This window comes from Strigops habroptila, chromosome 3, assembly GCF_004027225.2.
Source record: "Strigops habroptila isolate Jane chromosome 3, bStrHab1.2.pri, whole genome shotgun sequence".
Lineage (NCBI taxonomy): Eukaryota > Metazoa > Chordata > Aves > Psittaciformes > Psittacidae > Strigops > Strigops habroptila.
The window spans coordinates 68,699,700-68,843,878 of NC_044279.2; the positions used below are offsets into that span (position 1 = coordinate 68,699,700).

Below are 144,179 nucleotides of genomic sequence, written 5' to 3' on the forward strand. Positions count from 1 at the left end.
ATTGCTCTTCTACCCTTTGGACTGCTGGAGGCCATCATGTGCCCCAGAAATATGTTTAATCCAAGTCTTGAGTATGCACCTTCTGTTCTCTGAACAGTGATGACTTCACGTAGTTAAGCATGTGCGATTGATTGGTAGGGTCTGAGAGCAATCCTGGGCAGGCCATCTTAAAGAAAAGATGAAACTTTGAAACAAAGGTCATCAAAAGAAAATGGAAAGATTTGTTAACTTGCAGATATACCAGACCACAGAGCTAATGTGAACGAGATAGCAGATTGGGCTGCACAAATAAGCACTAAGGAAGGATAAGGATTACAAGTCGCTTCTTCCTTCCTGAAAGTCATCTTTGGAGGCATGTTGGAGATGCTGGTGTCTCCAGAACGCTATAGTCACCTGGCAGATTATGTCCAGAGTATTGGCCGAAAACCTCAGTTGCACTGTTGCCCACAACAGTGCCAGGCCTTTAATAAGTTGGCAAAGGGTCTTACAGAAAGGGACAGGGTGCCAGGTGGGAATGAAACTTGGGAATGAATCGTGTCCTTCTGGTCAACTGAACAACCCAGCTGGATAATCATGAAGCAACAGCAAAAGCAGTCAGGCAGAATAATTTAAAAATACATCTTAAATTTATTGTTTTAATTTCCCTTTCAATTATTTCTTCACAAATTGCATAAATATGAATATAAGTCATCAATTAGGGTAGAAGATCTTCAAAGTCTTTAATCAAATTCTCATTTTAAGTCTATATTTTCATTGTGCCTTTCTGTTTCTCTCTTGTGACTCTATTTTTCTTTTTTTTCTCATTTTGCTTGCAATTACTTGCATGAAACTTATTTATATGTTTAATTTACTTTATGATTACAGGTACATTCTCATACTCTGCGGTAATTATTGCTGGAGCAGGATGTGATTGACATAGGTAACAATGGCTAGTCTCAACAAAAAAGAGCCTGCAGTTCTCTCCCTTCCCTGAGAAATGATGTACATCTTTCCTCAAAGCTTCACAATGAAAAAGTAGTAAGGTCACTTCAGTCTAGAGGCCAGTTACTGTTGTAGGTTGTAAGTCGGGTCCTCAGCTGGGGCAAGTAATTGTAATTTTGGGTTAGTATGAATGAGTTACAGTGACTGAAGCTCTTCTCCCTTATTTTTATGTACTGCCTTTTCTTCACTGTTAATATTGCAGAATATTTTATGAACACTTTTATGTTCTGCAGATAAATGAGATGTTCTGAGATGCTCAGGGAAACCAAAATAAATAAATAAATAAAAAGTCTCATCAAGGTAACCTCTATAGAGAGGACAGTGCAGGAGTAAAGGGTAAAAAGGCCAAATTGCAGCCAAAGAGCATATCTGAGCAAAACATGCTCTGAGATTTATTGTCTTAATGTAAAGAAGGTTAAGAGTTACTCCACTATGAAAATTGTGTCTGCAGCCAAGGGGTGGAGAAAACAGCACCACTAGCTCTACCAGGTGGCTGCTGGAGAGCAGCATGACAGGAGGCAGCCGGTAAGGAAGCAGAAGGGAATGGAAGTAGCAGAGGGAAAAAGAAGTCTGACATTAAGGAGCTTAGGATTTGTAGGTCGAATACAAACTAGGCTCAAGATAAGTGAGAGACATCCCAGTATCTTCACTAGTACTGGGTCCAGATCTGGCTGAGCTGCCTCATTTGCAGCAGGCGCAAGACTCCTCACTCCAGCCAGTGCTGGACTGCTGCTACAGCAGCGGCCCAACTGAATTTCAGTTTAGAGCTGCTTTCAATAAAATCAGGTGGGTTTTCTTTCCCAGCTGGGTAATACATTTAATGAATGAATGAAAGAGCAGTAAGGGCAAATGATCTGGTATTTGCATTCTGTGTTGAATAAATCAAAAGAAGGTCCTTGTTTATATCTCCAGACAAAGCACAGCCTAATCAGCACTACATCTTCTGAATTTGCATTCGAGGACGAAGATGAAGGATTTTTTAACAATCATGTAACAGAAGTTGTGATGCAACAGATAAGAAATAGGGCTACACAATGCCTTGTTACAGATGAACTGCTGTGAGGACGAATTATTAGATGACATCTAACCTATGCTGACATTTTTGTTTGCCCTTAGAACATCACATAATTAAATGTGAATTTATTTTGACAAGCCAGATGGTTCTGTGGTTACTGCACAGGAGTCATGACATACCAGATCTATTCCTGGCTCTGCCACTTATCTGTTCTATGACCTTTGCAAATCACTTAACCTCTTCACACCTCCAAGTTCCATTTCTGATACCAGAAGAATAACGTGGTTTTAACTATGCAAAGGCTTAGTACAGTTCAGTGCATTAAGATCACTAGCTGTTTCACCATTAATGAGAGGACAATGGACTTCAGTTTGTGGAACTACATAATCAGCTGGCATTAGCTGGTCCACCTCTCCTGACTTAAGTGGACTCTGGCTAATTCATGCCATTTGAGGATTTGCCTTATTTTGTGCTCTCATTTAATTTGTAGTTTGAATATTTTACTGGTTGCATTTTTCCATTAGGGTCCCATTCTGTTACAGTGTTGTTAATAAACTTTTAACAAATTTATTAAAGGGTAATAAATCATTATGAAGTCATACAAGTTAATGACTTGCTTATTATCATTGCTAATGCATACCTCATATTTCAGCAGTGTGGTTCTAAGGTATTTTATCAAAAATCGTTATTGCAATGTCAGTCTTTATCAGTAGCCTTTAAAATGTTTTAGAAAGCAAGACACATTTTTATACAAGTATCAAGGCCTGAACTTTAATATGATTCTTTGATTTAAAAGATTTTTCACACTTATCTCTTTTTAGTAAATACTTTCAGATACTTTCAGTAAATACTTTCTTTTAGTAAATAAATTGCAGATAGAGTATATTGGTAGGTACAATGGAGATTTGGTTTTGATCACAAAGGAAATAAACATTCCATTTCTTCAAAGATTTTATTTCGAATTGTTTTTTATGTTGAGTGGTAATCTGAAAATGAGCAAGAGTTAAAAAAAAAAAAGAAAAAAATTGTTAACTCTAGAAAGATATACTTTTCACATACATATGTAGAAAAAAGTGCCTTTGTTCTAAACAGTAATGAACTTAAAATTTTTGAAATTGGAAGGAATTTTAATCTCTACTTAGGATTCAGTTTTTTATGAGATACTCCTACACCTTTGAAACTTATGGGATTTTTTTTCCCTTCAAATTGGGACATCTATCAGAACCAAGAAACCATCAAAACCTACTCTTCCACATTTCTCGTGTTTTCCAAGAAATATCAAACTTACTTACTCAGAAAATGGCTAAATTTTACGTCTAGTAACAAGCTACTGTTACTATAGTTAGTATTTGCTGAAGAGCTGGTGTGCAAAGTGACTGTTTTTTAAGGAAGGAAATCTGGACAAAAAGCTATAGCTATTACACAATGCAAGTACAGTATTTGATTAAAAATTATCTCCATTTCCTTCACACTTTTCTTTCCATGGAAACATGGGCTGAGGCATATTCCTTAGACTTACAGAAGTGTAATGCTTTCAATCAGACTAAATATTCAAACAGCTCAGAACTGGTAGACTTGTGTGCTGCTTCATTCCTTCTCTCTTCTTCATCTCCTGCATTTCTATAATTCGTATGTACTTTAACATTCTGTTGATCATTTACATATGATTCACTTGATTTACAAACTTCATCAAATGACCTAGCATCACTCCAGCAATAAATAGATCCTTCAAAGTACTCTGTGTTATTTGCAGCCTTTCCAGTAAAGATGTGTAGACTTCAAAGCAGATGCAACTACTGCTTTTCCTATGTTTTGCTAATGTTGCAACTTTCATTTTTCAATTTTAACAATAATAATTTCAATATTTAACTATTTGCTTCTATAAACTCAACTTCCAATGCCATTGTACCTACATCTGGAAGCTGAGGTCTCTGAGGCATGAAATTAATTGTTAACACTTTTTCTGTTGAGTTATTTACTTGTTAGAAGATGATGGTGATACGAATGTGTCTTTTGAATACCAAATAGCAACAACAAAGTTGCTGCTCTTTCTGCAAATGTTTCCTGCTTTCCTGATGCTATGGATGCTGGCTTCATCCTCTTTAATAACAGAGATAGGTTTTAATGTGCCTTTTTAAATAAAGGAATGCAAAGTATGAGCAAAGGCATTACAGCATCACCGACGTGTATAAGATACCTTCAAGAATATAGCTCAGTTTATACCATATTGGATTGTAACTGGCTACTGGAACTTAAAATAGATAAAAATTGGCAGGGTCGCTATCAGATTAGATATCTCTATTAGAAATCTCTGTGCTTCATCAAGTAGACAGATGGCTACATTTCTGCAGGGGCCCAAGATGTATAATGGAGTTTTAATAATATCCCCAGGAATCCAGTTTTAACTGCCTAATTTAAAATTCTTGGGAGACAGTCTTTCCAAGGGTACTATGGGTCTTTCAATCAATATGCTCACACCTCTAAAGATACTCCATTTACCCTGGACATACTACTAACGAGTCTCTACACTAGATCACTGGCAATGAGCCCAGGCAGCAACGTTTGGCTCTAGAACCAAATTTACCTTAGGCTGACAGATGTGTAGATCTAGGGATTTGACTCAGGTCCCTATATGAAATATTATTCTTTCTTATATCTTAACTGAGATTTAAAATTATGAGAGGATGGCAGTAGCATTGTCTCAGTGCCCTAGACACTTTCTCACATGTGACTTCTCCAACCCAGCACCCACATCACTTCAGCAGTGAGGGCATTGTTCAATGTTATGCTTTTCCACAACATTCTTCTGGCCTTTCTCAAAGGATTGCCTTTTAAGCTCTACTTCATTAAAATAACCATGTGTTCCCCATCAGCAGCAGCAATGGTCATGTGTTCCCAGGGAAAGCTTTGACACTTGTGAAAAAGATGTGCTTTGGTACCTGAGACGTGTTTCAGCAGGTACAAGATAAGAGGGTCTTTCTAAGGCTCTTACCTCTATTCTATTAGTCTACATGACTCTCTATTAGAACTGGTTGCAGGCTGTATAAACAGCATCCAAATTACTCAATCTATTTCTTAAAGGCTTCTCAGATCAGTCATGTTTGCTTCGCTTGTCTTTCATGCATTTCACATGGATGCTTGAGGCATAGCTGTGCATCCTTAAATACTCACTCGAACATGAAAACTAGGACCTTTCTGTTTGAATAGGTGTTCAGTCTCTCATTTCCTATTTATTGTAAATTGTTCACTAATTCAACCAGGGAGAAGAAACCTTGTCATGTGACTTAACTGTTCACCCCCTGTGAGCAACAAGCAATATGTAAGTAAAGCCAGCTACATGTGGAGCTGTCATATGCTGGAATTTACTGCTAGAAACTACTTGATGAGGGCTGTGACTAACAGGCACTTACAGTTTGCTTCTCAGGCAGACCCAGGGGTAACATCTGTAGAATGAATACTTTGACCAGGTTTTCTCAGAGTATACTTGAGCTTACAATAGTATTTTATATAGAAAGTTTCTTTAGAAATCTGAAGTAGCATTTAAAGTAAGAAAAAAAAAATAGCATGTTGCTTTTTTTTTTTTTTTTTTTAAATAATGTATTCAACTAGTTTCCTCAGTGGCTTTATTGCTCTGAAAATGTGAGTCAAATTCCATGAAAAATTTAGCAACACTATTCTGAACAAAGAAGACTGAACATGGTGATACTTGCTGAAAAGGTTGTATAAATTTTAAGTACTCCTGGTATGAACAACACTCTGTGGGATTATATAAATAAAGAGGTTGGTTTTGTTATGTTCCAAACTATATCTATGTGTCCTCAACAATATGTGTCAACAAATGGATAAGAATGGGAGTGAACTCATCATGGTTTGAAAAAGACAACTGTTACCTGTGTTTGGAAACAGAACTGAAAGTAATCCTTTGCTGCAAAACTAAAGAAAAAAATCCAAAACAAGTGTGTTTTCCATGATTATGGATGAGAACCTGACCCTGTATAAATCAATGACACTTTTGCAATTCATATTAACAGAGCCAGGACTTGACCCTCTGACCACAAAAAAAGGTTGTTAAAAGTTTCCATATTATTGCTGTATAGTAAATCTTCTGCTTACCAGCAAAAAACAAACAAATAAACAAACAGAAAAGATGAGAGGAATCATATTATTTTGAATTATTTTTTAGCAAATCAATTCTTTTTTTTCCTCTCTCTTTCTCTGAACAGAATACTCCCTCCCTTCAGTTTCATTTTGGGGTATATTTTGAATGTGGGCAGGAATCGCCTCTCTTGCAAATGACTTTCTGCACAGTGGATCCTGTTTCTCTCTCCATATAGAAAGGAATGATATGGTAAAAATTACAAGAAAGTTTGTCTTCTGTTCCCTGGTACCAAAACACAGAATAATCCCTACTTGATATCATTTGAAGATGTTATGAGAATGCACTAATCTTTCAGCAGTGAATCAATTTTGATTTTTTTGTTACATCTTTGAACATCTGTTTTTCTTTACTTATGGTTTGTGGTCACTTCAAAAGTACAGTGGTATTTGTTCCACATGTGTGAAGGAATTGAACTTTTATGAAGATGCAAAGTGAAAGACGTTTCTAAAGCGTAGATGTAAAATCTCATTGTACAAGCCTGCATGTTAGTTATTATTTTCATAGCCTTCATAAGCTGTTTGAGTTTAGCTAAAATGTTCTTGCAAATTGAAGTAACAGTGGGTATATTAAGAAGAATCTAAAACAGAACCAAATGTATCTTAGGAATTTGTTTGAACTTATATAAAATATTTTGTATAGCAAGTATCCAGTGCTTGTTACAATCATCTCTTCTTAGACCAAAGACCATAATTCTTCTTTCATTTATATCAGCAGTAACTGAGAATAATTACCTTAAAATCCATGGAGCTGCCCTAGTGCAAAACCAGTGTAGTTGGCAGAGAAATCAAGCTCCACAGATTTATGTTCATTCCTTGATGATAAAATGCTTGATCTTCTTTTAATTTCTGATTCTGTTTTCAAAGCGAGAAGAAAATGACCCAATGTGTTTTCTCAGACACACAGCTACAAGCTTCTTAAATTGATCTCCACTTTGGTACAAGCTTTAGAAACTTAACACTCGTTCAGCAGAGAATTTTCAATGAAGGCTTGGGAACATTCAGTGTCTGCCCAAACAAATTAATCCCTTGGGAGATAAGTATCCAACATCTTAGAAGGAATTAAAACTTTTTTTGAGTGAAGGGTTTTATTGTCTATTACAGTCGTTGTATAAGTTTACTCAACAGAGAGTTGCCTAGATGCTACTGACACTTTGTATTTTGTACAGGTTTGATATATTTTCTGGAATTCACGAGAAACTGCTGTAAATGTATAGAGCAGTTTGTTCTGGTGCAGCTTAGCCACAGCCGTGTGTGTTTATATCATGAGTAATTAGGCAGGCACAGGAGGTGTGTTACAGCATCTTTACTCTTTTTAACCAACAGAACCTTTTCAAATTCCCTCCCATTGTTTCCTCAGGAGGTGACATAGAAGTTTCTGTTAGCATATCTAATTACGTAGAGTGGAGATTACTTAAGACCCCTCCAGCTCCCTGAAGTTAAAGCACATTCCTCCTAGGGAAGAGACAAAATTTTTTCTAGACCTGGTCATGACTGCAATTTCTGAGTCCTAGAAATCTCCTGAATGTCTCTGGTCTGTGTATGCAAAGGCAAAGTTTACAGGTCTGGTGAGGGTCAATCACACAAATGATGGCTGTTGATACTATTTTCTCAAGTACTGCCAAAGAAGGGCTTTGCAGCACAGATTTTAGGTATACCCTAGCTGGAGAATCAGTTTCCCAACTGAAGCTATTGTACCTGCTCCACAACCTGGACGTGCTCTGGGGGTTTGGGCAGTTGCATCTTCTCTGAGAGGGTTTGTACCCACTCACCCCTGCCAGTGGCAGCTCATTGCCGAGGGTATGCTGCTGGGAGCTGCACTTCTCCAGCAGAACTTGAGGCTGGTTGAAGTATTTTCTTTTATGACTGCTGACTTCCAGACCTAATAAATAACTGTTTATACTTCAGGATTTTAAAACACCTGCAGGGAGAAGGCAGTAGGTTGCAAAGCTCTGTTTAATGGTGTACTTTCAGCTTTACCATGGGGAGAGAAATGAAAGCAAAGATGATACCTCAGATATGGAAACCACTTTCCTCTTCAGTAACCCAATGCTCAGATTTTTGACTCACTGTGGGAGGCTATACCCTTTCTATTTTAGCCAGAAGCAAGAAAAGGACTAGTGCTTATTACATACAATTAAGCACTATTTTAGTCTGGACATTCTAGAATGACTGCTCTGTAGATTTTTTCTTAATTTTTTTTTATTGTTACTATGTCCATGAGAGATGAACAATAGTTAATCAACACAATGTAAATTCATAGCTGTTCTGATGAGTGGGATCGTTCTACTAGATAAGCATGAGCTTCCTTGGGGCTTCCTGAGCTGACTAATAAGGTCAGTAGGGAGGACCTTGTTGCAGATGAAGAACCACTGCTGTTAAGAATAGATTTTCATTTTTCTCCTTCACTTACCCAAGCTATTACAATATCCGAAGTGAAAAGGAGTAGGTTATTAGGAGGAGTGAATATAGCACAAAGAAAATTAATCTAGAAAAATCTAGCACACCTAAGTAGCATTTACAGACAGAGAGAGAAATCGGTTCACTGGTTCATGAGAGTCAGAATACGAGTTTCCCGCTACCGCTGCAACAACAGTTCAGTCACTGCATCTTCACTTTCTCCTTTCACCTTCAGGAGAAAGTTCACATTGTCTACACTGCTTTCCCATGGACATTTTTCATTTCTTATGAAATTCATAAGGAACTTCAGACAAAGTCCAACCCCAGAAACGTCTATTGAAGCTTCTGGAGCAATTCAGAACTCAGAAAAATATAGCAGACCTTAGGCCATAAAATATGTTTATTATCAAGAGAAAAAAGAACCTGTCCTTCCTCGTGCAGACAAGGAAAGTTGTACATGCATATGTACATAGGGATCGATATCTCACAATGATTTTATCTAATGAACCCTCTATGCATACATTTGCCCTTCTGAAGCCATTGTTCAATAAACCTGGAATTATTTATCTAATTTTTATTTCAAATATAAACACTAATTGAGTCTGTAAATCTCATTTTTAATTTCTATTGAGTTGTCATATTTAATTTTGAAGTGTGAAGTCTTTCTGAAAAACAAATGCAAGTGGGGTTTTTTATATTCAGACATATGCTGAAATAGGAACAATAAGCACTATCTTTTTCATAAATCTATTTCACCCCGGCAAAGAGCCATCTTCTGAGGGTGACATGATCACTGAATTATTTCTCAGCTACTATTGTGGCTGATGTCCTATTGAGAAATATAAATCTGGAACAAGTAAATTAAAAAAAATAAATATTATGTGTTACATTAATCAACAAGTGCTGGTCCCACAACCAGTTAAAACACCATGCATACCCATGTACAACTTCCACTGCATTTTTCTGAAGGACGAGTCATAGTTGACAGTGCACTTTTGCTGAAAGACCAAGTCCCAAAAGGCATCCCTCACTCTTTCAGTAAAGAACAACTTTCAATGTTATTGTACATTGTCTACCTTGAGACATTGAGATATGCTCCTGCCAGCTTAAAAAAAGCCCTGTTGTGCTCCTTAGTATAAAAAAACTGTTTCTCTCTCTCTTCGTTACATGACAGACTCCATCGACTCTCTTCCACAAGATATGTCTTGCTACCACATCCTTATATACATACTGTCAGAGGAACCTTCTCAAACCCAAAAGGTTTACTGCTCAGATAATATCCAAAATTTTGCTTGACTTAGCCTCAAGGTACAGAAAACTTATCTTTTAAGCCTCTGCTTTCCAGTTGCTCATCCACAACCCTCTGGAGATACTTTGGCTATTTCTAGGGGAGGCAGGAAGTATACCTAAGAAAAACAAATCTCTTCTCACTCGTCTTATATTTACAGCTCCATTAGGATTTTTTTTAGCATATATAAAACACAAGAGTTTGAAAACTTCTGCTCTAGGATCTTATGGTCTAGACATTAGGCACTTGGCAGTATGTGAAAGAAGGACAAGTAACAAGCGAACTGGGGGGAAAAGGATGCCACTGGAGGGAGCAAGATCCATTTATTTATCACAGTAGAAATGGACATTTCAGCAATCGTGTGAAAGCGGTTGTGTTTTATCTCATGAAGAAATATACACAGCTTATTCTGTGCCTTTTTTAAAGCAATGACTTTCTTATAAGGTTAGATTGTGCTGTGATGAAGCAGACCATTGATTCTAGGTGGAGTTTTGCTCTTTTTAAAAAACAGGTGTGTGCTTGAATCAGTCCTATTTACCCATTTAATTAATAGATGTGCCTGTTCCCTAAGACATAAGAACAAGCACATAAATTCCTAGGAGCTTCAGGGTGGGGGGTGTTCTTTTCCTCATCTGTAAGAGTGGGTTTTTTACTGAAATTGCAGATGTTGACATGGATGGCATTATTATTATTGTTGCTCTTATTGCTGTTATTATTGTTATTACTAACCTAAAAAGCAAACCATAATACTTTAGCAGAAAAATATCGATGCAGGGAAAATGTTCCATATGCCAGTGTATAAATAGATCTCAGAACATAACAATAGCTCTGCTGCTGCTCTCTCAGAGCTGAGCTGATCCTGAAAAAAACAACAGGTGATTGTTTCTTGCTGTCTTTCACTGTAGATGAGAGGGAGCATTGTAATGGTACTGCCTGTTAAAGAGGATGTAACTCAGGGAGGTAAACAGTAATTATACAACAGGAAGAACACACTGGGTAGGTTTGAACATATTCACAAATAGATTGTCTCTGTTGGAAAGCAGTGGTGAGTTCTGCCTCTGCCCCACAAATACTTACATGAAAGCACAGAGTACTTTATGACTGCAAGTGGTGCTACCCTGTGCTGTGCTCTTAATCCAGAATTACAATTTTCTGTGAACAATGTCTGAGGAACCATATCCTTGCTCAGTACACCAATAGTTGGATATCTCGATATTGAATTGCCTTACAGATGTTGCCTAAAAGTTGCATGACCCCCTAGCAGTGGTGAACTTAAATAAAAAGCAGCACATCTGCATTAGGAAGGGCAGGGAAAAAATACAGTTAACAGCACTGGCAACAGTTTACTTGCTAGCCATAGTCCCCAGAGCAAATGTAATTCTGTGCTTTGCTATTTTACTTTGTTATTTTGAGAGGTTGTGTGGCCTAAAGGCTTAAAATAATGACCAACTATCACCTTGTTTCCCTGCCTTGTACAGTGCAGATACCAATACTAGTTGCCTGTTACTGAATTCAGGCAGAATAAATTAGTTCATATTAGCACAGTTCTTTGAAACCATGCTTGAACCTGCTTACTGTTGAGAATCTTTATCCCAAAAGCAAAAGAAACCCGGTCCTTCATGGATCCAGAGAAGCATGAGGAGCTCTAGAATAATGGTGCCATTAGTGACTTCCCTCAGCTAACCTGGTTATTCAGAGAGAGCCTTGGATCTTGGATGGCAGCTTAAATAAAGAATGCACAGATAAAAATACTACTTGTCAAAGAGGTCTTCCAAATTCCCTGCATTGAGGGAAGAGGTGGAATAAATCTTGTAGCAGACAAAAAGGGAATAATTGTTCAGGCCACAAGAAATAGGTCAGATATAAAACATCCCATATCCATGTTCATCATAAGAGGAGCTGAATCTGCTCTGTGACCTGCAAACCAAGGTAGTTCAGAAGATGTCAGTTAGCTGATCATTGTAAAAACAAAGAGGACAAACACACTTCACATTTAGCTTAAGCTAATGGGTATTTTCTTTCTCCTGGAAACAAATTATATCAAAATAGCAACTGTTCTTAATACTTTTTTATTCTTCCTTTTTTTGTTTGTTTTTTGGGGGGGGGTTTTGTTGGGGTTTTTTTTTTTTGGTTTTGGTGCATATATGTGTGTTGGATATTAATTACCTATATCTTAGAAGTCATGAACAAAGATAAGATATTTTCATATTGTGGTAATGATGCTGATTACACCACGCAGGGGACCATGCAACAGGCAGGTATTTGTATGATTTAGTGAAGACAAACATTTATCTTCCACAGAGGTGTTGTGGCTAAGCAGGTCATACGCTTATTAGACAAATCACATCTGGGATCTGTTTTCCAATCTATCATTTTACATGTCGCAGAACCAGAGTGCCAGCTCTTATCTGTACTTTCTTACCTGTCAAAGTCTGGAGTACTAATAAATCTAATTTATTTATTTTTTTTTTAATCTGTTTGAGGATAGGTAATTATAAGAATTATTACAACTCTTCAGTTCTTTATCCCTTCTTTTTACTCTACTTATTTTTAGTGGCCAGAGTCTACCATTTAGATCCAGTAGAAGTATTATGTGCTGAGTATATTTTTTCTGTTTTATCGAAGTACATATTTATTTGTTTTCAAGGTGTTTTCAAGGCAGATTGTTTTGGGACATAAATCTTTCTGGTTACTGTTAGTTAGGGATAAAGACTCTTCCTCCATTCTCCTCCTGAAAGGCTGGCTTCTTAGATTCACAAAATGATGTTTTGACACAGTTCTCTCTGAGAATAGAGAACTTTTTTTCAGCGTTCTCATCTTTACAGTGCAGAACAAAAAGAAATTGTGAAACACTGATAGGTGTCACCAAATGAAATTGGCCTTCTCCAGCCAGGTCTAATTTCTGCAGTCTTACTCACAGCTTACTTAGTCCTTTGTGAATTCATCTAACTGTGGCTCCCTATGTAGCCATTATTCCATGAGCTGCCACATACTGTTAGTGTGCTCTCAAATGGTTTCAGTGCTATTTACTATTTTGTAAATTTGTCCAAGAAAAAGATAACCTGTAGTCCAGATTTTTTTTCCTGTCAGAAATCCTGAACAAGCAGCACAGCCTCATAACCTTAGTTTTTCCAGATTTTAAAATGTTAGCAACCAATTTCTATTAAAACCAACAGTAAACAAACAGGAATTAGTGAATCTGGACACTTTCCTGCCCATGGTCGCTTCTATTGAAAAAAAAAAAAGTCTGGACAACCTGAGCCCAGAAGTTTAAAGCACATCAGCAGACATTTAGAACTCAGAAATTCTTCATCACACAGTGTGGGAACTACGGCTGGCTTGTGTTGTCGTGTAACCTTTGCAGGTAACAAAGCATCACACAGCCATTCACTCACTCCCCTCAGCAGTGGGATGGCAGAGAGAATCAGAAGGATCTAAGTGAGAAAACTCATGGGTTGAGATAAAAACAGATTAATAAGTAAAAACAAACAAACAGACAAATGAACAACAACAAAATCAACAATAAAAACAAGGAACGCAAAAAACCCCCAATTGTTCTCCACCAGATAAGAGATTCCCAGCCCACCCCCAAGCAATGGCAGCCCTGACAAACTTCCCCTGCCGCTGTATCTCTTACTGAGCATATCTATGGTATGAAATATCCCTTTGATCAGTTGGGATCAGCTGTCCCAGCTGCGTTCTCTCCCAACTTCTTGATGAAAAGAAAAGTAGGAAAGATCTTGATGCCGTGTAAGCACTGCTCAGTAACAGCTGAAGTATCAGTGTGTTATCAACACTGTTGTCATCATAAATCCAAAACACACCACTGTACAAGCTACTATGAAGAAAATTAACTCTATCCCAGCCAAAACCAATACACATAGCTACTGACACTGTGGACAGAAACTGATCAGCCAAAAGCCCCAAGTCTCCTTGCCCACAGACACACACAGAGGCTGCAACTTAATCTAGTTGTACATAAATAGAAAGATTGAGCATAAAGGGTCATTCTTCATCTGAATTCTTATTAGTCAATTCATGCTGTTGCCTGCTGACTGAGGAATCTTTTGTGAATCTTGAGTCTTAAACCTCTACAGGAAGACCCAAGTACCTGGTTCTAGACTGTGAGGTTTACAAGTTAATGTGCTACAAACTAGTTCATATTGCAGGACTAGACCTAGCTGCTTATCCTTTAAAGGCCCAGAGGATGGCTTGGGATGATGAAAAGAGAGTTTCTGTTCTGTATATGTTTCCCTGTTCATTATTATTGCCTGGAAGTGGAGATTTTCATCTTTGTTCTTCATGTTTGCTTAGACTCAGTTCAGATAACAGCTTGTACAAAAAACTGGAATTTTTATAAGGAGGGCTTTTCCATGTATTGCCATTTTCTTTTCACAAAACCATGCTCAATCTAGACCAGAAGTGGAAATCTTTGTCAGGAAGGACTGTTAGAGAATAGCATAAAGTCTGTAAAATGTGCTGATGTTCACAAATACATTAATATAGAGAAAAATCGGGGTGGGACGTGGAACCAAAAAAAACCCCCCAAAAAACCCCACCATAGTTCACAGATAGATAAAATAAAGTATGAACATTTTCTGATGCATGTTTCTTTGATTTTAAAGAACAACCCAAACCACATTATCAATGTTTCTGGTTACTGGTACAGTGGGTAGGCCCTAATTCAATGAAACACCAGTACAGAGACATAATATTAATCATGTACTTAATTCTAACCCTATTTCATGAGTATTTCGACACATAAATTTTAACTTTGTTGAAGCAGAGACATGAGTAGGAGGAACAAATAACCCATCTATTAAATTAAATAGATACGTGCCTGGTTACCTCTCTCTTAATAATTTGTGCTACAGCACCTTTTCCACATGTACCTTTCCACGTTACTTGAAAGACTCTAATTAGTAATGTCTTATAACACTCCTTTGAGGGAGATAATCACTGTAGTGATTTTGCAGATTAGAAAAGGAAGACAAGGCAGATTGCACCCTATGTTTTTCTTAAGTGCTTCAATTTTTAACAACTAACCTGCAATGCCAAATTCTTGATTCCCGCCAATAGTTCCTCTGCACAACAGCCACACACACATTAAACACTCAGCAGTTCAGCCGGAGCAGCCCTGTGTTTGGAACACAGGTGCAGTATACACATGCTTGAAGGAAATGTTTTGAAATCTGGCACTTAAGTGAGTCATTAAAGCAATAATCCTGACTGCTGAACTTGTTCTTTATCCCTGAGGTTGAGAGCATAACACCTTTATTCGGAAGAGCAACCAAAGATCTGTTAACCTTTAAACCAACACTTTTGTGCTGAACATTGAACACTCACATGGGTGTTCACAGTTTCTCTTTTCATGAACTTATTATGTTCTTATTACACCATTGGGAATCACCACAGAACATCCCTCAGGTGTTACAAAAGTTATCAATAAACACAGACCTTAGGTTTGTCTTTCATATCGAAATAGGAATGAAAAAACATCTCTCATGTGGTTTGTGAAAGTATCCTTTTTACTTGGGTCAGTTTCTGTGAACAAATTCAGCTTTAATGGTATCTATAATATTTCAAAAGATAATACACTGGGCTCAGCAGTTCAGGTAGTCAGGTATGGTTGTTCTCTGAAGAGACAAATCAAGAGCCGAATTTTAAGTCTCAGTATTTTAAGTGACTTTTTTTTAAAGGTTCTGAAAAACTTTGACGTGAATATTCCAAGCGGCTCATAATTAAATGCAACTAGATTTACTTCAACATGTTTATCATTAATGTAAAAAAGGGTCTATTTATCCACTCTGGAGGAAAAAACATACTTTCTTCTTTCTAGAGGGTTTATACAAAGTTCAATTGCATCATTTGTTGGCTCTACAGGTGACGCAAGAAGGAATTGCTCTTAGCAAAGGCTATTCAGTTGTTGATATGTGTATGGTACAGTGACGAAGAACAGAAATTATAGTAATTTGTTATTGGTGGTAGAAAAGATGGTTTGATGAAAAAACTATGTTTTGACCTAGCAGAAGTCCACACTGATAACTTTAAAGGTGAAAGAACATATGAAAAGAAGTAGATTTTGGCTACTTCTCATTCTAAAGCTTCATACAGGAATCAGACGCCAATGGATCTAGATCTCTGTTTCTGTGTAAGATTACCACATGTTGCAATCTATAGCCTTGCTGGATCACCAAAAAAAATTAAAAGTGTACCTGCAAGACACACTGCTGAAGAGCTCTGGAGCTCATTTGGTTTGCTAGCTGAGCTTGACCACACGTGATTCATTGCTCTTAGTAATCATTGCAGCAATGTAGAACTTAATCTGAAACCTTTCTCTTTCTTTCTAATATAAAGGCTTATTAGAAAGGCTGCTTATACTTGATTTAGTACCAGCTTGAGCTACGAAACTATTGTCATGACTCCTCAAGAGAGCCTGTTCCTTTCCATGCAAAGCAATTCAGCCAATGAGCTACTGCACAGGAATGTGAAAACAGGTGATTTTAAGATGTACAATATGCAAATACTGCCAGAGAACCCATACATTCTACATTCTATGTCTGGTGAGTTAAGCTGTACCAGAAAATATTGTCATTTTTATTAATATTATCTTTATTAAATATATCCTATTGACAGGAAATAACCTAAAATAATAGAAGAAAGTAAAGAATGGCTTCTTACTGTCATGTTTCATAAGTGTATTTTACCCTTTCTAGGAGGGAATAATGAACAGTTTTCAACAAAGGACACAAGTAAATTCTCCAGGATGCTTTGGAATATACTTAAATTCTTTTTGTGACGACAATGAAAATGAGGAAGGAAAAAAATTGGCGGGATTTTTAGCTTTTATGGAAAGATATAATTGATTGCAATTAAAAACTGCACAGGAAAAAAGTATTTAAGACTAAAAAAATTAGTTATGGAATATGTGACATTAACTGTTACTAATCTTATCTTGATTCACAAACTGAAGATTGAGAAGCTGTAGGTAGACATCTAGTATAAGTCAGTACGACGTCATTGCAACCTGAGGAATAGGAAAGAGGAGAAGTCTAAATAACTCTATTTCACGGACTTTTCCCTTTTTTTTTTTTCTTTTAAAGAAAAAGAAAGGGTTTTAAAGGTTTTAAAGAAAGGTTTTAAAGAAAGGGTTTTTTTTAAATGTTTTAAAGAAAAGTTTTAAAGAAAAAGAAAAAAAAAGAAAAAAGAAAAAAGAAAAAGATAAAAGAAAAAATAAAAGAAAAAATCAAGAAAATATATATCATTCTTTAAAATAATTCTTAATTAATTTTAAAAATTCTTTATTATTTTAAAGAATAAGCAGACAAGAGTGGATTGATATAATAAAGGAATTGAGTTAAAATTTAGCACTCAACCACTAGTAATAAAAAGGTTTACAAATTAGTTCTGACAAAGTGAAGCTAGCAGCAGTTCAGAAGAGTGCAGTGAATTGAGAAAGAGGTTTGTGCTGGACTGGAAGCAGTGGGAAAAGTGAAGAAAGTTGAATACATTTAACAAGTTTGGTGGCTGAACAACAGCACAGCGAATGAAGATCAGTGTTGATAAATACAAATCCGAAGATGCTGAAGAAGAAAAAATATATGCTGACGTGTTTTGCTGAAGTTTTTCAGTTAAACATCCTAGTGACATGGGTATAAATGCGGACAGATTAGCAATATCCTGTTACAGTAGCTAATGCTAAGACAAACAGCAGAAGAGACAACAACAACAAAAAAAAAAAGACAGGAGAATTTGTGCAGCTGTGATTCTTGGTGAATAGGAGGACACTTCTTTGAGGAAACAAATTATCTCATGTCTAGGACAGAAACTGCGTTGCTCTTTCTACAGAAATACTGGATTCTGACCATTGCTGGAGAAGGGCTGCTAAATTTGCCAGTCTACACACTAGAAATTCTTTGCTTTCCTCATGCTGTGAGTCTGAAACATACAGAAAAATTCAAAGAAATTCCAGCTGTGAAGGAAATGACATAAAAAATGTATCGACAATGAACATTGAACTCAGTTAAAAGAGTAAGGTAAACAAACAGAAGACGTATTTCTAAGGCCATATCTACAGAGGACAGTCTAGTGTAATGCAGAAACTGCCAAGCTGGCCATTAGAGACCTGGCACACCACACAGTATGCTGTAATGACTTGAGAGATACCAGTTCAGGTACTGAAAACAGAGCTAATTAGAAAATATTGTGCCTAATTGCAGGAGCACCTCTGTCTCTCATGGCTCAGGACTCTTGGCACTGTGCAGTGCAATGCCTTGGTGAGTGTGTCACTTGTGGCACTACCAGTAGGTGAAAGGAAAAGGATAAAACAGTGTGATATTGCTCCTGACTATGATGAGCCATGTCTGCCCCAGCACAAAGGACAAATAGAACTACTTCCAGTCTGATTCAAATCAGCAACTCACAGGGCATTAAGGAGCAGGTATTATCCTGCATAGTTAATGGACGGTTATTGTTAATGCTTGGTTTTCAGCAAACTTGTTCTTGTTGTTGATTACTTGTTACTATTATTGTTTGAAGTCTCATCCTAGGTGAGTGTATGTGTGAACACCATGAAATTAAGCCATTTGAACAGGCAATGTTCTTCTCCTGCAAGTGTCACTGCTCCAGCAAGTGACAATAGGTGCAAAACACAACACTTTCAGGAGAAAGCAAGTGAAAACAAGTATCCCGTTGGAAAATGCTCACTGGGAACCTAGAAGGTGTAGGTTCCAATCCCCTTTCCCCCAAAGGAACTGCATTAATTTTCCTATTTGTATTTTCTCAGGATGGATCTGAACTGCCCACAGAAGTAGCTTGCTAAAAAAGTGTCCAGGAACTCCTGCTTTAACAATTCTATTTCTGGATTTATGGGCTTTGGATGGGCTTCAATCAACCATTCACTCTATGTGTGTTTCGGTGAGTAGTATCAGTACCAGGGAGATTCTGTACAAGTCCTGTGGCAGAATCACAAGTACAAAGGAGAAGTGCCTACAGAGTTACACTGCTACAGAGTTCCTGGGCTTGAACTGCAGCCAGAGCCATTGACTTCATTCCTGGTGAAGATTAATTTTTGAGTCTGCTTGTAAAGAAATACTTTGGGGAAATTATTTCCCACAGAATGGTGACCCTCTTTAAATCTCTTCAACAAATCAGTAGTCTAAACCAGTGACCAAGGCTCTCTGCAGAAAAGTTCCATTGACACTTCTGCAATAACACAACTATTTACTTAGAGACTGTTACTGGAAGGAGTTATTCATAGTCCTGAGCTTCAGGTTACTTTGTTTTTCAATGTACATTAGAGCTTCTCTGACACTTTTAAAAGACACAGTGAAATCTTCCTCATTTCTAGCCATCGACTCCAGCTAATGGGTACATTCAATGCACAGAAGCAAGCTTCTCCAGCTTGCTGCAGGGTGTCATCTTCCAAGGAACACATTTAAAAAACGTTTAAAACTACAGATGTGACCTCAGAGCACATCACACCGGATGTGCAACTCACCATTGGCTTGCATTTGCTTAAACACACGCCAACACACATATGAGCAACAGCCGTATATGCAGAGGGGTGTGTGTGTGCGTGCACACCCGGACACCCGGACAGACAGCCAGCCGAAGGCACGGACACCCGCACACACGGACAGACACCCTCCCCGCGGCGGGCCGACCGCTCTCCGTGGTGCTGGAGGCTGCAGCCCCGCGCTTCTCCGGCTGCTCCCGCGGCTATGAGTGTTGCAGGGTTTTCCGGGTTTCTCCAGATCAGAGACACTTCAGGCTATAAACCCTTGAGTTTCAGGCCAAGGAGGCTCTGTGCTTCTATGATCAACGTCAAGTAGAACTTTCATGTGGCACATAACCCACTCCACTGGCACACACACACTGGCATACAGTTTAGAGAGGATTTTATTTAACTCTTGGCCTTTTAAGAGCTTTGTGCCACAGCTATAAAAAAATCCTATTATAATCACAATTGTAAGACTGCTTGCCCCCTTGATAATGTGGGGTTTTTTTGAACTCACATATCACATAAATTGAAGGCATATACTTCCTTTTTGTTTTCTTTTTCCTGAAAGTCACTTTTTTGTCTGTATTCAGAAGTGTCTGACAGCCTTGAACATATGCTATACCATCCTTTTCAGCAGCTGCCTTTCCAAGTCTGGACAAAGATGACACTGGTTCTCAGCAAATATTTTTGCAGATTGTTCTGCAACTGTTTTCACGCCTGCCCACTTACATACTCAATTACTCACCTGGGGCACTGCAACATTTGCAAAGAGCAATTATTCCCATCAATCACACAAAAATGTCACATCATACACAAAACCTTGCAATTTATAGGGCTTTATTGATAGGTAAACTACTTGCATGTATAAAGTTAAAAGTGCCCCCTCAGCTTACTGTGCCTAGCAGGATGCTCTTCTAGATACTGTGTTTATCCTTGATGAATTGGTAGATTTTATTTTCCAGTTCGCCACCTAGCTGCTCTACAAGAAAGGATCGGTTTGGCTCTGAATATTAGACTCCGAGCCCCTTCTAAACCTGCTGGGAATTTCCATTTCATTGGTATCGTCTGCTTTGCATAATTCCTAGTATGTCAGGCTTTGAGACTCAAAAGGGCCACAAAAATGCTGTTGTGGTACAAGGGGAAAGTGAAAGAAAAGCTTGGCAACCAGTGCTGGTGGGTGAAAACAACACACCTCCTTGCTAGCTGAGCTGTAGGGCTTAAAGGTTTCAACTGGGGAGAAGAAACTGATATGCTCTCAGATCTCTAGCACTAGCGAGATCCAAGCTGCGATGTGTCAATGTTTCAATGCCTTCCCCTGGCAGATCTAACTGCGCTTTATAATGGTCCTGTGGGTGCACTGCTCTGGACACAGCTAAGTGATTACATGTCCTTTTCTGCTGAAGGTTTGACCATCAGTTGATTTAACTCATTTAATTTCCACTGGTGTCTATTAGCAATTTGTTTGCACAGAGTCTGGCTTGCCATTGTCTTGGTTTGGGTTTGTGCCTTCCTTTCTTCTTGCTCTCTGCAGTCCACACCATCAGGATGATTTGCTGTTCTATTGTCCCATTCTCACCAGCATTTTCCCATTGTCTGTCAAACACCTAGGGCCTGCACTGGTCCCTGCTGGGAGTGAGGTGTCCAGCTCGGTGGGGTGAGCCCAGTAGCCTCTTCCTTTCAATTTACACCTTAACAGCCTTGTGCTGCTTGGGTCAATTGGCTCTCTGCACATGTCTCTTCCTGACAGAGAGATTAGGGCTTCTGCCTGCTCTTCCCAGTCCTAATAGCCTAAAACTGGTGGCAAAAACTCCAAAGGAAGAGATGCTCCGTGGCTTTCAGAGCTACTTCTCTCTGTTGGGAGGTGACGTGTCCACCATGTGTCTCTGATGAGAAATCTAGTGTTTCAGTCTGCAGAGCTCTCTATCTCCTGGCCTTGCTCTCTCAGTCCCTCAAGAAAGCCATCTACTGGCTGGGAAGCTGGTCACCTAAGCCATAACAAACAAGCTGGAAGGTAGCCAAACCATCAGAACCCCCTCTGCTGGGCATTCACGTGTTTAAGGGTGCATCTTCCCTCCTTCCTTCCTTTAAGGAAACTTGGCAAGTGAGAAACAACACGCGAAGGCAGTCAGGAGTCTTTTCTTGGCCATCCTTATTCACACAGGGACAGAAAGAAGTTAACAGAAGGGAAGCTCTTGTCTGCCCTGGTTCCATGTGGACATGAGTGTCTCTGGGAGTGAGAGGGAAGCCAGCACTTTTGCCTGGGCCCTGTCCTTTTCTCATACTGCTTATAATCCCAGGCCTGTTGCAAGGACGCGAAGCAGACATGACAGTGAGATTGAGCACTGAGAAGGGGAAAGTAGATGCTGTGGAAGTGTGAGGATTACCCACCCAGGACATTTTTGTCCCCAACCCCTCTGCTTCCTCCCTCACCCTTGAGGGGACCATGAGTCTCTGTAGACATCTCTGTGGCCCCCGGGTGAAGATGAAGGCTGAATCGGAGGGGGGCTGTACCCGTCTGAGTAGAACAGAAGAGATCACCTTGGAAGTGGTGTCAGGGACACCCCTCCTCCCTCTCCACCCCTCGCCCTCCCAGGCTATAAAACCCTGGGGACAGGATACAGCCCTCAGTGAAGTCTCCCTAGAGATCACTTGGCACTACTGGGTACGGACGGTACAAATGCTGTTTGTTTTGGAAATCTCCTGGCTGAAGGTTTCTATCTTTACCTCCCTGGGAGAGCCCCTCGGTCCCTCCACGGGAAGGGGAGATTCTCCTTAGCAAATATCACTTCCTCCTGCGCTTTCCTTTTTTTCTGCCAGTGAAGGGCTGAGTGCTTTGTTCTGTGGTTTTACGATGAATTTACTCTCTACAGCTGTTTAGCACACTGTAAATGACTCGGCTCCCCCACCCTCCCTTCTCTTGCATGAGCCGGAGGTGGGGGCTGCATTTTAAATGTTTTGAACTCAGGAGCAGCATTTTTTTTTTTCCCCCCTCAGGAGGCGTGTCTAGCACGTAGTGCTCAAAAGAGAGAAGCCGGTAATAACAGATGCTCTGTCAAACTTAAAAGGCGCTGCTTACCACAGAGTCACCGGGTGCCATCAAAAGGTATCTGCTGATATTGATGAAGAGCAGAGCTCCACGGGTTCAGGAAGGCACTGCTGTTCACATACCTTTCGGGGGGAGGGGGGAAGTCTTCGCTCCCCCCGGAGCGGGCTGCAGACAAGGCAAGGTAGAAGTGGGGGTCACAGGGTAGGGGTTTCAGCACTGGCCTTTTATTTCCATGGAAAATCACGGGGGAGGGGGGCGGGGCGCGGGGAAGGAAGCGGGAGTATATGGGCCAAGGAATGGAAGTGCTCCCCGGCTTGTGTGAGGTTCGCACGGCGGAGGATGCTTCTCCAGCTGTCCGAGCTGTGCAGCCTTGAGGCTGTTCGATGCGGAGTAGCGCGGCATTGGGGAGCCCCCTGCAGCTGGGTCGAGCAGCAACGAGCCCCAGGCCAGGGGTACCTTCTACCTCTCCTCCAGCTGTGGGGAGCAGCCAACTGCCCCGGCACCTCTGTCCCATTCCTGCGATGAAAGGAGGGAGGGCGAAAAGATGAGAGGGAGGGAGGGTCCCGAAGGCTGCCAGGGTCGGCCCGGGACAGGGCCGCCACCTCTCCCTGCTCCTCGTTTTAGGAAGAGCTGACTTGTGCTCGCGGTGATTGAACTCTAATTAAATCTCCAGAAATCAATGTGCACAATCAAACACTCGCGATGTTGCTGGGAGTGAAAAAAAACCCCACAACAATAATAATAATGATAATAATAATAATGATAATAATGGCAAGAGGAGGTGGGCATTGTCGATTTTGAGGCTGCTTATCATCTTGATTAATGAATGTTAAAATATGTTAAGCACCAAGGTCCCAGAGACTGCTCACAGGAGGTGCAGGGGGCAGCTGGGGCTAAGGCTGGGGCTCTGTCTCCCAAAGTCAGGCTATGCAGGTGACTGTCCCCCGCCCAACAGGGCTGTGCCTGCAGTGGTGCAGACCTACAGGGCCACAGCCTGCTCACGGCTTGCTTCCAGCCTCCTGGTGACAAATCTCATCTGAGCTGCCCAGTCTGCTATGAAGTCCAGGCAAAATTTTCTGAGGGCCAAGAAATCAAGGGACAGACATCAGGTCTCAGCTGCGTTGATGCTCTCAAAGACCTACAAGTGACCAAACCTTCAAATCCTGTGAAAGTGCTTTCAGGTAGAGAAACCTTCCTGTATCTGTGTAGTGCTGAAGCATGAGTACATCCAGAATTGAGAGCTCCCCTCCTCCAGATTATCTCTGCCACCCAAGGCAGGGGAAAAATGCCCACCCCAGGACAGAGCAGTTCCAGGCTTATGCTACCCCGAAGGCACATCACCCTCTTGGGGATAAATCCGCTGCTGAGATCCTTCCAAGAGCAGTAGCTAAATACATGTGAGTAGTGAAGGCCGCTCCTCTGCCTGGGCAAGCCCAGGCCAAGAAATACTTTCTGCAAAGAAAAGGGGTTTTTTGGAGTGGAAAGGGGGGGACTGGTTGGGTGGCTGCCCCATCAGCCCTTCAAGAAGAGAGATGGGGCAGAGGAGACAGGGTAGGCAGCAGCCAGAAGCAGGGGTCACCTTCATGAGATGCACCTCTCTTGTCTCTTCACTTATCACTTCCCCCCCTATTATTCTTTGGACAATAGATGAGATAGGTTCCTCTTTCCTGCTTCTCACTCCGACAGCTCCTCTACCAAGGGAAAAAGCATCACTCCAGATCACAAATGAATTCTGGTCTAGGAGAGAGGCAAACAAAGACAAAGCAAACCTAAAGGTGTTTATATCTAGATTATTCTCATTGAACTGGCAAGTTCCTTTAAGCAAAGTAAGTACTTCTCAGCCTAGACTATTAATTAAAGGGGAATGCTTTACACTCAAGGAGAATTAACTCTTGTTCTCAAAATGTATATATCTTCCCTAATTTGTCTGTCATTGTGCTGGGGAAGCAGCTTTCTATGAATATTTCAGTGCAATAATCAGTTTAAAAAACTAAACTGAATTAATGGAACAACATCTTTTTCAGTTTGTGGAGACTCCGATGCCTGCAATAATCTAAAAGCAAGATCTCTTTCTGCCTTTCTCCTCCTGTACATTGCTTTAGACTTACAGCTATCATGGAACTGCAAAAAGTAACCAGAAATAAAGAGGAGAGTGTTGTGGGGAAAGACGAGGAAGAGGTAATTGAAAAAAATATAATCAGTTCTGATGTGCAAATTGTAGATAAAGACTTCTGATGAGGAAGAGAGGAGCATCTAATGAGGAAGAGGGGAGAGTGTGTTGAAAGATAACAAGAACCAGTAATTTCTATTCAGCAAAGCCACCAAATCAGAAAGCAGTGCTGATCTCATTGGAGGAGAGCCTTCAACAGCAACTAATCCCATCATATTGAAAGAAAATTGTAAATATTCTCTGCAGAAATTGCTTGCCCACTGCAGCTAATCGAGCCCACTTTGCACTCACACAACCCTAAGCACCCCATACCCCCCCAGCCCCACTGGTGGGCAGCAAGGGGACCCACAGCCGCGGCACCCCAGCAAGGACATTCACCCGAGATGCCCACTTAGGCTCCCCGTTTCTCAGCCCCTTCCCCGCCCTCCCCCGCCCCCCCCCACCCCCCCCGAAAGTGGCAGCTTGCCCTCCTTGTCTCAGAATCGCTGGGTGAAGTATGAATTATTACCAGTTCTCTTACGAGTCCCAGTTTATGGTTGGGTTTGGGTTTGGGTTTTTTTCATTTCTCCAGTCCTGTGTAAACCGTTAAGCCAGGTTTGACAGCTCTATTGCTCTACATTATTTATTGATTTCATTTTTAAAAGCTCAGCTTGGTTGAGCCGAAGCAGGGACTCCCCAGGGCCAGAGCCGCGGAGGGAGTGAGTGTATGGGTGTGTGTGCCGGTGCGTGTGGGAGGGAGCGAGAGAGCAAGCGAGAGACAAAAACTCCGTCAGCCCAGACAATGTTACCTCTCCTCTAAAGCTTCCAAACTGTTGTTCTTTCCCTCCATTATCACGGTACCAAGTAATCTGTCTTTCCCCCCACCCCAACCCCCCTCCCTCCTCTCGGAAGATATGGAAGAGAAAGATAAAGCGGCCGCCCCGGGGTTCTGATGCACGCAGCCCGCCCGGCTCTGCCGCCAGAACCGGCGCGATACCGCAGCCGCCGCTCGCAGCGGGATGGGATGCAACTTCTGCTAACTGGATAGCAGGTAGGAAAGCTTTGGCTTTTACTGACGTTTTCTCTCCTGTTTTAAATTTCCTTTTTCTTTCCTTTTTTTTTTTTTCTTGTCTTACCCCCCCCTCCCGCTTTTCTTTCTCTTCCTCTACCCTCCGCCCCTTCCTCGGTTCACCTAGAATTTCATCCGCTGCTGTCATAGGAAAGCTCCCGCGAAGAAAATCATGTCCAAGAAACTAGCTTACGTTTTACTTCCTGGTAGAAGGAGCAGAACAAAACATAGGGAAACTTTTGCTGAAAGGGTCCGTAGGGTTGCGAGTCACGGGGGAAAGGCAGCGAGAAGAGAGAAGGCAAAGGGATTGTCCCCAGCCTTTCTCTGTTGAATTGTAGTTGCGATATTCATCCCAGAATCGAGTCTAGCATGGTACAGCAGAGGAGAGACGCAGTAGCTCGATTTAGAGAAATCCTCTCATATTCTAAGCGCTGTCCACATGTTTTTTACACAAATGCTGCATTCCGGCACAGGGACATCTCCCGGACTATCCTTAAATCCCGCTGTGACATGTTTTTCTCATTTTGACTCCTGCAAAATGTCATCGAGAGTGGTGAGTGGAGCCGTCCCCGGGGAGCGAACCCTGCCCGCGGAAGAGGGGGACCGTGCAGGGGTGCGGGGTACAAGGGGAAGAGGCTTCCGCTGTGTCAGTGAGGTCCCTCGCCCCCCAGCACTCCTCCTGGGAAGCGTGTACCTGCCCAGGGTCAGTGCCCACCTCCGCTGCCTCAGGTCTCATGTCCTGCGTTTGGGAGGGGCAGCGCCGCCGGAGGCGGGGAAGGGATGGGGTTTCACCGGCCCTTTTCTGACCCGCTTCCCTTGCTCGGTACGCCTGGGGTCCGGTCTCCGGTGCGTCCAGGGAGCCGGGTGCGAAGGGGGAACACGCCCCAGGGCCGGGTCCGGCTCTCCCCGAGTGAGCCTTCGGCAGGGCTGAGCCGGTCTCTGCCGTGACTCCGGGCTCCTTTTCCTTCCTCTCGTGCCGCCGCCACGGGGTGCTTGTGGCCAGACGGAGCGAGCTGATGTCTTGCGAGAGAACACAGATCAAGCTGTGGGAAGAAGGTGCTGGTGTTCCCCCAGAGTCCAGCCATTTCGGAGGCTTTGGAGGGACACGGTGCTTTCCGGGCCGCTTATTTTTACGCAGAAGTCGCGCCCGGCCATCTGTCCGGCTAGGGCCACTCTTCGTTTCACGCCTCCCCACCTGTCTGCACACCGCGCCGTGCTCGCCTCTTCCCCGCGGCTGCCCAGATGCCAGGGTGATTGGGAGAGCAGGCAGGCTGGAAGCGGCAAGGCTTTCATGGCTGCTCCCCTCCGCTCGTCCCCCTGCCCGGCAGCGGGTGCTGCCATGGGGCGGTTTTACCTGCACAGTGTGACCAGATGTCAGCTCCAGGGGGAGGCTACCAGGGGTTGTAACTCACTCCTCGGTCCTAGGGGTGAGTCCTTAGCCCTCCACTGGGGAAAGGGCAAGGGACACTTCCTCCCTCCCTGGAAGATTGTTTTTTCCTGCTATTTTCATGTGCTAAAGTTCCCTTAGGGCAAGAAGAGGTAGCTTTCTTTTCAACTAGAAGAGGACACTGGGAATGGGGTAATTCTTGATGCAAATCTAGCCAGAATAGTACCTATCCCTTCCCATTTTTATGTATCAACCAGCGTGGTTGCACACATTGGCTTGTCCCTATCCCTTAAGGAAGATCTTCCTTTGGCAGAAGGGAAAAAGGGAAAGGGGGAAAACAGATGAAGGGCCTATCTCTGCTTGACAGCCTGCCTTTGCAGTTTTGGAGAAAAAACAGCACACACATACCCATCCCCGAAAGAAAAAAAAAGGACTGACAATAAGGAAGGCTAATACAGGAGATCAGAAGTAGGGTCACTGCCTGCTTTTATGGTATTGCATTGCCTGCAATCACAGCCTCTGTCTAAATACATACCAGCCTCGATCTTACAGTTTATGACACCAGCTGCTCTCGGTGACTCATCTATAAACTGCATTAAGCTACACAGAGTACGCTCCCTCTCTCTTTTACGCTCCCTCTCTCTTTTAGGCTCTTTATGATTATAACTTTGGCCAAACTTCCCCTCCGAAGGACTCCTGGGCTGCAAAAGCAGTGCTGTTTGCTTTTGCATCAGGAGAGCGAGAAGTGCTATGGGCTCATTCACCGGATGAGCATGTGCCCCACTAAGCTGCCTTCTCTGCTCCTGTCCACAGCACTCTGTGATTTCTGCATTGCAGTCCACTCCAGAAAGGGACACAGTACTTGGAGCGAGAAGTCTAGGATGTCCCCAAGTTGCTTTGGATGGAGGGCAAAATAATAAAAAGGAGAGGTCATGCTCTTCTCCAATCCCAAATTAAGATTTTAATTAATACCCTCTACCCAAAAGGTTGTAACTCTGCACCTGGGCAGAACTTGGGGAGATCTGGACCACGTGTGATCAGGAGTGTCCTGAGGAGATGGAAGAAGCGGCAGCCATGCCAAGCTGTGCCATCACTCAGGAGGCAGACCAAGACACAGAAAGGAAAAAACAGAAGACATCAGTGAAAAATAGCATCTGCGATGCATAAAAAAGCATGGGGTTTTTTTTTGCCTGCATGTTCAGTCTCATACCTCACTATCATTTTGGTTGTAATCTCTGGGCTGACTCCCTTTGTGTGTTTCATGGCTCTCAGTTGAACTAAGTGCTTGGACGTTTCAGCCTGTTGGGTGTCTAATTCAATAGCCTTTTGAGGACATCTACTGTGAAATCTCCCACTGTTGTTGATACAGTCCCAAGGAGTTACTCTGCCCTACTTCACTCCTGTAACCCACTCACCTGTTCTCTTCTCCACTAATATCATGACCTACAGGCAAAAGACTTATTTTCTGGTTCCGTTTCCATAGCAATGGAGCATGGGGAAACATAGACAAACCAGCAATCATGAAGTAGATTCCCTTCCTGTGAAATCAAGACCTCTTTGAAAGTTGAGTTCAATTTAGGGGAAAGTAGGGATGTGCAGAGAGGTGGATTTCCAGCCCAAAGCGCAGATCTCCGCGCCCTCTAGTGCTAGAGGCAGGCGAGGGAAAGCATCCCCGGGCCCAGGAGTTGTGAGGCTTCCTAGCAAATTACAGGGAAAGGAGAGGAACAAATGGTGTGAGTTAAGGACATTCCTTCCAGTGTCTGTTTCCAGCCAGCTCTTCCTTCTTCTAAATCCCAAGCTGCCAGGAAAAAAAAAAAAAAAAATGGCGGCAGATGGGTTCAGCTGATCCTGGTTTGGTCACCCAGAGATTAACGCTGGGGTGAGTTAAACTGTGGAGGAAGCAGTAGGAAGAAATAGGAGCTGGGAAGCCCAGTCTGTATCTAGCCATTTATTCACAAATTTTGGATCTCTCTGGCTTTGAGCTTCACAGCTTGCAGCAACCTGCAGCTAATTCTCAGAGATTTGAAGGCATGGAAGAGGATTACTCACTTGTGAAACCACTGCCCCAACCTTTTATGAGCCCTTTGGGTGGGTGGATGGGTAGACAACGGCAATCAGGCTAAGAAAAGCTGACGGGGCTTAGATCCAGCCCATATGAATGACAGGGATAACTTTTTCACAAATGCTTGTAGCCTTAAATCTTAAAAAGCTTAAATTGTATGGGAGGTTTTCAAGCCCTGTTAAATTTGAGCCCGGATTCCTGTCTCAAAGAACCAGGCTGCACAAAGGACCAAGCACTGAGAATGGCTGTAACTAAATGAGACAATTAGCACATCCCACACACACGACCCTAGCCATCTTTTCCAGTTCCTATAGTTTGGCAAAGTTAGCTTTACTTTTGCTAGGATCTCCACAGCTTTTCCTGCGTCGGAGCTGTCCTGTAGATGCAGAGTTATCTACTTCATGTCCTCATCCCACCAGCTGAACACCAACCACTTGTGCCTAGCAGATTACATTCGCTAGCGCTCCGCACCAGATTGAGTGGGGATCTCTTGCTGACTTATCACACTGCCTTCCCACGCCTCCCTGATGCAAGTGGACAGAATGAAAAGATAAGGCTATACCTGTAGTTGTATTAAAAGGTTGCATCCCTTTCCCATGGGTCCTAAGCTTGTTTCTATGTAAAAATGCTTCAGGCTGTGGAGCTGCCAGGCATCTTGAGCTGTCTGTCCTACCTTTAAAGCTGTATCATTACCTATATCTAATACCATCTATTCCCTGCAGAGAGGGATACATATCAGCAGGTGTTCCAAAAAGACATCTCTCATACAAAGTAAGTTTAAATCCCAGGAGGATGGAACAGGGTGAAATAAATTTAATCTCATTTTCACTGAGCACTTCCTAAAGAATGCTTGCCAATGGGAGTAAGATATACAATGGAATTTCAGTAGTCCATGTGCTTCATGTATTCGTTTTTAAGAATATGATAAGGATAAATTGAAACAGACAATAATTTAGGGCCAGTTGCTTTGCTGAGAGCCTTCTGTGTGTTTTCTTTTGGATAAGATGATCCTCTGATTTTTGTCTTTCCAGTATCTCTTTTGACTCCATGGGCTGGATTCTGATCTTAATTACATTCTTTCAAATCAGGAGTGACTCTGTTGACTTTAATTACTTCTGGTTTATTCTCGTATTCTGGTTTATTGAGCTCAGAATTTTACATTCTCAGAAACATATTAAGTGTTGTAATTAGAATATGCCAGTGTTTTGACAACCATTCATGGAACAGCTCTGTTTCACCAGTCTCTGCTGAAAGGGAAATGCAATGTGATAATCGGTGTTGGGAATAGTATGGGGCACCTCTGACAGCGGTGAAAATAAAGATCTCTAGGAGCAGCCACAGCACAAATAGGTGCTGTAAATTCTGTAAACCAGCATCTCCCAGGGTTTTCCTCAAGCTCTGAGTAAACTGTGGCAGGTGTTTGGGGTTTTTTTAGGTATTTGTTCTTCCTTTTTTTTTTTTTTTTTTTTTTTTTTTGAGAAAAAGGTGGAACAAGACAAAAATATCCTCATAGATCTTTCTTCTGAATCATTGTGAAAATTAGTGTTGGAAACCAAGGTGACAAAATAAACCTAGTAATTTAAATGAATTCGCTTGCTTAGTAATTTCTCTGGGTCAGGATTTTCAGGTAGTCTGAATATGTAAGCTCTTTTAATTTCAGTGGAAATAGGATGATCCGCAAACTTTGAAGATCAGACCCTTCCTTTTTATAATCTATTCCTGCATGTGAGAAATAAAAAAGAACAAAATCTGTCCATGGAAAACAACAAGTTTCTAGTAGAGCCCACAGGATTTTCATAGATTCCTGAGAAACTATCTCTTGGCTTTGCAATGGATTACTGATGTCTATTTTATGCTTATTTATCTCATATTTAGTCAATTAGAAAGCAGAGTGGTTGTATATTGAAAATTATTCACACATTTGTTCATGAATAATGGAAACAAGCTCATTCCACTATGATTTCTGAGGTCATTTAGTGCATGCTGGTGACCGATGATTTATTAATGACAATAATCATACATCCCTAAAGTTTCATGAACGTTAGCATGAATAATTAACAGAAATTTTGTTATTTGTTATCAGTATTCATTATTTTACTATTCAAAAGGCTTCAGTTATCCAGTTAAAGTACATGAAAAGATAGTGATAGCAACACTGGGTCAGGCAGGTGTTTTGTCTTGTCCAATATAGTGTCTCTATCAATGTTCCTTACCACACACTTCAGAGGCAGGTGCTGGGAATGCTGCCCTAGACATATGCACTGCCCTCAAGTAAAATGTTTTAATACCCACCAGCCTGTGTTTTCTCATTGCCCAGAGACAATTTCAAACGAAAACAGATACCTGCCTTCCCCACCAAATGGAAACGTCTGGCAATTCTAGACAAACTGCAGATATACTCACTGGCCAGATAAGCAAGTAATCTGGTTTTGACTCCCAGTAAATTCACTACCTTAGTGAAAGCAGTGAGTTCAGTAGGTTAATTACATATTTTCTTGGGAAAATCACACTCCAAGCAACCTTTGATCTATTTAAATTAGTTGTCTTTCAATGTTATTGCTATGATTCTGTTATATGGCATGAAAAGGCCAACAGGAGCATCCACTTCATTGTATAGGTGCCATTGCTTTACTCAACTCATTTACTCTTCTCAGTTAGAGAGTCCCAGGGTTCCCACTCACTTTGCGTGTCTCAAAATCTGCTAATTCTTCTATTTCTTTTTTTGACGGTGTATCGGCCAATGTTTTCCAGGTGAGGACTATTGGCTTGTATTGGCTTATACAATAAAGCTGTTTTCATTTTAACACTTTGTACTCCTTCTATGCACTAATGGAAATTTTGTTCTGTCTGTTGGGTTGGGGGATATTTTGACCATTGCTGTAACTGAGCAGAATTTGTGACTGGGTTGTCCACGGCGATGCCAATATTCTTCCTTGAGTGGTCACAGCTGGCCTAGAATCCAGGAAGGCTTCTAAGTATTTCACTCCACCTGTGATGTTTCTGCATCGGCCAACACTTATTTCCATTTGCCACCTGAATGCTAGGTTCACCCAGCTTACTTATACTCTGAAATACTTCAATTCTTATTCCCATTTTCTAATAGCAATAATTTCAGTAAAGAAGTTATACATGGTATAGAATCTTAGGCAACCCAACTGTTAATCTTTTACAGTGCAAAATGATCATTCATGTGTAGTTCTTGCGTTCTCTCTCCTGAACAGTTTCCAACTTGTAATAGTAATCTACTTATTTTACGATGATTTATATTCTTCAAAGGAAATTCATCAAACAATTTAAGAAGATATATAAATACTTATATATATACACACACTTATCAGGTTGTTTTTCTTGGTCTGTTAGCTTGATGCTTCAAAGAAATTATAGAAGAGACAAATTTTTTTGAAGGAAACTATGATTACTTTTTTCCCTACTGTATGTAATTCTATTTTTTGTTAGTTTCAATCAATTTACCTGGAAGTGAAATAAGACTTTTCAGTATATAACACCTAAGGTCAGTCTAGTGCCTGTCCTAAAGATCTGTATGCTAGCTGTTTCTCTCCAGTCCTTCTGTAGCATATCTGACTTCAGCAACAGCTTGTGTATTTTTGCTATCAGTGCAGTCACTTCATTTTCAAATGCTTTCCAAACCCTTGCATATATAACCATGAGGTCCTTGTGATATGCTGCTGTTTAGTTTATCTGTTTGTTCCAGCGTTTCCCCTTCCAATGTTTCACATTCTGACAGCTCATGTCCTTTCTTGTCATGAAAAGAATAGATCTAGCGTAGACATTGGCAAAGCATCATTTGCGGGGAAGATTTACCCAAATGAATTATTTGGAACATGTGCAAATTCCTTTTGCTCATTAATTATTCCCATTACCCCCTTGGATATGCAGCAGATCCCATTGGTTCCCTCCTAAACTGGGTGAATTTAAGACCTTTCAGGAATGTTCTGCAGCTTCTTCTTCTGCACCTCCCCTTCCCTCCCTCCTCCTGCCCCCAAGCTTTTGTCATTTAATGCGTCCTTGGCCCTCTTTATTTATGGTTGACATTTTGTTTATGTTGTATTATAATTTCACTCTCTTAGCCAGGGCCTTCACCAGAAGTGTCATTTCCTGAAAGCTGGTTGCTTGGATCAAACAACCCCTTGGACCTTAACATTTCACAATACCTTTTTTTTCCCTACCTTGCTTTTCAGTTTCCTTTCTGCATGACTTCACTGAATCAGAAACTGTTGTTTTGAATCTATGGATTTTACTTCCTTTTTTTTTTCCGTTCTTCTTTTTTCTTTTTTTTCTTTTTTCTTCTTTTTTTTCCTACCTCCAGTACTTTTTAAGCAGTTCAATAACTGTTATCAGTTTTAACCTCATGCTCTTAATGTAGTAATAAGTTCATTACTATTCAGTGGCTTGACTGTATGACTTCTTCAGCTACTTAAGACTAAGTTAAGAACACATACTATTATGTCCTCCAGTTATTCTAGAAATCACCTTTTAAATCCTCTTGTATCAGTTGACCTACCAAGGTACAGATGGGTGAAGTCATCCATGATTACCATTTTATTAGACTTCAATACCTCTTTGATCTCTCTCCATATAACCCATTGAATATTCCAGACATTTCCAGGACTAAGCATGATAATGGTTTGTGCAAGCATTAGGATTTAATCAAAGAAGGTTATTTTTATACCTAGCACACTGGACCGAGACCAAGGAGATCACAGATAAGCTCCTGACCATGTCACCAACCTCCTTCTTGATCTTTGGCACATTCCTGCAGCCTGACACAGAGCCTGTTGAGGTCAGAGACAAACTCATGTTACCCTGTGGCTATGCTTAGGCTTGGCATCCTGAGATGGGGAGTGTAACTCTCCCTGGTCTCATGACAGTTTTGTGAGGATTCATTGGCTGCAGTTTGTCAAGTATTGAGATTCAGCTGTGGTGTTGCCACATGAAAACAGGACCAGACAGTCTCCACCCACAGAGACTTTCTTTATACTGGTGTGTTGGAAAATAGAGCCTTAAGGAGCTGAGTATCAGGAATGTTTCTGTTCAGAACTGAGGGTAGCTAAAATGTTCACCATCTCTCAAACAAAAACATACTGAAGCTCCTAACTGCTCCAGATCCTGGTGAGGAATAAAAGAAAATAAATGATCAACAAAGCCAGTTTTACATGGATATAAAACAGATTTCATAATCAGGTCTTATTTGAAAAAAATGAAAGGAGAGAGAAATAAACTGAAGCTAATGTTTAATGATTGGATCTAGGCCTGGTGCTTTACTCAGTTCTGTGTGTTTTCAGCTTAGCCAATATTAAGTAGCGGTAAAATTGCCAAAGTAGGGTTTACAATGACATGACCTTGCTCAGATCATACACTGCATCAGAACTGTTTGCAAAAGTTATAAGGACTTGCTCATCCTCTTGTTCCCCCCTTCCCCAACACTAATTTCTCATTTAAACAGATTTTGTAGAGTCTGAGAGCAGAGCACTTGGATGGAGCGATGTCCATGTGTGGACAGAGAGGGTACACATTTCTCCTCCACCACTACCTAGTGTTCTTGAGGACTATTATTGTTACTAGTCTTGAGGACTATTACATGTTGCTATGTATGCATTATTGTTACTATGGTAGATTAAGTGTAGTACTTCACACTTCAATCGATACCAAGGCCAGATGATGTATTAAAAAAGGTTGTCTCTCAGACTTACTTTCCTATGTGTCCAGCAGCAGTCTGCCATGGTGGGAAATTCAGTTTACTCCATTTTATATATAATATTGCATGGCAGTAAATTAATATATGTGTGGAAAATGAATGCAGATGAGGGCTGGTCATGGGAACCGCAGGGAGGGTCTTAGTATGGAACAAGTATATGAACAGTTTTCTTATCACTGAACTTTAGAACTGTTGCTCAACATGAATGTTGGGGGAAGACTGGCTTTTAGGGGAGGAGAACTAGCCAGAGGGATGTCTTCTCTGCTGTTGCTTTTCCATTGTTAGGCGAAGCTGCAAGCTGATCTCCTGATCCATTGCTGGCAACTCTCACCCACACTAATTTCACTTTTCTAGCAGTGTATTCTCAGCTGATGAAAGCTGTCAGAACATGAGTGACATGACAGGAGAGGCTACTATCACCACTATCACCGAACAAAATGCTATATTTAACCTGGCAATGTCATGCCTTTTCAGGTGTGACCTTGAGCCCTAGCAGTGAGGTTATAAGCAGGGAAATTTGGTTGTAAGGTTTCTATATCTTTAGCCAAACTTAGAAGGTTCTTAAATATAAGAAAAAACAGAGAATAAGGAAGGTAATACAAGTTGCCCTTCTGCTTTTGACATTTGTGATAGCCAGTACACTTATCTACCACTAGAAGGAAAGAATACATGAAGGGGCTCACTGTTAAATTCTCATTAAAAATATCTGTTTGATGTTTGCAAGTCATTTTCACAATCTTCTCCACTGGGAGTGAATGTAGGGATCTTTACTGAAAGGTTTTGACATCAGAAGCGGTTCCCTGCAAGGAATATCCTACTGTTATTAATCATTTTGTGATGTGATTCAGTAAAGGGAAAAAACCCCAAAAGTATACAACTGGAAATCAGTAAGGAAAGATAAAGAAAGAAGATGAAGAAAACCATTTTGTCCATTTTGTCTGAGGAAAGCTTGTAAATATCTCTCTCCCCTTCTTTCAAAAAAAGTGAGACTGTTTATCTCCTACTTTGAAACACAGGGGAATGCAAAAATACCTGGTTTAAAAAAACCCAGATAACTCAAGTATTGCCATTCTTTCAAATGACAAATCTGACAATTAATGTTCCACATTATTGTCTTTAATCCCTCTTAGAAATCAAAGTGGGGTGTGGAAATGGCACATAACTAAAAAGATGAGGAGTAATTTTCTTGTTACTTCTTTTGGAAAATAGTGACAAGGGCTGTATTCCTGCTTTCACAACAGATTGCTGAAATGGCCTTGGACAAACTCAGAAACCTCCTGTACTTCAGCTTCTAACATTGAAATTGTATAAAATAACATTTACATTCTCACATGCTTTATCTGCCCTTCCTCTTTAGATTTTAAAGTGTTTGGCAGCACTTCTGTATCAGTCTGCACAGAGGAACCTTAACTAAATTTGGACATCCATAGAAAGAAATGAATGATTTGATTGCTTTTTGTTCCATATGAAAATTAGCTTATAACATGGAGCTGATATTTCTCTTTAGAGAGTAATAGCCTTTCCATTCGCCCCTGGGTGTTGCCGATACAGGCAGCTATACATGGGATACTTCTCAGCAGCCTTTATCTGGAGCAGGTCTGTGGTAGATCTCCTTAAACCCTCAGCAGTTCTGCCCATGCTAGTGCTGCAAGGCAACAGAGGAAGCAAGAAAGGTGCACAAGAAGGTGACAAAGATGGTGAGAATTACCTGCCTTCCAGAGAGGAGATCTCAATAGACTAGGTCACATCATCCCAGAAATGATGTGACTTATGAGGAATACCTGTGGTCTAAGCAACCTTGAAGAGACGGAGAAGGTGAACAGGGTTTGTCTGGTTTTTTCCACAACAACAGACCCAGAGTTCTCAGTGGATATTGACAGGCATAAATTTAAAAAAAAAACACTGCATGGTTGAGCTGTGGCACTTAGTGTCCTATGATGTGTTTCTGATTCCAAATTATAATGAGTAAAAATGATCAAACTAGACAGAATACTGAAAAAAAAATCCCAACCCCAAACAAAGCCCCCACGACTAACAAACAAACAAAAATAAACAGGCAAAAAAACCTGCCTGAAGCTTTGTGATGTGAACAAAGTCACAGGGAGCTCCCTACACCACCAATTGCTTCAACCTAAGAAGTCCATGCTGGGGTAGAATCACTGCCCATTCCCTTTGCAAGCTCTTTGTTACTGGGTGCGTTTGAGAAAGGACAGCAGGTGAACTGGCTTATGGAGAGCTGCTCTTTCAACTCTTCTCATTCAGTCTTCTACTTCCAACAAGTAAACTGGAACTGAGAATCTATAAACTCCAAAAATGAGGAAGGTTGTGATGGGCATTGAGAATGACCTTTGCTTTCTTATAAATGCGATAAGAGAAAGCCTCCCTCAGCAGTTGCATGTATGCAGTTTCTTACCTCATTAGAGGAAACCTGCCCCTTCCAAATGCTGAGATGCTTCCTTCTTCTTGCTTTTCACTTGAAAGCTCCAAAATCACAGCCTTCTCAAAGCTCTGTATCATTTCATGTTCTGCATCAGGGCTTAGACAGTAGCCTTTTAACTAATGAGTCCCAGAAAAAAAGAACTTTACAGAACAGAAAACTAAAGCTGAACTTATGATGAAGGAGATACTTCATGAAGATGATCTCTGCTTTGCTGATGTCTTTTATTTCTGTAAGTGGTGAGACATGGGCTTAATGGAAAGCTCTCTAGGTCAGAGTTTTCATGTTATGATCACGGTCCCATGGGAATCACAACAACTCTTTCACCTCTGCGGCATTGCTTTGTACTGCAACTACATGCCAATTTCGAGGCATGAACTTAGAGGTGAGTTGAAAAGCTTTGAAATGAGGAGAAGCCAAGCTTTCTGTTTATTAAGAAACCCACACAACAGCAGTGTTAAAATTGAATTTTCAAGCTCGTAATAGCTGAGGCCCCCACGTTTTCTTCCGTATAACTGTAAAAATGATTTCTGGCTACATTGCTTGCTTAAAAATCAAGCTGTTAGTGTGTGTTCTTGACTGTGGCTTTAGAAATTGAAGTTTAGATATAATATTTTTAACTCTAAGCCAAAATCTTTAACAAGCAAAGCAAAATTAATCTCAAGAAAAACGTGGGCTCGGTTCCATTCTATCCAGAACCTAATTCCTTTCCTTGCTGCCCGCATGGTTGTAAAAAGCTGCAGCTCTGCTTGGGCTACACTTCAAAGCTATTTTATATACATACAGATGACTGCAAAATGCCAGAGACAAAGGAGAGACAGGCCCATGTCACACAAATTAGCAATGCATTTTTTTCTGGAGGCAGTGTTTGTAGGTTTTAGAAACCAGTGGGCAACTTTGCAGGTAGGTGATATCGCATAGCAGGCCATCTATGAGTTAGAGTTTTTCTCTTAACAAATATTTCAATGGCATTCTCCAGGTTACTCTGAAAAGAGTACAAGGGAAAGAAATTAAGTTTGGGGATACACATCCTTGCTTTGCCAGGGTTGGATAGGCTGTTTAACAGTTTAGCGCTGCCTTTCACCTCTAAGTTCCCACGATCTATCACCACATTTGGCATTTTTACTTTTCCCAACCCATTTCAGTCATTTGGTGATTTCCTCAACATATTTGGTGATACATATGTAAACCAAACAAACAATGTAAGTTAATACGTGATATATGTTATGTGTGTTAGTGTAATAGAAATTCCCTCCCACTACTGCTGTTTTGCACAAGTGATGTTGAGATAGGTTTACATGCATGAAGATTTATTAGTGGAGTCCACAGCTGATGGCCTACATTGACTCTAACTGTGAAAAATTGGGGAAAACATAAACCAGGGCAAAAGAAAACAAAGATGAGAGATAGAAGGGGAAAGGGAAGTTTTCCTCATGGCACTCAGCTGGGAGGAGAAGCATCCATTTTCTTACCTCTCCTGGCCATCCTCTGCTGTGGAGCAGCTGGTTCCACCCATAATACTCTTTCCACAGTAACTATACAGTTTCCACCAGCACATGCTGAAACCCTCAGCTTGTTGCTGCTTACTGTTAGTGTTGATTGGAGGGAGCATGCATTGATAGGGGCAGGGGCTGCGTGCTCAGTTGCTTATGTGCATATGAACATTCTTGTTTGTTCCCTGCATTACTCAAAAGCTATAACGAAAATGTAGCAAAAGTGGGGAAAAAGTGCTCAATCTCTCACTGGTGGCAATCACTGCCCATGAGAAAGACTGTTGGGGTGTGCAGGTGCAAGACTATAAAGATAGCAGCATAAGAACAGCATGGGAACAGTCAGGGGAAAACACTGCCCCAGGGCGTCTGAAAACATAGTCCCAGCAGCCTGAATGGGAGGGTGCAGAGCTGTGAGGGAAAGCAGGCTGCAAATTCTCAGAGAGAAAGCCTTTAACCACACAAACCAGCAAAAGCAGTATTTTCCTTGTATGGCAAGTTGACATAGCGGCACCCTGGAAGTCAAATGTGCCACTGTTCAGGGAGAGGCATTGGATATGGCTGCTTTGAATAAAAGGTGCAGTTTCTGAAGACTCCCACTGTAGGCTGTCTGAATCACCTTTTCCTTGTGTGATCTGGGGCACAGACTGGATGGCTGCTTCCTCTCTCAAAGGGGATCTTCCTGCTGGTGACTTGAATGAAAACCAGCCCCTTCCTACCCCTTCTTTTTCCCCACTGTTTAAGTAACAGTTGAAACACCAAGTTTCCCCACTGCAGTTTCCCCCACAAGACAAGCTGAGGATGTGTTGATTCAGTGCTAAGGGTGATGGCATAACAAATGCCTACAGCACAACATCAAAGGAGAAATGCATCCTCTGCATTTTCTGATACACTTTAGATGCAATGTTCAGTTTGAATCAATGAGGAAGAGCAGAGACTCCTGATTGCATGTTTTAGTAGGTGAAAAACTATCAATTTAACTTTTATTTCAGCTTGAGTAGGTGCTATAAAGAAGGAGGTCTTCAGTCCTTTCCTTCAAGGCATGAGGAGGCTGTGGTTAAGCTTGTTTCCTAACCCTCTGGAAGTGTTCTTAATGCAACACAACAATAAGAACAAGGAGAAAACCCCAGGAGAGCTCTCCTCTTTTGTTTTTTGTTTTGTTGTGTTTGGTTTGTTTTTGGTTTTGGTTTTATTTTTTTTCTACCCTCAATTTATTTACTTATTTCACAAGAAAAGCTCCAAATCAAGATTTCATTTTTTGCACCTTATTGTTTCATAAACCAAGAAAGAAAACTAAAAGCACAACAGCCAGGAAGGGGGAATTTTTTTTTTGCAGCTGAGCAGAGAGACAAGATATAATAACTGAATAAAGATGAATCATTTACTTATTTTGAAGGTCTATAAAGACCTCTTTGATAGGGATCTCAACAATTTATTTATTTTTGTTGCACTGACAAGCACCCCATCTCTACAATTTGCTGTGCTCTGCCATGAAGCCAGTTACTGCACTGCAGAATTAAGAAGTAATTATTACCCTTTACTGTGTAATGATTAGTTATTGCACAGGCCACATAGAAGACTTCTGCAGTCGTCATGCCAACTCTATCCTTATTTAACCCACTCTACTCTGCTGCAACAATCAGCCACAGGAGTGGGGGATACCCAGGCTGTGCACACCCCGTTCCGATTCCACTGTATCCTGGACACTAGAAGAGCACATGGTCTCAGCTAGTGTGTACAGGCACAGGGATTTTAAAGACCGCTAACTCTTGCTTAGCCCAAGCTTCCCTGCCATGATCTGAAAGGATTAGCATGTATCCTGAGTGCCAGACCTCTTGCTGCTCTACAGTGAACCCCTCTGGCTGCTTAAAGTGTATCTTCAGAAGGAGCCTAATCCAGTCCTTGTCAGTTGGCACATTTCCTCTGATATCAGGGCTTTGCAAGCTGGGACTTGATGGGTGTTTAGGAGAGAGACATGAGAGGAGGGGGAGAGGTGCTAAAACAAGGCATCATCTCACAGATGCTCTTATTTGCTCTCGTAGGAGCCAACGTGTTTTTCCAGTTAAATCTCAGTGCTGCCGCTGTGAGTATCTTAACCTGGCTGTTGGTCCTTTTTTGGGGGAGAATTGCTTAGCTAGAAAGGGAGAACATGATTGCCTTTATTTGAAAGTGGTGAGTAAGTGCCAGTGGGGAGAAGGACTGCATGTTGTCTGCACTCCCTCTGTTCCTTGAACTCCAATGTGAATTGCACAGTGAGGAAGACAAGAGCTGGTCTTTGCTTAGATAAACATTCTCCAAGAAAATTTACAATATAATGTCATAGATGTTTGAGTTCCTATAAGTAATTATGTACATGCCATTCCAGCTTTAGGTTCAATCCTGCAGTCCTGCATGCTGAAGGGGTAGGACCCTTTGTAGCTAGTTGAGCTCATGACTAGCTAGGATTTAATACAATTCCTGTATTTAATGCATCTTTTTGATCTTGCTGCTTGCTGAAATTACTACCTACAGCCCCTCAAAGGGAAAAGGAAAAAAAAAATCTGCAAAAATACTCTGCATTCTCCATAACAGAGAAGATCATGTCATACAGTTGATCTTATTGTTATTTATAGAGATGATTATGCTATCTGCCACACAGTGAGAAATGAAAAGCTTAATTGGAGAAATAATCTGAAAATAAAATCATTCCTTTCTTGGCATTTCTTTAAAGAATATATTTTGCCAATGTTGCTCCAATTTTTCCACTTTTTATTTTTATATAATCAATCAATTCTGCGATTAAATATCTAACTGAAGGCAGCAATATTTTTCTGAAAACAAGCAAAAAATTATCCTATGGAAAGCAACACTTTGGTAACCAGACCTGGTGGGAGACATGAGCAAAGGATGGGGAGAAGAGAGAGGAATATTTCTCTTGTAAGTTTACATCCAGTAGACTGAAAACAGAGACCTCTCCCATTCAGTTTCTTTCTTACTATTTTGTCTTCCATACACCTCTCACTTCTAACATGAACTTCTCAACGGTCTTTGAAAAGAGGCAGCCCAGTCATCAAATGACATCATCTGTTGTTTAAGTCTTTGATTCAATAGGTTACATGATCACCTAAAAAACCCCAGTCACATGCAGAGTTACTATTTTGCTTGGTATCACATATTCGCTGCAGGAAAACGTCACTATTCTGAACAGTATGTAATCTGTCTCTTCTGTGGAGCTTGTCTGGTTGTTACCTCTGACCTTCCAGTCGAAGGAAGAGAAGGCAGGAGGCAAAAAGTCGTGAAGCTATAGATAAAGAATAGATGTGAGACAAAACCATGAAATTCTCTTATATTCCAGACTGTCACTCTCTCCACTCAGCCTTGTTCATGTGGTCATTATAAGCTTGTGCCATCTTCTGGAGTAATGGTGAAGAAATTCGTTTGCAAGCAAGTCATTTGATCAGGCTGGTGCACTGGAACGTAGTGTCAACACAAATGGTTATTATAGGGACATAATTAGTAGGCTTCTGTACAGGCAAATGGCTGTATATAATTCATTGTCATTAACCTGAAAAATGGGTGAAAATTTTTGACTTTCTAGTAGCCTCAAAGACAGTTGAGTGAAGATGGGCTTTTCTGAGAACAGACATTCTCTCAGTCCTAAGGGACTGGTCACTGGTCTCATCAGACAGCTGATGCTCTCTTTTGCTTTCAGACCACTGACAATAAAATGACATATGCTGAACAGTCTGTTAATTGTCATTAATTTTTCCACTGGATGTTTTCCCCCTATATTTTGAATTGTCCATCTGCAAGTGTGCTGGCTAAGCTTAGCAGCCTGATTAATAGTTTCAGTGATCATGTCAAGGCCAAGAGATTCTTCTAAGTTTTTCATGTTCATCATTGAGGATTTAGGTTGGGGTTTTTTTGCACGTGACTGCTTGGTTAACTCATGTGACATAGCTTTCCACCTTAATTAAAGATATTTAATGACTTGATATTTATAAGCAGAAGCTGAAGGTACTCCAGATGATGGGACAGGCAGATAAGCTGGCCAACAACTGTACCCTTTTGCTGTAAGAAGTGCTCAAGAGCATCATGGCTGAGAGGACAGATGCAAAACCAGAAAGATCTTGGAGAAGAGACAAAATCAGAGTGGTGGGCTGTTCTGCAGGGGCTGTATTTATTGTCCCTTTTCCCACATTAGATAATTATTGCAAATCTCTGCTGGCTGACTCCATACCTCAGCTTGCTCTTGATGATGTTTAGCAACAGGAACTTTTGGTTCAATATCCCTGACCATAATGCTGATATGTTACAATTTAAGCCTAAAGGGGGCATTATTTTGCATTGTCCACTTGTCTTTTTAAAGGGAAAGGTAAGTGCCTTTAAAGAGGCGTTAAGACCAAGTGCAGGTCCACACTGTGGGTATCTTCAGGAAAATGGTAAGCAGTACTAGAAACTAGCTTTGGGGACATTTTCATTGCTTACACTGGGATTGCCACCACACAAGATAGGAACTGCTGCATGTCCTCCACCCTGGCAGCAGCTCAGGGTTCAGTTGACTCCAGAAATACAAACCCGGTTGCCTGTGTGTGTCCCAAGGGAAAACGTGTGATCTCTACACAGATCTGGCTTCCCTGGGAAGATAATTTCTGTTTCACAGTTTCCTTCATTTCAGCATCTGACTGCTCCATCATCCCCTTTCTTGAATGCTTGGGAACTGCAAAGCAAGCAAAGGAATTCCAGTCTTACAACATTTTTGCTGGTTTAGCACTGCCATTTTTTTATACCACCTGCTGTCTCTTCTGCTCACTGTAGGACAGATGCTACTGCTCTTTTATTCACTTGAAGTAGTACATCACTGTTGAAGAAATGCCCCGGGAATGTTTGCCATGTCAACTGCTACATACTGTGACAGTCTCCAGGTCTGGCACAAAATACTGACAAAATGAAATGGTATCCAGTCTGAGTAAAGAGTGCAAACTTTTTCATGATTTCTGTCACCCACATTTTTTGGCATCTCTTCTCCTACACATACAACCTGTTCACACATGCTGAAAATACAGGGCATAACATTTGAAAATATTTGCAGTGGGTATTTTACTGTGACAGTTATTGAGCTAGGCAATGTAACAGGTTTTTTAAAAGCATAAGTAAGTCACATGGAAATAAATATCACCTCCAGGTATACTAATTGTTATGCTTTCTATGATTAAAATTTCTAGTGGTATTAGTTCTTACGTCCCTGATTTTACATTGATTACAAAGTTAGAGCTCAAAAAGGTATCCTTCCACTTAAAAAAAGACTGCTGATTGATGAGCAAAGTGCATGATTTCCCTTAAAGCATGAACAAATAATTACTATATATCAGTATGTATAATTACTTACTCTTAGGTAGGGACATCAGTGATCTCTGCCTACATGGAGATTCATATGTTTCAAAAATTTCTCAGATTCATAAAAGAATGGCCAAAAAAGAGTATGAGACACAGACAGGACAACAGAGACCTGTGTATAGACAGAGAAGTGTCTCAGCAGGCAAGGTTGAGAAATTCTGCGTAAGATGTCACTTCTAAGGAGTCTGTTCTTCATTTGGTGCACTTTGTTAGCAAAGCAGAGCTTATGAAAATCCATTTTTCTGCATCAGAGTAAACAGACGCAGAAGGAAGAATAAATGGTTTCTGTCTAGTCTCATGTTGTTGTCAAGGGGACTAGAACCCAGATGTCTTAATGTCCCAACTCTGAGCTCACTATGCTCCTGTTATATTGGACCATCATTTTACATAAAGGTGGTTGGGTTTGTTTTTTTTGATTGGTTGTTTTGTTTGGGGTTTTTTATTGGGTGGGGGATATTTGTTCACATTAGCCAGGACTGAAGGAAAAATATTATGTATAATTATAGAGTGAGACAGGCTACAACGTCACCCATCAGAATAGTTTTATCTCTAGTATTATTCTCTGTTCTTTCTCACCCTCATGTCAGTGCTGCCTCTCCCTCTGCCTTGAATCCTTAACTCCTTCCTCTGACAGGATGTACAATAGCCAGAGCAGTATAAATCAAAGCCTAGAATCAGGAAAATTAGAATAGATTGGAAGTGCCAGTTCCTCAAGAAGGAAAAAAAAGAAACAAGACCATGGGAGATCAGAAGAGTGATTGCAACCTCATTACAAGGGCCGTTGAACCATCAGAACAGGTTATTGCCTGTCACAAGCTGTTTTCATTTTCCAGCTCCTGACTGATGCAGAGCCTGATCTGAAATAAATGCCATCTATCCACTTACTTTATCAATCTCCTCACTGTACTCACATTTAATGTTTATGGATCTTCACATTTTTCAAGTAAAATGTAATTTTATGTTTGTGGTATCTCTGTCGTAAAGCAGCAGGAGAGAGGTTGAGAGCTACATAGGAGCTTTTTCTAGCCCATGCTGAGGCTAGACTGAGAGGAAATGGACTTAGCCACATCAAAAGGCAGGAGAAACCATAATGGGACTTCCATGCAGTGCACTCGCAATGTAAACTGCTTCCTTAATCTGTGCCAGGTTCAGACATTAACGACAAATCATATGAATGGTCAAAATACTCCAGTACTGGATTTTTGAAAATACCTTTCATGAATTAATTTAGCAGTTAAAAAGACAACAAACTTCTTCAGAGCAATTCCATAATATCAAGTTTTGATAACAGAAGGGCTTCAACAGCATGTCATTAGAAGTTCCAGATTTCAAGACAGCAGTAAAAAAGTACTTGAAGCAGAAAGAGCTAGAGATGGTGGCCGCCTGACTGCCAGCTCTTTCTCTGCTTAGACCCTACATTGAAAACAAGTGTCAATACTGAATTTTGCTCTGGACAAAAGAAAGAGAAAAAATCTCTTTATTATAAAGATTTTTTTTTTTTTTTTAATTTTAGAATCTATGTGTAAACCGATAGCTGATCTTTATATTAGCAACAGTTATAATTGTTAGACCTGCTATTGTTCCAGCACAGTATACCTGGGCATGTTATTTAGGAGTTGCATTTGGTGGTAACTGTAGCAACATTTGCAATATAGCTCATGAATTAGTGGAAAGGCTTATTCTTTTTACATTCTGCAAACAGCAAAGTGTTTCGGGTTATACTTTTTGAGTAGCTGCAGTCTTTAAAGCAGCCTCAGTGTCCTCAGCCTGAGGTAGAGTGAGTGGTTTTCTCCTGTTGACAGAGTTTTGAAACTGTCACTATCACAAGCAGTCCCTCAGAAGCAGGTAGGAGATTTGCATGAGTAACAGTGGTTTGTTTATGTGAGGACTGCAAAATTGGACTCCTTAAGTGGGATTGAGGAGCTCTCTTTGCATGAACAGTGACTGTCTCCAAACAGTGAGGGAGTGGTCAGACTCCAATTTCCCACCTGAGTGTTGTAACTCTGCGGAGGAAGGCTGCTAATAACATGGCACAGGAATTGTTATTTTTAGAAAATGCAGAATGTATGTGTACATGGACAAGCATGAAAAAATATGCTAGTATTCAGTATCAGCTCACTGTAAAAGCTGGTAATGAACAAGTCAGTTAGGTTAATTATGCATTGGTGTCACTGCACCTCACTGCTGGAGTTTTGTCCCCTGCTCCCATTAATTACACTGGGTTTAGCACATAGCTAGTCTTGGAAGACAAAATGTTCACTCCATGTTTTACAATATGTTATTTGAGACCAAAATGATCTTATTTTTATGTTTTAATGAAGTGTCACAATGTTGCTTTACGTTAACCTGTCATTGACTGGGTAATTGTCCTGCATGAACCAGTCTAAGTTGAAAGCTCATGGGAACAACAGAAGTAAAAAAAAATAATTCATCAAGTTTGTTTCATGTACCTGTTTCCTGCTTCTTGCTTGAGAAATATTTGCACTATTTACATGGAATTGAAGAGTAAGATTTCAGCTATGCTTACTTTTATTGAATGTTGAGGTTTAGGACTCAGTATTACCATTTTAGTTCATTTTTTGACCCTCTCTCTTTGCACTCCTAATTAACTTTGAAGACTTTGAGCTGACACCACAGTTGCAAGGAGCTTCCCATTTCAGACTCAGTCTTTTTTAAGATGGTCTTGCCTCTTTCATTTTCAGTCATTATAGTGTTTCTTTATGCACTAAACATCCTTATTAATATATGTATTATAGAATTACTTCTGTCTCTAATGAAATAAAGCATTTTAGAACAGAGAGATTTTATTTCTTTTCAGACATAGTAATTTCCTATGTATAGGATCTAGAAAACACCTAATAGGAGAGCAAGATACAAAATAAACAGCTCAAACCACCAATAACAGTAATTTATTTGTATTAAAAAGCAATGAATACAAAAAAATAGAGAAACTCAAGAAAATAATTACTTCAATATGCTTATTAAAGACTTCTGCTCAATAAAATATTTGATTTTCTATCAGCTAGAAGTTCTAGTAGAAAATATCTGTCTGGGGAAAAAAAAAAGACAAATTGCTTTACTAGAAATTAGAAAAAAAAACCATTTTCTCAGTTCTTGGGCAGCTCATTGAAACTGTTTGCTTTTAATTTATTTAATTTTCAAACAAAATTTTAAAACCTTGCAGATATTTTTGCTTAATATTGTTTTGAAAGATGAAAGTGCCACGTCCGCAATGTGCAAGGTACAAGTGGAGAAGCCAAATAAAATGTCATACCAAAATAGTGAAGGCAAAGAAGAAGAGAAGAAGGACATATATGCTTAGGAGATAATGGTAATTTGATAAAAAATATATGTTTGTTATTACTGTGATTCTAAACGCTAATATTGCGACCCAGAATCTTGGTAATTTTCTTGAGTAAAATGGAATAACAATTTTATTTGAGTGGCTCCATTTACATTTGGAACACCTTGTAATTTCCTATACAATAGGTAATTCTACCTATTTCTTTTGGGAATAGGCTACTATGAGAATTTCTTAGAACAGAAAGCATCGATTTGCAATGAATACACTTTCTGAACCTGAAAACACTTTGGCATGCCTGACTTTGAACAGAAATACTTCTTTGTGGCTTCTGTGGGACTGTTCAAGTGTTTGAGCAAAGTGAGCATGTATGAATTTGAAAGCAACCCTTGTTCCATCTTTTGGAACAGTTGAAAGCCTTGCAAGGTGATCATCTTTTTATCAATATCACCATAAAACATAAGTACTTGTATAGGATGAAGCTGTAGAGATAGAAGAGAAATTCTTAAAGCCCAGGCTGCTCTGGAAATAGAACACTATTTTATTCTTTATGTTTTTATTGATTGTAATCTTCATGTTTTCTACAGCAAAGATTTATTTCATTTTTTACGTTTTCTTTCTCTTTTTGCCTTATTTTTACACACACACACACCCCCCCCCCCCCCCATACTGCATATGTGTATGGATTTTCTTCAAGTTTTACTAAGAAGCTCCTGGAAGGCTCATGAGAAGTAAAAAGATTAATCTTCAAGCCCTGCTTGCTGTTCACTCAGTAGTATTCTTCAAAAGATTTTTCCTTGTTAATGCTAATGTTTGAATAAAAACCTTTTTGTCATCCATTGCTGCTTGCAGCTAGCAACCTTTTCTCCAAGAACAGTGGGAACAAGTCTTCCAATTTACCCTGAAGCTATTTAGGAAGTAGGTCTTTTGACTGGAAAACAGTTCACAAGATAACTGCAGTCCATGGGAGATGTAGGCAGCTAAATAGTTTTACACAGAGTCTTCTACTAAGGAGAAGAGCTTTGTGGTATGTTGGGAAATTACCTGACAGCTAGTAAATGGCGTTTCTATGTGACACTTTATCCTACTGTTTGTTAAAGAAAAACCCATAGAAAATTACTTAAAGCCTAGGATAGTAAAAAGCCCCACAAGAGCAAGGATAATCAAAATACCTTTAAAGAGGTGTCTTGTTCCAGGATATTATCAGAAGGTTGCTTGTGTCCATTATCTGCTTTCTGAGAAGATGCAAAATATTTCATGGTACTGCTTAACTAACCCTATGTAATACAGTTCTTATAGGAATTAACATGACAGTGGCAGAATCGATGAACATCTGCTCTGGTTTTTGTGATAATGCACACTGAGCTGAGTTGCACTCTGAATTTCTCAGTCATATCCTGTACTCTACCAGGCTGTTCTAACCAGTTACCTCTGATATGCACAAAAGCTTGGTCCAAAAATACCGTATTTCTTGGGAGGTTCAGTAGTCAGAAAGGAAATTAGCTTTCCACTCATTTAACTGGGAAAAATCAGTTATTCTAAGACAATGTTTCAACTAGGAAACATTCATAGGAAGAACAATCATTTTCTGATAACAAAAAGTAATCAACTGCTCATCTTCCAGGGTTTGTTCTGTTGTTAATTTTTTTTCTTTTTGTCCTGCAATACATCACAGCCCTTTAATGTAATTTTGTTTTCTCCATTTTAATCAGTTTATCCTTTAACTATGACATTTCTCTGCCTGCCTGTTTTTCCTTTTTGCTTTTAGACAAAGTTATTACAAACTAGGAAAACCAAAAGAAAAACATACCAGACCAAAGCTGAATTTCCAATTAAGTCTCCAAACAAGACCATCTCTAAATGAGAGCATCCTGCTGGAGATATTTCTGTTCTGAAAGAGCAACTTTCGCTTTAGATAAATGTCTAATTTTCTGTTTAGTTATGTCAGTATCATTACCAAGAAAAAAGATCATCATACTCTATGTATACATTTTTAATTTAATATATTCTATAGTAAGCAGCATACGATTTTTACTGGGTAGGACTGTTGCCACTTGGGTTCTTTCTGCTTTAACAAGTTTTCTTTCTCCTTGTGATCTGTCATGAATGATGTGTAGCAGACTTGCAGAAATTAGGAGCTTTCAGACACTGGCAAAGCAGCACGCCTCCCTGAAAATTAACCTGATTTCCTGAGCTTGGCATTACAGCAGAATTGCAAGGCTGTGACACAAGAGAGTGATATGTGCTCTTACCTTCCTCTCACTTTTGCCAATTTCACTCTCACCAAACTGGGCATGATAACTGTTTGCCCAGTGAAACAAGCAAGCAAACAAACATCAAAAGTAGCATAAGAAACAGAACTCCAAAGCCATCAAACAAACTCCTAATGTTAAAGCCACTTTCTCTTTAGGCAAGATCCTCAGACCACTGTTATGTTCTTGTGAAAAATTGTCTTCTACATGTGAGGACTGATATCCTACCTAGAACATAGTTATGAAACACAGTATTTCTATAACAGCAATATGATGAAATATGACGTCTGCCAGGCCAAAGTTTTTGATAGTGTAATGGATAGAGCACAGTTTGTTAAAATACCATGTGACTATCTCAAATCTGAACTTCAGCCTTTTAGTGAACAAAATGGCTTGTACTGTGCTTGAGATTTTTCTGTACATAGATAGCTTATCCTCTGCCATTAAGCAAATGACCAGCACATAGAGAAGTGAGCTGACAAGGAGTTAAAACATTAATATGAACTAAAAGCTCTCTTGAAAATGCCAGAGACACCAGATTGTTCCTTGTCCCACTTGATCAAGATTAAACATGCCATGTTTCTCACAGCAGAAGCTAAATTCATCAAAGATTCAAGTTTTTGTAGCCAACTCCTAGCAAGCTATTTGTTTTCAATATATAATGGTACAGCTGGCAGGAGTTTTTATCAGAGTTGTGTGACTTACTTAAGTCCCTAAAGGAAATGACCACCTACAGACTGGGGTAGGATTGTCTTTTAGGTGTAAACAGGTAGTCTCTTATTTTACAAACAAATTCCTTTGGTGGCTGAAGCCTCTGGTAATATTTTAGAATACCTCCCAATGTAAAACTCTTCAGGACACAAATTCTCTTCTCTCCTTTAATGGATACATCTGATAAGCAATTTTTTCACAATGACTATGTCTTTAATCACACATCACAGTGTGGATGAGATTATTTCAGAGCTCTCTTTTCTCTCGGTTTCTGCCTGTGTAGCCAGATAGCTACTTGGTTTTATAAGACAATTAAAGCAATTGAAGTAAACCATTCATCATTTCAGAATTGGTTACAACTCTTTGATGAAGGAGGGCATGTGGCAGTATTTGGGGACAGGCAGTTTGCACGGTCAGTTGCTAAGATATTGGATAATGTCAAAATCATGTCTAAAATGATGAATTATGCTGTTACTTAAAAAGATTTTAGCTGCATGTTGGTCTTCATCTGTCTTCAGAAAAATGCTGGCCCTTAGAAGAATCATTTCATTTTTGACATACTGCAAAAACTGTATGACTCAGCAGAGTGAAATGCCCTCTAGATACAATATCCATCAGCAACTATTCATTAGTCCAATAGTACAGAGTATACAGTTCATGTCAAATAAGTTCTGCCTGATTTTGCCCATTAGGTAGAGCTCTCAAGTCACAGGCAGCTGTCACGGGAGAAATCTGGTTTACACAGAGGTCAAAGTAGATCTCCTTTCACTTTTGGTCACTACAAAACTCCATCTTATGCCTTTGAGGACAGGTAGTATTAAACAACATCTTACTCCAAATTAAAATGAATCCCTAGAGTTCCTAATAGATAAGGATTTTTTTTTATTATTAATCTCGAGAGAATGCTGTACCTTTGTAAAACAAGTATCTGATTTGATCAAATTTTCCACAGAAATCAGTGGAAACATTTTACTCAAGTTCACCCAGCCAAGATTCCACCCTGGTAAAAATTTTGACCAAATACTAATCTATGTCTCTGACATGTCTCTTTGACTAGTAAATTTACATAGGCAGGAAAAGCCTTGACTTGGCAGGACTTTCATCTTACATGCATAACTTAACTTACACTCAGGAACCTTCACTTCCATGATAATTATAAAAATAACTATCTAACCAGAGCTTTCATCTTGCTGTGCTGCATTCCCTCATGTTACTAGCAATAATTACAGGAAAGTCTTCAGTAATATAGGGAAGCCTATGAGGCTTATTTTCTGAGATTTTAGGAATCTCTTGCTTTCATAGCTTTCAGTTGGAACTGCAAGATCTCAACACTTCCATAAATCATGTTAGATCTCCACTGTGTTTAGTCAGATGTTACTGGAAATGGTCTACATTTTCATGTTATGTATCACCTTAAGGGAGTAATAAAATATGTTAACAATTGATTGGACTTCAGTAGACTAAAAACTCCCTACTGCATGATATTCAATAAACTTCAGGACTGAAACATGCTAGCTGGTTCAGAGTATTTAGCAGAATTACATGTTATTTAAGCATAAAAAATAAAATATAGTATTCCATTGCAATGCTAGGTAATATTTTACATATTGAAATTTAATTACCCAAGTCATATTAGGGTAGCAGTTCTTTATCACTTTTAATCCAGCTCATTATCATTTGAGAGAAGAGACTTCTGAGTCAAGTGCAACTGCTGGTAATTTACTGCTGGTGATACCAATGGTCTCTGGAGGCAGGTCTCTGGATAAAACATCTAGCCATTGTAATGTTAAAAAAGAAAGACTAAAAACCAGAATGGTTTAAAGGGACGAGTGAGGAGGGGGAAAAAAATCTACTTTTAGGAATGTCTTTCACATAACTTAAAATCAATCACAGAAAGGCTTTTCAGTGAGACCTGTATTTTGTGGACAATGTTTTGCAGCATAATAACCATAAATCTGAATTCCTTACTCCAAACCAAAACTCACTAACGAAATTCATGGGTTTTGGAAGGAATAGATTCACTTAAAACTCCTCCTTGTTTTCTGAGAAAATCACAGAGACTAGGTTATATTTTGAGATCTGCAAAAGATCTTTGTCCCCTTCTCCATAGCAGCAAATTCTGCTTATTATTGGCAATGGACAGTAATCAGTCAGCAAGCAGTTACTAAACACAATTAGGCATGTTACAGAAACCGTGGAGCAGATCCCCAGCCAAGATATTTAACATAAACAGCAAAAAAATCTTAATGTTTTCTGTATCTATTCTTTCCCAAGAAAGAACATTTCAAACTTTTTATTGGCACATTTATCAGCCTGCTCTGTTGTTGACAGTCAAGAAATTCTTAAGAAACTTTCTCTGGTGGTGCACTGGAATTTGCTGTTAGAGTGATAGTATCGTAAGGGAGAGTAACTGAATGCAACATCAATTATCTTTCCACAGTACTATGGTATCTTGCTGTCAGTCATCATTGCAGCATATTTGAAGTATAGGTTTACAGTCCTAGAAGAGCAGTGAAATAGGCAGGAGAGGTAAGAGAAAATGAAAAGAGCATTGGAAGGTGGGGCTACAAATTTAAACTGTCTTTCACCTTCCCTAGTAGTTGATGGCAGCTCCCTATCTCCATTCTTTAAAGATTTTCTCATGTCAATTGCTTTAGTAAAACATTATTCAGATTTATGCTTTTTGGAAATGAAATAGAGAACAATAACTCTACAGTGCCATTACACACTAAAGTGATCAAAGGCTGCTGATGCCTCTTAGGAAACATTCGGAAATGCAGTCCTGTAATTTAGTTGATCTATCAGATACTGTCTTTTGTTTATTTTTTCCTTTCAGTTAGATTCTGCCACATTTTTTTCATTCTGAGAAGAGCTACTCTTCCCATCAGAGTCACAAGTTTCTGTGGGTTTTACTCAGCAGCTTTCCATATATTCCAATTAGGCTATTTGAAGAATAATGTCTTAGTAAGCAGGAATCGCATACATTTCTGTACAGCTACTCAGGAAGTAATGTACTATTCACTATAGAAACTGAGTATATGTCATCAACATAATTTGAATTACTGTGCATATGTTTTCTTGAAATGACTATTGGCAAGTGCCTGAAAGAAAGGAATAAGAGTTCATTTATCCTTTATGCTTATATTCATTATTTGCCTCTGCCATGACATCATAAGCATCTAAAGTTAATGGCATAAAGAGCCTTGTAATTTCAACTTAAGAGTAAGCAGCAAGAATATATACACATCCCTAAAAACCCTCAGCTTTACCTCATGCATTTTGGCTCTGGACAAATATTTATTGCAATCCATTGCAGAAGAAAATAAACACCACACACTGCTGTTGTGGAAACCAGAAATTTCTTTAAATCAAATAGTTCAAAGACATCCATGTGAGGCATCTTTATATGGATGCACTGCAAGATGCAGCAATAATTTGTCTTAAGCAGTACTTTGTTGATATAGTGTAGTTTTCTAAATTGAATTGTCACTGGCATCTCTTTATATATTTTTAGAAATATGTATCATATATATCAATATTAAATGTTAGATTCTGCTTTCTTGTAACGGTAATGCAACATCTTTTTCTACAGTTCTAGAAAAAGAGGATGAGGGAGTCATTTTTACTCTGCTGTTGAGCAGGAGCCTAAGTAGGTGCAAGTTTTCCTCTCAAACTTTTCCTGAGTTATCCAGGCTTTTACAGAGTGAGCTTATTCCCTGCGCTTCTTGGCTGTGACAGATTGGTGCGGCGTGTATGAGGAGTCTTGTCTCTACACCTCTGTTTGCCAGCAAATGCTGTCATGCGTTGTCATTATCTATCAGTAGTGAAAAACTACTACCTTCTTCCCCAAAAAAAGAAAAATAAAAGGTGATTGGAGTCATAGAAAATTCATGTCCAACTCACCTGTTAACTTACAGGTATCAGGGCTTTCTAGTGTCTGCTTTTCTATGTGTATGTGATCTGTTTGTGTACAGCTGCATAATTTATCCTAAATCTACATCTCAAGGTTTGCCTTTCCACTAATGTATCCATAACGTCAGAAGATATCTGTGAGGCACCACAGATTAAAAAAATAAAAAAAAAAAGCTCTGAGTGATATTTTTTTTTTTTGCATTATCTTTCACTTTTTCTTTTTTTGCATTATCTTTCACTTTCATTAAAAAAAACCCAAAATCAAAAAACAACAACAAAACCAACCAACCAACCAAAGACAAGCACAGCTTAAACAGATAGCCTTTGCACAGGCACTGAAAAATTAAGAAACCTAGGCCACAAACCAGTAGGGGAGATGAGTTTCAAAATATATTTGTTCAAAATGTCTTGCTATCACTCCCCAGTAGAGCAAGCTAAAGACTCTTGCCAAGAATGTACAACCACACAATTTAATCAAAACATTGATCAGATGTTTGCATAAAATAGTAATGTGCCATTTAGTCTTTCTGTGGACCTCAGCATACTCATCTGTAAAATGCAGACTGTGTTGTAAAATTCATATAATACCTTGCAGGGGTTTTGTAAAGTTTAGCTAATTAATGTCAAGCAGTCTGCTGAAATTTGCTCTTCAAGTGAAATTAATTTATATAAACCTTCACAGGAAGAAGATTTCCTAATACTTTTTCATAAAGCTCCTATAGCCATCATGCTGACCATTTATTATTTATACATCAAAAACAAACCATAGGAGAGAAATGGGCAAGCCAGAAAGCTTGAAAATAATAGCCTTGGGTTGTAATAGAGGTCTCATTAGGGACACAAAAGTGAAGCATAGAGTCAGTGGAACCAAAAAACTGTTTATGGCAATGTACTTGCATGTTTGGCAATGGTAGCACATTATTTTGGATGATAATCATCACTCTGCCACAGCATCTGATCTTCCTTGGACATAAGAATCTGATTTGGTGTTGGAAAGATTTGTTCAGCAAGTAGAAAGACAATCCAGAGCCTGACCATCTTTGAGAAACACTGAGAAACCTCCTTCTTTTATAAAACTTTCTTGGCCAACCAAGAATACCTTTCATAATAATTTTTCAATTCCTTCATCATCCCTTCAAAACAGAACAGTCACCCAACAAACTTACTTAGAGATGGTTAGGACATGAAAGGAATCACAGATTTTGTAATTACTGCTAGATATTTCCACCTTGATAATCTAATTGATACAGAAGCTACTGAGTATGGAAGGTGTATTGTGACTGCCACTTATTGAATACTGAAATGAAATACATGTACCACCTCTTGTCCATGTGTATTAAACCTTACAATGGTGGAAAAAGGGGTAATAAAAGAAACAAAGGAACTTCACTGTCATAGAAGAAATAGTAAAGGATTCAGGAATCCCTGGACTGTTCAATGCACTGAGGATGAAGAGGAGCTCCCACACCCATTGGAAGCAGTGCTGTCTTCATAAGTTCATGGTTCGACACCATGGATCTCCAGGTGGGTCAAGGTTATAGAGATACACCAACCTGGAGGACTCCATGCTGTTGAGCTGTTCAAAAGCAGCGGAAGCCAAAAAACTCTTCTCAACTACCAGGTTATTTTCTTTGTCTGCCTCTGGAGCTCTGCTGACTGCATTGTTTGTTCTTATTTTGGAGGATATTACCCACAGAGAAAACCAAAAAACCTTCCACAACTGACGAGAGGAGCAAACCGTCTCTATTGGGGACTAAAGCGCAATCAATATTAATAAGGAGATAAGGTGATTTCCAGGTCGTTACCGAGTGTGTGCATGTGCATGCATGTGTGTGTACTTGCTTCTGCAGTGGATTTTCTTACACCTCTCTGCGAATGCTGTAAATTTCCATTCATTGTCAACGGGAGAAGTTGAATGTGTAAATGATGTCCTCTGTGAAACAGCTACCAATGTGAAGTGGATAGCCATCTAAAGCAAAGAAATCAGGCATGTTCTGAAAGGGTATGCCTACACTATCAAAAATATATGAGTATGATTCCATTCTCAAAGCCATACCTGTCTTCCATCCACATTGATTATGTACAGGGGTGTTAACAGTTCTGGATTTAGTTTATTCTGTGATTTTTCTGAGAGAGAGCTTGAGCCCATTCCCAGCCTCTGTGTGAACCCAAATTTTTAAGTGATATTCACAGACCAGGCTGTGGTGGGGCAGGGCATATTATGCTCCTGCAGCATCAGCAGATATGTGAAGTACAGCATTTTACATGTATAGTGTGGACATTTTTTGCTACAAATGCAAGTATGGATGGAAACCTTTGAGGTCATAGGGAATAGCATCTTTGCACCCACTTTTCAGGCTCAGAAGTGCCTCTTTTTACCTGAAAGTGTAGACATACCTATAAAGGATCATGTCTTCTTCATGATAATAAGTATTTATATGCATTGGTATAATTCAGTACTGAGCCCTCTGTTGTTCACTTGGGTAAAGGTAAGTCTTGTCATACTGGAAGAGGGGAATTACCTCAGAGCAGAAGACAGCTGCTCAGGTCAAAGACCTTGGTGCTGTTGGGTCACTCTTTGCACTTGAGAGCATTAAGGCTCTTCAAGGAGGCAGACTATGAACCGTTGCAAAACACTTTTGCTCTAAGGAATTGTCAGTGGTAAAGCTTAGGCCATTGCCTACTGGACCTATTTACATTTTGTATTTACTATTCAGGATTTCTATTTGAGGGTTGAGTAGGAGGTTGGAAGAGAATAGAAGTGAGCAAGAACTCTATAAAGCAGAATGTATTTTTATGCATGCTGCACTGAACCATAATTTAAATATATCTGGGGTGCCGCTGATGAGCAATTTAGAAGCGATGGATTTTTCACAGACTTTTGCTTTCCATAAGGCTTTTCTTTAGGGGGAAAAAAAAAAAAATGAAATAAAGAAAAGAGAGAAAGAGAGAGAAAGAATTCTACAGGGGATAAAATGACTTCCAGAGATGAACAATGCATCTGTATTATACAGTATTGATTGTGACGAGCCTGTGAGTTACATGGAATTATAAGCTCCCTTACTCTCTGTTTTGCTGGGGCCATTCCATGTGTTACGAATTGATATGGGACCCACAGCTGAGTGGCCGTTGTTTCATTCTTTTACCTCAGCCGTTAGAGCTGTTGGCAATGAATGGGAGGAGAGAGGAGCTGATAACTAGGGAGAGTAGATGCCATGTATTACTCAGTTTCAAATGCCCTATTAGCATACTGCTGGCTGACGTGGAGGTAACAGCCCTCTCCAAAGCAATCTACAGTAGTGCCACCTGCCAGCAGCATACAGAGAGCAAAAAAGCATATTGGCTGTCATTTTCTTGCTGGTGACCTAGTGCCATAAAAGAAACTTTGGATTCTAGTCAAGTCACCAGATTATTGTTCTTAAGCAAAATATTTTTAATCAGGAACAAATGAATTCTCTCCCTGTTCAGAAGAGTTTTGTGGTGTAGTGTGTTAAATTCTGGCTGTATGAGTGGGTTGTGTTCAAGGAGATCACTGTTCACTCATTAATATACCTTTCATTGTCCTCAAACAACTCTTGGAGCAGAATTGGACCTTGCTGAGGCAGAGGGGCTCAGATCTGTCTGTACCATCTGTATAGACATGCCTGGAGAGAGAATGCTATAATCATTGTCCCTGTTTTCCCTTGCCTTCTGAAGAAGAAAATAGATTCCTACTCCCTCAGGTTCCTTTAAGAAACTCTGTGCTAACTTTTATGGGTTTAAGCCTTTTTTTCCCTTATTTATGGCTTTTATTTTTAGCCTGTGATTGGTGCTGAATTACAACAAACCATGACAGCTGCTTATTCACGTGTTATAGCTGTAGCTTTAACTCCAGTCACTCTCTGTCTCATTGCAACAGTCTCTTAAAAATGAAAACATACTTAAAAAGTAGATTACATTTTGAACTAGAGGGAAAAAATGACCATTTTCATTGTTTATGAAATTTCATGGCATATGGGTATTTGTTAGCAGGCTAAGTAGTTCCAGCTGGTGTGTTTAGTTCGCCAGCTGGTTGTAAGGCATACTCCAAGCTGGTTAATCAAGTTGCCCTTCTCAACCTGCTGATTTTATAAGGATTATAAATCCATCCTTTCCATTCTGGAATGGCTGGATAAACAATGTAGTAACTGCTTGAAATTGGTCCTTATAAAACTGAGCACAATAAACTGCAACACTGATCCATCAGACTAATCCAGTTTAATGGCAAGGGGGATGCTTCTAAATCTATTCAGCATAGTGCACTGTAATACATGTTACAATTCAATTTCCGCCTTCCTCCTTTCACCAAACACACGTGGAAAGAAAAAGGAGTAGAAACAAGTGAAGGAAATCTCATCTTCTAGCATGTAAGCTAATGGAGTACAGGTTTAAGGTTATGCCACCATCACCACATGAAGAGTTGCTGTCTTTCTTCACTAGCAGCACAATCCACTTCAGATACAGGACACTAGAGAGCAACACAGAAACCTTTATACAGTATGAAGGTTTCATCTAGCATTAGATAGCTCCTTTGTGATTCTTTTCTACAAACATCAGATATGGATGCAGACTCACCTCAGCATCAGGAATCTCCCCATATCAGTCTTGTTGAAGATTGTCCCTTACCAAACATCTTTTAATATAAAACATTTTGGTTGTTCTCAATCCTTCCAGGTGCTGGAATATTTCAATAGAGCAGAATGAGCACTGGAAACTTACTTCCTTTCAAAATATTAAATGCTATCATCACCTGATCCACAGAACTGGGATTTTAAGGAAGAAAATAACAAAAAGAACAAACATATGATTTGTGTTAAAATTACAGAATCTGGCAGTACTAGTTTTTGCATCTTATTTATAGAGATTTTTTTCTCTATAACTTATTATTTTCCTTTTCAGGAAAAAAAAAAAAAACAACCAAAAACCAAAAATACCCAAACAAAAATCAAACAAAAAAACTCACAAAAAAACCCAACCAAACAAACAAAAAAACCAGCCAACCAACAAGCCAACCCCAAACCAACCAACAAACAGCAAATGACTAAAACCATAAATAAAGTAGAATTCTCAGTAATGGCTTCTTCCCCCCCGGACCTGCTGAGATTAAAATTCTGTTTGTTGTTCAATATTGCTTTATTGGATGAGGAAATTAACACTCTTTTGAAGGACTTCAGTAAGATGAAAACCAGTTTTAAATAGGAACAGAACGTATTCATAAGTTGGATTATTGCTCTTCCTTTCTTTATTTAGTTGCATGAAGGATGTAGCCTTCTCATTCCTGTATTTTCTATTCAGAGAACAGAAACCATGACCATCATGCATATTCCCTCCTCCTTTTTTACAGCATCTGTGATGCAGATTCCTTCTTTGAGAACTAGGTGACAAGAGAGATCCTGCACTAAATTCCCAGCCTGAGCTGATATCAGGTCACTCATGCTTTTACTGCTTGCTGCCTTCTTGAAGATATATGGGAGGTGCTTTCTTACTCCCCTTCATCAAAGATCTTCATTATAGGCACTACTCAGTAGGTGCTATTGATGGGTCGTGGTGGAGCAAAACCATTATCAATGCCATGAAGGAACAGTAAAGCACATGTCTACACAGTTACTGTAGTGTCAGTCTAAACTGTGAAAAAGGCACTTCTTGATCCACATTATGTATGTGTCCTTGAAGATTCCTACTTCAGTTTACTGATCAAACCAAGATTTTCTATTGTTAGCAATGCAGAGCTATTGAAATCTGAAAGAACAAGCTGTGTTCTGTTCTTATGTATGCACCATCAGCAAAATTGTCATCTATGTCTTAGTCACTGCACTTTTATTTTAGGAGGTTTTAGACATGAGGCTGGATTTGCAAGGCTTGTAGACACTCAGATTGACTTTTTACTTGTGGACTGAGCAAATATGGCATAGAAATCTATGTAAGTCAGCGAACATGGACTAGAACCCCACTTGATACTTCTACAGTATGACTTTTGTGGTTACTACTGGCCTTTGCAGTGAGGGTAAAAAATCCCATTAGTGCTCTGTTTTGTTTCCAGAACTCCCTTCCATTTCATTTTTGTCAACTGTGAGCTCTGTCTCACACACATAATAAAGAGAAGAAAATAATACCTTTAGCTTGAAAGCTTTATAATCAAAGGATAGAGGATTGACATTTTACAGAACAATAGCCAAATAAATCTATATGCTTTAAAAGCCTTTGCTAATGTCAAAGAAAATGAATAATACCTTTACTATTTAGTAAGCACCAAGACTTTCATAACACAGGTGTGATGATGTCTCCTCTTTATAGTGGGAAGCTTCACAAGTGAAATCTACTTAGTCCAGTGAGGTACTCCAGTTTAGTACTGAAGGTGGGATTCCTCCAAGTTAGGTTTCAAAGTCTACTTAAAAGTTGGGCTTCTAGTCTACAAGGTCTGGCTAAGGGTTTCTCTACAGTAAAGAAACATCTGCTGGTGCCAGTTAATTCCATCCTACAGTGGGGCTAAGGAAGAGGGGATTAATTTCTATCTAGAGGCACCTCTGTGTCGTTCTTTAGTGTAGGGGGACCCTGCCTTCAGAACACTAAAATCAAGTAAACAGTATCCAACCAAAGGAGAAATAAAATCACTTCTGAACTCTGTTTTGCATATTGTTTCTTTCCTGCTCCAAATTCCAATGAACATTTATTTCAGCTGGAAAGGGGCATGTTCCCACAGCCCTTGACATAAGGCTTATGATGAAGTATGAAGAGCAAGGAATGACAGGCAGAATATCCTAGTGACAGAGACCTGTTGATGGTTGTAGCCCAACAGACAGTGGGTAATAATGGCAGCTCAGCTGCCAGCAGACCAGAATGCCAGTCATGGCATTTTGCAGAATGGTTCGAAGGGTGAGGTGGTTCATAAGGAAGGCTTGTCCTGCCTGTTTCAATGCTGAGCAGGAACTGGCTTTTAGGCAGAAAATTAGGATGGTCAGCTGAAGATGCTTTGTCTTCAGATAAGTTTGAGTGCCTCCATAAGGATATTAAGGAGACAGAAATGTTCTGCTAGTGTACAGGAAGGGCATCTTTCTCTTGGTACTTGAAAGAAGAGATTGTGCTTGTTCTTTTCCCCTGCCACCCTATTTGCTGAGACTATAGATAGTTCTGTGGAAGTTACTGGGAACCAATTCATTGATTTCAGCAGGAGTTTTGCCAACAGGGAAAGGTGTGTCTCTGAAGACATTTGCACTGTGGCAAGCATTTTAGTAGCCTCTTTTCATAAAGAAAACGTCTATGATCTGGGATGATGAGCCTGGAACATATCCTAACCCCCAACACAATATTTGCTAATAGTCTGTCTTAGCTGTAAGACACAGAACAAGCTACTTTTGTGTATGAGGGTTTTTTTCCTAACAAATAAAGGTATGTCCAAAATTACCATACCTCATTCCTATTTAATTATTGGTGCCCCTAAAGGAGGATTCAAAGTTCTCAAGAAAATTTCCCTTGTACTAGATGCTGAACCCACAGTCAGTTCCATCTCAGCTACAGACAGCTTAATTCCCTGGACATTAAAGCTCCAAAAATAAATTATTTTCAGAAATAAGCAGATAACCAGTGTCCTATTAAGATACTGCTGTCAAAGATCTTAGTCCCCCTTTCTAACTTAATGTTCTGTGTGCCTCTGTGATGTGTAATTATGTCAATATAGATAACAAACTTGATCCTACCCACACCAAAAATTGTTTTGTTTTGTTCTCCTCACTTCTACAGCCTTTCCCTCCACCCCCCATCTGTAGGTCTTCTACCACCAGTTGCTCCAATTTATCATTCCCAAACAAATTCCAGGATTTTCTAGGAATAGAGGTGCATGCAGATGGCATTACAGACCTACCCTGAAATTGTGAAAGAGATCTCTTTGCTTCTTCCAGTATGTTTATGTGTTACATGAAAGAACCCCCTTCTTCATATGGAAGAATTACTATTTTTTATATAATTTAGCCCACTCTGATATAGAATAGCATTATTGTTCTTTGCCCTCATAGATATTCACTGTACTAAAATCATATGTGAATTTTCTAGTTATCCTTAACAATGTCAAACAAGTTCAGTAAGGTAAAGCTGAAAATCACACTGAGTAAAAATGGAAAAGAGCTATTAAACCACCCACTGGTATATGCCTCTTCTCTTTCAGGCTTTTCCTGCAAGCATTTTAATGGTGTCATGATTTAGAAATTGTACCAGTAGAGACTAAAGGGGACTCATGGTGCTTTTACTCTTCCTCTCTGTAAGCAGTACCAAGAATATTTTGATTATCCTTAGAAGATGTTTGCCTAACCTGATATTAAAGAACTTCATGGATGGCGATGCTACAAAACTCTTGTGATACACTGGTCCAGTGTTTAACTCTCCTTTTAGTTAGAACCTTTCTCTAATCCGCAACCAAAATCTCTTTTGTTGCAGGTCAAAGTAACTATTCCTTGTGTTACGGTTTGTAACCATAGAGAACAATTTCTCATCATTTGAAACAGCCTTCTGAAATTCAAGCTTCTCTAAGACAAAAAAAATCCAGTTCTCCCAACTCTCCCTCTATTGCATGATTTCTCAAACTCTGATCAGTTTAATTCTTCTGTCCCAGACATCTAAGAATATGTCTGTGCATTTGTGAAAGTGACATGCTCAATAGAATGTAGTATTTATCTTTTCATAGCAACAATGTATATTGGCTTCTACTAACATCCAGATCTTCTCCAGTGCTTTATTCTCCATGTTGTGTTTGTCCATCTCATTTTCACTTCCTTTCTGTAACGCTTTGTTCCGGCCTTTATTAAATTTTGGTTTATGATTTTTATTTTATTTTTTTCCCCTGCGCATTTGATCATTTGAAATTCTGCTAGGTCCTTATCATTCTAACACACATATTAACATTGGTAAAGTTTGCAAATGGTCAGTTTTCACTAACATACCCAGGGATGTGGGGGGAAGAGATTGTCATCTTTGTGGAGCCCTCTCTAGTTTGTCTCTGCCTGACTCACTAAAAGAAGTTAGCTACTCCATGTTGTGGTTTCATCTCAGGGCAACTGCTGCTTTTTCTTGGTAAATGATCTTTCTCAGGAAAGTGTTGAATCACACTGTTCCTTGGTATCTATACTGCAGTGCAATATACTATCTATCTCATTTATGTTCCCTCTTGCTCAAGACTTAATATATTCTTTTTCTCACTTTCAACGCGTATTTGTATTCTGACTATTTTTCTTCAAATTTGACAGCTGATGTAGCTTTTCTTCTGTTCTGGTTCCAAATGTCCTGAGAACCAAGTCACAAAAATATCCCCTTGAAAAAAGTGTTTAAAAAGATGTTTAATAGTAATCCCTAGTTTAAAGTAAAAATTACAGCATCAGATTTCACAGCCAAGGGGAAAATAACTCCTCTTCTTCTCTTTTTCCTGTGGTAAAGTGCACTCACGAGGACATATGACAAAAAGACGTGTCACTGTGCAATGACTTCTATCAATATCGTGTCCACCACCAGATCTAGAGGTATATTTCTAAGATTTTACAGGAGATTTGAAGAATTTTCCTGAAGAAGTGTTTTCCCAAATGAGAGCTCAAGCCAATTTATATTAGTTTTCTATCTATCATCTTCTCTATTTTTTCTTATATTCACATTGTTTCATTTTTAAGCTGTTGATGTTCTTGTATTAATGAATATGTTAAATAAAATTAAATCAAACAGCTCTCCCAGTAGTCACATTAGAGGATATCATTCCCAAATCAGACATACTGCAAAACTGTTATCTTTATCTGCAATCTTTTTTTTTCCCCTTAGTTCCTGGACCATAGTGTTTCTTTTTAAGTCAGATGGGGTTTCTGCGGATCTACGTTAAATACTTTAATATATTACTGTTTGATATTCTGTCTCTTAGATCATTATATGCAAAATTAATATGGAGATAGGGCATATGGTATGAATGCAAATTAAAAAATCTATCTATTACTGATTTATCTTTTAGTACCTATAGACACTGAACTGAGGGTTCTTGTACTGCTTAAACACACTGTGTTCTTTCAGTGAAACTACATGCCGTTGATGCACATAATTCAGAGCTGGGTTGTAGCTGCCCAATTAAGACCAAAACTTGCTACCTCTTGCATAGGGGCCAGAACAAGGTAGAATAAAAAGGCATAAGTAGGAGATGAAGCCAGAGGGTGAAAGCCTTGGAGAAGCAGTCAGCAGCTACTGCTTCTGTCAGGAGCCATCACTGCAGCAGTATCTGCTTTTAGGTGCCTTCTACTCTTTACCCTGGCAGCAGCAACAGGGATTACCAGAGCTGTGGCATTGACAAAGCCTGCAGCAAGCCCTGAGCTCTGCTACTGTTCTGCTTATATCTAACACTGCACACAGTAGCTCGTTCTGCCCTGCACGAGACCTGTCCCTAAGAGTACTGCAACCAAACACTTGTTAGATCTTTACTGAGCTAGCTAAAACACCACTGTCTAGTACAGACAGGATCCATCCCAGAGTCCAGCACATGAAACATTCAACTTCTCATACAGCTGGCAAAACACAGGGCCCTGGTGGCACTCCTGTGAACTGCTGTAGCAGGCTAGGAATATGCAGTCAATCTCACTTCATTGTGAGCATCAGATGCTACCCCTCAGCTCAAGCCACACAGGTGATAAGGCAGTGTACCAGGTCTATTTATAATCATAACCTTTAAAGATTTTATTTTCAGGACTAAAGTCAACAACATGATAGCACCATGGGGCTGCACCTCAGTGTGGTGGTGGTGTAACACGGTGTTACAGTGGCATGGTATAATGTGGTGTTCTCATGTCATATATTGGCTCGTATCATTTACAGATAGAAAGCACAATACCACTAAGTGGTCTGGTGGTAGGATGCAGTCTCTGCTTAGAGCTGCTATCTGATATTAATATTGTACTACACTCTATTGTACTTAAAAGCATTAGGATGAGCAGGAGCACCCTGAAGCACAATGAGAAAGCAAGTTTTTAATGTTCTTTCATTCTTCTATCAATATCCTCTATCAAGATCTACAGTATACCTTTCCTAAGGTGGAATTTGTAGTGATCTGATGAAAGTAGAGATAAGTGACAGAGTTCTCTTATTTAACGATGTGCCTGCAACAGCAATTTTTGTCTTTAGTTTTTATTAGCTTGAAAAAAATGCAAAGAAAAAAAAATCATCAGTCTTCCTCTATCAACAGGCTCAAGCCTTTCTTCCTACACATGAAAAGAAAAAGGATCTTAGAGAATCTTGGGCTGCTCCCAGCTATTGTGTAGCCAGAAAATAACTGAAACTTCTGAAGCTTTAAACATGGGATTATTCACCAACCACAAACACTGTACAAATCCTCCAGGGAAAACCTGTGGTGTGCCTGTAAAAGCTTCAGGACATCTCACTTTTCTTTCTGGTTTTCATTTTCTGTCTCCCCATTTTCATGCCTTTCATCCTCCCTTTTTTTCTCCCTTTTTCTGTAGTCTTCCTTCCTCTGTCCCTCTTTCTACTCCTTTATTGTCATATGCTTCCCATTGCCTTCATTCTCTTATGGGAAAGTTTCAGTCCTGTGGTGCAGGATGCTTTCACAGAAGGTATTCCAAAACAGCTTAGAGACATCCAGCATGCTACAAGGGAAATCTCTCAGATGCCGATATTTGGCCAGGATTGGGGAGATACTCATTGCAATTCGGTTCCTGAAACCCCAGAGACCCCCACTAACTTCAGTGTCTGTATCCCTGGTGGAACTCATCAAAGTACAACCAGTGACCTCAGGAGATTGCTGTGAGGTTTTGTTAATCAATGTACACAGAAACTTACAGAGATGAAGTTGCAGAATAAATTTCCTCTTATTGCAGGAGCGCAAACCATCAGAGGCTGCAGTAGGCTTTCAACAGGAATGATTTGATGTTGCAAGGAGTTTTGTATTCATTAGGTAGCCTCTAGGATCACTGGTCCACTCATCACTGATCCACTCTAATAAGTGTTTTGATGAAAGAGGTCATGTCCCCAAAGGATGCCTGATTGGACTGTGTCATTTCTCCTGTAAAAGGTTATTACAATAGGCAGATACTGATAGTCTCCTAACATTCTTAAGATGACAATGTTTTTTTTAAAAAACTAACAAATTACACTTCTTCAAGGTTGTTCAGTGCTGATGAAAGTCATTAGATTGATGACTCTGAGAAACAAAGTCCTCTGTCTCATTGCATAGCTACTGTCAGTGTAACAAAATTTTGCATATTTAACAGCACTGCATGACCAGCAGGGATCAACTCTCATCCAGGGACAATCCTCAAAGTCAAGGATAATATGACTTTCAGTTCTATCAGCTAATGCAAGGAACCATTGCCATGGTACTGTATATGCTTCAGTTCATGGTCTCCCCATTGGCTTTAGGCACAGCATGACCGTTAGAGCAGATAACCCAGCCTGCAATTTAGTACTAAGAGATTGCAGAAATTGGTGTGGAGGAAGGTGGGAGATAACTAAACTGCTTCTGGGAGCTTCTCCTTTGCTGCACTCTCCTCCCATATCACCTGGCTAGAAATGAGCCCTCTTGTCTCCTGCCTGGATGTTGTGCGTGCCATGCAATTAAGATATCATAGGATTGAGCATGAGCCTAGTGTGTAAGCAGGGTGCCCATGCTGTGGGTGTCAAGAGGAAAGGCCAGGACATCCATTCCTTGCATGCTTTCGTTAGAAGCAGTGGGACCTTCACATTGCCTTCACAAGATGAAATTCCAGCCATGCCCTCAGAAATTGAGACCCAATGTGTTATTAAGTGGCAGATAGTTGGAAAAAAAACATCTAGAAAGCAGACAAGGCATTTTTGATTCTTTCACAGAAGACTGAATTCAGTAGAACCAATGAAAAATATCAAGTGTAAGTAAACCAAAATTCACTCCAAATAGTTCCTTCTTATCCAACTGTTTATTCTGGGCATACCATAACTTCAAAATTAAACTCCATAAAGCCAAAAAGACAGTGAATAGTTCCCTATGCTGTTTTTTCTAGCTTTTTCATTTCCACTGTCTGCTTAAGATTTCATCACTCAATTTGTAGAAGCATGGTAGGATGGACCAATTCATCTTATGGTGAGGTTGTGAAATGTTCAGATAAAAGTGAAGCACAAACTGCACAAAACATAGACACCCATCTTCTGCGTCTTCTTTCTAATTTGCAATTTTCTCAGATTTCCAATTAATGACTTCTTCAGTGCCAGATTACTAAATTCTTATTTACACTCAGTGGTCAGTCTCTGGGTTTTAGTATCTATCTCAGTACTCTTTTCCAAATCTACATTATTTTTACTACACCATACTACTAGTGCAAATAAAAGGGACAAATCAGTCTGGTGGCCTATAGAATCATTTTACTTTCATTCTTTGCCTGTAATGTTTTTATTTCTTTTCTAATCCTGTGTCATTTTGAAACTTATAACTGGATACTAAGCTGTAAGATGAATGGTGATAAAGCTGTTTACATCAGTCAAACCTTTAAAGTAAATGGCAGTAAAAATAAAAAAGGAAAAAAACCACCTTTTTAGGCTAACACATTTTTTTTAATAAAATAGCTGCAGGAAAACAGCTATACACTAATATAAGTAACATTTCCAAATGAATCCTATTCTATATGTGAAGGAGAAATGTAGGAACCCAAATGTCTTTTGGAACTCCATGAGAATTGCAGATACCCTATTACTCTTTTAAATTTACAGCCTCCTGAACCAGCTAGGCATGCTTCAATTTTTATTCCTTTTCTACTTCTAGCATGATTTATGCAATCTTAAACTAGAGGTTAGATTCTAGATAGAAAATTACAGTCACTCTATGTGAGTATCTTAATGGCAGTCCCCAGGCTGGTGCAAGATGCCATGCCATTTAGAGACATTAGGAGGGGCTCAACAGCAGTCCTGCTGGCAGAGCTTTCAAAGTACCTTTGCATAGAACAAGTCCAAATTCCCCTACAACAAAACCTTGGTTCCACATTTGCAGATATAGCTAAAATATAATGCTTATTGCCATTATTCTCCTTTCAGAAAACATTACAGAGTAAAAGGATGGGAGAAGAATCTGGAACATATTTTGCTTTCTATTGTCTCCTCAGACTAACAGATCCCAAACACATTCTTTATTGGGTTTTAATATTGAAAAAAGTCGTAATGAGACATTTGCTTAGCGGTGGAGCAGAAAAAGTTGCAAAAATTTCAGCTTAAATTAATACAGTATTCTTTACTTCAGCATGTGTGGACCTTCTGGAAGGACTTCTTTCTCAAACATGCCACATTCCTGTTCTTAAGAGCAGTAATTTCCTGTTACGTGAACAATAGTTAATATTTCCCTCCCTCTCTTTCCAGAAAGGTTTCCTTGTCCTATGGAATTTCATTGAATTAAAAGACAGGCTGAGAAAGTTGGGGCTGTTCAGCCTGGAGAAGAGAAGGCTGCGTGGTGACCTCATAGCAGCCTTCCAGTATCTGAAGGGGGTCTACAAGGATGCTGGGGAGGGACTCTTCCTTAGGGACTGTAGTGGTAGGACAAGGGGTAATGGGTTCAAACTTAAACAGAGGAAGTTTAGATTAGATATAAGGAAGAAGTTCTTTACAGTGAGGGTGGTGAAGCACTGGAATGGGTTGCCCAGGGACGTTGTGGATGCTCCATCCCTGGCGGTGTTCAAGGCCAGGTTGGACAGAGCCTTGAGCCACATGGTTTAGGGCAAGGTGTCCCTGCCCATGGCAGGGGGGTTGGAACTAGATGATCTTAAGGTCCTTTCCAACCCTTACGATTCTATGATTCTATGATTCTATGATTCTAAAAGGATTGTCCCATTTTTTCTCCTGACTTTCAAATATTTACATATTTATCTACTCCTACTAGGTTTGAATAGACAAAAGATACTATAACTAACTCCTATCTAAAATAGCATCATTACTTCTAGTACTGCGCATTAATAGCTTCCCTCATCTTGGACACACCTCAGAAATTGCAATTACATCTGTTTATGACTGGGGATTATGAGCCAAGCTTTCTGCTCATATAACCAATGAATTTCTCCAGTTACATAGTGGAATTTTGCCAACAGAAGATTTCGCAGAAAATCAGTCTGCCACAACTAGAGAGAAATCATAATGGAATTTAATAGAATTTCCTTGTATTTATTGTTAGAGAAGAAGGGAAGAGAATAATAGCCAACTATAAGGTCTTATTTTATTTCACTCACAGTCTGTCAGATAGATAGAAATTAAACTTCTTATGAGATCCAATTTCTCAGAAAAGGGCTATTTAAATTCAAAAATCCACCCTTCCTAGTGACCTTTTACTTGAATTTCATGTAGCCTTGGAACGCTGGCATTGGTGGTGCAGAGAGTTTGGAACATGCTCATTACTGCCAAGATATTTTGACCCCTGTGCTTCTGTAGTAGGGTATCAGCCTCACCTACCTTATTCTTCACCCAGAAACAGTGATCAGGTTGTCGCTCACATCACACCTGCCTCTGGCAAGAGGAGAGAAGCAGTGTTTTCTCTGAAGAATTTCTACAACAGGGTTGCCAAATATAAATTAGCTGGGACTGACATCTTTCATTTGCTTAAACATATTAGACTTCTAGTGTCAGGTCACGTCATACAGACTAAGTATAGGGAAAATGATGTAATTAGATCTTTAAATGCACAGCTTTCCTGAGAAAGAGGTCTGTGCCCAGAAACCCCAAGCTCAGTTGTGTTTCAGTACCACACACCCTCTTAGGGCATGGCTAAGAGCTGCCTCTTCTAGATGTCACTGCTCACTGAAAAGGAAATTCTTTGCACTCTTTAGAGCTGGTGTTGATTGCAACCACATCTGCTTTAACAAATCTTGGGGATACATAAAGGGACAAAGGAACCAATTGTCTGCTTATAATGAAGACTTATCTTTATAAGACCCTTTACTTAGCTTTATATAAGGTATGAACCCTGTTGTACAAATACTGTTGTCTCACCTGAGGTCTAATGTGCAGGGCTTTGGACAGAAGTGGCCTTCAGCCTCACTTGTGCAGGTTGTTTGAAGTGTACCAGCTCTGTCACTCACAAAGATTTAAGGGACAAACTGGTAACTGAGAGGAGTGCACAAAAGTAAAGTGTGTGGGACCACTGCTAGAAGTATGTTAAACAGGGTTCAGATATGGCTCAATCTGCAGATTATATAGTCAAGGTTCTTCGACTGCTAAACGTCCCTGGATTCATCCATCCTTTATCACCCTCTGTAGCGAAAGAAGAAAGAAGAAATCATGTCCAAGTGCTTCCTTGCTTTTAGTATGTAACTTCTCCTTGGTCAACCACCACGTGTGTTTAAGACATGACAGTTGAGAATTGTTTCTATTGGAAAAACAGCCTCCCCATGAAACATTGTTTTCCATGGGGAACATGATGTTTTCTCACAGTTCGTTGTTACTTCTATATTGTCTGGAAGGGGACTTCAAATACTGAAGCCTAACATGACAAACACCATAATTTGCATTATCAAAATCCGAAATTCTGCATCTTGGTGATGATTTTAGAAGAAACAGAAACAGACAGGTTTCCAAGTTACATCAAATTCAGTGGGAATTTTCCTTCAAAGTTTTGCTTTGGTCAAAATTTTTTTCAAATATATTTAAACCAAAAATCTATTAAACAGGCAACTTTTACACTACAGTTCTATAAATTCTTATATACACCTAAACCATTAAAATAAACCCTTCAATATCTCCTAACTGAAAATGACTTCAAAATATTTTCTGAATGTTTAAGAGAATTCTGTCACAGCTATATCCAAGGTCTTTGTCCCTTCTTACATTCTTGTGTTCCTTGGTTACTCACATCCAACTAATATTTTGAAGGCAGCCCTTTATTGCAAGATGACAGTTATTTTATATAAATATTAATTATGCAGAAACATGACTAATAAAATTAATTTTTCTGAAGACAAGATAACCTGCAAAATACATCTTAACTAGTTACAGACACTTCATTAATTCATTAAGCCTTTGCAAACCAGAACTGAATTTGACAATTGCTGTAAACAGTGAAATTGACATGGATGTCTCCATGAAAAGGGCAGTTTGAAACTTTGGTTTCTCTAACAATGTCAGGAATTCAAATAATGTATTTGCTCTTTTTGACCAGATGCAGTGTCTGGCATCGTACTGAATTTTATAATTCTAGGGACTTTTGCCAGTATTGATCATATTTTCCCTGACGAATATGAAACTAGCCATAAATAGTGACATCAAATTGGACACAAGAAATCCAATAGTCTGGAAGAGTTTTTTTCATCTTTAATAATCAGTGTAATAGTACAGAAATACTTTTGACTTACGAAACATCTTTTAGTTAGGTTCTACGTAGTCTCTTACATGTAAAGATATGCCCTAGGGTTCTTTAAAATGCAAACGTCATGTAGTAGATGATGTGCTGTTCTTCTCACACTCTATTAGCTTTCATATTTTCATTAGTAACACATGGCAATTTAAAACATTATTTGTTGTCTTGAATATACGATGCAGAGAGTCCGATCTTTTATTCTTCCTCTCTGATTACGCTTTACAGTTTCTTTAAATTTAAAGAGCAAATAAATGTCTGTGCAAGGAGTGTTTGCTGTGGACAAGCCATGCAGACGATCAACCTTGGCATTGTCCCATGTCTCAGTGTAAAATTTTCGCTGAGCAGATTTCAGGTAAATCTGCTAGCCTAATAGGCTAGATGATACCTCTTTAACATGCACTGCAATTATATAATTTGGGCTGTTGAACTTGGCCATTTTCCTTCCTCTTTATTCATTTCTCCCCAAGGAATGGCAGTTTAACAGACATTTCCAGTGATGCAGGTAGTTAAAAGAGGCAGAGAGTCAGCTCACTGACCACAGGGTTTCTCCTTTATGACAGCCACTGCAGTCTGCTATCATGTTCTTTTTCAGGAAGAATTCATCTTCCAACCTGGTAGACTGGTAGAGCTGGTCCCTGCCCTGCAAATATGAAGCAGAAGTTGAACAGAGAGGTCCACAGTTTGTGCCCCATTCTGTGATTCCTCTGGTGTACCACAGAAAGCCCAGCAGCAAGACTGCTTAAGAGCTGGCAGAAGGCACCAGAGGTATGCTTTGGCTAATGCAGGCCATCAGCCATCCATGGCTGCCCCACTGGGCTTTGGTTTTGCAATTTCCAAATCCCTGCTAACAGGTTATTGAGAATGTCATAATTCCAAACCTCACTTTTTACATGAGGTGCTTGCACATTTTGATGAGCACATTCTTTCTCCTTCCTGTAATGGGAACAGTCATCATGAGGCAGAACACAAAATTATACTTACCTCACCCCATTTAAGCTCAGATACAGCTCCCGGCAACTGTGGGTCACTGGCAGGGCCATGGTAGCTTTTATCGTTGTGCTCAACTGGACTTATTTTCCTGTGGGAAAGAGGCTTTCCTTTCCATTCTCCTCTTTTCCTTCCTCTCCTTTACTCTTTTAAATGGTATAGTCATTTAAAAAGTGGGTTTCTTATATAACATAGGCATTCGTGCAGCTGTGACACTTTCAAACCATTGCCATCTGATTGTAGGTTACCCCTTAATTGCTGTCTCATTTTTGCAATAAGCATATCCAGAATCTTTTTAAATCTACTGATAGGCAAAGACTGTCTTGTTTTTATAGCAAGAAGAAAAACTATCTTCTTGGATAAGAAGTGCTGACAGAGGTATTGTTACCATCATTTCCTGTGCAAACTGTGGCGAGTGATCCTGGTAGGATGGTGAAATAGAGTTAGGGTTCTCATACCTCTCCATATTTGATAGGGAGTATCACCTTGTGGTTCACTGTGTGTTTTGTCTGTGACTCCACAGTGTCACGTAATAATCCCATAATGTCATCAGCTAGGACTTTAAAAGGAAAAGAGTTACTATACGTAGTAGTCTTCCTGAATCAAAGGCATCCTGGTCTGGCACAGTTTCAATTGTGTAGGAATGTTTGAAGAGTCTTAGTTCTGTTTCCGCAGCGAATAAAAACCAGTATTAAGACCACTGAAGCTACCTCAGACAGAATGGTTTCCTTCTGAGAACTGGGAAATAACATGACAGGCACAGACTCTGTGTACAATAAATGAATTTAAATGAACTGAAATTCAGAAAGTGTCATCTCCTTTAGGGTGGGTTTACATATGTCTGAGTACATGATACTATGGTAGGATCAAGTGCATATGGAATTTAAATTGTCAAATATAACTCAGTTTTAGTGAGATATTTCAGATAGGCTTAAAGAATACAATTGTTAGTGTATAAAGTGACCTTGTTAACAGGGTCAACAGCTGGAAGCAGAGGGAAAAGGAGAAGTCAAGAGGAAATTTAAAAGAATTTGCTTTATATAGAGAAGAGATTAAGTCTTCTTATACAGACATATATATATACACAGACATAAACAAACAAACAAAAAAACAGGAAAAGTATGCAACAGATTAAAATCTATGTTGCTGTGATCTAAACTGAAGTTACATTGAAGAATATCAAGACACAAATACAGTAGTAGCTAAGATATTTCTAAATGTGTCACAGATTTGACACATCTTCTAACATCTGATTCTTTTGTATCTGTATTTGATTGACAAAATGTCATCATGTGTTTTTTCATTTTACACAAAAATGTTTTTGAACAAGGTATTCCCATAACCAGGAACAAAGCTATAAGAAATAACATAAAAAGGAAGGGCAATTTCCTGAACAGGACAGTCGGAAACATTCACAAAAGTGGGTTCCAAATTGTACTCTGTTATTGATTTTCTAGGCTTTCCTTCCAAAAAATTTCAGTGCGAAGTTTTCTTATTTTTATTTTAATTCATACACCTGTGAAAAAGGTTGGTGTCCTTGCTGCTTATACCCAAAAGGAATTTTTGAATGCAAATTAACTATAATGGCAGTTTGCATCTGTCACCTTCCTTCTCCACTTCCAGGAGGAAGCAGAGACAACAAATTTCTTTTATATCATCCTTCCAGCCATGGAAAGTCCTTTTAGGGGACACCAGGCATAAGAGCTATTCCAAGATACTGCTTGTCTCTGACTGACCACATTAAATTAGTGTACTGCAATCATGTTCCTGATGTCTTCCCCAATTCTACTGCACAGATTTCTTGGTGAAAAAGAAAATGTAGCTCTCTATGACTTTATGCCTTAACTACTTGCCTGTAATAAGTAATTTTTATTACAGACAGTAATATTTCCTTTCTTCCAGCTTATCCATCTCACTGATACACTCATTGAGAGGGAAGAGTTTACTTCTTTGAATATTCAAGGGCAAGATGCTCAGGCATGGGTATAATTGAATTTAAGCCACAATGGAGTTATACAGATTAATCTGAGCTGGTGACTTTGCCTTGAAAGTTTTAAAGGAACACATCCTGTTCCTGCTAGAACTCTGATCCCAAAGTGAGGAAGAAATCTGTTCTGCCCCGAAACATAAGAATTACTGCCATCAGTTCAGACAAGCAACGCGTTAAAATCTCTATGCTTTCCACGCCTTAGATATGTTCAATACTGTCTTCTGCAGTCACTCTGTACCTCCTCACCTTGTTCCTTTCCATTATATTCTGAAAAGTTAATATCACTGTCAAGACAATCATGCAGTTACTAGACAGTGTCAGTTCCTCTGCTTTTCCCCTACCCTGTTTTACTTTTGGAGCAAGTGTACTGTCTATGTAGATTGGAGAGTCAAATTAATCTCTCTATTTGAATTGTTGTTTGGCCATGAACTGTGTTACTTGAAAGTAATTGAAACTTGGAGAAAGTTGTGGTTGTGAATACAGGAGAATGTTAATGAACTCCAGCTCCTTTTCAATCCATAAGCAGCCAGAAAAGTTATTCTTATTGAGGGAAAAGCTTACACTCAGTTTAGGTTTTGGCTGAAGCTAAGATTAGTGTATGATTAGTGGAGATAAACGGTTTACCTAAAATGAGATATGACCTTAATATTAACCTAAAGCTCAAGCTAAATCAATTTTCAATTATGAAAAGATTTGGTTCATGTGTGCATTTGTCCTTTTATTATTTATCCATACATGAAAATACCAACAGAGCAAAATAGACTGTTCTCATCAATCTAGTTCAAAGAACAGAAGAAATAAGAACTCTTAGAAATATCAGGGGAAAAAGTGATCAAAATTTCAAGGAATGAGGCCAACAACATTTCAGATGCTTGCAAACAAAGGGAAGAGCTATTCAGTAAGTGGATTTCTATTGCATTTTAGTTCATTGTGATGAACTAATTGTTTTTCATGACGTTTTCAGTAGAATTTGTTTACCAAGGTTCAGAGAAAGTCAATTCCTCATCAGGCAGAATTCTGAACTATTGGATGCTTATCTAAATTCATTTAAGCACTTGAAGGATCATCTACTGCAAATTCAACCCCAAACATTCAAAATAAAAGAAGCTGATTAAATGTTCAAACTGGTCACCTGCTCTATGTGACCCTACTTGAATGAGAGGGTAGACCAGATGATTTCCAAAGATCCCTTCCGACCTCAACCATTCTGTGATTCTATAATTTATATATTTTTTAATGTTAGTATCCTAAGCTCACTCTGGTCTTTAAAAAAATAAAATATTTTCTCCTTTTTTATTCAGATATGCAGCACTGAAAATTAGAGAGGCTGTAATCTGTCTGGCACCTTCACTAGTGATGCATTAATGTGTTTCATGATTTTGAATATTAAGCTGACATATGCATTTGTGTGCTTTTAATTTTATGTGCAAAACCTCAAGTTGTCACTGTCAAAACACAGAGTGGTAAGGTACTTATTCAGTGTTGAGTTTGCAGGACAACAGGGTGGTAGGGAAGCCTTAGAACTGCTGAAGCTGCTTGTCATGTCCCTTTGAATGAAACTCCATGAAGGACAGTACCAGCAACAAGTGTGCAAGACTAGTTGCAATATGCTTGCAGAGAAATGGTGAATTCCATAGGATAATTTGGATGACACCTGACACCTACCTGAACTGTGTTGTTACACATTTTCTGGAGTTCATGTCTATGGATTTCATTATAACTGACAGCCTCTACTTCTCCTACTAAGTTCCTTTTTTAAGAGCTCCTTGAAGCTATAGTATAGGAACAGAATGCCTTTCATCCTAAACCCAAAGAAATAGGGAGAAGCAGCGGGATGGAAGAAGGATTGTGAGCCCAGCTCAAATGAATCAACACATGGAATAATCACAAATATATGTATTTTCTAATGAGACTGGCCTAACTTCAACTTCAGTATACTTTTTCCAGATAAAGTATTCAAACTTTAAGCATATAAATATTTACGTGCAGTCAAATACACAAACACACACACTATATACTTGTTTAGATGCATATATAGTTACACACAGACATACTTGAAGGACAGGCCGGGGTGAATTGAGTTATCAGGTATGAAACCTGGCTTATTACTGCTTTGTTTCAGCAGTATGCTACTGTAATATAATATTTTCATGTAGGCATGCCAATATAAAAGTGGATTAATATAGAAAGTAACTATATGCTGCATGTTGCAAGTAGAGAGGAAGGACACACGAGTAGTATTGTTGACCTCTGGAGTCTGAATATCCTTATATCAGACCTGGGGTTTTGCTAGGAATCCAGCACCATGATTCCTATGACAGCACTCACGGCACTTGCAGGTATCACAACATGTAGCAGAGCAGCAGTTAGTGGTAGGAGGTAGAAGCCAATGTATCTAATGCTGCGATACTGCAATCATAGGTTGCAGACCACAGGAGCAGCAGACAGTTATTTCCAGTAAGGTCCTTGAAAAAAGACGGTTCAGGTGTTGACGTGTGTTGGTCAGAAAAAAAGATTTCTTTGCTTTCTATATCAGCAAGTTGAAGCAGGAAGCAATTCTTGGTTGGGGCCTACAAGACTTTCTCCTTTTCTCAATATCCCCTACCTTTTACACAGCTGAAAACAGGAAAGAGCTTAACAGCAAAGAATTTTAATCAAACTGCTTAATTAGAATAACTGCTGAAGAGAAACTGCAATAGATGTACAGAGAATAGAATTGATGTCAAGAAAATGAAAAACAGTTTTAAAAAGAGAAACACTAGGGGTAGAAAAACAGCTTTGGAGGGAACTGTGTTGCATTGACCAGCCTTCCCTAGTGGGATTTTAGCAATTCAATTAGAAGTCTTTGCAGTTTAGCAGCTGATTGTTGAAAATACACCTCTCTCCTGCAAAGCTTACTGTTGACACATAATATCTGGTTCTGTATAATCAGGATTTCTCTGTGGCTCAGGGGGCAAGTGAGCCTGAGGGTCTCATATCTGCTGAAGAGCAATCAAGGCTTTAAAAGGAGCAAGGATAACCTGTGGAGATTAACTATGAACATCAGTATCTGGTCCCACTATGGGAGAAGAGAAGAAAAATAAGAGTACATGGGAATTAGAACTGAAGAGACTTGCCTCCAAGCAAGTTGTCTCCTCAGGGTATACTGTTGGGTTTCAGGGGTAAAGAAGTTTCAATGTTGCTTTTTTAGCCTTTGAAATGTGCTGCATGGAACTGCAAGGAGGCAGGCAAAAAGGACACAATGGGGGAGGCTGGGGTTTGGGAAAGAAGCAGTAGTCTAATCCAGCAGATGGTCAACTTGCAATGTTTTTCCTCAAGCAAATTCCCATAGATGAGAATTCAGCTGGAGTTTGAACCATAATAAGAAAGTGTTACGAATTCAACTCTGGTTTGGGGGGCGAGAGTGGCATTACTGACCTCTTAAGTATTTGAAGATTATCTATGCTGATAAAACTTGATATGCTTGTTTTTCACATAAAGACAGCAAGAAGTGAGGCACCGGGACTTGAGCTGCGTTGGTATATGAGTTTTTCATTGTAAGTTATGGCAGACCTCTATTTATTATTAATTTTCAATATAACAGTTAAATATCGCTGAAAATCAAAATGAAACCTTACACGGCATTCAGTTTTCACTGCGAAGTCAAGTTTGTTTGAAAAAGGCTCCATATTTGCAAAACCAGGATATGAGAGAAGATTAGTAGGAATCAGACTTTGAACATGTTGTGAAACATAAAGTCAGAGGCATGTTGCATGGGTAAAGATTTGAAGAAAAGTGCTTACACTGCTGTTGTTAAAATTCCTCTAAGCCACCTGGGTCACCATAACCTTCATTAGTTCCCTTAACTTGGCTGCAAAATGTGTAAATTTAAACCCATCTACCCCATGCAGTTATAGAAAAGCTTTCAGAACTGATATTTGAGACAAGCTTTTGTATACAAATGATTTACTGAACTATAATATATAGCAATATTCTACACAGTTGTCAGTAAGAACAGCTAAAGTTAAACCACAAAATCACAGTTGTACTGACTATTTTCAATTACAGAAACAATGAAAGAGGATAGATGCAAGGCAGACGAACACTTCTAATATGGAGTTGAGTAACCCAAGTGGATGGAAAGGTGAATGAAAGGCCAATGTTAATTTAGAAAATTAAATAGATTCTTGATGTTATTTCACTGTGCAGTTTGGCAATGTCTGAAAGTACAGTAGCTGCAGCCTGCAGCTGGAGGAAAGAAAAACCCAAATCCTGATTATAGTTTACTCTGTGGCCAAATTCCTCAATCACATCTGATCTGATTTCCCTGATCTGATATCCTCGTATTTCATTACCAAAAAAAAAAAAAAAAAAAATCCCTTTCCACTCTCTCAGATGGCTCTGCTGGAGGGTAGCACTGTTGGTTATCTTTGTGCCTCACCTGGTGCCATTCATTCCCACTATTAACAAACAGCATAAACTTGCCACTTTCAGGACAAGTGGGACTTTGCCTGCCAGCAGGAAAGACTTCAGAGTTTTCTACAGGACAAATTTAGGAAGAAAAAAAAAATAAACTGGGATGACATAAAAAAAAGTTTAATTAAAATGTTACATTTCTGTTATATGTAAAAGGTCAGTGTAATTGAAGGGAAAACTGTGACGACATACATATGTAGCCTCTGCTGGCATCAGACACTGACTTATGGAGGAAACATCTATTGTTTGTTGGCAGAGAAAACAAAAATCCCCCATTTTCCATTTTATGCAGGTGCAATATCCAAAAGGATCATCTGTGCCTAAATTAGCTATTCTTCCTGAGGTCTTTTGTGATCAGTGCAGAGCGGTAAGCTCCTCCAAAGAAAGGCTCTGAGGAAGCACCTATTCTGTGTACTCAAAGCCACCTCTCAGAGGCTCCTCTTTCCTTTGGCTCTAGAGAAGATTGCAGAAAAAAGCCAGCTAATTCACATGACTGAAAGGGGGAGCAATGAATCCTCCTCCTCCCCAATCATGTCTCTCTGCTCATATATTATTGTAGTTTCTTGGGGAACATCACTAGTGCAGGGTTAACTCAGGTTGCCAAAGATGGAGACATGCAATTAAAAGCAGTAAAATCTCTGTGTCTTATTAAGTTACAGCTCATCAACTGGTTAGAGGTAACTTGTTAAGCCTCGGTAATTCAATTGCTTCCAGTCATATGCATGTACCCTTAGAGTCATCATGATTCCTCTGGAACGGGTCTCGCTTGGTCAAATATGATCATGCTGCAAACATGGAAGTTGTGGGGAGAGACCGGCCAGTGACACACTCCATGCATAGAGAAGCAGCAAGAGGCCAAATTCTCCCTTGCTGGTTTGAAAATAAGCATTATTCAACCTTTAGCCTGGGCCTGTGACAAACCAGCTAATTCAGATCTGTTGCAGTATGGCAGACTGTATGCCAGACGTTAGCAAGCCTCCACACCCAGATGAGGAAGACACCAGGCACTTCAGTTGATCCACCCGCACGAATGGAAAACTCAGCAAAGGTGTCTAAATCTTTGCTTAATTCAAATTAGAGCCTACCCCGTATGTGCAAGAGTTGAGCCAGGAACAGTGCTGGAGTTATACCTCATGGTAACACTGCACTGAGGACAAGCCCTTCTTAGAGAAGGATTAAACTGCAGTGACATACAGTCTCATAACACTCAAAAGAGAACACCTGCAGAATTTTTAATGCACTTTAATTCACACCATTAACTGATTCAGTTTGCGTTTGCTGCACATCCCTGGGTAGCCAAGCTTGCAGTGAGGGTTATCACTTCATGAGCAACCAGCCTGTGGTGGCGGAGATGGGATGAAGACCCCTTGAAACCTGAAAGGTGGAATGTGTTTTGCCACAGAACTCTCTTAGCCAAATAAACCAAGGTAACCGGAGCATATAATTTCATCAACTTTCTCTTTTTGTGATTGGTGTTAAAAAATATATTCCAGTTTCACAGATGTTTACCTGCAATCAAAACCAAGATTTGGTTCCTATTAGCAGGTTATTAGGCTCCATTTCCACATCAAAACAGTATTTTTTCCTCCTTTATTTCCTTCAGTACTAACAACAGCAAATAAAGACAACACTACCATAATTTATCAGAATTATTTTAATAAAAAAGAAAACTAGACGCAGTTAAGAAAATGTGTTAGCCAGGGGGGCAGCAATAATCCCTGGCCCAAGAATATTAAATAAAAACAAATGAATTTCTGAGTTAATGCAGAAAGATGTGGTATCTTTCTAAAATGCACATTTCTTCCCTGGCACACTGCATGAAGAGGGCTTGCATGGTTGTGCTTGCATGGAAGTGCTCTGTATCTTCAGTGAACCAAGTGAGAGTCCTCTCAAAGATGCCCCTTCTGTTGTTTTTTTTTTTTTTTTTCTACTCTCAAAATAATAGAGTGAAAGAGCAGAGAGAAATCTAAAAACTTTTTAATATTTTCCTTAAAAATCTAGGATATCAAAGAAATAAAAAGAAAATTAAAAAAACACCACAAAAACTAAACAAACTAAACAAAACTAAAAACTAAACAAAACTAAACAACAAAAAAACCCGCCAGAAAACAGGTTTGGTTTTTTTCCTGTAATAGAGGTTGTAGAATATCTCAAGGAGAACATTTCAAACAAAACTTTTTTTAGAATCTAAACCCCCCTACTACTTATCTTTCCAGTTGTCAGAAGTATTGTAAAATATTTTTAATATCAAATACATCAGCCTTTGGAGATTAATAGTCTTCTCTTTTGATCAAGAATATAAACATTTTGCAGTCCAATATTTCCAAACTGAGATTGTTTTCTACTTTCTTTTATGTGAAAATAGTTGAGATGTCAAAATTTCATTAGTGTGGGTTGAAAACAAATTATTAATATTTCCTACAAGAAGACAATTTAATTTTCCGCATTTCTCTGACTGAAAAGCTATTCAGACCAATGTGTATTTTATAACATGCAGGTTTTGAAGTACCTGAATACCCTCATATCCAATTAAGACTTGGTGTCTGTTCTGTGTAAGCTAAGACTCTTCACCTCCATCCTTCACTTCCCCTCAGAAGCCACATTCTCAAGGAAAAAAACTTTCTCAAAGAGATAGTAAGCTAACAGAAATAGTATGACATCAAACCTCAGTATAATATCGGACAAACAGATGGACTACTGCCTAAATTAGTTGCTCTTAAGTAGTTGCAATTGTTAACGATCTGAAGAAGTCAATAGGCTAAAGGGAAATGTTGAGTTGGAAAAATTGACTGATGGCAGTTGTTAGGTTAGCCAACATGGAATAGGTAGGTTTCCAAAGTATGCCCAAAGAATTACATTACATTACATACCAAGATAGTAAATGTGGACACACCTAAGATTGTCCATGTACATTGATAAGTTTTGAAATTAAAGTAACCTTTCTTCTATTGAAAGAAAATAACAATAAAGATCCTCTAGTTAATCAGAAACAAACCACTGAAGAGGGAGGAAATGTATAAAATGGAATGTGAAGTGCCTCATCCACAACGGTTTCAGCTTTCTTGTCTTTGGTTTTAGTTGTCTTTTCTTTAAGAAAGTAAAAGTAGAAATTCTAAGGTCTAAAGGCACTGAGAGAACACATCAGTAAAACAAGGAATTGAAGAGGCAAGATAGTCTGCTTTGAAAAGAGTTATATCAATCATGATAGAGTTATAAATGAATTGCAGAGATAAGGTGAAATGGAGATGTCTGTTTACCTGGAGTTCAATAATACAGGATGCATTAATAGGCAGCAAATGTACAACAGGGGAAAAGAAATACAGCTTCATGCAATGCTTAATTAAATTGAAGCTTCTCACTGCAGGGAAATTTTACTGACACTAAAAGCTTAGCAACATTTTTAAAAAGATTGTGTCTGTATGAATTACATGGGGGATCCATTCTTATGTTTTGGAAAGTCGTTGATTACAGAAGACACATTATTGCTGAATGAGGTACATGGCTGGAAATCTGGGGCTTGATCCCATTATCAGTGAAGTATGTATAGAGCTTTTAGGATCAGAAGAATTTCAAGCCCCTGTCCTGCTACGACCCTACTAGTATAAATGTCAAGAGTTCTTTGTTATTGACTTTCAATGGTAACAGAATAATGCAAATTCTAGGCACTTTTTGGTAATCTCTTCTTTAATTCTCCCTCTGAGGCATTCAATGGCAACCAAGCTGGCAGACAAACCATCGACATGCACCAGCATGCACCAAAGGCCAGCTAAATATTTTATTCTCATCCTTATTCCTACAATACAGTCACCTCAGCAGTATGAGGACTCTGCAGTCTGTAACACCAACTGACAAGAAAGAAAATAGAATTGTTTATATGGTTTACTCCGTTTTCTTATTGCTGATTCTTACACATCTCCTAACAATGACATGCTGTTAGAAGATAAGCCACTAGTAACAGATCAGCAGTCACACATAAAAGCAATACTAGGTTTGCACTGGACACAAAATAATTTAAACGGCCCTTATCGAGTGCTGTTTTATACAATGTAAAAATAACAACACCCACAGAAGCAGAAGTTGAGCAGTATAACGATCAGTAACCCTATTTTGCAATATGCCCTATTTCATTTTACACAGTTTCACAAGGCACCAATCCCAAAACTATTGAAACACAGCGGAGAAAATCCCTCTGGCTTTGGTAAGCTTGGATTCATCTCCAAGAATAAATTTAATTTATGACATAAGCTTTTTATTTGATCAGAAAGCCACTTTTCTATGTTCCTTACCAATCCCAGGTGGCATTCATTTGCATTTCTAGATACTCATACTTTATAGATATAGTTTGGCGAAGCTAGGGAGAAATGCCTAGAGAACATATACTACTCTGGAGAATATCTACCAATGGAAATTTTTGTTAAAGTGAGTTAACTCTGCTCATATATGTCCAGTGATGCCATGTGTTCAAAAACCATGTAGATGAGGCCCTTAGTGATATGATTTGGTGGTGACTTGGCAGTCCTGGGGTAAAGGTTGGACTTGATGATCTTAAAGGTCTTTTCCAACCTAGTTAATTCTATGATTCTATGATTCTATGTAGTACTTTCCCATATTAAATTTGCATAAATCAAAGAGTTAATGAAACCTAAGGTTTGTCCTATCCTTTTTTTCCATAATACTTGCTGTTTTCTAGGAAGTTTTTTATTTTTCCAAGCCTGGAAAGGGATTGCTGTCCTCAAGGTCTGTGTTGTTCCGTTGCTGTGCATTCTTAGCTTCTGGAAATTCAATCTTTGGACACAAATGCAATTTTTAAGAATAAATAAATTTAGACTTGGATAAATTCCACAAATAAAACTGATGAAGGGAGGGCGCTTTTATCTCCTGTGATATACTTTTGACAAACTAAAATATTTTCCTGCTGGCTTGCCTGCACTATCTGCCTTTCATGAATAATGAAGTCTATCAAGCTATTATTTGTCTACACATTGTGTGAGGAAGGATTAAGCCACTGAAGTGTTCAATATCAGTAAATGACCTGGAACGCCATAAAAACATTAATTATTATGTGGTTAAAGATGTCTTAGTGCTCTCTTGGGAAGCTGGAGTTTCATCTTCATTCCCCTGGGAGTGTGGAGGTGACTGTCTCCAGAGACCGAGAAAGCATGTACAACTAAGATGTAAGCTATGGGACTGTGAAGAAGAGAGGGGATTTTCTCATTAATTTATTCAGATATAATGGAAGAAAATCAGAACCTAAGTCAGTGCAGAAAAAAGGTGCCTTACATCTCTGAAAATATGGGTTTCTCCCCCTTAGCCTCTCCATTTTGGCCTGACACAGCATAATGGTACCATGCCCTGGGGTCACAAAATCTTTGATACTTTTTGATGGAGCAACCAAAAAGAATTTTAATTAATTTGAATGTACTGGTGTCTGGCTGAGTGGTAGGCAGTCTGGAAATCTAGCAACTGGGAAATGGAGTTCTGCTCAAAGCTATATTGCCACTTTTGGGTTTTTAGCTTGTAGGACTTTGCTAGCTTCAATGCAGCTCTGCCTATTTACTGCCAAAGAGAATCTGAAACATCAAGCAGGCAGACATATCACTAACTTCTCTTTACAGCATCATGGCTCTCAGACCCGGTAGCACAGGAATGGCACTTCATACACAACTGGAAAGGTACCACAGGCTTCACCTTTAAGACTACTATTTGCAAGGGCTTTTCTCTAAATATGAAAAGAGTTTGAACTATAGCAAATAATAAATTTGTATTTGGTGGGAACTGTATATAAGACCAAATGTAATCATAACATACAAAAAATAATGCTGGTGACATTAAATTACACAACAAAATAACAGAGGACATCTTAAAATTAATTCTAACTAATTAAAAGCATTATTCAGTTAATGAATGACTCATGATTCATATTGCTCAAGTTGCCAAACATTACATCAAATTATAGATTGGCCACATCCTTTCACCACTATTAATAAGTGCAATTATGCCACTGTAAGTACCTTCAACTACAAAAATGGATATGTTATCCCCTCCAAGCCTTCCTGTCTCATCCTCAGAGTAGGACTAAGCTAAAGTCCCTAGAGCACACAAGGGTGTGCTGGAGCAGAAAGGGAGTATATGTTTTTAAGAAAACATCATCTTTGGGAGATCTAATGGTCTAACCAAAGCTGAAAGATGTGCATAGTCAGGGGTGATCTCAGCATGCCCTGTGCTAGCCAAACAGTGTTGGACCATAGGAACATAGGACTTGACCAGTGAATTTCTAATCCTCCCTCTGATAGTGTCCAATAGTGCTTTAAATAATCTTATCAGAGATATCAGAAGCTCATAAATAAATACCAAGATGAACAGCTGTTACTAGGAAAACAATAAAATAAAAATCTGTGTAAGTCAGACTGCTTTGAAATTGTCTTAAGCTGAAATCCAGGCACAGATGAGTTAGAAGACCATTATCCCCCTGCACCTTACAATCTTGTACTATAAACATTTTACATATACTCTTTATGAGCACATACATTCAGTGATTTTAAATGCTGACTAGTCCTTGATCACAAACCTCTCCGCTGGCAGTGAGCAATACAGCTACCTGTGCAGTACATTAAAACCCATCTCTTTGTACCAGATCCATATCTGTTAAGTTTCAAATTTCTCTAAAGCCCCCCTATTTGAGACAGATAGGGCAAAATGAACATCCACTTTAACCTCTGCCTGACAGAGTGCCTTTCATGTGATCACTGCACTCCCTCCTTTTTTCTCCAAGTTGAAGTATCCAGTTGGTAGCTTCTGGTGTCTCAGTAGGTCAACTAAATAAACCTTGGTAGAGACAGAAGAGATGAAAGATATTTCTATTTGGAATGTTCAGAGAGAATACTCTTAACTGAGTGTAGCCATTATACAGCTTGGAAACAGTTGCTTAGAATACTTAGTGGTAATGCTGAAATTAAGCTTTTCTTTCCCTTGTAGTTTAATTGCTAATTTATTTATTTATTTACTTACTTGTTGGACAACAGGGAGCATTTAAGCTTACTTTTGAGGTAATGAAAAACATAATTGAACTAGGGTATGAAAAGAGGAATGTAAGTTATATTTGGATCTTTTCTAGCAGGGAATTTTTCAGTGACTCAGCAGAAAAACAAGGAGCAGGAAAGCTTCTTCTATAACAAAGAGCAAAAAACCTCTGCCTGCTGTACTGCCAGAATTAGAAGATGTGAGTACTGTGGAGTTTGTAGAAATATCTGCTTTAGAATTTGAGATTAGATAGACAGTTTTATTTGGGTTTCTGGAATATATTAACCAGAAAAGTTTATTGAGCTTTCTAGAGCTGGGCATGATTTAGTTTCATTAAGTGCTAAAAATCAAGGCACTCTTTCTTCATGTCAAAAGATTGAAGAGGGCAAAGTCACTTTGATACTTATTGAAACAAATGCCAAACTGCCATCATGGCTGCCATTGCTGCATTCACTGACCTTTTGCCTCAGTTTGACTCAGGGTGAGAAATTGAGCAGCTGCTTTCATAGAAATTTCCACTATTATCTTCTACAGCAATGTGCTCAATTTTTTTTCATTTCTTTGTTCCTCCTCCCCTCACAAAACCCACAAATATACCCTTTTCCCTCACCTGTGAATGTTACCATGCCAGTGGAACACTGACAAATTTTCACTGATTAGTTTACTAGCAGGTAATCTTTATTTGCCTGTATCTATCTACCCTCAACTACATTACCACTGCACACTGCTTTGACTACACTAGAGCTTTTCTTTTATCTCCCACCCTGAATCACTCTGCTATGGCTCTGGCCTCTCAAATAAACAATGCATAGCTGCCTGACATGCCAAGGCTATGCATCTGAGGAATGTCCAGTTGCAGTCACCTACTCCATAGCAACAAAATAGAAAGATCGGAAGAAAAATTATTGGAGAATCCTTGCAGTGTTATGACGCAGTTTATTTGCCATAAACTGGCCACTACTGGATATCTCTACCCCAAAGAGAGCACAAGTGCATGCAGATTTAACTTGTAATCCAGCACAAGATGAACGGGCGCATTAGGGAAATGACACTTGCAGCTGAACACAATAAAAAGCATTTCAGAAAGGAGGCTGGCTGATCAGCTTTATTGCCATGCTGTTTACTCATTTCCAGATATTTATAACATACTTGATTGACTGTCATTTTTCTCCAGATGATGTTGCACAGTAAAGCATGGAGGGGAAATGAGACAAACATAAGAGATTGAAACGCTCCCTAAAATTAAACTGGATAACAGAGACTAAATGGCACAGTTCACTCTTTGGCATGATGAGGATTCATGCTTCACATCCCTGAGCGCCCAGCTGAGGTGTTTGGTTTAGGAGCCTAAGAGCGAGAGACTTCAGGAGGCTAATTCAAAACTCTGAAGAGCCAAATCTGTTGTGAAAGAACCTCTCTATTTTCATTCATTGCTGAGCTGAAGATGTGGCTGCTAACTTAGTTACCACAACTAAACATCAACTGTTACAGGTATGAAAACTTTCTCCTCCATCTTTCTTTTGTTCAGCAGTAACTAACCAGTAAACCAGTAACCGTCGCTCGCAGTCAGATATTGAACTGCACACTAGCAAAGCAAGGCCCTTATACCTTTGTCATAGTACAACTCCACTTGCATGGTTTTTATTCCTATCCATGGACAAGGACTTTTTCTTATTTTATTCCCTTTGAATTCCACATTTTGTCACTCTTTATTTCTTTGCTTCCTACAACAGTTGCATATTTCTGGAGCGGAGAACCCTGAACGAGTAGGCTTATGAAATATCAGAAGAGGGAACTGTTCATTTCTCATCATTCACAAGATTGAAAAAGTCAGTAAAGGTTGTTATCATCACTGTTACAGTCGATGCAGAAGTGACATTAAAACATGAAGGTATTCCTGCTTGCCAACAAAGATTAAATCTCCTCTAAGATGAGATACATCATACATCACTTGAAATGTCCTGCCTTATATGTTCTTCTGTCTTTCCAAATAGATTTCAATATAATTAAAACTGCAATTTGTAAGACTTTGTTCACAGTTCTGATAAACAAAAAAATACAAATCAACAGAACTAGCTGAGATGACCAGATTAGGCCAGAGTTTAGAAGTCTTAGATGCTTGTCAGCTGCTTTGCAAAAGTCACCCCCCCTACTAGACATTATTCTATTATCAATCTCTTTCCAGTTTTATCCTGGAAGTGCCTCATAAGCTAATGCATGCCACTGACAGCAATAATGAACATGGATTATCACTCCCTGGATTTTTCTGAAGATAGGTGTTACCCCACTCCTGAAAATTTTGACTCCTATTTGGAGGCATGCAATGAATACAGAACATCACAATTTCCTGGGACAATCCAGAATGGATTCTTTCCTATTAACCCTGAAGTCCACCACACCGAAAAAAAATAGTGTAACAGTCACATGAGGCTGCTAAAGAAGTACCTGGATGAAGACAGATCAGCTGCTTCTTTTCAGGCAAATCTTTGTTCACATTCTTGTGTGAACCCTCCACAAGGGGGTTCTGAAAACCAGAGAAGTGTTTATTTGTGTAGCGAAAGAACAAGAGTTACTAGTAATTGGAATATTATTGCAGAAAGATGCTCATGTTACTATTAAATATTATCAGGTTTGCCTGGAAATAATAATTTTAAAAAAATACTATTCTGGTCACCCATACTTTGATCTCTTTTACAGGATTTGAATTAGTTACCATAATGCACAATTTCTTGCAAGGAATGTCATAACTGTAACTTTCTTTAAAGCTGTGAGCTTCTCCATTTAAGGTATACTTTAAAGTGGCATTTCAAGTATTTATGATGTGGTTAAGGAATGAAAAAATCTAAGTGTCATAAAGGAGATTTTAGACCATGAGTTTAGCAAGTTTTTTGGGCAACAATCAAATATCTTTACATTATGCAACACAAAGTGATGGTCATCTGGAGCAATTCTAGAGACCCTGAAAATATATCAAATAAGTGAGTAAGCATAGAAAGAATAGGATCAGTGGTAGTCATAGACTCTTCAGAGTAATGCTTCAAATCCTTCAGACATATCATGTAGTGGAGAATGACAACGCTGGACAATGAAATTGTTGAGGGATCACAGCTGGGAGACTCTCAGCAGAGGCTGGTAGACTGCTGAGTAACAGCAGAAGAGCAAGGCATGGTAGAGCTCCTGCTCACAGTATGTGAAAGGTCAGAAGAGGCAGAAGGAGGAAATAACCAGGTAGTTTTCTACTAGGCATAGAATCGTAGAACAGTTAGCGTTGGAAAGGACCTTAATATCATCTAGTTCCAATCCCCCTGTCATGGGCAGAGATGCCTCACACCAGATCATGTCACCCAAGGCTCTGTCCAATCTGGCCTTCATTTGTCAGTTTAAGTGAAAAAGATCGAAGGGTCTTCAGAAAGTTTGGACAAATGTTTGCAGAAGGAGCAGCCAAATGTAGAGGACTTGCTCTGCAAACCAAGAACACTAAATATTTGACAAGAAATTTCTTAAACACCTTCTAAGCACCACAGCCCTTCAGGTCTCAGGACTGGCTCTTTTATTTCCTGAATACCTACAAAATTGGATGTAAAGATTAACAGGGAAAGCAAATATCAAGCCGAATGTGTTTCAGAAGTCAGTTCCAGAAGAAAAGATATTTCCTCTGAGTAGAAAAAATGATTATGAAAAAAAGATGCCAGTTTGAAAGCAGCCCTGTGGAGTCTTCAAAACCTAAATAACTTATCTTTGCTAATCTCCAGAGAGGATGGCAAGCAACAGAACAGAGCGAGACAGTACACACTTAGTGGATACAAAAGATGGAACACACTGTGGTGTGCATCAAACAATCATTAGGGAAGCAAATGTGTTTGGAGTATTTTCAGCAGTTTTATTTCAAATGGCATCAGAGGACTAGTTATGGAAATGGATGAATTAATGAGCCAGAATGTATAGACATTCATGGGAGTTTTTTCTGTAACTGAATTCACTAATAGATCTTTTAAAGGAAAAGAGAGGTGAAAATTTCTGTTTTGAAAGCATCATACTAGGTATAAAGTTTTGTTTTATGAATACCAGTTGCTTTCCCAACACCGGTTCTTACACACTTAAGTATTCATCTCTTAGTGTTACTCTGGTCCTCAGCATAAACATATATGTACCCTGCATAAAACAATATCCATGTGTCTGTCTACATATGGCCTGACCAAAAGATGGGAAGGTAGACTTGAGTCCAGAAAGTATTAATTTATTTAGTGAAGTTTGCAATTTTGATAATAATAACACAAGGTAAAGGTTTGAGGGGTTTTTTTATTTTATTTTTTGAAGGGAGGGAATTAAGAATTAGTTCATCTATGCAACTATCATCTACCACTCCTCCTATAATCAGAAATAGAAGTGTACCCTGCATGCTGTACAAACTAGCTATAAGCAAATAACACAGTTTAAAAATCTAGTTTATAGCTGTGTCTCACTCTGAATTTTCTTTCCTACTTCTTTCTCTCTGTGTATCACAAGATATACAGCTTTCAGCTCTGGTTCACTGTACCTTTCCTTGGCATCCTAGTTTTTTTTCTTCTTCTATTTCTTTGTATTCTACTATATTCTTACTTTCGTCTTTCTACTATCTTGCATATCCCTTAACATTTCTTTCACCTTCATCCTAAGATTACTGCTCTTTACCTCTTTACCATACTCACGCTTCCCTCTTTGAACAGTTCAAGCCCCTTGCTGCAGTTTCACATCTGACAATGAATCATCCCAAATACTCTCTGCCCTGTGGAGGCACAATCATTCTTCACATTTCTTCCAGGATGTTACTGAGTCCATCTTTCATGCCACTCTCTGACCACCAACTGATGTTTGACATATGCACCATCCATAGCAGCCGAATTTTGTCAGGAAAGCAATGCAGAAATACTTCATCAAAAGATGGATAAGAAATAGATTCCAGTAGACATCAGACCACAACCAAGTATGATTTAAGAGCAAATAATTCAGTGAAAAAATATGTAGACAAAACAGGAAAGATGACCATATGATGCTGTAGGAAGGAAATTCACCAATGCAAATTTTAGAAAGCTACTTTTTCCACAGTAGGTGCCCTGAGAGAGAATTTTCTATAATAAATGAGATCTGACAAATCTGAGACCCTGTAGCAAATAGCAACAGCAATTTTTAGAGGTCTTAAGCCTGTAAGTCCCCTCTGGGACAGGAGACTGTATGACATAATTCACTCACATGGTGGCTGTTGAGAGGCCACCTTTCAGGCCTGTTTTCCACCTTTGGAAGGATGCGGCTTTTCTAGAATCAATTATATTTATCTTTCTTTAGTACTGGAATAGTGACACATTATAATGTTCTAACTATAACATTCAAATTGGCCACATTTGTACAATATCCACCCATTGCCTCAGTACTTTTCTTTTTTCCTTTTCATATGAACATCTCCGACAATTTCAAAACTCTTTAGTGAAATACAAGATTAACCTAAAAGCATGTTAGCAATTTTGATAAGGACTAAAAGTGCAATGGAAAGGCTCTAAGAAGAAACTATGTTTTAGAACACCTGTATGCCATACAGAATTAACTATGAACATACAGTACCAGAAAAAATATTTAAATCCTAATTTTCATAAGAGCTGTCTTATGGAGCACTCATGAAAACTGTATTGGAAAGGCCTGCATGAAGTAATGAGACAACATAGCTTCTGGATGAGTCATGAGCTGACATCCTAAAACAGCACCTGAGATGTGCTGCCATTAGGGAGAAAAATCTTCTCTGGGTTTGCAAGCCTTTGTCATTACAATAATAGTCGAATAGCTCCTCAAAATGAAACCTTGATAATTAGCTAGCTTACTTCTGCAAATACACAGAAGTGATTATTTTTCACTATTCAGAAACAGCTGAACATTAATATGGATGTGAGAAGCAAAGTTTAAAGATGAATTCAAACTCTAAAAGGAAACTTAAACTAACAACACATCTATGAGGTAAAGTTGTCACTTATAATCAGATTAGAGAAAAGAGGATATTTTTAAATCTGTTTCCAGCCCACCCCTTCCCAAATCTTCCTTCTGATATTCCCCAGTACTTTTTTACTGAATGAAAGTGTCCCAGAAAACTTCCATCTTGTGCTTTTACAGACACTGCACTTTATACAGATCCTGTAGGACAGACTGAAAGGAGGATCTGCTCACAAGCAGTCCTGTTATTTTCACAGCACTGAGGTTATTTTCAGGCTTAGGACCAGGTATTATTGATTTATTCATGTACCTCAAGATGTACGTAGTCATTTAAAAGGGTTTACAAAAATGCTCAAGCAGGCTAGACAGCTAACACATAGAAAAACTATGAGAGGCTAGAATCTGACTCTGGGACATAATGGAAGTTCATCTTCAAAATCAGGACTTGGTAGGACTCCATCTTCCAGTAGATTTATCAAACACTTTGTGGTATTGGCCTGATTTCACCGTGACAAGGGAGGAAAGAGACACCACCCCCCAGTGACACTCTTTGCAAGAAGTTGAATTCTCCTTGCAGTAATTCACTGGGAATTAAATTGCTGCAGAGTCACGAAGCTGGCAGATTGGCTGAGGATACAGGAGTGTTAGAGAAGCTACAATGAGTATCAGCAACTTTACAGTCCATTTATCAAAGTGCCAATGGCTATCATTTCAAGGCAATAAGAGAATTGAAGAGATTATCTGTTTCCAGAGAAGTTTGATAAATAAAGAAGCTGATGGTGGTTGGGGGTGGTGAGGTTGTTGCTTTTTTCTTGCAGTGTTTAGGGAAAATACTGCAAACCTCTCAGGCTCTTGCCAGTTCTTGTTATTACAGCTGGAGATCAACCCTTGCTTATTTACTTTTTCACTGAACAAAGCAATAAGGAATAAGGACTCACTTACCTTCAGCACACATAAAGATGAAAAAGAAGGGGAATGATAAGAATGAATTGCTTATTGTTTAGCAGTCTTACTTGTACCAGTTCTGCCAAGTTCACACCAACTTCGTGGTATCATTTCAATGCTTTGATCCAGGTTTTAGCTTCATTGCTTTGAATGAATTCTCTTATCTTCCCTTAGTCCTTTCTCTGACCCTGCCTTCTCCTTTATTTTTGAGCACTGTTCTAGCCCTCCTTTAGCAAAAGCTCTGTGTGTGTACATGGAAATGCCTGACATTAGCCCCAAAATCCCACCACTTCCAAGCTTTGTGTAATAACGTGGAAGCACAGAGATAAAAATAAACTCAATCTTCAACCATTTTACTGGATGTCCTTCCTGTAAACAAACAAGCAAGTGAAAAGGTGAACAAACCTCTGGCTCCCCTCCATACCTTGAATTACGGCATGCCCTAAAGTTATATACTAGCTCTAGTGTCTTGAAGACCTATTGTGCCTGGCATTGCCCAAATGTGAGTGAGAGATCACCCATGCCCTGTAGATTTTTCAGCTCTGAGTTGCAAGGTAAACTTGAAGCATGAGAAAGAGACAAAATGGTCAAAAAGAAGACTGAAATGGAAAAACAGATTGCCAGAATGAACACTATTTAGGTACTTGAGGTGTCTTTGAGGTTAAGCATGATGTGCTGTGTCCATATTTTTCAAAAAGACAGACACTGATTCCAAACAAGTTCAATTTAAGTCATTGTTTTTACAACAAAACTCTTGTTTCTTCAAAACTGTGTGTCACTATGTGCAAGATCATTATTACTTATAGTGCAATCGCTCTGCCTTAACACATCCTCCCAGTTCTTTCATACTCAAGTATTTTGCAAAGTGTATTTCTGATACTTTCAGAACAGCCAAAAAATAAGAATGCTGATTTGGCTGAATTATAATTAGAGCTGGATGATTATGGAGGTAACTATTCACTGAACATCAGTATAACTTTTGGACTAAGCTTCAAATGGAGTGAATTTGTATACCCTCATCCTCTTCAATGTTGGATGAAAATCAGGACCACCATATTAACAGCTGAAATGATAATACAGTGATCCTGGCTACTTTCCTACAAGCCTTTGTGGCTGAACTGTATGTGGTTAATCTTCTCGATGTTTCTGTGTTGAGCCTTTACACTGGAAAATTAATCTGAGCCAAATCATCATTGCAGGCTGCATTCATGTCAAGGCTATTATACTCAGAGAGGAAACAGCTGCTCCTTCAAGGCCTGCATGCTTTGGACCAGAGATGGACAGCCGTCATTGTTGCTGGTAAAAGCATTTTGGAGGGGAGGGAAAAGACACCACATAATAGGGATGGAAAGGTTTACCTCTGTGTGATCCTGCTCACTAGTATTCTATGGCTTTGCTAGGACATGCTAAAGCAGTCATTTCTCTAGATTATGCATAAGCTAGCATTTGTTTGGAAGCCAGTACAGAGCTTGGGATCTTCTCACTTGCTTCATTACAACGGTTATGTGAACCTGTGGTAGGGCAAGGAATGAAATAATGGTGAAGGGCAAACATGGGGCCTGATTCACCTGTGCTTAAAGGCCTTTTACTTTGATATGAGCTGATTTATGTACTTGCATAGTCACTCTTGTGGTTGACTTTCACCAGCATACAGCTTTGTTCCCAACATAAATGTCCTGCTCAGATTGTGCCCTGCACTAGGAGAAGCCTGGAAGTGGAGCAGAACTGGAAGAGTCTGATCTGTCCTCCTTAAGCTGCTCTCTGTGGGCTCTTCCATTCATCCCTGGAGTCCCTTTCTTTCAGACTGTTTGCAAAGGTAGTCAACAACAGGTCAGAGTTGTGGAAATTGGGGCAAGAGGGATTTTTCCCTGATTCTCTGGGGCAATCTCTTAGCTTCAGCTCCTGGGAAGCAACAGACATCCCTCTTTTCAGGGTACAGGCTTGTTACTCCCCCTGGGCAAATCCTGAGGCAGTTAATTCTAATGCAGATCATACGTTGTGGAAGCCTTGACTTGCATGTGTCAGCTCTGAGTAAGAAACCAAAAATCTGCATTATGCTGATTCTTTTTTCTCTCCAATGTGCTTTTGCCAGAGCCCCAGACTGCTTTCTGCACAATCATGTGGGTTGCTTTCATAATATCTGACTCTATATTAAACAAAGGCATTATGTGTTCCTGCCTCCCCGGTCCATAGTGCCTGCAAATTTCATGGCATATACTAGAATCATATAACCACAGAAGCATGGTATAGTTCAGGTGGAAGGAGCCTCAGGAGGTCTCTACTCAAACTTCCCGCTCAAAACAGGGTCCGTACTAAGCTCAGACCAGGTTGCTCAGGGTTTTATCCATTATGTCTTGAAAAACTCCAAGGATGGAGTCTGTACACTCTCTCTGGGCAACCTGGTCCACTGCTTTGCTGTCCTCATGGTGAAAGAATTTTTCGCTGAATCGCATAAAAATGTTATATCTGTTTCTCTCATCCTCCCACCACACACCACTATAAAGATACTGGCTTCACCTTCTCAGTAGCTTCCCTGTAGGTATTGGCAGGCTGCTTTCAGGTAGCCCAGAAGACATCTCTCCTTTAGGCTAAACAAGACGATTTCCCTCAAACTTCCCTCACTGGTCATGTACTTCAGGTTATCAAATAATATATCCTCTGTCACTGATCTTGGACCTATGGTTTGCTCTCAAACTACTTTCCAAGATGGATCAGTCACTGAACAAAAGCTGTTTTTAATTCAAAATCTCTGCTAGATTACAGATACTTCTGATGTGCTGGACATAGCCCTCCCTGGACATACCTCCTGTCTCATGGCTGATGTGAAATGAGGAGGTATGCAAAGCCCCTCTCCATTGGATGACAGCCACTGCTGCCACAGCGGTAACACTTAGGAGAATGAGGGCAGAAAACAGTGTGAGAATCACCATCTTCCAATGGTGATTCTTATCCCCAGTCTTGCAGGCAGAGCCCAGCTGCCACTGGGAATACTGCATCACTTCTGCCACTTTTTATGGGTTCAGTAACCGAACTGGAAGAACCAATCTTCCATCCAACAGCTCTCTTAGAAATTTCCTGTAGCATCCATTGATTTCTTTGAGAGGGAAACATATATATATAGCATTGCCTTTTGCCTTTCCTTTTACACAGAGAAGACTTTAATCAGTGCCCTTTGTGTTAAACCAGTAGATGTGGCCACCTGTGGTAACTCGAAGTTATTCACGTTTTTAAGTGTTTTTAAATGTTGAGTCTAAGCCACCCAGAGATTTTCCAGCAGGGGGGAAATACTCAGTTGCCTGGAAGCTTTTCCATTACCTTACACTGCAGGAGTGGCATAAAGGAACTAAAGAAAAGTCTGAACCTAGTACTAATGTTTCTACTACAGGGAACAGTTTTTCTGTTTTAGAAGGTGGGGGAGTTCAATTTGTTTTCCTGATATTTTGTCTATTCACTCAGTGTCAAGAGATGAGTAAAAATGGTGATGATTTAGGTCTATTTTGTTTTATTCAGAGAAACACTTGCTCATGGCAGTCATATAATTTCTTTCCCCTTCTTCTGTTTGTAGTATGATGACCTCATCTTTGCCAGGACCTGCTCCATCCCACCCCATTGCAGCTATTTCCACAATTTTAATTTCCAGTTTATAATGAAATGTCTGTAATCCACAACTCCTCCATAGAACAGGTGCATTGCAAAGATGGGATTTTATTCCTTAGTTGTTTTGTTGCTTATTGTGTCTGTTCGTGAAACTATTATTATGATCTTTGTTATGATGTTTTTCTTAGTCTCTCTCATTACAAAGTGTTTTTATCAGTTAAGGATTCCATGTTACTTTATGAACTCAAAACGGTTATATACATAGGCATCCATTCAGCCATAAGCAGAATGTGTGGGCAAACTGCAGCAGATGCTTAAAAGTGGGGAAGCATTGTACAGTAAACACACCTGGAAAAATGTATGCAAAGAAAACTGCATCCACACCTCTGGGATACTCAGAAGCCCATCAGGCACCAATCCTGAGTCCAATGTTATACTTTACAGATTTGTTTTGCAATAAATTATGTGTGCCAACTGTCTGGCTACAGTCGCAGCCCCAGGTAGTTTCGCATGACCCTATGCTAAAAAAACCAGAAAGTGTTGTCCTTCAGAAGTAGGAAATGTGTGGTTGGGCACTCAGAATGTTACAAAGGTGCACTGAAGACAAGAGTTTTCTCCCAGGTGATGAATAGAAAGTGTGATCCCAGGACAGTTTACAGCAGAGAACAGAAGAATATAATTCCAGATCCAATAAAACAATGAAGTTGGACTATTGCCCAGACACCAATCCTGTTGTTCGTTTTTTTGCAGAAAAATCAGGACCTACCAAAAGTAACAGAAGTCTTGCCATTGGCACACACAGGGCTTTTGACCTACTGGTTTTTTTTTTCAGAGCAAATTACCATGGGGGTTCAGACTCTGAAGTTCAAGTTTGGATGAGTAATGTGGCTTATACAGTAGACCCCTGCTCTCAGTGCTCTGCAAGTCAGGCTTCCACTGCTAATGTTGATGTGCGGAAATTCACAACTCACTTCATGAAATATCTGCAGTATCCTCCCAGAGGTTGTTTTCATGAGCAACCTGATATTTTTAAGGGTATAAACCTGCACAAAAGTAGCATGTTTGCAGAACAGATGAAGTGAATCCACACAAGCAAATATTATCTGTGCTTTTTTGTAATGAATAGGTAGTTCTATTAGTTACAAAGGGAGCTCAGATTAATTCTGTGAATCTCAAAACCAAACAGTATACAGGAAGAGACATCAGAGACACTGCACATTCAAAGGATGTGCGCTTTCTGACAGAAACGCTGGTTATTGTTGATTAGCCCATATAATTTGAATTACTCTGAATTTACTGTCTTTTGTCTAATACAGTTCTGTCCAAAACCCTTGTGTACACCATGAAAAGACAGATGAACAAGAGAAAATTCAACACAGATCAACTACATCAAGAAATATATCAGTAAAGAAGAAAAATGACAGGAAATAAAACTACAACAGAACATAAATATGCATTCCATACATACACACACAAAGAGAGATTATGCTTTGCAGGCATTATGGGATTTTGATTTTCTGTGTATCTATCTGTTGCAGACAGATTCCTTTGAAGGAAATGGGAAAAGCAATTGTTCGAATAGTGATTAGCCCTTACTACCTTCTGTATTTTCTGGAGTAGCCATTGTCACTGTTGGTGATATGACAGGTCCCTGAATAAAAGTAGGAGGACAAAAGGAGATAACTAAGACAACACGGTAGGGATAAAGCTTTAGGGTCCAGGTTGTAAAAGGAAGGAGGGAAGGAAGGAAAGCACCCAAGTCCCTTCCTTAAAAGGAAGAAAAGAATACTGAATAAGGATGGTGTCAGCTGAGCTGAGTAAGATTGGATATACAATGTGCAAGACATTCCTGATGTGTGAAAGAACAGATGTCAAAGATATCTAACACTGGGATGCATTAGCTTTTTATTCACAGACTTCCTAAATGTGTCCTGTGAGAGAAAAAAGTGCACACGTATCTTCTGAATATACTCAAAGTAGCAGGAAAAGAGCTGTGCTGCTTATCTAGCTGTGCTGGTTGGGTTATACTGAAAGTTCCTCACAGGTGCCTATTTAAATTTGCCTATTCCGTCCAGCCAGTATGTTTGCCATAGTGAAAACAGGAAGTGAGGGAAATCTTAGAGAGCAACTGTTGCCCAATATTAGTAATAAACTGAGACAGTACAAATAACAAAGTCTGCTCTGCCAAAAATACTGAATAAACAAATAATGAATGCTTTCAAGAACTGCAATTAAACTTACTTTGGGTGAAGTGCATTTGCAGCTCTGGTCTGGAGACCAGAATATCTCTCCATATAGCTTTGCAATGAGTTCAGGATTTGCCTGTTATGAACACATTTATTCCCTAATCAACACCTTGGTTACAGCTGAAGACTTCAGGAACAGTAAGGAACCTGCTGTGCTGGGCACTGCCCAGGTGCTCCAGAAACAATCCTAGCTGAAACATATTCCTAAATTCAGTCAAACTGTACAGTGGCTCACCATAGTTCAAATTAAGGTATCAAGAGGTAACAGTTCCTAAAGGAAGCCATTAACAAGCAGATGTCCGTTGTCCCCAAAGATTGTTAAACAAGCATGGTAATGCTAAGGGGGATGAGACATAAGCTTTTAAGCTCAATGGATAGGGCAGAGCAGCCTAGTTGGTTAGCGAGGTCTTTCCCCAACACTCCGAGTTACAGAGTATACAAGGACAAAATACGTGATGTGAGACACTTCCCTAGCTGCAGTCCCCAGAGCTGAGCTGGTGATGGGAGGCTGTGCCTGGGCTGGAGGTGGAGGAGATGGATGTCACTTCAGTGTGATTTTTATGGAAATCAAGGAGAGGGCTTCTGGGTCACTGAGTCCCCTGCAGAGTACCTGCCAGGGACTGACTTTGTTAATGCTTAAGGGAAGCAGGAAGGACTCATGTAAATAAGGAAATTTCACTAGCAAGTAATTGCCTTGTGTCACCAGTTTCTCACTCTGAAGGAAACATCCCATTAGAGTCAGAATAGTGTTAACCACTCAGGCTGGTGAGGCAAAATCTCTCATAGATGACAAAAGCATTTAGAAAAAATAAAATAAAATCACAAGAATTTAAAACATTTCTTAAACCTCATTACTTGTTTCAACCTGCCTGGGTAAGGAGAGACAAACATACCTTATTCAAGGCAAGCTCTTACTCAAGATGTTTTTTTGAGGCTGGAGAGAGCTTTCATTTAGATTTTCTCCCAAGAGACTTTCCACAGTCCCTTTCTTGGGCTCTAAAGACAAAGCTCCAAACTGTGTGTCTTGGCTGTCCGGGAACAAGAAATGTCATATATTCTTATGAGCAATCTTGAACTCATAGCCTTAAGAATGTCAGAACAATCAATTGCTTTTCTAAAGTGAAGCATTAAACTTTTTGGCATTCCCCATTAATAATAACTGCCACTGTCAGTTTGCTTGTAAGTCTCTAAACAACTTTCTCTTGAAAATAAAGTTCTAATGAAAGTTCTAATGAACATTCTTCTCAGAAAGAAAAAAAAAATCAAACACCTTTCATGCCTTCCTGTACAGAGTCTTGCAAAAGAAAAACTTTTGGTTCACTTATCCAGATTTACTCTTTATTTTTATACTGCCCGTAACAAACACAGGGAGATTGAACCACTTTCTGGCTACAGAAGCACAATGCACATCACAAGATTGCAGAAGAGAAAGTATGAAACTTATGAGCTTTCCCTCTTTTTACTACATTGTCTTTATTCTCAGCCAAACACAGTACAGTCTTTGCATCAGAATAGACTGGGTCACTATTTCCTTAACTCTTAAACATCACCGTGTTTCCTAGTATTGAAAAAAATGGAAGGTATCAAAAGCTATGTGCAGGTTGTTCATGACAAGTTTGCTGGAATGCCTGAAACTCAAATTTCTATTTGTGTTTGAAGTCCATGTGTATTTACATGGGATTTTAAGGCATATCGGCTCTGCTTAGTTCAAGGTAAATTGCATCAGTTTCTCACTACCTGGAGCTCTAAACCAGTCCATTAATATAAAGCAACAAACTCCCTTCGCCTGTGAAAACTACAAGGCAGAAAGAAGACATTCTCCCAGAAAAAGTGTAAGAGTTCAGTTATTTTAATTTCTCTACCAAATCTATAGTTGAAAATAGCATGAACTATGTAACTATGTTCCATTATGAAAAGACTGTGTTCAAGTATGGGGCATGAATTAAGTACATCACAAGGTGCTACTCCCAGCATGAGAAGCTAGGAAAGATGTTTGTCTTATTATCAGATATAATCATATTTTTTGGGAATGTCATCTTTTGGATGCTTGATGTTCTTTGCACAAGTGATGCAATTCAAATGTGCTATCTTTGATCTAAATGGATTATGCATTTGCAATACCTACACTGGAGGTAATGGACAAAAGAATTAATACACTTCTGTGTAAGATGTAAGTAAGGAATTGTCCTGTATTTTTCCACATCCTTTACATTTTTTTTGTCCCTTGCCTGTTTCCAGCCTGTGTGGATAACCAAGACATCCCTTGTGTCAGGTCTTAGAAGCATAAGCAAGACTTGATGGAAATGAAGCAGCGATAGTACCACTATTCCCCTTCCTTTTTGTTTCAGCAGAGAGTTCCCAGGTCCCCATGGAGCCTCTTACTCCTGTATGACAATGTAACAGCCACAATGACAACTGTTTTTAAAAACAGCAGAACCCCAGAGTACCCCCCGAAACAAATATAAAAAATTGATGCCTGCTTTTGCAAACATTTGGGAAAGTGATATGGAAGTATAGATAATGTACTGACATACTTTGTATCCTACATAGAATCCATACTAAATTAATTCCTGAGATTAATTTTCTATTTGTCAAAACATAAATGATTTAGACCTTTTTCTGGAAGAAGTCTCTTCTCAGGACAATGCGACACATCCCTAATTAGTTACTGAGATTTTTACTATATGGGTTACTAAAAGTCTTTTCATTTAGATGCAGAGCCATAATCTAATAAGATTTGAAATGTTTCTAATATCTGGTAAAGAAGAAAGCACACTATGCCTTAAATTGCATGGTCTGAGATATTTAAACCTCAGACAGTTAAGAAAAGAATAAATGATGCTGTCAGGGGCATGGTGGGTTGGGTGGCATTTGCTTAGGATGACCAGCATCACTATGAGTGGATACAGTTTCTTCAAAGAGAGATGACTGACATTTTTAAATGCTCATTTGCAAAGTCGTAAATGTAAAGAAGTGGATAATTAAATTTAAAGGGCATTTTCCAAGCATAACATTAGAAAGATTAGGAGATTAAACATTAACCTGGCTATAAATCCTTCTATTATGTTTTCCTACAAACAAGAGTGTTTGCACTTTAACTATTCAGTGTCATTCAGTGCATCAAACATTTAATGTGAGTGCATTGCATATCACAGATTAAAGCAAAAAGATCTATATTAACTCATTATGTAAACTATATTATATTATTATATTATATATAATGGAAATTATATTAACTCAAAATGTAAAAAAAAAAAAAAAAAAGAAAAAGAAATCTAATCCTAATTTATATAGTGTTTTATCCCTTCCCCCCAAAAAGATACATTGTGGAAACTTCGTAAAAGCCATTCAGGACTTCATGTATGTGGAGAACATTGATGTTATGGATAACATGTTTAGAACCATAAAATGGACTGAATTTAGAACTGAACTTCATTTACACTCAGAAACAAGAGAAAATGTTAACTGAGTGATGTTGCATAAAGCTCAAAAGGGCACTGCCAACCCTGAGTTTTCTTACTTACTTTATGATTGGATATGCAGCAAGGAGCACTGTCTGCTTTTGCATGTGCTACAACTGCAAGCCCAGTTATGAAAAAGTCTGAGAGTCACTATCTTGGACATCATTCCAGCTTGATCCAAGGAGCCTGCTTAGAGATGGAAAGTTGCTTGCCTGCTCTTTGCCAGCCCACTCGAAAATGACAGCATCTGGATTGGGATTACACAGCTGGTTTCTTACTCACTGCCAATTTTTTTATGGTCTTTGTAAAGTAAGAAGGAAAAACTAACCCACTGAGAAGCAGTTATACCAAAGTATCTTAAGCCTGTTATATTATAAGCAGAAAGAAAAGGGACAAGCAGAAAATCTTTCTCCCTTTTTTTTTTCTTTTTTTCCTCCAAACATTTCCTTTCAGATGTCCCTTTGAAGTCATAGGCTTATAGTGTGAGTGACTGAGAGCAAGGAGCTGTGAAATGCGCCTTTGAGCCATAGACTTCTCAAAGAATATCACAAGGCATATATGACTGGGGTACACGACATCTGCAAATCAGCGTGGTGTTATTGAGCCTTTGTTCAGCCTCAAACTCTGGGAGCTTCGGAGAACCAAAAACTTCAGCAAGGAAAACTCGTTTTTCCTACCCTTATTCCACCTTCCCACTTGGGAGGTCTCTCTGCTACTGTGTGCAGTGAATGTGTTGGTGTAATTTGCTTATGAAGAAATAATTGAACATGCACATAAATTCTATATATAATATAATTATTCTATGTGCATACGTTAGGTATAGATTCCATTTTCTGTACCACTCAGCCCTGTTATTGCTTATTGCTGTACATTTTGCATTGTTAAAAATATACTGCCACTTCTCTCTCTGCTGTTGTAAGGTCATCCCTTCAAACTACCCTCACAGTATACCACTCTTCATGCTTACTAAAACAATTCCTGCTCAGATGGATCTGATTTACTTCGTAATCAAACACACAGATTGGCAGAACATCTTAGTCTGGTTACATCTCCTGATTATCCACTCATGGATCTTCTGTATTCCTCATTCAAAACTGTTTCCATTACTTCTATTACGTAAAGGATATTATGAAAGGACTCTCTACCCCACTGATAATTCTCAAACAGGGATCAAAACTGGTTCTCATGATTTTTGAACAGTCAATACTGATGTATCAGGTTTTTACAAACTTCAAAGAAAATCTGATGAAAGCTAGGACTATATCTGTAAGTTGTTTGGTAGAACCACTGATCAGCCTCACCCAGTAATCATCTCAAGAGGGAGGGCAGCACTGCAGTGTGTCATTACAGCTTTGCTTCCTGTTAGACTCACCAGGAGGTTTATATGAGACTGCATGAGTCTTTTTTTACTTTCTGCAGTTTAAAGTGCTCAGAGGAATGGGAGCCAAGTGCTGCTAGCAAAGGGAGTAACTGTTAGAAGTAACCAGAAGATGATAAAAACAATACAGTGTAAGGTGTTGAAATGGTAGCCAGAAGACTGATCTGCACAGCAGAGAGGTGAAGAACAAGATGAGAAAGACCAGACAGGCTGAAGGCTAACCAGGTACTGCAATAAGCAGCAAGGAAAAATGGAAAGGGAATGCATGGGAAGAGCGATGTGGGTCTGTCCCAGACCCACTACTTACAGGTCAGGTCCTGCCTCTCCCTGAAGCACAGCTGCTGCAAAGACCTGAGAGAAAAGTGTTGCTGTTAAGGATGAGGGGCGCATTCAGTAATATAACCAGGAGCAGCGAAAAGAAAAGATACCAAGACAAGTCAAATTCCCTGGATGTGATTTTATGGAGAGCTGTGGCTGTTCCACAGCACTGAGCTGCGCCTCTGCCAGTTCAGTTGAGGCAGCAGGGACGTTGTGTGCTGGACATTAGGACCCAGGGTCCCCAGAGTTCAGTCACAGTTTCCCTTCATTGCTTACTTTATGTGATTTCTTCCCGTTGTACTTTTTAACATTTTACCTTCCCCAGGGATCAGAGGGAGAAATATAGAAATCCTTCAAGAAATTCCAGCCTTACCTGGAGATAAATATGTGAATCCCACTTGATTATCTAAATCTCATACCGTTTGGAGACAGATCCATCACAGAATGACTGCTAATGGTCTCAAACCCAAGGTCATGGTTTTGTTTCAGAACTGAGCAAGAAAAGAATGATAAGGCAAGGGTAAATAAGTTCATGTCCACAACATAGATAATAGCTTAGGAAACAACAAAAGCAATCTATCAGGGAAAAAAAATAATTTCTACAGGAAAACTGAATACACTGGAATTCCTAATTAGGGAAAAAAAGGGTAACTTTTAGAAAAAATAATTTCTAGCCTCTTCTCCAAAGAGGTTATGGAGGCCAAGTATCAGTGAATGGCAGCAGGATTTAAGGAATTAAATGTTTGAATTACTATTGGAAGTGAGATTTCAAATCTTCAAGTCACATCAGTGTTTTGACAATACTGCTCAAAGTGCAAATTGTGAAGGGATGCTAACCAATGTCTCTGTGGGCTGGCATGGGATAATACAGACAGGTACTGAAACTAGGGACAGTGAGGAAATTCTACTGAAAACAGGCAATAAGGGATGACAATTCAAAAAGAGGTGAATGCTTTTTCAGAACTCTGTTTCTATTGCACTTTCTTGCTTTCTCCTTGTTAACTTCTTTTCTTTCCCATTTACATCTCAGGCTTATTCCATTTCCTTCCTCTTGCTTTCAACCCATTTATTATTTTCTCTTCTCTTGCCCCACACCTCTGATATGTCTTTCTTCAGCACGTACTGGTGCCCATCAAATAGGTTTGTGTTGCATGGAGGCACACTGTAATGCAGCAATCACTGCTGAGTGATTCTGCTGCTGTTGAATGGCACAGTGGGAGGGATTTCATCTCAGACGGAACACCCCAGGGACTCAGCAGTTTGATGGAGGAGATTGTTCCCTAGGTACAATACTAGATAGTATTTCACTCCCCATTTTGCTTTCCCATCTAGTACCAATTCAAAGAGTTGTTAAGTAAAGATGGGATTAGATCGAGAGAACTGGACCATGTAGGTGACACTGCAGAAGACAAGGGTAAGGTAAAACCTCAGGAAACAAAATAAATTCATTAGCAGTCTTTTTAATCCTCAGACATATATGCTGCGGAAGGGTGGTCTGAGATGAGGAAACAGAAATGGCAAACTTGGAGACAACGACAGATAAGCCTGCCAAAGGAAGAGAGTAATCTATAGCATGATTATGGAATTTCTGGATATTAATAAAACATTTTGAAATCCTCAATACCAAAAATGGGTATCTTCATGCAAGTGAAGTAATTCTAGCAATGGTCTTGGTGAAGCTGACTTGGTGCTTCTGCCATGACTTGAAAGAGGTTTCCATGCAGTAAAATATAATAGCATAGTCTCTAGAAGCCTGAATTTAAAAATCAACCTACCTGTCTTTATCATCTGTCTCAAAAGCCTTTCTTTTTTTGCAAAAAAAAACCAATACAAAATAAAACAACTCACCTTTGAATTAGAATGAAATGTGCAAGGGACATCAAGTATATTCATCACCATTGCCCTGTGGAAGCTTTGTATCTTACAGACTTCATTGCTAAAGTGACAAGATGAGTTTGCGAAACCCTATGTGGTATAGCAGTATTTTCTCTACACACTTGTGCCTAAGGATTTGCTGTGACAGGGGCATAAAGTTTTGCGTTTAGTCATCATAGTAAACTGTCTCCCATGAGGGAGAAGCTGAGCTGAAGACTTTGCAACCAGGGACTACACTCTGTGTAGCCTTTTCATGCCTCAGAGTGCAGATCTATGCATACAAAAATTGCCTGCTCTTCTCTATCCTGTATTGGCTAATGCCCTTCAGGCTTTTAACAGTTTTGGCTTCAAATGATCCCGTTTAACATTTCTGAAACTTTGCATTTCAAATGTTCCCATTATTTTCTTTTTGCAAACATGCAAGAGAGGCCAAAGTTTGGTATGATCTACCTTTGCAATGTCTCTTTAAAAATCAAAATGAGCAAAATATTTGCTTATGCATTTTGGCTTCCTGGCCTAGTGATGCTGGATATATTTTTAACAGAAGGAACATGGTCAGAGACAAATCCCCCAGTTTCTATTATGAAGTTAACCTTGTTAAATGTTACATTGTTGTTTAACATAGGATAGGGGCTTCTCTTAATGCCATAGTGAATTATTCATATGCAAAGCTAAGGTATTTTACCTTGTTAAGTGTAACTGTGGTGTGTTGAGACCAACATCTGAGTCATGCATCAGAGACAGAATTAGCCATGGATTTCTTACACCTGTAGTGGATTAAAAATGCAATTAGCCTGCAACTACAGTCTACATAATTAAAGTAGGTAGCAGTCATTTAGTGAAACATGACATAGTCAGAGACTTAGAGAGCCTATAATAATGTAGCAATTCTGAGCATAAACATTGCAGAAAAAAGATGCTAAATAAATATTTCGTTCCTTTGGCAAAGAATATATAATATTTGAGGTTCTGTGTCCACAAAAGGGGAGATTATCAATCAGGCTCACTGTAAACATTCATAGCTGTGATCAACATGCTTATAACTAGCTCTAGCAAACACTTCATTTGAGATTTTCAAGCATTTTACAAACATATTGTTAAGTATTGTTAACATCTGTCCATCTTTCCCAAACTTCTTTCAGACTGCAGAATGGGCTTGGAGATATGAATTCTGTTTTGGGAATTAAGCTGCCATTCCTTTCTGGTAAGGTAAAGAAGTAATTTCACTATTTTTCACTATCACTGCCTTAAATGCAGTCTGCAGAAATACAGGCATAAAAAATGATTTAGCTGCCCTCTCAGAAACAGGTTTGAACTTGAGTTCAATATATGCTTAAATTCTTGCAAAGAATTTAGGCCAATTTCTTTTATATCTGAGTCAGCTTTCTTCTCTGTGCTTCTAATCTACATCTTAGGTAAGCTGTTAAGTAAGATGGAAGATGTGTAAAAATCCCCAAGATTAATGGACATAGAAGCAGAACAGACTAGATTTTCAAGCTCTTGAGAACTTTATGTAAAAGTGACCATGCTGGACTTCACAAGAACTTTAAAAGCATTTACTGTGCAAAGAAACTGGTACTTTCCAAAGCAGGTTTGAGGATCATCTGGAAGTATCACAGGTGAGTCTGCTAGACTGCGAGTGAATAGGGAAATTACTAATAAAAGCAATATACTGACACCATTTCCAACCAAGGGAAAAGGAAAGATTTTCTTTAAGTTCAGTAGGAGTCTTTTTGGGCTCTCAGCATGGTAATATTCCTCTCAGAGACACTACTGAGGGCTGCAAAATCTTTGAGGAAGAGTGAGAGGTTTATTCAGAACCTCCATGACTTGGAGGGATTTGCAGAGATTCACTGAAATATCACAGCATCTTTGCCGGACCCACTGGCAGGTTGAGGGGGTTAATCAGCAGTTCTTTGAGAGACCCACTGTATTACAGTTCTCCATTATTATTTCATTACCAATATTCTTTCAAGGTTTGTAAAAAAAAAAAATCAAAAAACCAGACCCAAAAACATTTAAACAAAAAAACCTTAGAAAGAGTGTGGGTTTGGTTTTTTGTTTGTTTGCTTTTTTGTTTGTTTGCTTTTTTGTTTGTTTGTTTTGTTTTGTCTGTGTTTTTTTAGATCTACATGTTTTAAATAATGCATTTCTGTTATGCGTTATCTCCAGGTATTCAGAATAAACTGTGAACTGGTTTCAGTCAGCCTTCTGAACCCCCTCATCTTTCACTAGCTTTACCATTTGTCACCCAGGGACTTTGAGTAGCTTTCATGAGGTTTTTCTATTTAATATCACAGGCATGATAGCTGATGCGAGGATAATGAAGTACTGTGCCTCCAACTTGTGCTGGGCTGCAAAGGGAGTGCTTACCTATCACAGCACTGTTCCTTCAGAGAATATATCCTAAAATCTAATGATCTTCGATTCAATCTTAAGAGAAGCTTAAATAACAGTTCTGCTGAGATGACCTTTCTCATGGCTGATTATAGGTATAATTTTAGTCTGAGTTCTCATATGAGTGTTTTATCTAAAGTGCCTGAAGAAGACATAGTCAGATAACACTTGTCTTGTTAGGGTTGACTGGTGAGGAGCTTCAGACAACTTCCAGCAATGGTAGTGCAGTGCAAAGAGGAGAAGTGACTTACTGAAATCTATCACTTTGGTCTTCCTTTTCTAGCTAGCCTATAACCTCTGCAAGTGTAAATCAGCACAGGTCCACCAATGAAATGTGTGTGTGGCATGAGCTAGTCCCTAGTTTCGCCACCTTTTAATGACACCAGCCACTCTTCTGACCCATTTACAGCCTACTCGGAAACAACACTTTGAGTTGGATCATGCCCAAAGTGATAACTAAATGATACTGGTTGCAGTGGGCAAGCTCAGGCCTGAGCATGTGTGTCTGTGCAGTGGCTACCCCAGTATAATTATGCCTCAGTATTCAGACTGTTTGCTACAAATATGCTGTAATATATTGGTTTAATAATGTATTCTGTAACTGTAATGGTTTCAGAATTTCATCAAATTATATCTATCTCTGCTCCTTAATTACAATAAAATGTAAATTGTAATAAAATGTGGGCTTCCTCCACCTGAGAGAAAAGTACCTAAATTTTCAACACATACCGAAGCCATGCTACTGCTGGAAATGACTGCTTTCTGCAGTAGCTGCCTTTCTATGCCTCTAGATGGAGATCCTATCCATTTAACTCTCCTGAGACAACTGCGTGATGCTTCAATAAGAGCTCCATTTTGCTTTTCATAGTCCATAGACCAAAAATTACTTCGTTCTCTGATTTCTGAGTTATAAAATTCTTTTGCTCTTAGTAACTAGATTTTCAGACCCCTCCCACTTCACAGCTTACCTGAAAAGAAAAAAGGAAAAGAAATGTTATTCCTTTCTAGCTTTCCACAGCAAAAATCTCCTGAACTATTTACTTTGCCTGAAATATAGTGGTGAAACCCTCTGTCTTTTCAATTGCCATTCTGCAAATTCCCTCCAGCAAATAAGCACCACTAGCAAGCTGAGGTGTGCATAATTGCAGGTGGGACTCAGAAGGAATGGTATGGACTATTGCATTCAGTCACTTTTACCATATGGGCGACCACATCGTATGCTTGCACCAGATTGCAGAGGAAAGGCTTGCCATATCTTCATCACGAGACTTGGCTATTTGCTTACTGTTTTGGGACCAAGGGTTCTTCATATGCAGTCCTAGCCAGAAGAAGGAGAAATATGAGTGAAAGTATCTCCTCTAGTCCAGGAGATAAAAATCCCTTTTTGTGGATCAAAACCAGTTAGCGAAAACCATGCTTAGTAAGCATATTTTTCAGGTTTGCTCGATGAATTATGATGCAGGATTTAGCTTGTAATGGTGTCAGCTGCCCAATGACAGAATGCAAATTCTCTCTTGATTACACAGGTCCCGAAAAACAAAGACATATCTGCAGCCAAAACTACACTTACAGAAAGAGAATAGATAAAGTGCCAAGTACCAGTGGATGACTATCAGCATAACAATAGTAATAGTAACAACAGTACCAATATAATAGAAATACATAATACCTTTGAGGAAAAATTGCTCTTTATTTGTTTATTTCCCGAAACTAGAGAGATTATTGGGGAGAGTTTGTTTGGGGTTGGTTTTTTTTTTTTGTTTGTTTGTTTGTTTGTTTGCTTCCCGCTCCCTCCCCCCACCCCCCACCCCCCCCCCCCCCCCCCCCATACTGCCCATTCTTTTCCTTGTGTAATTTTGAATACAAACCAGTTGGGTTCATGACACTATATTTACCAGTTTTAGACTATAAGAACAACATGAGCCAGATGTAGTTAATAGCTGTACAAATCTTCAGACCCTAACAATAGCACTGAGACAGCAATGTTGATGCCAGTGCTGCCATCTATTCAGGTACAGTTCTCTGCTGCTTTTGGATGAATATTTTTATTTGTGCTTGATTTCAATTGTTGTTAGTGGCACAGTGTTAGTTAACTTTTGTTAATGCTCTACAACTCTGATCTACTTACTGTTTCAAGATATGAGAAGAATTTTTTTATTTTGCCCTTAGGTGTCCTTCACAATGAGATGGGGAAAAATAGATCCAGACAGGACCACAGAATGTCTTTCTTTGTAGGACGTGTGTTGATTAAGAAAAACAAAAGTGCATGGAAATAATAAGAATGGACCACACCAAGGCAGTAACACTCTGCAAAGATTTTTCTAGTTACAAATGGAATGCAGAAGATAGATAGATAACTCATGTGGTGAAGATTTTAGTCTTGTGGCATTAGGGAATTTTCTGAAACTTATTTTTTACCAAAAGCCCAAACTAGATCTATAATGTCTCTTAAAGTCTGTAATAAATTCTGACTGATGTGTCTTGTATATTTGTCATGGGCTTAGGGGTTTGTTTCTCTCTTGTTTTTTTTCCTTTTTTTTTCCCCATACTGTGACTTTAAATGGTGCCAAGGAGGAATTTTAGAATCAAAGCCAGTGCTGCTAGCATCAAAATCAGTTCAGAAACAAAAAAATAAAAAAAATTATTGCTATACCAAAAATCAAATCCGTTTTACACAGGTTTGGACTGAAGAGGAACTGGATCAAAGAGAAGAAGCTTAAAAGGTATATTTTGCTTTTCTTTGAGAGTTGAATGCTGAAAAGTACTCAGAGTAGCAATGCACATAGGTTCCTGGGTAATCCCATTTAAATAACAAATGTAACTTTCAGGTACAGATCATTTGTTTCCTCTTTCATATTCTGACCTTTATATGGTTTCAGAGGATTCAAAGAAGCCATTAAATCGTGACCATATTTAGCTTCGCAATATGCACAATACAGAGGAAGGATTTGTCTAATAAACTTTGACAGGCATGGCATATCAGTCATTTTTTTAAATATACACATTTTTATAGTCTGTTTTGTGACAAATGTTGGAGATCAGATGTATTCTAAATTTAACATTACAATGATTGCTACAAGATTTGTTTGCACCAAAGGGATGGGATCTTGTCAAGGCAAGTGGAAAACACAGCCAGAAGGATGTAATACCTAAGTACCTCATGTTTCTTCTCCTTGCCCTCCTGTTTCTGCAGGCCTCCTCCTCAGGGTCTGCAATGGAATAAGAGGAATACACTCAACAACATCATTTTGCTTCTTCATACTCACTGTGTTTCCCTTTTACAATGAACCAGCTTACAGACTTCACCCATTAGACTTCTGTTTTGCTGTTCCAAGTGACTGCTAGGGAGGTAAATGGGGGAAAGTGAAGCTGACTGTGGCTGCCAGCATACTCTGTGAAGGTTTATTCCAGACTGTGACAGCCTGGACTATGTTACTCCTTTTGTGTGGTAATGGGAGTCCAGGTTAATCCACCGCTGCCCAGCTTCTGCCTGTCTACCACTCACTGCAAAAGGACTTTAAATCACACCAGGTCAAAAGTGCACATACCATGTTACCCACCAAACCCTCCAGTTCTGCCCCAAAACCGTGTCTAGTTGAGTGAAAGGAAGTGAATGAATTTCAGCACTGAATTCCTTAAATGGGAGAAACTATTGCACTAGAAATGTTTCCCAACTACATATCAAATATCAAACAATGAATTACGTTATATGTGGATTCCTTGGCTTTGGATATTTTTCATACAGCGATTCTGGTATTTGCATTCCACAGTCATGTGTATTTTAAAATATATTTCAGAAAATTAACTTGTTTGGTTTAGAGGTCACAGGAGAGATTTCTTTCCTTTTCTGGGTATTCTCTGTCTAGCAGGAAAGCACTTAGTATAGAAGGATAAATTATGGTAGCCCACAGGAGTCAGTGCCGTATTGTGCAACTCATACAAACACTCATGGGCTTGCAGAGGAGAGCTCTGTTTGTTCAAGAATAAGATCTGGTACTTCTCATAGCGGGAGGTCATATTACCTTAAAATGTCTCTGCTTGGTAGGTCTGCCTGATGAATAACATCTGTTCCCATAACAACTCCCTCTCCAGTAGGACAGATGGGCTCCATGGCATGACAATACTAAAAGTAGTCCACAGGCTGTCCTGTACCGAAGGAGCAAGTGACCACAGCAAATAGCACAAACCTCGCTACGAGCCTGATTCAAATCCTACTGGAGCCATCAGGAAAAGTCTGGCAGATTTCAGGGGGTCTTGGGTTAGAAAGCATGCATAACCCTGTCTCTGCTCCTATAATGGTAGTACAGTCAGTAGTGATGATATATGTCTTTTGAAATCAGAGGTTTCTCCAGCCCAATACCTTCTCATGAAAAAACAGCAAGACATGGTTCACTTTACAATCATATTCATGCAAAGGGAGAAAGTCATAGCAGGTATGTTTCTGCATACTAAAAAAGACATAATTTTCAATGTAATTTGCAGTCCCAGACTACCAGACTTCTCATGGCAGGAAAGTTTTGTGCAAAGAGAGATCACTGGGAAAGGGACTTCTCTGCTTTGCTTCCATTCAAAAGAACACAGTGAAATCCTGTTCCACACAGAGAAATCCTACTCCTAACAGGTAAAATTAGCTTTTAGCTTTCATCCAGCTCTTTGCATCTCAGATAATAAAATCAAGGCAATTCATACTGAATTACCAATATTTCCACTAGAAGTGAGTAAAAAATTCAGCTGAAAAGACATAAGAATAAAGTTTGCTGAGAGACAGTAATTTGGTTTCACAAGTATCAAAATTTTAAAATTAATTTTAGTTTTTCAGTGGAATGAAAACAAAACCTCTGAACATTTTCTCAAAATGAAATTATAGAGAAACACTTTTCATCATAAGGCATAATTTTTTCAGCTCTGATCCTCTCTCACTCTCTTCTCTTCCTGCTTCCCCTCTCATTCTCTGTCACCAGAGGTAGCTGCAGAGCCCTGGATCACAAACTTTTCAGCGGAAATTTTTTTGAAATTAGTACATCTCAGTGAGTGCATTCTGTTAGGAATGTTCATAAACAATTCTGCCTGGGAGATATTCTTAGCTTGTCCCAAAAATTTGATATGTTACACATCTAAACAGATAGCCAGCTGCTCAGCTGTGAGGTTTTGGGTCAAAAGCACACAATGAATTGCTGAAATGACAGTCCTATATATTAAAAATGTCTGGGCTATTCTCCTGTATATTTTTTTGCATGGAGTATAAATTCTGTTACATACCAGAAATAACAGTGAAAATACATTGCTCCATTTCAGTGACCTTAATTGTGTATGTCTGTGCATCAGTGGGTTAGTTCCAGGGGCCAGAGGAGGATTCCTTAATCCCTGATATATAGAGGAGCCAAACACAATGGATTTTTTTGTCTTCCTTTGATTGCACCACCACTTTTAAAATCTCTGTCTTAAAGAAGTTATGCCTTGTGGGTGGGGGAAAAGCAGAATATTCCAATTAGGAACAACCTAACTTCTCTGTCACATCTGACCTTCATGCCTCAATAATCCCCTGAGCACAGCTCATAAATAATGAGTGCCCAGAGGCTGACTGTATAATTCCAGTGCATTCTATTGACTTCCAGGGGATGCACAAAAGGATAGCATGTATCCTGAAGGAAAAAGCGTGTGCTGTTTTCTTGGTCTTCCATCAAATGTATGTTGTTCGTAGTTTACTCGCTGTTCATTGAATACTGACAGTAGGCTATACAGGGCACAAAAATGGTTGCTGTGCATAAACAGAACTGAATTTTATCTGTTTCTTTATCTATGCCTGCTATCAGCATCAGAGCTGTTGTAGTTTTATGTGATACAGTTTAAAAATACTGTGGTTTGAAAAAAAATAGAAAAGTACAAGCAAGCAATCATCAAGAGATAAACTCATCATGTTAAAAAGAAAAACAACCACCCTTTTCCCAGGTACACACAGTCAAAAGGATGTAAAAAATAACCTTAATCTCACTGAAATGGAAAAGAATAAAAATAAGGATCTTACACATCGAAGTAGGTAGCCACATGCCTAACTGAGGTAAGTTTACTAATTCTATGGACTTCAACAGACCTACCCTTTTCTTGTTTATTGGCAGACCAATAACTTTAGCTTGATGCAATGCCAAAATCTTTGCAAGTGTTGAAAAAGAAAACTACATTGTAAGAAAATGAGAGGGAGACATGACACAAACTTGTTCCATAAACCTCACAGAAGCATACCCAGGTGGAACATGAGAGAACAATGGAAAAGTAAGTCACCTTCATGTGATCTGTCCCCTGGTAAATCACATCTTCACCTCACGTTATAAAAATGGCACACCCTGAGGACTGGACTTTCTTATTTGGAATAGGGTTTGAAATGGTCAAAGAGGTAGGAAAGAAAACAATATACAGGTCTGGTTCCAAAATTTTCAAGTCAATACTAGTTTTATAAGAGGACATAGAGAAAAATGCATCTGAGAACTTAAAAATCTAGATCGGGATTCAAATGTTGTGTCTTTGTCACATATTTAGAGGTACCCTCTTGGTATGTTGTTCCTAAAGGGACATTATATTTTGTAAGCTGCTTTCACTAGCCAAAATTGACTGGTCCTTCTGAACACACCTTCTACCTCTAAATTCTTTCCAGGTAGTTTCTCAGGGATCCATTTCTTAAAGGCAGAGGGACTAATTCCATGATTGTATCTGTTTTGTTTTCTTTCCTCTGCAGGCTTAAGTGATAACTGGGTAACTTGTTAGCAGAACAGAAATGAATAACTCCACGTACATAAATTCTTCCAATGAAAATGTGATGGCTTTGGAGAGCCCCTATAAAACTGTTGAGGTGGTCTTTATTGTCCTGGTAGCAGGGTCTCTCAGCCTAGTCACCATAATTGGGAACATCCTGGTCATGGTGTCAATCAAAGTCAACAGGCATCTACAGACTGTCAACAACTATTTCCTGTTCAGCTTGGCCTGCGCTGACTTGATCATCGGCATCTTTTCAATGAACCTATACACCCTTTACACTGTGATAGGGTACTGGCCTTTGGGGCCCGTCGTGTGTGACCTCTGGCTGGCTCTTGACTATGTGGTCAGCAACGCCTCTGTAATGAACCTCCTCATTATCAGCTTTGACAGATATTTTTGTGTCACCAAGCCTCTGACGTATCCTGTGAAGCGGACCACTAAGATGGCAGGCATGATGATCGCAGCTGCGTGGGTGCTGTCCTTCATCCTGTGGGCCCCTGCAATTCTCTTCTGGCAGTTCATTGTGGGAGGAAGGACTGTCCCAGATGGGGATTGCTACATCCAGTTTTTTTCCAATGCTGCCGTCACTTTTGGCACTGCCATTGCAGCCTTCTATTTGCCCGTTATCATCATGACTGTCCTTTACTGGCAAATCTCTCGAGCCAGTAAGAGTCGGATAAAGAAAGGGAAAAAGGAAGCTGCCCAAAACCAAGATACAGTTTCCCCCAGCCTTGTCCAAAGTAAAATAGTGAAACCAAACAACAACAACATCCCAGCCAGTGGTGATGGGTTGGAGCACAGCAAAATTCAGAATGGAAAAACCACTGGAGAGACTGTGATGGAGAATTGTGTTCAAGGGGAGGAGAAGGAGAGCTCCAATGACTCCACCTCTGTCAGCGTGGTCGCTTCCAACATGAAAGAGGACGAAGTTGCCAAAGATTCCAGCCAGGCTTCTGCCTCCCAAGACCACCTCAAAGTGGGGAACTCCAAGCTGACATGCATCAGAATAATCACCAAGTCCCAAAAGGGTGACTGCTGTGCCCCCACCAACACTACTGTGGAGATTGTAGGCACCAATGGGGAGGAGAAGCAGAATAGTGTAGCCCGGAAAATCGTCAAGATGACAAAGCAACCAGCCAAAAAGAAACCACCTCCTTCTAGAGAGAAAAAAGTGACAAGGACTATTTTGGCTATCCTCCTGGCCTTCATCATCACCTGGACCCCATACAATGTGATGGTGCTCATCAACAGCTTCTGCACATCCTGCATTCCTGGAACTGTATGGACCATAGGTTATTGGCTCTGTTATATCAACAGCACCATCAACCCTGCTTGTTATGCGCTCTGCAATGCTACCTTCAAGAAGACCTTTAAGCACCTTCTTATGTGTCATTACAAGAATATAGGAGCTACAAGGTAAAGATAATAATAAAAATAATAATGGAAACGGTGAAGAAGTTCCAAATTAAATTAAAAAAACCCAACTAGATAAATGCTATAGCACTTTATGCTCTTCTACAGAATGTGCAGTCCAGGATGTTAGTGGAAATACTGACATGGGGCATCAGCTCCATTCCTGAGAACTACACTTAGAAACATTTTTTTAAATTATTGAAAACAAATCTTGAGGACATAGAGATGTTTGAGGAATTATTCAAGTATGTGGACTGGAGGCACAGTTCCTTGCTTTCTGCAGGTATTCTGCAGAAGGGCTTTAGAGTCTGCAATTTTTGGAAATTCTGTGTAAAATCCTTGTTCTTCTCTTTTATTTTTACTTTTTTTTTAGTTTATTTTTCCTGTGTCTGTTTAATATGTCTTCATCTGGGGGAAAAAAAGAAAAAAAAAGCAATTTTAACAATAACTGTGTGGAAGAAGCATGGGAGTTTGGAAGATCATTACATATTTGAAATGAATCATGGTTTCTAAAGCTCAAAGTTGTCTAAAGCTTTTTTGTCACTGTCATGTTAGAACTTTAATGTTAGGTAAATGCTGATGAAAGTTATTTTATGTTGTTTATGACACTACCATTTCCAAAACTGCATCAGTTCTGAAAGTGTGCTTACGCTCAATGTGTAACCGTTGCCTAACCTGTGTATCATTCAAAGTCTGCTGCTTGCCCCAGTTTAAAGGGCTTTTGTTCATCAATTCCTTCATCCCCTCAAGACAAAAGAGAAAAGGCAGTCTTTTCCAGATTGCTACGTCCCAAGACTATTTCAGCATCTGTGTAAACCAAAGCTTTTGAGACAATGTTGTTCACTTTGTTTGTCATGTAACATCCACCCGTAGATCTGTCTCTTACTTCCATCAGCTTTTCCTCTTTTTTGTACCTTACTTGTCCAGGCCATAAAAACTGAATATCAAAAGTTCTAAATTCAAAGATCTCATCCAGTCAGCTGCCATGGTGGCCAAGTAAAGGGCCTCAGCTGAAGAATAGAAACATGGTTCTTACTAGAAAAATTGATGTTATATGCTTTTAAAGTTGGATGTACAGGCGGAGAGGTATGATGAGCTCCACAGAATGAATACTCAATATTAGATGGCCATGCTCTTGACCAGTCAAAAAAGGATTCATACTCATTTATTGAGGAAAAGCATAAATGGACTGATGTGCCCACATGGATCAAGCTCTGCCTAACCCCTTAGGGTGAAAGCAGAGTCCTTCCTGGGTATATCCTGGACAAGATGTTTACTTTGGGGAAAAGCTGTTGGCTACATTGCCTTTTGTAGCAGCTGGGAGCAATATTTTGACTGTAAGCCAAGGGATAATGCTAATAAAAAGGCAGAGAGGAAAACAGTGATTACACAAAACCAGATACTGAAATAGTCTGGTTGGGGGGCTGGCAAGGATCAAGTCAAATACTATCTGCGAGTCCACACCAGCTTAAATTCCAATTCTTTCTGCCTGGCAAATATTTTACTATTTCAATATTTGATATTTAATGTAGCACAATTGAGCACTGTGTGGACAGGACAAAGTTTATCAGATTGTTGAAAACAGCAATTGTCTGAGTTATGCATATTCTAGTTACCTCCTTCTTAGTAACTCTAGCTTCAAGGCACTATGATGGTACACATACAGATTTTCTTACTCCAAAAAGTAGCTTGCTGCACAGACAGTGTCCTGGGGGACTGTCTTCTGGAGTGAAAGCCACCTACCAAATAGGACACCAAATTATTCTGTTATTTCATGTTACCACATTAGAGTCTTCCAAAACACACTTCAAAATATCAGCTTTCAAGATTACAGGGAAATTAATCTTGCTGACTTAAAATTTACATTTGACAAGCTTATTGGAACACAGTGGCAAAGCACTTTGGCAATCTGACAATTTTCATGTTTCGAAGTACAAGTTCCTAGTGGAAAGTGAAAATGAGGGGGATTAAACTGCAGTAAATTAAGGCTACATTAAACTCAGGATTAATGTGTCTTGATATGCAATCATTGATTTTATACCCCTAGTGATTTCATCTTAATATATCTAAGTGTCTCCATGCAGCCAAGGATCTAATTTTACAACCCTCACTCACCTTGAGTCATATTTACTATCACTATTTTCATCTTCCTTCTTGTAAGAAAGAATAACTCAGTGATAAGGCTTGCAAAACTGAGTGCTGCTTGTCTTTCAAAACTACATTCACTAGACTTATCTTGATAGGCCAAGGGAAAAACTTGCATGATTACTTCTAGATGATTCATTCTTTTACAATGTAAAGTAATCCAGATAATAACCAAAGATATGATGAAATCTCTTCATTTTCTAAATCTTACTCCTTTAGAAAAGTTTCATAAAAGAAACAGACCTGCTTCTTTCTTTCAGCAAGTGCTACAGGTGTTAATAGTAGCGGTACTCAAATTGGTAAATAATGGGGTTTATATTGTTATTTAATCTTTTAACTCCAGTTTTCCAGCAGGCATGAAGATCCTTTATTCTGACCTTTGAAGCTGCCACTTGTTCATAAATTATTAATTCCTCTAACAGCTAAGGACATTTCTATAGGTTAAGATGCGCAAGATATAGATTACAATTGTACTTTTTCATCATGTAATGCGATGACATTCAAAATACTATACAGAAAACCAAATAATTTAGGGCCCACATTCATGAAACAAACAAACAAACAACAATGACAACAAAACAGGAAAACCTTCAGTTTGAAGCTTCCTAACACTTTTCCCTAGCATCACCCCCACTTCTGATCCCAAAGGACAAGATGCTTTGTTTTGCATTATACTATGTTTAAAAAGCTTGCAGAACACACAATCCTGTGTGTTTCCACCTTGTACCAGCTCAATGAAAAAATATTTCTGTGGTACATCCACATTCACAGCCAATTAAGCAATGTAAAAATAGATGACATAATGCACCTACACATGTATGCACAGGCATGCAAACACACAGCATAGTTAATATACATGGAAAATAATAATCTAACATTCAAGGTATTGCATGAGATGTTGTTTATGTTGTGTTCATTGGCAGCTCGTGGGAGGCACAGAGCCAACACTTCCTCATAACACTGTCTACGTCCTCCAGGAGGCAGAGAGGTGGCAGAGCCTGCCTTCAGATTCTGGGAACCTCTCATGTCCTAAGCTAGTTTTGGCTCAGTAAGACAAAAAGTGGGATAATCTTTCAAACCCACAAACTGATTTATTCTTCTGAACACCTTTTGAATTCTCATGTCTTTCCTTTGTGTCCCAAACCACGTTCACCAGGTTTCCCTTTCCTTCTGAGTGATAGTTCTGCGAGATCTAGATGTTGGTCTTGAAGAGTAGCACTCCCTGGGTACCTCCTCTGGCTTTCCTGGCTGTCACCTTCGCCCTGCCACCCTAAAGGCCCCAGGTGGCCCTGCCGATGCTGCCACATCTTCACCTTGGGCTTGGCCAGAGGATCGCAGCAGCACGTCCACACCATGTGCTGCTCTGGCCACTTTCGTTTCACATAGAAATTGAGAAAACTGCTAGTGACTCATGAGAAAAAAATTACCCAACAAAATAACAACAAACTGCAGCTAGCACTTCTTTCCTGCTCTTTTTCTTCCTCTTAATTATTTCCAGAAACAGGCTAAAACTGAAAAGGCCCAACCAACCCTTGACAGCAACCCTGCTGCAGCAGGATCTGTCATGTCAGCAGCCCATAGGGTGTGACTTGTACTGTCACAGGCCAGCCCTACCTTCACTCTCCAGGGAGAGAATAACAGCCTGAAGATATGTCAATCCAACTGGCACCTTTTCTGAGTATTAAAGACATCTGCAGTAAAAAACAGAAAACAAAAGAACGAAAGAATGAAAGAAAGAAAGAAAAAAAAGCTGAATTAATGCTGAGAAATCTGTTTTCCAGTAAGGACAGAAGCTAAGAAAACATTCTGTCAGCCTCCTTGCTGTTTGGGATTTTCATTTGATCAACTAGGAGCCATGACGATCTGCTCACAGATAGCACAGTGTTTGAACATTGCCTGATGAAAAATACTCCAAAGGCAACAAATACATCTATATAGGACAGATTGCTTTTTTTTTCTTTCTTTTTTGCCTCACAAATGCTGATGGTGAGAGGAGTGCTCAAATGGACATCAGGAATGAGGTTTTGGCATTCACTAAGCAAGAAGAGAAAATAAAGTGTTAAATCTATCAGCTCTCGGTTGTGGAGAAAAACATATTGGGAAGAAGTGTTGTCTTTAGTGTGTGTGGCTGTGGTGAGAACAACCCACACACAGGTGAAGAAACCCTTGGGGTGGCCCTGGATATCCCAGCTGGAAAGGGGCAGGAGGCAATGGGCAATTTTCTGTTTGTTTCATCTCCTGGTGGATTTGATGTGTACATGTGTCTGTTTTGCAGTGGGGCTTGCTAGTAAACTCACTGCCCCCTTTCCCAGTTTTGGCTGATTTTGATCACTGTTCTTCATTCCTATGGATGTGATGGTTGCCCCAGTGCTGCCTGAAGATGCAGCTCCTGATTTTTCCTGTGGTGCTGAGGTGGCCCACTTAGAATTTTTTACCTTGAATGGCAGTACCTCTCCTTGCCACTTTTGCTACCAAAACTCATCCTGGTACCGGCCTTTCAGGACGGTGTAGGTAAAGCATCCTCATAGCCATCATACTTCAAAACTGGCATAACGGAGCTGACAATGAAGGAAGAATGCTGCTGATATTTGTTTTCCCTCCCTCTCCTGACAATAATTCCTAGATATCTTTGGTTTTTGACAAATCAGGGTGCTGCTTGTGAGAAGCTACAGTTGTAGGAAAGGAACATCAGGAAAAGAAAATCTGGTCCTCGGTGGGGGGTGTTTGCTGACAGTTAGTGGGCTAACTGTCTAATACCTTTGATATTTTTAAAGGTCCCCTCCTAGATGGCTCTGTACTCTCAGCTGACAGAATTGCAAGTTGTAGAAATTGAGAAGCTAAAAAGCAGCTTTTTTTTCACCCCTGGGTCTACAGATGTTTTATATAACATGTCTGGAGGCACTTGCTAGGGGTATGATTCCTATGCATTATCGCTTTTATTGTTCTTGTACATCATGAAAAGCCCTAGACTTTTAAGAAACTTTTTTGTTTGTTTGTTTTAATTTATAGAAAATCTTTCCCTGAAGGAAGCTGAGGGATGGTCCTTAATTTGCTGTGGCTTCTTTTCCCATTTCTCTGCCTTTCTTCTTTTGTCACAGTCTTGACAAAAAGCTTTCTACTTTCCCCCCTTTAACAAGTATGCCATGTGTGTTTCAGCTGCAGGTGTGCAGTTTCTCTTCCATTTCAGGCACTGTGAATGTGGGTATTCAAACTCTTTAACCCCACCAAAATACTGCCCCCTCTAGCATGCAAATCCCCCTCCACTGAAGCCCAAGCTGCTGTGTGGAGTGAGATGTTCCATAAATCCTTTCTGCATGGGCTTTAAATTGGATGTAAAAAAACCCCCAACCCTTGTGTGAAACAAAGCCAAATCAATTCTCTTCTTTCCCAGTTTTGTGACCTCCATATTAGAAATAATGGAGGATAGTGACAAAGACTGAATATTCTCGTAGCAGAATATCATGCCGCAACGTGCATGGATTAATTTTATGCCATGTGCAATGCTAAGGCAGCCCTCTGTTCCCCCAAATCCCTTTTCATTCTTGTGCTTGCTAGCAGAGTATTCACTGAGAAATGAAGCCTAAGAATGTAATTATAACAAGGTTGAGTTGGACATGAAACATTTACAGCAATCAGTTCAATTCTTTCTCCTGTATTTTTGCTTCCCTCCTTTTGCTATGGCCTCTTTGGCTATATTGTGGAACCCGTGGGTTACACAAGCTTATCAATTCCCCCAAACCTCATCTTTCAGAATACTGCTTAGATTTTTTTATACACATTTCATTCTGGTATTAACAAAATAAAGGGAAACAAATTCTGGTGTCTTTTTGCCTTCCAAAGCTCTGCATAACCTGAGAAGTGCCATTAGGTAACAACTCTTTTTCATCTTTCTATAGTGAGTTTCTTTTTTCTTTTTTTATTTTTGTTTCTTTTTGACTGTACTTGTGTAGAAGCACACAGAAACTGTTTTCTTTGAGATGCCCTAAAGAGCTCTGACACACTGTGAGAAGTGGTTGTAGATGGTAGTTGAGGCAGTATGATCACAGTCCGTGTTTCAGTGGCCTTTGGAAGGAAGGATTTCACTGGATTTTTAGTGTTTGGACTGACTCACCTGACAACACTGAAGAAAGCACAGGGGGACAAGCTTGTCATGTCCTAACTAGCAAAGGGACAGGCAGGTCACAGTTAGATTGCTTCTCTGTTTCTCCAGCTCGGGTAGGCTGTAGGGAGCATGGGGCAATTTCTGCCTCCACTGGAGGCTCTGTCTCTTCACCTCTACCCCAAAGACAACCTTTCTCTGAAGCACATCATGGTAGAAGTGGTAGTAATAATAATAAAGACACTGGTGAGAGTGCCATGGTTGCTGATAAACAGACCTTCTTCTATCTTATCCCTTAATTCTGGTGCCACTTTGCAGACTTGGTTGGTAAGTTAGAAACTACCAGTTTGTAAATACCTCTAGATAGTGTGTTTTAACATGACAAACACCATTAACTTGACTGTATAAACAAATAATATATTATGTGTAATACTATCCAGATAAAGTTACAATGTAAATATATCTATGACGAATGTCCAATTACTCTTCAAGCTCTGTATACAAGGAAGAACTTAATCTCTTCCTGAGACTTTTTTTAACTTAAGGGTATGGAAAACCTGTTATTCATTTATACAAAAACCCAACTGAATTCCTTTTTTCAAAAGAAAATACTACTGCAAGAAAGAAGGGAATGCATTACATGTATGTCATATCTAAAATTGTATGGTAAAACTGGGAACTGAGGATTTTACAAGTTGGGGACTAGTCAAATTTTGATGCTGTACATTTGATCTCATATAAAGAAGATAAGCACAAGTTTATGGTTAGCTGTGTAAAACTGACCCACTTGATTATATATACATTATAGATATATATTTATATATGCTGTATAGATATGCACATATTATACACAACATTCATACAGTGAAAGCAAAGTTTGATAAAGTTTATTAACTGGGAATATGGATGCAATGTTGTGCTTTATTTGGAAGAAAAACATCTGTGTTATTCAGCAACATTTATGTATGTTATGCAGATCGAAGGAAGGTGTTTCACCAAAACAACTGATGAAGGACTGAGACGGTGAGGGTTTGAAATATCTTGAAGACACAACTGAAATTACATGCAATATATGTATATGTACTTCTGCTGACTTGTATTCCTACTTAAAGCATTACATTAAACAGTGAATTATAACAATAATAAAAATGTTTTTGTATGTGGTATCTCTCTTTATTTTATTTTCTTTTTACAGGGTGAGCTACCCTGTGAAATGTGAAACAGGGATAGTAAGTAGATAAAAAATAGTTTCCCTACAGTAGCCACTAGGCTGTGAGACTGCTTATGGAAATCAAGAGAAAAATTCTAACTTTCTGTTTGCCGGCCTTCCTGGCAAGTTCAAGAGAAGTCTGGAATACCACTTTCTTGACATCCTTGTCTTGTCCCTATCTCTGTTCCTCCTTCAGTTCACCTCCTCCAGTGACTCTGTTTCCTTCAGAAGATTTTCACTTTAGCTGTAAGGTCCCTTCCACAAGCTGAGGGCCTCCAATAAGACATTCATCCACATCTTTCTATCATTCAAGTGTTAACAGGGAATAGGTAAGACTCTTGTAGCCATCCTGTTATTGATATATTTTGCTTTGATAAGCAAAAGAAATTTTTAGTTAATTATGGAGGTAGAACCACTAACAACCAAATGTATTTTGAGCTCCTTTTGCCTTATGAATGCAAACCTAGCTGCATGGCATACCTAGAAAGCATCTGGGAGTAGGAATAAAGAACATAGGTTGCATGTCTTCAACCAGCTCCACAGGGTCTCAGGATATTGTCTCACCCCCATTTTTGCAGCAGCTAAAGGCTCAGATGCAGCAGATGAAGCCAGTGTTAGTGACTGGGGATCAGTCTTGCCCACATAAATCTGGTCATAATCAGTCTAGCAATTTGACATGTGACTGAAGAGTGGGTCTCAGTGCATCAGCTCTGCCAGGATCAGGATACTTCAGCCCGGCAGCTCCAGAATGGAAAGAAGTAATTTTAATAAGGTGGTCTATATTGAATTCTTCTTTCTGAATTTTAGCTTTGTTAATATTTGAGGATTTTCATTGTTTTTAACTTTTCAGGACTTTGCACCTACCTTTATCCTCTCTAAGACTTCCCACCACTGTCATTTGCTCTGTTGTTTCTTCAGTCCAAGCTCACCTTCAGCCATGTCATCACCTTACTGTCCATCAGCTTTCTACAATGAAATCCAGAAAAATAACTTTTTTTAATCTGCCTTTTTTTTTGTCAAAACAATCAGATAAATTTATACTTTTGAATATATGCCTTTGCTTGCCCTGTATTTAAGTCCCTTGTACTCTGCAAAGCATATACTCTACTGACAGACTGTAAGGTGGGAAAATAATTGCCTAAAGCTAGATCCTGATGATAAAAAGACACTTGCCAAGATCACAACAGAGACACAAATTGGTACCTTAGCTCTGTTTTCCCAAACCACAGCCTACCTATTTCTGATCTGTCTCTTCCCTTCAAAGAACAGGTTCCCGCTTTCAGGCCCTGCTATACTAACCATCACATCACAGACCATATGCATAACTCAAACTGTCAGTATACCACTACAGTCCAAATAATTCTCTCACGCACACTATACCATCCTATAATTGCCAACACATGGCTTCAGGGGGCCCTCAAGATGATGACAGTGAGAGTTTTAACAGATGGAATAAGTTTCTGAAAATATGAGGGTTAACTTCCAAAAGGGTGGAGGTGCCAATCCTATCTGGAACACAGCATAGCAGGAGAAGACCTAATCCTGTGCTCTATATATTTTGGAAATAAAAGCCCCAAACCCCGCTTTTTTCCAGCATGTACATTTATTTATTCGTACATGTATTTAAGTTCAGCTAACATTACAGAAAGCCTACAACTAAAGGCACCTGTAAATTCAGAGCACTGAAGCTAAACTTTTGTTTGTCTTCCCAAATGAGGTTTAGGTACAATTCACTGACAACACATATTTTTAAAACTTTGTTGCCAGAGTTGTGAACACACAGGGGGAAAGGGACATGGATGTGCCAAACTACTCATCTCACTGCCTGAGTCATTTTCTCAGATTCATAGTTTCACCACTGGTATATGAAAAACGTTACCTTTTTCTTTAAAAGAGTAGAATCATGCTTAAACACAACAAAAATTATACCACAACCTCCATGTACAACCAGGAATATTTACAGTTAACGTAATATCTAATAATATTCACCCTCTCCCATTTGGAGAAACATCTTTAGACAGTGTCCCTCAGACTCACAAGTGTCTTTATTAAGTGCTTTCTCTGAGAGCTATTATTAGCAGAAAAAATTTTAAAGTGTAACTACCTACTTCTCCCTGAGTTCTGGAAATGCCCTGAGAAAATCAATACAGAGAAATGCTGCTATTTTGTAAATCCATTAACTCAGTTTCTGGCCTTTTGCCAACCATTGTATGCACTGTCTAGGCATGGGAACCTAGTTGGCAGTGCTTGGAAATTAACTTTGCTGCCCTCTTCTCAGTGGAGCTTGCCAAGTTCATTTCTACCAACACACAGAACCAGGGAGAATAATAAAGCCAGCAAGAATGGTATCAAAGAAATGGAGAGACAAAAATACCCCTTTCCTTCTGTCCTCAATCATTGCTTCATCTCCTCGACTGCCTTCCCTCTCTTGCTCTTTCCTCCCTCCCCCTGTCCCTTTCTTCCTTTCCTGTGTCTGAAATGTCTCAGCTAGCTTTCCAGGTTTCACTCTCTCTTTAACAGCTTGCTAAAGGTGCTGAATAAATCACTATGAAAGCAAAACCTTTGGTTTAAAAATCTGAAGTAATTGTAGGAGAAAGGAGACAAAGAGGAATGCCTCAAAAAGCTCTTGAGTTGATTAATTTATGTTTAGAAACCAAAGGCTTTCATTGACTCCCACCATAATAGCTACTATGATTTTGCGTGCAATTGAAAAACACTGAGGAGCGGGACTGAGCAGAGGTGACTGGATCCATATGGCACAGGAGCAATATTCCCAAATGGAATCATTATTGATGGCAGCAGCACCAAATCATTTTATGGGAGTATGGGCACAATGGATCTGTGGCATCATAAAATTCTTCCTGCAAAGCCTCCAGCCTAAAAAAGAATAGGAAGCAAGGTCAAAACAGTTAAATCCCTTCAGCACAGAAGATTTAGCTCAGCTCCCCTTACAGATGGGCAGACTAAGAAGCGCCAGTAGCCCAAGGGAGCAAGGACTTCCCTCCATAAAAGTCACATTTTTTGGCACAAAGTAAGATACCCCTGGGTCATCTGGCCAGGCTGTCGTTTTGGGTAACGAGGGCTAAGCTACTGCCAGTGATTGCATATGTTACAACAGGAGGGTTAGGCTTCAACTTTTCTGCCCGTAACCAACAGATAAATAAGAATAGAATCACAGAATCGTAGAATCGTAAGGGTTGGAAAGGACCTTAAGATCATCTAGTTCCAACCCCCCTGCCATGGGCAGGGACACCTCGCACTAAACCATGTCGCCCAAGGCTCTGTCCAACCTGGCCTTGAACACCGCCAGGGATGGAGCATCCACAACCTCCCTGGGCAACCCATTCCAGTGCTTCACCACCCTCACTGTAAAGAACTTCTTCCTTATGCCTAATCTAAACTTCCCCTGTTTAAGTTTGAACCCATTACCCCTTGTCCTACCACTACAGTCCCTAATGAAAAGTCCCTCCTCAGCATCCTTGTAGGCCCCCTTCAGATACTGGAAGGCTGCTATGAGGTCTCCACGCAGCCTTCTCTTCTCCAGGCTGAACAGCCCCAACTCTCTCAGCCTGTCTTCATACAGGAGGTGCTCCAGCCCTCTTATCATCCTCGTGGCCCTCCTCTGGACTTGCTCCAACAGCTCCATGTCCTTTTTATGTTGAGGACACCAGAACTGTACACAGTACTTCAAGTGAGGTCTCACAAGAGCAAAGTAGAGGGGCAGGATCACCTCCTTTGACCTGCTGGTCACGCTTCTTTTGATGCAGCCCAGGATACGATTGGTTTCTGGGCTGCAAGCACACACTGAAGCTGGCTCATGTTAAGCTTCTCATCAACCAACGCCCCCAAGTCCTTCTACGCAGGGATGCTCTGAATCTCTTCTCTGCCCAACCTGTAGCAGTGCCTGGGATTGCCCCAACCCAGGTATAGGACCTTGCACTTGGCATGGTTAAACTTCCTAAGGTTGGCATTGGCCCACCTCACAAGCGTGTCAAGGTCCCTCTGGATGGCATCCCTTCCCTCCAGTGTATCAACCGAAACACACAGCTTGGTGTCATCAGCAAACTTGCTGAGGGCGCACTCAATCCCACTGTCCATGTCGCCGACAAAGATGTTGAACAGGACCGGTCCCAACACCGATCCCTGAGGGACACCACTCATTACAGTTTTCCAACTGGACATCGAGCCGTTTACCACAACTCTTTGCATGAGGCCATCGAGCCAGTTCTTTATCCAACGAGTGGTCCATCTATCAAATTGATGTCTCTCCAATTTAGAGACAAGGATGTCATGCGGGACAGTGTCGAACGTTTTGCACAAGTCCAGGTAGATGACGTCAACTGCTCTGCCCCTGTCCATCAGTTCCGTGGCTCCATGATAGAAGATCACTTGCCCCTGTCCATCAGTTCTGTGGCTCCATGATAGAAGGTCACCAAATTGGTCAGGCAGGATTTCCCCTTAGTGAAGCCATGTTGGCTGTCATCAACCACCTCGTTGTTTTTCATGTGCCTTAGCATGCTTTTCAGGAGAATCTGCTCCAAGATTTTGCCAGGCACAGAGGTGAGGCTGACTGTTCTGTAGTTCCCCAGGTCTTCCACCTTCCCCTTTTTGAAAATGGGGGTTATATTACCCTTCCTCCAGTCATCGAGAACTTTACCTGACTGCCATGATTTTTCAAATATATAATGGACAGTGGCTTAGCAACTTCATTCGCCAGCTCCTTCAGGACCCATGGATGGATTTCATCAGGTCCCATGGACTTGTGCACATTCAGGTTCTTAAGATGGTCTCGAACCTGCTCCTCTCCTACAGTGGGCCTAAGGTCTTCATTCTCACAGTCCCTGCATCTGCTTTCAAAGACTTGGGTGGTGTAGTCAGAGCATTTGCTAGTGAAGATTGAGGCAAAGAAGTCATTAAGAACCTCAACCTTCTCCAAATCCATGGTAGCCAGTTCTCCCGATAGCTTCTGGAGAGGGCCCACGTTGTCCCTAGTCTGTCTTTTATTTGCTACGTACCTATAGAATCCTTTCCTGTTATCTTTCACATCCCTTGCCAGATTAGGATGAGACAAGGATGCCAGATAAGGATGAGAGCAGAACTGAAGTGTATACAGGCTTAGTTACTAAAATGATGTTCTATAGAAAATACAAATAAGACATTTCAAATATGGACATCAGATCCTAGATTTTGTTATGCTATCTTCCTAAAATGAAAAACAAAAAAAACAGAAGTTTTCCATGTTTTTATTTGGTACATTTTCCATTACATGTATGGAAAAAAAAAAAAAGTGAAGGGGAATGTCTTCTGTTTGGAGGCTCTCCATCATGCTGAGAAGTCATGAGCTAGACAATTACAAACTAAAGGAGTTGGCTGAGAACTTTCCAATTTTTCTCCACTGTAAAATATTGATTTGCTAAATTTTCCTTTTTTTTTTTTTTTTTTTTGAGTGGAAGGGGTCAATTTAAAAAGATTGCCTGGTTTTGAAACGTTCTAGGAAAAAATCAAACATGACTTAAGAGACAAGAAGCATATGCTTGCAACAGATCTGTCTCCACATTGATCGGAAGTCCTCTCTAAACTTGGTTTTCCCACATCGCTAGCTTGTCTGAGTGCATGTTTTCAGTGGCTAAGCACAGGGTGTCAGGGAGGGCTACACATCACAGCACTACATTGAAATTGGTCCTGCTCAGACAACCTCTGGAGAAACTTCATATAATAGAGCTACAAATAGATATTGGTGACAAAGCCAGCTGATCACTGCTATTCAAACACCTCATTGTAAATTTGCACAGGACAGGGAGAGGATGTATGGCTTACGGACAGTCTTGAGCAGAGGAAGTTGAAGAAATGCACCATACTAAAACAAGCGTAAGCACATTTCCATAGCACATCACAGAGAACAGAAATTACCATGGCTTTTGTTCTGGGCATGCTTGTATCATACTCCAAAGCAAACAATCATCATGATTACATTTTTGTGAACACTTATATTAAGTTCTAGTCTAATACTTTGGACCCTGCAAATGGGAACTATTTATGAAAGGGAGGAATATATATTTTAAAAGATAAATGCTAAAATAAGTGTTAATCCCTGGGCAGACACAATTCAGAGTGGAAAGGGCTGAAAAGTGACTCAATGGTGTTTTCAAAGAGCTACAAAGCCACAGCAAGAAAATATGAGGCATGTCATGCTTCATCTGTCAAAAGTAGGGCATCCTCCTAGGAGCAATGTAGAAATATAATTTTCTCTAGAACAGGATCCTTATTTAAAAGGGTTGAAGACCTCTTTGGGTACAGTTATTTCTGCCTCTACTTATGATAGGGAGAGCCAGAGGGACTAGCTCAGAAGACCTTCTTTTGAACAGCTACAGTTAAATGAGATTCTTCCCAGCTCAGTTGTGCACAGCTCCAGCATTTCGGTCTTTGTAAGATTTTATAGATGCAGCTGTAACAGTAATTATTGTAAATGGTGTTATGCTGGGAAAAAAATTGCTGCTTAATGATTAATTAGTTGCTTGCGCTCACAGTCATAATCTCAGATGTACTCTTTCTGACACGCGTTGTGCTAGGGATGAGAGAAAAAGTAGAGATGGGAGGAGATGAATCCATTATGCAAAGTTGCAAACTGCATGGAAGAAGAAAACAAAATTAATTGGTTCTTACGCCTTTGCTCTGGTCCAGGAGTGTCATTAGTCTCTCAGTCTCCTCTGGGAGAACATTTGGTTCTTAAAAAAGCTACTGCTGATGCTGTGATGTCCAGTTTTTCATGTCCTTGAATGCAGCAGAGCCACCTGTGAGATCAGTTTCCTGAGGACATAGGAGAACAGTCCTCTTTCCCTGCTCTGACTGCAGTGGTCACCGCTGGCATGGAGCTTCTCTCTTCAACCCCCACAAAGGCTCTTCATGTGAAGTGAACAAGGAAATATGATAAAGAACTCTGGCCTGGTGCAGTGCTAGCTGGAAAGAGCACTGCTCTGCTAACCCTGTCTGACATGCCCATCATGTTAGCTCCTCTCCATCACTCCCTATTAGCATGCATCTTACTGAAAGTGCCAGGAAAGTCACTTTGTAATAACATTACTTCATATGAATATTAACCTGAAATAAGAAGAGCCTTACAAAGGAAACTGCTAATCTGTTTGCAAAGGCCTAAAGTGACAAAGTCCCAAGGGGCAAGGAAGGGAAAGGCAGTAGTTTCCATGCACTTTTTACATTTCCACCCTCCCCCTCCCTCTCCTACTTTACATTTTGTGCAGGATGGACAAAAAATAACACATTTGGATTCAATTCCATTTAAGCCACTGCTCTTCCTGTTATGCTGAACACTTAGGTTGTGACTGTGATGGATAAGCAATAAATATACTGAATAAAAAAGAAAATACACCCTTGGTTGTTCATTTGCCAGGAGACTCTACTTTAAAGTCATTTCAATTGCACAGCTCATCTACTGCTCTATTACCTTTTGCCTACTGTTCAAAGCTACGCCCTCCAAGGGGCTTATTTTCCATTAGGTTATGGGCTTAATCATGAAATAATAATTCCTCAGGGGCCCAGATAGTGCTGATTATCTTCTAATGAGAGAAAGTACCTCTTATCTCTAGGTCAATGCCTTGAAATCGTCTCTAGTTCCTCAGTGGCTGAAATTGATCACAATCTGTTGATGACAAAATATGTTAATGATGGTGGCTACTAGTGCCCCAAAGCAAAGTACATAAAGGAAGAACCTAGATGAATACGTAGAACTTCTTAGGTAAGGAGGGCTATGATTTTTCTCATTTCTGTGTTTTTCATCAAGTCATCAGCTCATCTGAAACAAATTCAAAACTAACCTTCAGCTCAGAGCAAATATGAGCCCAGTAACAATTTGTGAATACATCCCACCTGTATATTTGTCAGGACATTACATTAGGGTGAGACTGGACTTGGGTTGGGTTTTTTTTGCTTGGTGCAAACCTGCCTCTCCAGACAGCTGGGAGCAATGAGCTCTGTAAGGGAACTTGTCAGCTGAGTAAGGGCAAGGGCAAGAAAGGCCTTTGTAAGACAAGGAGGGAGCTCTCCTCTCTCTGCACATCTTGGGTGTCAAATTCCCCACACCCATCTGATTCAAGAGCGCAGCTCTGTGTATTGATCAGTACAACACAGCTGTCCACCCACGTGGTTATTAATGGATAATAAACAGCTCGAGCACTCACAAACAGCATTTTTCTTAGTAAGTAAAAGCCTGGAATCAATTAAATAAGAAGGGCTCTAAGAAGTGCCATCAATTGCAAGTTATAACTCTCAGGATGTTTCACTGAAAACTCCCACACAAAGCAATTAGATGTCAGATGCTGCTGTGTCTTAATCAGGAGTTTTCGGCAGGGTCAGTGCCCCTTACGGGCACTGTCGGTGTGGAGTGGCAGTCCTGCGCAGAGCCATCAGCACCCCCAGGTTAATCCTTGTTTAGCAACCTGGATTGATGGCTGTGTAGTCTTCAAGAGCAAGAGCAAAAATTACAACAGCCTGAAAGGAGCATGGAGAACAAAGCACAGGAAAAAAAAATTACCTACATCTGGCTTCCAGTAAGGAGCAAACCCTGTTTGCTGGCCAAAAAGCCCTAAAATGTTGTGTGGAAATGTGCAGTATCCCATTTTCACTGCTTCATTTAGCAGCTTACTGTTGATGTATGTGAAAAAGGCAAGGGTATCTAAACACGGAGCAAATTCATCTCATTTTCAGGCCAGTGCAAAAAAAAAAAAAAAAAATGCTGGGTAGATATAACATTTGTGTTCAGGAAAAAGCAAGACAAGATTTCTTTTTCTGGTTGTTTTTCTTAGTAATAAACAAGTTATTTTAAGTAGTCCCAGCTATTTTCTGTGTTGCAAAGCAATTGCCATCCTGGCTTTATCTCATTTCTCATACAGAGGCTGTAATGGGTTAAACAGAAAGGAAAGGTGATTTACTTCAGGTCACTAGTCCACAGCAAGGGAAAAAAGTGAGCAAGCATCTTCAGCAGAAGTTAGCAGCACTGAATAGGTCTCATTTCCCATGCGCCCACACTTGTGACATAAGAAGTTTCAGCAAGAATTACGACACAGGAAGGCAACAAAACATACTCAACATATCCATACTTTTTGGATAAGAACAGAGAAGCAGCCATACAATATGACAGAGAAAAATGTTCTGCTTACAGGAGCTAAGAAGAACTTACATGGTAGCTGATCAGGGACCTCAAGTCTGCAGGTATTGGGTGCAGGCAGTAAGAGGACCGCAGGTAAAGGATTAAGTATAGGACTGGTAAAACACCCCTAGTGCCTAAATACTTGCAGCTGCATTGCTAGAGCTACCTCTGACTGCTGAGTGCTGACCAGGGAGGCTCTCGGTTCATCCCCAAGCTCTGCTGGGATTCAAAATCTCATAAACAAATATTCCTTTGCCTCTCTGGCCTGAGGCAATATGGGTTTTTGGAGCAAACCTTCCAGCTGGGCTCTGCTGACCACACTGCCAACAAGGCAGCACAACCCACCTTTAGCAGTTCATCCCATGGCCACAGCACTTGGGTAGACCATGCCCCTGGAGTGATGCAGCATGGTGTCTCCCAGCCATGCTCCACACTGGCAGTGAGATCAGACTGTCAGCAGTGTCTCCTAATATCTCCTGGCTGAACTTTTCCTACTTTTCAAGAGCTACTTAAATTAGTCTGGGGCAAAAGAATGACTCCTTACCCACTGGATACCTGGCTGGGGCAGCAGATACCTGTGCATACCTAGATATTAGCTGGGCCAACTACCGGCACTGACTTTTCCTATTTTTCATCAGTGCTCCAAACACAAGGTTAAGTGGTCATTCTGTTTAGGCTGATAAGCAGAAGAGTTTTAGCTGGATCAGTTGCTCTTACAGATTCAAATGGAAGATGAATGCTTGAATCTTCTTGGAAATGACAAATATGTAAACCAAGGCAAGCATTCCTCAGCCACTGAAGTATTGCTTCAAGTCTGAAAAGCACAAGGCAGCAAGCTGGGGCAAAGCTGCGCCCAAGAATACAAAGTAGAAGAAAGAGTTCCATTTTATTAAGCCCTCTTTTTTTCCTCCCTTCTAGTTAACCAAAAAAACCCAGCTCCTTCCCAGCAAGTGAGCTTTCAGGCCTTCTTCTCCAAGGCACTCGGCTTCTTACAAAGGAAGCTTTTCAGGGCCCTGTCATTGAAGGGAAGCATGCCAAGAAGTCTGGCATTGAAGTGCCCAGTTCCTTATGTGGCTCTGAGTTTATTAATGAGGTAGATGAATGTTTTGAAGGTCTGCATCTTAACACATCCCCGAAGGTCGATTCCTATCCATGACAGATATTGGCAGCAATTCAAACCCAACAGAATAACTACAGCAGTAGCCTAGAAAAATGTAACACTTTCTTTCAGTGCTCCAAGAAAGCAGTATATTCTTCCTGACACATTCATCATTACAGATATGTCTGCAGTTGAAGATGATTGCTGCCTGCTGTTTAATCAGAGGGAAATGTATTGCAATCATAAATCATTTCCATGGAGGAGTTTCACAGGCGGCTCTCCCAGCTGGGGACCCCAGGCTGCCACCCAGGATGCTCCACCACCTGTCCAGTGCTTCGAGCTCTTCAAATTAGGATCCAAAATGGTTTCTTCTCTTAAGCCCTAGAAGAGGGATGTTTCATATGCAGCTCTGTAGCTTGATATGCCAGGTGACCACAAACACAATGTAGGCTGATAGAAATTACACACAGAAACAGAACTGGTAGCTGAGACAACGAATCAATTCAGGTTTCATGGCACAGCACTATTTTTGGAATTAAAATTAAGCTTTTGATCTCACCAAACCCTCCCCAGCCCTGCCATCCTTCGTCTTTTGTGTTCTCCCATCCCTCAGCTTCCAACTGGGGAAAGACCTAGGGTAACCCTTCACCTTTTGCTAGGTGGCACAGGCTTCTGGAGTTGTGGAGATGCCAGTGGCAATGCTCTCACTGTGTAAGAGGCTGCATCTGAACATGAACTCACTTCCTTGTAGGCAGCAATCTTCCTCGAAATCTAAATTTCAGGGGTTATGCGACCCCTGTTCATCTTTAGGACCATCTGAAATGGGATGCCAAAATGAATGGAGGTGAATCCTGAACCTTTTTTCTCTTCTGAAGTCACAGCATACAAATTTTTGAAAATAATGAGATTAGGTGATTACTACAGCCTTCTAGATCAGACTTTTTTAGATGGCATTGTTTATTTTGGCAATAAAGTAGCAGTTCAGGCAGAGACTCAGATAATCCAAAGCATATACTGAAACTTCTTTGAAACTTAATCCATTTACAAGCTTCTCATTTTACACTAAATGGGAGAATGTACAAAAGAAATGCATTTTTAACAGTGCGTTAGATTCACCACACAGTAAGAAAACATGAGGGATGCCATTCTAGAACACCATCTCTGTGGTTTTAGGTACACCATTTCTATATATTCCTGGGAGCTTTCCTTATCCATGGCATGCTTAGTAGAAAATGAAGAAGAGGAATGTTTTGAAAACAAACCATCATACATTTACGGTTAAAATTTTCTCATAACCTTTCTCTTTCATCTCTGGGGACAGTTGCATGGGTACATCTCTATGCACCCTTTGGAACTCTCCTACAAAATCTCAGTGAAAAGAGAATGAAATCGATCAGAATAATTTATTTCCTGTGCAGAAATCATCACTGATACTGGAGAGAGTCAACATTAGTGTTCTGTTGTAGCCAGCTATAACCCTATTCAGCAGTGGTCTGATACTAATTTACATTTGTCAGCAATTTTTCCGGTTTTATTATGTCAATTTGTTACTCTTTGTTAAACATAACTAATGAACATCTATATAAACAAAAATCTACATTTTTTTGTGTCATCTCCCTAGAATTAAGGCTGCTACTTCACAGATCTTGAAGGGAGAAAGCTGTAATCCCAGGTCCTGTGTGCTCTTCAGTGTGCGGAAAAGTACCAGGGAATGAGTTCAGATTCTTTTCTTTGAATCCTGTCATTTCAGCTCAGATGACAAGATACAGGCTCTTTCAGTGCTGAAATACAAAATACATATTTGAGTCAAGCAAAGCTACTTGTCTAAAATTTCTCAACCATTATAACTGGGGAAAAAAAGAAAGCCAAAGTTTTCGAATGAATAATTAAAATATTTTTATGAAAATGTCAAAAGAAAGCAAAATTTTTGAAAAATCACCTAAATCATATGTAATAGGCATGGGAAACAAGCTTTGTTTCATTTAAATAGATTTTGACAGGACGTCTAGTGAGAAATAATTTTCTTTGACTTAATATTTTTTATTACTATCATTCACAGTAACTTATGACACAGAAAAGTAATTACAAAATTTTATCTAGAAAAATCAATATGATCACCTAGTCTGACCTTCTGCACAATACAGACCATGGAATACCATCAAGTGATTCCTACAGCAAGTTCAGAAATTCCACTTGAATTAAAACTTATTTTATAGAAAAACTTTCTGCTCAATCTTTAGACAATTTTAAAATATCCTAGTTCAATGACAGCAGTTGCTGGCAGGTATAATCCATTTCTCTGAAAGGTGCTTTGGTGGTTGATTATCCTTACCTTAAACATTTGCCATTGGTTTGTGTTCAGAATTTGAGTAGCTTCAGCTCCCAGTCACGAGAGCCTTTTTGCAGTTTTTTATGTCTTCAGAAGGTTCAAATGTTGTCTCCTGGTAAATCTGCTCCTCTTTTAGGCATTGATCTACTGTAAACAGCCACCATTTACCTTTAAAGATAAACTAGAATAACCAAATGCCGTAAGGTTCTGTAGCAAAAATTTTCTGGGACTCCAGTATTTCTTGTAGCTTTTTTCTAGGCATTTCAGTTTGCCAATATGCTTTATATGATGTGAAACAGAGCTGATTGCAAATACTGCTTTATTTGAAACACCTTTTCTCAATGAAAGCCAAAGCTTTCCCTGGAAACATATTGATTTACAGGAGACTTCTGAACTGCCTCGGAATTAGACCAACAATCAAAATACTTTCCAAGGATGTGGCTGACACACGTTCAAGTCATCCCAATTCAAAGCATGGATCTTGAATCTTTAACTCCCGTATTCCAAGGGATTGACCTATTCACTAAAACATCAGCGCTCTACATTGATTGCCTCCAGTTGGAGCAATTGCAGTTTTTGTGACTCGCTGAAATTCAACAGACCAAAACTGAGAAAATAGTAGTTCATAATGTATTGAGAAAGACCTCTCTTGGCACCACTCCTGGTATGAAAATCTTGGGTTCAAATCCCTGATGCAAACCCAGCAAAGCAGACACCCACAGAGTTTGAGCCATGACCTGGTAGGCAGCAACACCATCCCACGTGTCCTTCTGAGACACTGCCCAAAAGAGCAAACAGCTCTGATGCCCAGGCCCTGCTGCAGCAATCCCACAGGATGGGAGCTCTGCAGTGACAGGAAAGGAGGCGGCTGTGACTTGGGACTGTCAAGAAGGCTTAAATGCTCCAGGTGCCAAGATGTACCCAGGTTCCAAGGCACCTTGTGGGGCACTCGATCCAGCCACTTGAATTTAAGTCAGTGATGGCCCCAGGGAGCAGTACTACTACTTGTCACAGGCTATCTTGACTTCTTTAGTGTTCTCTAGCTTTCACACAACAAAGATCAAACAATTTCATTTTGCAGGGCTAAAAACAATGACTATGCAGTGAAACACCCTGCAAAACAGAATTCCTGCTTTTCAGATAATCTTGGTTTAAATACATAAGCTGTATATAGTATCTATACATATGGTGGTTACAGTACCTCTGCTTCTGGTTGATCTTTATTTACACAATCAAGGACTGCATAGACTCTTGTCTTGCTACCACATCATCCTTAGAGCTCATGTTGCAGTGATTATTCGTTCTGATCCTTCAGTGCTTAATCTCAATCATGCTTTTTAAAACACAGTCTTCATCTTATACAAATATGGCCTACAATTTTCATTCCTGGATGAATAACCTTGCATTTAGCTGTATTGAAAAAAGATGATTGTTGTTCAGCTGAGCATCCCTCTCCTGTCATCAACATACAGCTCTGGAAAGTTTCCATACATCTCCTCCTTCCAACTGGAGACAATACTTCCACGGCAGATCTGACTGAGGAAACTGAGCAAAGGAAAAGGGATCAGGACAAGAAAGATGAAAACAGGAAAGCTAGGGAGATTTGACCTTACTTGCAGATAGCTGCATATAGAAAGGCAACTTCAAAAACTGCAGTGAAAAAATATCTAGTTCTTAATCACATTCCAGCTATCTCTCCCATACAGAAAAAAACAGGCCTTTGAAAAATGTGGAGCATTCCACACCTTCTAGAGTCCTCTCAGTCTGTGAATTGACATTAATACCATCCCTCTCTCCTGCTGCTTCAGTCCTTCATACAGGCAATCAGTTCTGAAACACAGTCATGCCCTTCTTTCTCTCTCTGTGGTAAGAAATAAAAAGCAGTCCAGATGGGAGATTTTATATGCCAATGGAGGGGTCTGACTGTGTTTTCCCAAAATACAGATATAATTACTGGGCCTCAGGCAAAGAGAAAGACAGAGAAAGAATGTGTGCCTAAAGGCACACAGCTTCACAATTTAACTAGGTCCTGAACAACTCTTCCAGGTAAAGGTGCTGTTCAGCTGAATTGTTGCCTGCCCAAGAACACATGGGAGTCAGGCTCTTTTTTTTTCTGAAGCACAGGGTGGTTTTTAATGTTTGGAGTGTGTTGTTTGCTTTTTTAATGACTATCCAACTTGTGTATTTTAGTACTTGTTCCAACCTCCTAATACTGAGCAACTTTCCCAGAAGAATGGTAGGAACTAGTGAAGTGACTGTCTCTGTCCCAGGCAACGTGGGTCCTGTTTGCGTTGTACTTTACGAAACTCTATTCCCAACTCCCTCTGTATAAAGTGTAACTTTCTGAAGATGTGCACAAGCACTCTTGTAGGACTATGCCTTATATGCGCAAGTTTGCCTGTGGACTTTTTCTTTTCAATACACTCACATAATGTAGACTATTTGTAATTCATCAGCTTGCAAGGACTCCTCCTATCAGTGTCTGTTTTCCCTATTTATCTCTGGATGAACACAAAGGATTCAATCAACCCAGCATTTTTCCTGGGACAACTAACTCCATCTTCTCAAGGAAGTGATCCCTGAGGCCTTTAGTGTGCTGTTGAGGCTCCTGAGTTACCCCTCTATTTCAGAAGACAGTAACTGTTTGTCTTTTATTTGATTTGTAGGAACCCAAAAGGTTTTCTTCCATTCATCTCCCCAAAGCCAAAGGATTTTGAGGGCCCACAGAGCACAGACTGAATAAGCATGGTATATCCCTGCATGGAAAAGCATAGTGGAGGTAAACAGACAATGTGTTCAATATATACAAGTGTTATGACTCCAGGTTAATCCAGGCTCTCTCAGCATCTATTGGTAAACCAGTTCCACTTCTCATTGAAATATATTCTTGGTTAAGCAGTCCAGATTTCAAAGTGATAGTCTTTCTCTGGGAAATATTTGTTTAAATCCCACAACTAAAAAAATTCTGTCCAAAACTGTCCAACACTCTTCACCCTTTAACTATAATGAAAGCCCAATTTGTTGGGTTTTAAAGTTTCTAAATACAAGTCAATAAAATTCTCAGGGAGAACAGACAGCTTTTATGAAAGCAGTGTTTAAGGGAGAGAGCTAACATATCCATAAAATTTTATTTCAACAGAAGATTCTCATTAAATGCAATTGCATGTTTTCAAAGATGTAGTATATTCTTGGTCTCACAGACCACTGCATGCGCAAAATGGAAACACAGAGGGCTCTACCTTCCCTGAGGCAGTGGTCAAAGGAAGGGCCTTTAATATAATGCCAGCAAAAGACCCCTAGACAGCTTGTGTCAAACACGAGCAGCTCTCTATCCCACATTTCACAAACCTGCCTCGGAGCATCCAGGCCCAGCAGCAAGGCGGCACGGGCTGCGGCAGCTGTCACACAGCTACGCAGGCACAACATCATTTCACACTAGGAAAACAATCAGTGTCACAGCAGATTAACATAAACCCTTTTTCTTTTCTAGAGTAGGGAATCTCTTGATTACCATAAGCTGCAACCTCATTAAAATATCACAAGGAAAAGCATATTTCTGACATTTCCAGTGCTTTTGGGTTTTTAATTCACTCATGCACACAAGCAGCAGTTATAAAGAGTGTGGGATGACAACTCCTGTTAACCAGAAGCAGCCTTCAAGGGCAAACAGCTCTGATCTAGGCTGTTGAGGAAGGGAGAGAGACAATCCCCAACTGAAATAAATCTTCAAAGGATAGCATGAAGACTATTCTGAGTGAAAGCAAAGTGTGTGTATACATGTGCGTGTCCCCCTCAAGTTTATTATCCCTTTTTCCCTCAATTTTCAGTGCTTCTAAACCAGATAATATAAACTGAGATTTTTTTCTTTTTTACTGATGTACTGCTTTTGGACTCCATTGGGCAACACTTTACAAACAAACCCCAAAACTGATATTGATGATGGTGCAGAAAATGAACAGTCTGTGAGTTAGGGTAAACATAAAATATGGGTAAAATACTGGTAACCCTGTGAAAGGCAGCATAGCAACAGAACAGTGGAAACAGTCACATAGAGCTACTAGCTTATCATTTTGTAGTTGTTTTGATGTCTGTGGAGAGCAGCACTGGAAGAGCATTTGTTCCGTCTCCAACTGAGATGAACCAGAGAACTCCTGTTTACTTCAGACAACTTGTTTCAAGCTTTCACAGAAACAAGCTGTTTCTGTGAAAGCTTTCTCTCTGTTAGGGAGAAATATGATGGATTTTTAGTAGGAACATGAGTACAGGTCTCCCTCCATTTAAAGCAACTCTTGGCTGTTTTTTCTAAGCAAGCATTACCTAAATTATTGGGCAGACAGAGCTAAGGAGGTGGCGGAATCCAGCCCAGCGGTAGTTCATTTCTGCCAGCAATGCTCTCCTGATCACTAGGATATGTGGGACTGGATTAATATCAAACAGGAATTGCATTTTGAGAAAATACCTGAGGCTTTACCATTTGTTTTCCTTCTGCACCAGATTAAAGGCCAGACCTCTTTGAGATACTCAGTGAAATCAGATTTTGCTCGAAGATCAGTGGAGGACGGAGGCTGCCCAAGTTCAGGTCCTGTTGCTCTGGAATTTGCTTCTGCCCTATCACAAGCCCCCCACAGCAAGCTATAATGTCAGTCTCCATGGGATTGTCTGTCTGGCAGTGCTGGACATTCCGTCCACATGCAACAAATAAATTTAGAGTAAAAGAGAACATGAACCAGACAGGTTCTGTCACTCTCACATGTTGACATTAGCTGAGAATCAAGAGAGTTCAAGTAACCCACCCTAAGCAACTGTAAGCACTAAAAAGAATTTTTATTTGAAACTGAAATGCAACAACTAAATAAGCAAATTTTATTTCATACATATCCTATCACACAGAGATATAAAGTGTAGCCAACAATTATACTGAAAAGTGCATATGACATGAAGGATATGATATTTGCCATACAAAGCAAATATAAAGGTTATTTCTAAAAAAGTTGACTTACTAAGGCAGAAGTCTTACCCAAGTTACCTAAATTCATGAGCTAAAGTCACAGAGGTATTTTTAAAGTAGCAATAGGTGAGAATCTGTACGTGAGCACAGGCTTAATAGAAGGAGAGCACCTTCTCCATGATGGTCTTTTATTATAATTATTTTCATGAAGGTATCTCAGTATATACTTTATATAAGTTGGTCAAATATTACAATACTGCTTTACCTTAATCTAAGTTATAAAATAAGTTTATCAGCGGCTTTGTGATCAGATTGAGCTCTTCTAACATGTGCCTATAAAGTTTCCCAGTTATCTAACTTTCTCATATACTAACTTAAGTTAAACAGGCATGAGCTGCTTCTATTGTTATCCATTTATGCAAAATTCTATCCTCATTTTTATCTTGTTACATCCCTAGTGGTTTCCATGTACTATTGTCTTATGAAAGATCTTACACTTCGATCTACCAGAAGATTTAGGATTGAATGATAGCTCTACTAATGCACATGTGCACTTTGACCAGAAGTCCATTCAGTCTGACGTGTCACCTTACCAAATCTGCAGCAAACTACAAAAAAAAAGAAAAAAAAAAAAAGGTGAACTGTTATGGAGTAAATAGCTTGAATAACATTTATTCCTAGAAATTTGAAAATTATTAAAATAACATTCTCTATTCTGCTTTAATGAGACTTTGAATTTCTAAGTAAAAGAAAAACACAGAAAAAATAGCACAAACTCTTTAAAAGAAATTACTCATCTCATGAACGTTTCTAATTCAGCAGTTAGGACAGTTCACTTTGAATTAGTTAGCACAAAGGATCCAAGACATGTCTCTTCTAGGATCCTTCTGGGGTTCTATTGACCAAAGTACACGATCAAAGAACAAAATCAGGTGCCTCCAAGTCATCTAAAAATAATTTCAGGGACAACCTGTGATTTTGCTCTTCATGCAGAGTGCACAGCTGCATTAATTCTGAATGGACATTTATGCACATTTCAATCCCACATAGCCTTCAGGCTTTGGCTGGCTTTTCTTTGGTCCCTTCCATTAAGCAATCCTGAACATTTTAGAAGTTCAGTTTTCCATAAGAAATCAGCCTTTTATTGATTAATGAACTGATAGTGAATCACCAAGGCACATGTTACCCCTCTGAAGAGAACATGCCCTTACATTACCATGGGCTAAATCCCCAATTAGTTCAGTGCAAGGGCAGAGAAGGCTTCAACTTCCAGTTTCCTCCAGCACACAGAACAAGGACTCATTTCCCTGAAAAAATGAGTTGCTCACTCCTGTTTTACACTCAACTTGTACTTAAGTCTGTGTAATTACTGCCATGTCTTAAGAGGGTCATTTTTGTGTCCCTTTTGAACTGCTGTAAACGGATGATGCTTCAAGACAGAAATCATTAAACCCAAAGAAGCAGATTTTACTAGCATGGGAGCATGGGACTATTACGATTCTATGATTAATTCCAGGGCTGTGGGTTATGCCTCACCTTGGGCACCAAAAAGGACTGCTGTATGTTAACCGCAGTTGGCAGCTCCAACCCACACAGCTGCTTGCTTACTCCCCCAGTAAGATGGGGGAGAAAATCAGAAGGGTAAAAGTGAGGAAACTCATGGGTTGAGTATAAGGCAGTTTAATAGGTAAAGCAAAAGTTGTGTTCAGAACCGGAGCAAAAAAAAAAGAATTCATTGTTTACTTCCCATCGGCAGGCAGGTGTTTAGCCACTTCCAGGAAAGTAGGGCTCCATCACGGAGAAGTTATTCAGGAAGACAAATTCCATAACTCTGTGTCGTGTCTGCGCCCCCACCCCCCGCCCTTCCTCCTTCCACCAGCTCTTTACTGCTAACCACAACATCATATGGTATGGAATATCCCTGTGGTCAGTTGGGGTCAGCTGTCCCGGCAGTGTCCTCTCCGAACTTCTTGTGCACCCCCACCATACCCACTGGCAGAGCAGCATGAGAAGCAGAAAAGTCCTTGATGTTGTCGCTATGTTCTCAACACTGTTTTCATCACAAATCCAAAACACAGCATCATGCAAGCTATTATGAAGAAAATTAGCTATCTCTAATCTCTATCTTTTCAAGCCTACTAGCTTTATTGGAACACGGAGGAATAGAAACTTGGATTCAAAGGTTTAATTTTATGACCTGGATCCCAGGCATGATACCTGATTCTGCCCTGCCTTGCCTTGCGTTTTCTCTCTGCACTTGTGAGACGGAGATTGAGAAATTGAGATTGTAAACATGAACTATTTTCCATTGGAAACACACAGATATCTTAGGAAAGCATTGTGAGCAGATGGCTTTCTGAAGCCAAGCACAATCCAGGTGTGAGCTGCTCAAACCGCCTTCCACAATTATTTTGTTTCAGCCCTCTCCATTTTCCACTGCCTCAGTACAAGCCAGAGGCTGCTGGAGAGGCTGGGCTGGCTGCTTACACTTTAACTAACTCATCTACTTCATCAGCACTGAGGTTAATGTAATTCCTTTGCAGGTTTTCATGAGGAAAATTGAAGCCACCACCACCACTTTCTCTCTCTCTTTTTTTTTTTCCTTTACAGGTGATATCAGGGAGAGATTGAATGTTGTTCTTTACAGGCAGAGCGCCACTAATTAAATGCAGTCACCTCCCTCTATGTATGCCCACAGTCTTCTAATACTTTTAAAAGGTGTCACACAAAACAAATGTTAGCCCCCGGCAACAGAGAAGAGAAAAATAAGGTTTAGCAAGATAAATGCACCTATACTCACACTGATCTCAAA

General features: G+C 39.6%; 1 protein-coding gene across 16 annotated transcripts; it reads left to right on the forward strand.

The window, feature by feature from the left end:
* Positions 1–24,792: 24,792 nt before the first annotated feature.
* On the forward strand, positions 24,793–120,258 carry CHRM2 (cholinergic receptor muscarinic 2). 16 transcript variants are annotated; one of them, XM_030479721.1, is made up of 8 exons: positions 24,793–25,051; positions 25,449–25,587; positions 106,960–107,026; positions 107,233–107,436; positions 110,893–110,937; positions 112,697–112,835; positions 114,331–114,484; positions 114,945–120,258. In XM_030479721.1, the coding sequence occupies exon 8, from the start codon at positions 114,984–114,986 to the stop codon at positions 116,382–116,384; it is 1,401 nt and encodes a 466-aa protein (XP_030335581.1). In that variant the 5' UTR covers positions 24,793–25,051; positions 25,449–25,587; positions 106,960–107,026; positions 107,233–107,436; positions 110,893–110,937; positions 112,697–112,835; positions 114,331–114,484; positions 114,945–114,983; the 3' UTR covers positions 116,385–120,258. The 16 variants fall into 16 exon arrangements, 15 of the variants coding, with proteins under 15 accessions (XP_030335581.1, XP_030335579.1, XP_030335589.1 ...); XM_030479718.1 differs by lacking the exon at positions 107,233–107,436 and having other exon boundaries at positions 25,005–25,051; positions 106,960–107,021; positions 110,893–112,835; XM_030479716.1 differs by lacking the exon at positions 107,233–107,436 and having other exon boundaries at positions 25,039–25,151; positions 106,960–107,021; positions 110,893–112,835.
* The last annotated feature ends 23,921 nt before the right edge of the window (positions 120,259–144,179 follow it).

Bases quoted from the DNA above. Each gene is read 5' to 3' on its own strand.
- CHRM2 (XM_030479721.1), top strand. From the start codon at position 114,984: ATGAATAACTCCACGTACATAAATTCTTCCAATGAAAATGTGATGGCT.